The sequence below is a fragment of the Rattus norvegicus genome, chromosome 11, assembly GCF_021556685.1.
Source record: "Rattus norvegicus strain SHRSP/BbbUtx chromosome 11, alternate assembly SHRSP_T2T, whole genome shotgun sequence".
In the NCBI taxonomy this organism is placed as follows: Eukaryota; Metazoa; Chordata; class Mammalia; order Rodentia; family Muridae; genus Rattus; species Rattus norvegicus.
This window is the reverse complement of record NC_141544.1, coordinates 93991390-94108786: the sequence shown is the minus strand read 5'-3', so window position 1 is coordinate 94108786 and position 117397 is coordinate 93991390. Positions and strand designations below refer to the sequence as shown.

General features: G+C 46.5%; 4 protein-coding genes, 1 long non-coding RNA gene and 3 pseudogenes across 15 annotated transcripts; 6 read left to right on the top strand and 2 right to left on the bottom strand.

Moving 5' to 3' along the window:
- The first annotated feature begins 19233 nt into the window (after window positions 1-19233).
- On the top strand, window positions 19234-19818 carry Rps7-ps3 (ribosomal protein S7, pseudogene 3; annotated as a pseudogene).
- Window positions 19819-22801: 2983 nt separating this feature from the next.
- Window positions 22802-23453, top strand: LOC148002693 (large ribosomal subunit protein eL15 pseudogene; annotated as a pseudogene).
- Window positions 23454-48502: 25049 nt separating this feature from the next.
- Rps15al2 (ribosomal protein S15A-like 2) lies at window positions 48503-48971 on the bottom strand (annotated as a pseudogene).
- A 4238-nt stretch (window positions 48972-53209) lies between these two features.
- On the top strand, window positions 53210-63194 carry Eif2b5 (eukaryotic translation initiation factor 2B subunit epsilon). Of its 2 annotated transcripts, none has more exon segments than NM_138866.2 (16): window positions 53210-53425; window positions 54445-54569; window positions 55413-55598; window positions 55679-55856; window positions 55945-56025; window positions 56281-56358; window positions 56596-56908; window positions 58495-58640; window positions 58879-59020; window positions 59142-59243; window positions 59821-59928; window positions 60073-60163; window positions 60698-60821; window positions 61266-61391; window positions 61980-62090; window positions 62208-63194. In NM_138866.2, coding segments are annotated over 16 exon segments (2151 nt in total). In that variant the 5' UTR covers window positions 53210-53245; the 3' UTR covers window positions 62268-63194.
- An 11794-nt stretch (window positions 63195-74988) lies between these two features.
- Dvl3 (dishevelled segment polarity protein 3) lies at window positions 74989-92163 on the top strand. 7 transcript variants are annotated; one of them, XM_087576071.1, is made up of 16 exons: window positions 74989-75392; window positions 81143-81212; window positions 81637-81758; window positions 81879-81988; window positions 82186-82318; window positions 82612-82705; window positions 82916-82985; window positions 83770-83909; window positions 84005-84081; window positions 84187-84254; window positions 84383-84532; window positions 85032-85163; window positions 85326-85493; window positions 89123-89338; window positions 89430-89840; window positions 90590-92163. In XM_087576071.1, the coding sequence occupies exons 1-16, from the start codon at window positions 75232-75234 to the stop codon at window positions 90619-90621; spliced, it is 2154 nt and encodes a 717-aa protein (XP_087432197.1). In that variant the 5' UTR covers window positions 74989-75231; the 3' UTR covers window positions 90622-92163.
- Window positions 92164-93444: 1281 nt separating this feature from the next.
- On the top strand, window positions 93445-102273 carry Ap2m1 (adaptor related protein complex 2 subunit mu 1). Of its 3 annotated transcripts, NM_053837.2 has the most exon segments (12): window positions 93515-93542; window positions 95771-95887; window positions 97471-97736; window positions 98562-98644; window positions 99029-99034; window positions 99192-99327; window positions 99458-99599; window positions 99993-100112; window positions 100238-100373; window positions 100476-100573; window positions 100979-101090; window positions 101542-102273. In NM_053837.2, coding segments are annotated over 11 exon segments (1308 nt in total). In that variant the 5' UTR covers window positions 93515-93542; window positions 95771-95813; the 3' UTR covers window positions 101677-102273.
- On the bottom strand, window positions 101880-105239 carry LOC102551795 (uncharacterized). Of its 2 annotated transcripts, XR_015633684.1 has the most exons (3): window positions 105207-105239; window positions 103023-103116; window positions 101880-102668 (listed from the first exon to the last, which is right to left on the bottom strand). It is a non-coding gene; the product is annotated as an uncharacterized LOC102551795 (long non-coding RNA). The 2 variants fall into 2 exon arrangements; XR_015633685.1 differs by lacking the exon at window positions 103023-103116.
- Window positions 105240-105369: 130 nt separating this feature from the next.
- Abcf3 (ATP binding cassette subfamily F member 3) lies at window positions 105370-117099 on the top strand. Its single transcript, NM_001011896.1, is given in 21 exon segments — window positions 105370-105529; window positions 105753-105900; window positions 106022-106101; window positions 106533-106579; window positions 106792-106889; window positions 106992-107114; window positions 107246-107512; window positions 108098-108178; window positions 108266-108325; window positions 108415-108471; window positions 108563-108585; window positions 108699-108754; window positions 108859-109059; window positions 109152-109228; window positions 114929-114973; window positions 115051-115183; window positions 115731-115819; window positions 115931-116022; window positions 116194-116326; window positions 116460-116547; window positions 116636-117099. Coding segments are annotated over 21 exon segments (2130 nt in total). The 5' UTR covers window positions 105370-105456; the 3' UTR covers window positions 116795-117099.
- The last annotated feature ends 298 nt before the right edge of the window (window positions 117100-117397 follow it).

The following is a 117397-nucleotide window of genomic DNA, read 5'->3' as shown; positions in this document are numbered from 1 at the left end:
TGTCTGGACAGGCAGATTCCCATGTGATTTGGGGAGCCCAATTAAGAGAAAGCATTGTAACCAAACCCCAGCAATGAACTCAACCTCTGAACTGTAGGCAAGCTGTTCCCGGCAATAGAACACTGACTAAGGTAAGTACATAACAATTTTGAATCCCCAAAAAACACAAAACATCTGTCACCATCCACTTTCCCTCCCCATGCCTTGAGTGTCTACCTACGAAACCATTAGTCACTAGAGATCAGACCTTAAAAGGATAAGCAAGAAGAGACAAAGGGCGAGATGGGTGTGGTTCCTTGGGATCTGCCCCAGTCTTGGAATGGCAGGCACAGGCTTCAGTTGTAAGCTGCCTGTTTGGTGTCGAGAGATGGCACATGTAGCTGCCTCACGAGGCAGTCTAGTCTAGTACCATTTCGACTTTTGCTCTTACTTGATGGACACCCTGCTCTTCCCCCTGTACCTGATCTTCATGGCCTCTTCGGCTTCCACTGTCATTGTCCTGTTGAGCATCTAGGCAGATGTCCACCTGGGAACTCCCTAGGGATAACCTCATGCTTGCAGAAACCACCCAAGCACACGTGCCTGTCTCAATGTGAACCTCGTGGGCCTAGACACAACCTCATTTTAAATCCAGGCCTTCTGTGCCGTTTCAGACCAGACAAAGATAGTTTCTATACCTCTGAGAAAGGTGTTAGCTCCTGTATCAGAGTACCTCTGAAAGACTCGAAGTGAGTCTTAACTAACAGGAAACGCCCCCCAAGTGAGACACAAGAACGGAGTTTAGTGCAAATGCAAGAGGTTTATTTTCCAGCACGTTGGGGTCGACCTTCAATCAGCCCTTTGTAGTGAGTGACTAGAAGGCGACCCTGAATGGCTATAACAAGCAGTTTTTATACCTCTTAGGGGTACAGGTTACATCAGCAAGGTTTCAGTTCAAACCTATTGGCTAAGCATATTAACCTTTGAATCTATTGGCTAGCAAGCATGGGCAGATCATGACATGCATTCAGACTCTGAGACCAGAGGGTCAGGTGACAGTCAGTATATTCTGCAGTTTTCCAAAAATGTTCCTGCTCCTCCCAAGAACTGTGGGTGGAGAACAGAACTAGGCCTAGCCTTGATCAGAGGCAGGTGGGTGAAAGGCTGGCGAAAGCCCCTAGGGTCCTTGCCTTTATCTCAGAAGTCCTGTCTCCTTGACTCCCAGGGTTCTGTTCCCAAAGTACTTTCTTGATGGACTCACTTCAGCAATCCCCTTTGCACAAAGTCCTAGATCTTCCCACAGTTAAAAAGTTTGAGAGTCTCTGTCCTCCTGTACTCCAGGGGCAGCTCCATTGTCTCCCGCAGCACAGGTTGGAGTGAGCAGATTTGGCTGTGTTAGATGACTAGTCACCATGGATGCCTTCAACTCTGGTGAAGTGGATATTGTTCCCATCAATAACCAGCCCCACCCTCAAGAATACCAGAAGAAAGGGTTGGGGATTTAGCTCAGTGGGAGAGCGATGGCCTAGCGAAGTGCAAGGCCCTGGGTTCGGTCCCCAGCTCCGAAAAAAAAAAAAAAAAAAAAAAGAATACCAGAAGAAAACAGAGGCCCTCAGCTGCTGAGGGGCCCCTGTCCCAACTCAGCCCCCAACACTGAGCTTCTCCCTCAGTTTCCATCCCAGACCACAGAAGAAGGAAGTGGCCTTAGGTAGCCCCACTCTTTTGAATATCAATAAAGTTCACTGCGCTTGCAAAAACAAAAGAAAAAAAAAATCTTGGCCCGAGAGTCTCCTTTTCATCTAATTTATTAGGCATGTGAAAATGGGGAAGGGTGGGAGAGGAGGCACCAAAGCCTATTAGAAAGAATTATGATACAGATTAGTGTCCAAAAATCCAGCTTCCCTAATTTAAGATTCAGAGTTAATAATACTCCAGAACAAAGCCCTTTTGTGTCTTCTGTCACCGCCTGGCAGGTGACTCATCCATCATTAAGCTCTTACAGAGTTAGCATAATCCTAGATTATTGTTAACAGCGTCTACATTGCAGTTTGCGTTGATCTATGCTTCACATTCATGCTAAGAGCACGGAGCTGAAGAAAGAACATTTGAGACGGCGTCTGCTTGGCACGGGAGAAACATGAATGCTCCACGTGAAGGGGAATCCTGCTCCCAGCACTGACCCTACCAATCGGAAAATCTTTTTCTACTGACCCATCTCTCCCATGAGCTGCCTTAGGCAAGCACAAGGCTCCACTGGTCACTGAACTGTTGACATTCAGAGAAGCAACTCACATACGACTCAAACACGGTCTTGTACTCTCAGCAACGATTTCTTTTCTTTTTCACTTATCCTATTCTCCGTTTTGTCTCCACTGGTCTCAAAACTACGGATTAAGTAATTTCCACTGTCTCTGGACTAGCAGCAGCTGACGGTACCCTCCACTTTATCCAGCTTCTGCTACTCCCTTTCAGAAACCAGGTCGTTCTGCCACTCCCATCGATCTGACTGATTGGCTGATTGGCTCAGCCTGTGTCACTGCTCCATGCGCACAGGGGAGGAGGACCTTCTAGTCAAGGGTCTGCTGGTAGCTGTGCTCCCCTGCGAGAACCTCCAAACTAGCTCTCAAGAAACCGGGTTGTAAGGTGCACAAGAGAATTGTTCCTTCAATAGTATTTTCTGACTTCTCTCCGCTGCCCTTCTGCAAACCCTCCAACCCTGTCAGGTCATTGTAGATGCCCAAGAGGTAGTGGGGTTGCCAGAACCCACCATGTTTGCTGCCAGAGAGCTGATCAAGGATCAAAGCCACCGCAGGGCTGGATGCTGAGTCAACAGGACATCCTGGGACCTGTTCCTTCCTGCTAGGGCTCAGCAGTCTGTAGGGATTCCTGCAGCATTCCGCGTCGCCCGTGTTCCTCTAGCTCCAGGTCTTAAACTAAATTTCTGTCCCTTCATTTTTTTTTTGGGGGGGGGGGGCATTATTCTCTACTAACTCTCTTCTCTCCGCCGGTTTTATCTTCGGCTCTTCCGTTTGAAGAATTTTTTATTAAGTCGTTTTTCACCACCTTCAGTTCTCCAGGCATGTCCAGAACATGCTGAAAATCGACAGTTACACACAGTCCTCAGACGGGGACCTCCAATATGCAGCTAAGTAAATTACTGCATCTGTTACTGCAGTTCCCAAACTCACAGATTTTTACAAACAGGGCTACCAGAAAGGACAGCGATGTTCCTGGCTTTGGCTCCCAAATTGGGTCCTTCGTCCTCTCTTCAAACTGTGGTGTTGATGCGATAAAGCACCGGGGTGGGTAAGCCTGGCAGGCCATGCCAAGGTATCCTGCTAAGAAATCAAACCACACAGCAAATCTAGTGGAAGAGGTTTATTGGGCTAGGAGGAAGAGTGAAGGGCGACATCGAGTGAGGACATTAAGAAGAGATGGAGACGGCAGGCAGGCAGGCAGGCAGGCAGGCAGGCAAGAGAGAAGGGGAAGAGAGAAACCCGGAAGTGGCCGGAGACTTTTATGTGATGAACCGGAGAACCTGGTGCACCTGGCAGTAGCAGGTGATGACGTAAGCTGCTGCTAGGTCGTTGAGGGCAGGCCAGTGAAAGCGACAGTATTAGACTGAGCTGCAGTTAAACAGTGAAGCAGGTTGGGGATTTAGCTCAGTGGTAGAGCACTTGCCTAGCAAGCGCAAGGCCCTGGGTTCGGTCCCCAGCTCCGAAAAAAAGAAAGAAAAAAAAAAAGAGGGTAAACAGTGAAGCAGACTCTACTCTTGGTCAAGGATAGTAGAATGGGAATCCAGGAGTGGTGGTGGATCATACTTCTAATCACAGCACCTGGTACAGAGGCAGAAAGGGCAGGAATTCGAAGTCATCCTTGGCTTCAATGGTGAGTTCAAGGCTAGCCCATATCACCAGATGTTTGTTTGTTTGTTTGTTTGTTTATTCGTGGGGGTTGGGAGTTGGATTCCCTGGAACTGAGTTGCAGAGAGCTGTCAGCTGCCATGTGGGTGCTGGGAACTGAGCCCATGTCCTCTGGAGGAGCAGCCAAGGTTCTTAACCCCTGAGCCATCTCTTCAGCCCTGAGATCCTGTCTTTAAAAAACAAAAAAAACCAAAAAACAAAAACAAAAAAAAAAAAAAAAACGGCTGGGTGTAGTGGCTCACACCTTTAGTCACAACACTTGGGAGGCAGAGGCAGGTGAATCTCTGGGAGTTCAGGCCAGTCTGGTCTACACAGTGAGTTCCAGGACAGCCAGCATTAAATCAATTAAACGAATGGCTCGACGGCACCCATCTGTAAAACCCAATGATGGGGAGGCTGAGCAGTAGGGCTTAAGCTCTGGTTTAACCCAGCCTAGGGTCATACTGAAAAGCTCTCAGGGAGAACTTTCCCTCGGGATGGAGACCCTCCAACTCCAAAGACCAGACCGAGACACCACAGGATGCAATCAGCAAGAAGATTTGGTTTATTGTCGGGATACACAGGCACAGGCACCTGCGGGCGCTTCAGTCACTCGGGGGACTGGCGCGCACCACGGAACCAAGGATGGGCTTTTATAGGATTTTGGGGAGCAGAAGCAAGCATACAGAAGCAGATGCATGGTTACAGGGATATAATTGGTGGATTCTAATATGGCAAGGGTTTAGCCGGGGGCAAGTTTCCTAGCTACCTTCCTGAAACATAACGGCTAACTCGGCCCCCCAAGGGTTCAGCCCGGGGGCAAGTTTCCTAGCTACCTTCTTGGAACATAACGACTGACTCGGCCCCCCACCAGGGTGTGGGACCTCTCCCGGGGCTTTTTTCATTGTCAGGTGCTCAACCGCAGTCGTCCTGTTGCCAGGCCTTCAACCAAACACATCCCGCTTTGTACTCAGTGTTTTAACCTTTCTCTGAACCAGTCATCTTAAGTACAGCCTTGCAAAATGGCGTTAGTGCTGCTAAGCTGGGTCTTTCAATACGTGTGTTATGTCAGGAACATGGGTAAATATCATTGTCAGAATTTGTTAAGGAGCAAATTCAAGAGGTACAGTGATTTCAGTAGCAGTGTACAAGTGACGTCCGCTTTCCTCGATAGCCCTAATCGACTCAAACACAGATCTTTACTCTATTCTTAATTACTAATTGTAGTAGTGAATATTAAAAATCTGATGCGGTGCACTAGGCACCATGCCACACTACCTCTTGCTACTCTCTGTTCCCAGCAGTCTCTCCACCTCCATGGCTCGCCCCACGCAGTGCCTGCCTATCTCGAGGCTCTCTTGCTGTGGACTCCGTTCATATTCCCAGCTACCCGGTAATGTATCGATCAGATTTCTATCAGCAAATTCCCACTCCGCAAAACGTCCACACGATAAACTCAGAGACAATTGATATTCATATAAACTGCCCGCCTAGATAAGACGACTTGTCCTGCAATAATCCATCCCCTATTAGATATTCATAGCTACCTGTGGCTATTTAAAGGTCATTCTCCTCCTCCATCTTCTCTCCTTTTCCTCTTCTCCCCTCTCTCCGCCTTTCAAAAACTCTGACCCCGCCTTCTTTTTCACTGCCCAATCACAAGCCTTGCCTTATCTGTGCCTGCCCTCACCCACATATAGACATCAATCCACAACTAATATTAACTCAGATCATGTATTGCACATCATATATTACTAGACAGACAGACAGACAGACAGAATGACTACAGATGTGGCTCCTTCATTAAGGAGGCAACAGTATCAAAGACTTTCAAAGAAGCCTGAGAAACCAAAGCAAAAGGCTGTAGCAAGCCCCAGCGTGGCAGACATGGCTCTGTCAGGCCCTGCCCTTCCCGCTTCCTTCCTCATTGTTGAAAGCCATTAGATTACGTTCCTAAATCTAGCCACGGAAGTCTAATTCCTTACTTATCCACTTCCTCCTCCTGAGGCTGACTACCAAGGTCCAACTATTTAAGTTTTGAAGTCCAGACGATCGGAAGCTCCCTATGGCTCACCTAATTAACATGCCCAGTTAAAATTAAGAGGTGCATTTCCTCTTTTTTCTTTATAAACCCACATTTGCTTACAGGCCACATCTGTCTTCTCTATATCCAGAGACAGTGCTTTTTCCCTTGGCAAACATTCCTTCCCCACCTCTCTTGTTTCTTTTCCCTTCTCCTCATCTTCTGTACCCACTTTGTCTCTCATTCCATACCCTTTGTCCATATGGGGCAAATAAATGTCCTTTGTACTGAGAATTTGGTCTTGGAGTGTCCTGTGCAGACTCTAGTCCTTTCAGAGTACAACGGAGTTTCTGTATTGGTAACAGACCTGACTGGGCTGGAGGTGCACAGTCAGACTACAGGGAAAGAGCAGGGCTGTAACCTGGAGATGAACCGAAGGCAGATCACTCCAGATCAGTGAACAGCCATATGGAGGGATGCAGGCCTAGGCAGGCAGACAGACAGGAGGACACACGGATGGCAAGCCAAGAAGACTGCGTCAACAGCAGGAACCCTGAGCTGAAACCTCCTGGGGCAGTTGAGTGTACTCTTCCGGTTGGTTCTGGATGCTCACGCTGGATGCTCTAACAGGTTTGGGGGACCCATTGCCATTTTGGTACTAGGTATTTACTTCTTTATCGGATTCAGGTGAGGGAGTTATATCCCTTGGTCCGGTGCGACCAGTAAGTTCTCGGATCTTGTTTTTTCCTGACATGATTTTAACATGGCCATGTGTCTTTACAGCCCCAAATTAATCCCAGTAAATTTATAGGATGATATCCTTTATATTCCTGGGAATAAATAATTTATTAGTCTGCTATAGGGGTAGAGGTGGCCAGATGGTACTATCCTCAAAATAGAATCAAAATATGCTTGTAGAATGGAGTTTCTTAAATCAAAGCAGTCTGAAAAACAAGTTATACTGTATCAAGTAATTTAGAGCAGGGAACAGCCTGGTCTCAACACCTTATCTATATAGAAAATTCAAGACTAGCCAGAACTTCATGAGGAATTGCCTCAAAAAAAGCAAAGAAGGAAGAAATGAAGGAAGGAAAGAAGAAAGAAAGGAAGGAAAGAAGAGGAAGAGAATGAGAAAAATAGGAGAAATTGGGAATAAGTTTGCAAACCACTTATGAGTCCTTTTTGGGTTATAGACATACGGTTAAAGAAATGAGGGAGAGGAATAGGCTAATGGGGTTGAAAACTCATGTCTGCTCTGGGAATGTGTGATTTTTTCCAGGAATGTAGGTGACACCTCTGTCCTTTTACGGTTCTTTGTAGTTACTGCACAACGCTTGCAAATGGCTGGTAGCACTTGAGGGTGTATAATGAGATCAGGTTGTGCCCTGTCCTAATTTACTCTGTGCTGTGTACACATATTGTACTCTTTCCTCAGTCTGATGTGTCTGATAAGTTCACAGGGCTGGTTTTCCTGATGTGAGCTTGCAGGGGAGGGGAAAGGGTAAGAATACTCTCATTGCCTAGTCTAATGTCCTCTTACAGAGTTCTCAGCAAGGTGTGTGTGTGTATCCGGGTGCACTTGCCTGTGCATGAGCCTCTGGAGAAGTTGACTTTGGAAATTAAGCATGACATAAGAAGTTGTGATTGCACCAATGGCGTATGCTCTAAGGTCAACAATAGACAAATGGGACCTCATAAAACTGCAAAGCCTCTGTAAGGCAAAGAACATTGTCAATAGGACAAAATGGTAACCAACTGATTGGGAAAAAAATCTTTACCAGTCCTACATCTGATAGAGGGCTAATATCCAATATATACAAAGAACTCAAGAAGACCACAGAGAATCAAATCACCCTAATAAAAAATGGGGCACAGAGCTAAACAAAGAACTCTCAACTGAGGAATACCGAATGGCTGAGAAGCACCTAAAGAAAGGTTCAACATCCTTAGTCATCAGGGGAATGCAAATCAAAACTGTAGGTTGATGTCATTATGTAGGTGAGGGCTGGCACAAGTTAGATCAAGGCCATGATTGGACAGTAAAAGAATAAGGCAGGGACAAAGTTTTTGTAGGGAGGGAGAGAAGGAGGAGGGAGAATCAAGATGGAGACTGAGGATGACCCAGACCCGGGTGGTCCTGAATAGCCGAAACATCTGGGATGGATTTCTGTAGGCAAATTTATCTTATCTAGGTGGGCGGTTTGTACCCTTATCAATTGGTTGTTGTGTAGATGTATTGTGCATTGAGAATTTAACATATGAATCTGATTGTTAGACTACAAGTTTTTAGAGCTTTGATTTACCTGGCTACAGGGGATGTGAACAAAGTTCCCAGTGGGCAACCTGTCTCAGTTCTGGAAGCTGGGCTGGGCTGTAAAGTGCCTGGGGCTTGTGTGCTATGGTGCCGCAATAGAATGGCCCATGTGTGTGTCAGGAGTGGTAGCAACCCACCAAGGGGATAGCATGAAAGCAGATGACAGAGAAACAACTGGAGCACAAGGCTCCAGCACACCTGCACTGAGTGAAAACGTTCTCTACCTCAACACAAAACAACCCTGAAATTCCACCTCACACCAGTCAGAATGACCAAGATCAAAAACTCAGGTGACAGCAGATGCTGTCAAGGATGTGGAGAAAGAGGAACACTCCTCCATTGTTGGTGGGATTGCAGACTGGTAAAACCATTCTGGAAATCAGTCTGGAGGTTCCTCAGAAAATTGGACATTGAACTGCCTGAGGATCCAGCTATACCTCTCTTGGGCATATACCCAAAAGATGCCTCAACATATAAAAGAGACACGTGCTCCACTATGTTCATCGCAGCCTTATTTATAATAGCCAGAAACTGGAAAGAACCCAGATGCCCTTCAACAGAGGAATGGATACAGAAAATGTGGTACATCTACACAATGGAATATTACTCAGCTATCAAAAACAACGAGTTTATGAAATTCGTAGGCAAATGGAGGGAACTTGAAAATATCATCCTGAGTGAGGTAACCCAACCAGTAAGAACACACATGGTATGCATTCACTGGTAAATGGATAATAGCCCAAGATCTTGGAATACCCAAGACACAATTTACAGACCACATGAAGCTCAAAAAGAAGGAAGACCAAAGTGTGGATCCTTCAGTCCTTCTTAGAAGGGGAACAAAATACTCACGGGAGGAAATGCATAGACGAAGTGTGGAGCAGAGCCTGAAGGAAAGGCCATCCAGAGACTGTCCCACCTGGGGATCCAGCTCATATACAGTCAGCAAACCCAGACAGTATTGTAGATGCCAAGAAGTGACTGCTGACAGGAGCCTGAAATTGCTGTCTCCTGAGAGGATCTGCCAGAGCCTGACAAATACAGAGCCGGATGCTCACAGCCAACCATTGGACTGAGCATGGGGCCCCCAATGGAGGAGTTAAGAAAGGTCTGGAGGAACTGAAGGGGTTTGCAGCCCTATAGGAAGAGCAACAATACCAACCAACCAGACACCCCAGAGCTCCCAGGGACTAAACCACCATCCCAAGAGTACACAGGGATGGACCTATGGCTCTAGTCACATATGTAGCAGAGGATGGCCTTGTCGGGCATCAATGGGAGGAGAGGGAGGCCCTTGGTCCTATGAAGGCTCAACGCACCAGTGTAGGGGAATGTCAGGCGGGAGATAGAAAGGGAGGTGGGGGTGGGGGAGCACTCTCATAGAAACAGGGAGAGAAGGGAGAGGATAGGGGATTTCCGGAGAGGAAACCTGGAAAGGGTATAACATTAGAAGTGTAAATAAGGGCTGGAGACAAGGTTCAGTGGTTAAGAGCACTGACTGCTCTTCCAGAGGACCTGAGTTCAATTCCCAGCAACCACATGGTGGCTTACAACCATCTGTAATGGTCTGCCCTCTTCTGGTGTATCTGAAGACAGCTAGTGTGTACTCAAATAAATAAAAATTAAAAAAAAAAAAGAAGTGTAAATAAATATCCAATCAAAGAAGAGAAAGTTGTGGTTGCCCATCGAATTGGCAGGGAGTGTACTTGTGTTGGCTATTCTTTGCTAACTTGCCTACATCCAGAACCAGCTAGATCCAAACATCTAAGCACAGCTTTGGGGGTTTTCCTAATTGGATTAGGTGGGATGGGAAGACCCGCCCTAAGTCTGTCTCACATCATCAGGTGGCAGGCAGCCCATATAAAAGGACAGGGAAGAATGAAGCTTTTGCCTGCTGGGCCTCACTCGTGATGACGAACTCATCTATGCTGCTGCCGACACATCCCTTCACTGGTTATTAGAGTCTTCCTCAGGATTCTGACACAGACAGACATCCAGCTAAGATATTCGGCCTCATGGACTGAACCAGATTCTTGGACTTTCTGTCGGAGAGCCACTGTAGGAAGAGGCAGAACACAGCCTATGAGCTACTTCAAATCGCAGATATAGATTTAGATAGATAGGTAGGTAGGTAGGTAGGTAGGTAGGTAGGTAGGTAGGTAGGTAGATAGATAGATATAGAGATATATACTTATATATGTACATACATATGATCTGCTCCATCAATCTAAAGAACCCTGACCAATACAGGGACCTTCTTACTACTCCATCTCTGTCCTTGATTGTTCCAGTCCTTCGACCTTTCCTTCAAGATCATGTACTCTGTCCTTCCCACAGAGCTTTCTTTTCTACTTTCTCATTTCAACCTCTCAGATTGATTTTCTTCAATTTCCGTCTTTGTTTAGTGTTCTTTTCTATCTTGCATAACCTTCCTTATTTTATGCAGCTGTTTTCCATTCTTTTTTTTTTAAAGATTTATTTATTTTATGTATATGAGTACACTATAGCTGTCTTCAGACATGCACCAGAAGAGGGCATCAGATCCCATTACAGATGGTTGCGAGCCACCATGTGGTTGCTGGGATTTGAACTCAGGACCTCAGGAAGAGCAGTCAGTGCTCTAACCACTGAGCCATCTCTCCAGCCCCCTGTTTTCCATTCTTGCTCACGATCTTATTTTCTTCTTTGACTTCTTCAAACATATTTATAATCATTCTTTTGAGCTTTTTGAAGTCTGGGACTTCATCTATCTCATATTCACCCATTCGCCCATTACTATAGTGTTGGGGGTTGGTCTGACGCTGCTATGTATCAAATGCTAAATTCTGGCCCCCAAGATCTGGTTGCTCCTACAAGGAGGAGTACGTGTAGCCTCACATACACCAAGTGATGTTATATTAAACCTTGCTCACTAAGTTAAAGTTAACTGGTTAATAAAAGGCTAGATAGAGCCTATGATTAGGCAGTAGGGAAAGAGAGGTGGGACTTGAGGATCGAGCGAGAAGTCTGAGAAGAGGCCGGTGGAGAAGAACAGCAATGGAGGGAGGAGGAGGCTGCCATTAGCAGAGATGGACCATAAACACAAGGCCAGGAAAAACAGCAAGTGACAAGGCACATATGGCTGGGATGTCAGTTAGAATAGCTCCAATACAGGGCTGGAGAGATGGCTCAGTGGTTAAGAGCACTGACTGCTCTTCCGGAGGTCCTGAGTTCAAATCCCAGCAACCACATGGTGGCTCACAACCATCTGTAATAGGATCCGATGCCCTCTTCTGGTGGGTCTGAAGACAGCTACAGTGTACTTACATATAATAAATAAATAATCTTTAAAAAAATAAATAAAAGATAATAGCTCTAATACATGCCCACAAGTTTATGCTTACAACTTGTAAATAAAATACCTGAATTGTGTGTCTTTTATACAGGCTAGCAAGAATAATTAATTCCTTCTGTACTATAGAATTAATAACTTTTGGAGGTGTTATGTTGTCTCTTTTTTTTTCCTTATGTTACTATAGTAGGATTTAAACTTCTGGCATTATATCTTTGCTTTTTTTTTTCAGCTATATTTAAGTATTTTCAATGTTCACATGAGACCGGATGTGCTAGAGTCAAATATGTAGTTCAAAAATAGTTCTTCATGGCCGTGGAGAGATCTGTCAGCAGTTAAGAGTTTGCTCTTCCAGGTCACTTGAGTTCAATCCCCAGTACCCATGTTGGGTGATTCACAACTGCCCGTTAACTCCAGCTCTACTGGATCTGAAATCCATGGCCTCTGTGGGTATCTGAACCCCTATGCAAGCACGCACACACACACACACACACACACACACACACAGAGGCACACGCACACAAATAACTTTTAAACCTTCTTAAAAAAATAATAAATAATAAGAAATAATAAAAAAATAAGAAATAATAAAATAGTTCCTCAATCCAGAAGTATCGGGTACCTGTTGTAAACACTTTTATTCTCTGACTAAGGTTTCACCTGTGAGAGCAAACTCACGTGCTTGGTATTACCTCCATCAGACTATCATGAGAGCAAACTCACACGCTTGGTATTACCTCCATCAGATTATCATGCCAGTTAGTAACCTTAGCTTCAATAACTTTTGGAGGACAAACGACAAAGGCTTTTTGTTTAGGTCAGAGTGTGCCCAGATCTCAGTGAATAAGGTTAGGATTGGGAGAGAAATAGGGTAGATAAGGGTAAAGACTAAGTACTCCATCAACTTAAAAAAAAAAAAAAGATTAAGGTAGTTAAAGTAGCTAGTAGAAGTCCGGATACTGTTAGGGTCCACAGATGTTAGAGATCCTTAAAGCTATGGGATATTATAATTAAGTAAAACAAGGAGAGGGTAAAAATGTGAGAACAAGGAACAAGGAAGACATAAATAAAGAGAAGACGAAATGAGGCAGAGCAGACACTTAGGAAAAACCAGTTTTCTCAAGTGGAGTCTCACTGGATACACAAACCACACTTAGGGGAAGTCCCCATGACCAGCAGCGGAGGCCAACATGAACTCAATGGTATTTTTAGAGGCTCCTGGTCTCATAATGCTTTGTCCGGGCTCCTCTCACCCTGATACATGTCTTTTCTATTTATTTTATGGTTTCCAGTGCTGTATTTTATAGGAGTTTTGTGAGTCCTTGTTCGTGTGTATCTGTGTCTAAATGTGGTTTTTCTTCAGCTCTTTTTCTTCTGTTTGTTGGTTCTGTCCTATCCTGGTGTGTTTGTTTGTGAGGAGCCATCATAGGAGAAGCTAATAGCTATCAGGTAATTTTCCTGAGATGAGCCCACCTTGGATTAAAATCCACAATGGATTTGCTCTAATAGATAAGGCCCATGAAAAATTCATTTTAGGAAAGATTCCTGCTATTAATATGCCTCTATTTTCATTAAATATATAACTACCACTAGGTATTAGCCCACCCTTTTGAGCAGATCTCTATAGAACAATCAAGATATACTATCTTGTAGTGATGCTGTATAGACAAATAGATAATAATTCTATAGAATTCCTGATTTGATTCAAATAATTTTAAGAAGTTTTAAGAGATGGTCTTAGCTGCTAGAAAGATGTAATTAAGTTAGAATCAAGACTAGAATGTGCCCACTCCTCAGAATAGTAAGTAAAGACTTCTGTCTTAGGGTTTTACGGCTGGGAACAGACACCATGACCAAAAACTCTTATAAGGACAACATTGAATTGGGGCTGGCTTAAAGGTTCAGAGGTTCACTCCAGTATCATCAAGGTGGGGACATGGCAACATCCAGGCAGGCATGGTGCAGGAGGAGCTCAGTTTCTACTTCTTCATCTGAAGGTTGCTAGCAGAATACTGGCTTCCAGGCAGCTAGGATGAGGGTCTTAAAGCCCACACCTACAGTGACATGCCTACTCCAACAAGGCCAAACCTCCACATAGTGCCACCCCCTGGGCCAAGCCTGTGCAAACCATCACCAGCTGCATAGTAAGAAATACAATGAGCTTTCATAATCACACTAAAAAGAGAAATAGAGGGACAATTTTGTGTTCAAGGAAAAACTTTTAGGTCCAAGGATAAAGACAAAGATGTGCACTCTGATAAGGCAAGGCCATGTAAAAACATTGCTTTGAACTTTTAATGAGGATATTATAATGAAACACTGCTTTGTACTTAATATCAACATCCTTCTGTAACTCCCATTCTATGTAACATTTTATCTCTGAGGTAATTTTCTAAAGGACTCTTTGTCTAAGAAGATATATTCTTCTCCTTTCCTTCCTCTCTGGTTCACAAAGAATTAACCGGTTTATCCAAAAAGGTTTCTGGCGGACTCACCAGAGAAAGGAGCACCAGCAATAAATCTTCACATAATCCCCTGCCGTTCTCTGATGAGGTACTAAACTGTTTCTCACCTCAGAGGAACTCAGACAGGCAGGTCAGCTACCCCAGCATAGCGACTTAGACTCAAGACAAGTAAACATTTTATTATTATTATACAGCAACTCTCAATACCTCAAAAGACCAAGTCTCACCTCCACCAATGATCTTCCCCATCCACCACCTCAAGAACCAAACAAGAAAGAACAACTGCTAGGGCTGGCCCCAGCATTTGTTTCTTTTTTTTTTTTTTTTAATCTTATTTTTTAGATGCCTGTTTGTATTCTAATGAGAAGAGGAAAATATACTCGGAATATATTGTATGAAAAAAACTATTTTCAATTTAAAACAAAACCCCTTCTGGTAAGCCGTGTGAAGAAACATAACACAGTCCTGAAACCTAATCAAGGGATGTACTGACAAGAGCAAAACCACGTAACATGCCAGACCCGAAACTAAGTCAGAAAATAAGAGAGAAAAGTGATGAATTGCTCAAAGCTATGCCTAGCTGAAGAGCACAGTTCGCGGGTTACCTCAGCTCTGGCAGGCTGATTTCTGCCGCCTGGGTGTTCTTGGAGTTTTAGTGTGCAGGAGAGCAGAGGTTGCAGGCCCTTTCCTGGTAACTCCCTCTGATCACTGCTCCTGGGCCTGGTCTGCTGCTACATTGTGTCTCTCTCCAGGGCAGCTGTATTTGGGAGGAAGGAGGGCCAGCTTGGAGAGGCTTTCCATCTCTGCTGTGCTTCTCGGCTTTCTTGCCTTGTCTCTGCAGAGATCTCTCCGGCATAATCGGTGTATTCATAGATCTTGTCTCCTGCCTTGCACACATCGTTCTTCAGTTTCCCCTCACTGACTCAGTGCTGAGCTACTCAAGAAACCTTTGGGGTAGGCAGACCTATCAGAATCACACCAGACTTTTCGCCAGAAACTATGAAGGCCAGAAGATCAGATGGACAGATGTCATACAGACCCTAAGAGAACACAAATGACAGCCCAGGTTACTGTATCCTGCAAAACTCTCAATTAACATAGATGGAGAAACCAAGATATTCCATGACAAAACCAAATTTACATAATACCTTTCTACAAATCCAGCACTACAAAGGATAATAAATGGTAAAGCCCAACATAAGGAGGCAAGCTATACCCTAGAAGAAGCAAGAAACTAATCATCTTGGCAACAAAACAAAGAGAAGAAAAGCACACAAACATAACCTCACATCCAAATATGAATATAACAGGAAGCAATAATCACTATTCCTTAATATCTCTCAACATCAATGGCCTCAACTCCCCAATAAAAAGACATAGATTAACAAACTGGATACGCAATGAGGACCCTGCATTCTGCTGCCTACAGGAAACACACCTCAGAGACAAAAACAGACACTACCTCAGAGTGAAAGGCTGGAAAACAACTTTCCAAGCAAATGGTCAGAAGAAGCAAGCTGGAGTAGCCATTCTAATATCAAATAAAATCAATTTTCAATTAAAAGTCATCAAAAAAGATAAGAAAGGACACTTCATATTCATCAAAGGAAAAGTCCACCAAGATGAACTCTCAATCCTCATCTTCAGTTGGTTTATATACAAGTGTGCAATTTCTAGGCTTGAAAGTAAAATGATGCTATCTGGTGCTGGATAGAGGAGCCTTATTTTTTACTATGGCAGCTTGCTATTTTTGTAACATGGTGATTTGGTTGAACACAATAAAGTACAGTAGTAACTGGAAAAAAAAAAAAGAAAAAGAAACCTTTGGGGTAACTTCTGCAAGCTGTGATCCTCCCAGTGAAAACGAAGAGACTCGTTGGCACCCGAGGGGCTTGGTTTCTGGCGCCTGGCTTGCTTACCAAAGCTACTGTCAGAAACTGAAGGTCTACTACCCATGATTTTCCTCGAAACAGGGAGTCTGACACTAAAATAAGTTTTTAAAAGTCCATGCTTGAAGAAAATGGGGCAGAAAACTGTCTCAAAAAGACCTTCCACGTCAGCGAGATGGCGCACAACTTTAATCCCACTCAGGAGACAGAGGCAGGAAGAAGATAATCTCTTGTGAGTTTACGTCTAGCCTGGTCTACATTTAAGTACCATGTTAGCCAGGAATATACAGCGAGACTGGGGGACTGGGAGTGGAGAATGTTGGTTTCCTTTGTTTTTGGGTTTTGGTTTCGGTTGGGGGGAGGGGCTAGAGTCACAGTTTCTCCATGTAGCCCTGGCTACCCTGGAACTCTCTCCATTGACCAGATTGGCCTCAAACTCAGAGATCCTCCTCCCTCTGCCTCCTGAGTGCTGGAGACCTGTCTTAGAGTGCTTGCTTGGGGCCAAAGCATCACAGAAGTTGTGCTTGGTGATACACACCTGTCATCCCAGAGCTCGGGAAGCAGACGGATCAGAAATTCAAGATTCTCCACAGTTGTATGAGTATGGAGACAGCACTGAACGAGAAACCCTGTCTCAGGGGGAAAAATCCCATATTTTCAAAGATTTCCGTTATAAAGGACTAGCAATACTGTGGCAGGCATGTGGCCATTTTTATCCACTGTCTTTTAATGGACAGTGATTTTGTTTCCGTAGGCTACCATGACTAATATTGCGGTGAGTGTGTGTCTCTCCTAGACTCTTGACTTCCTTCTGGAATGTGTCTCTCCTAGAAACTTGACTTCCTTTTGGAATGTGTGTCTCTCCCAGACTCTTGACTTCTGCCTAGGGGAGGAACTGCTGAGTCATTGTATTTTTACAATTTTTGAAGAATTGCCGTACCGTTTTCCTGAGTCACCGTTGTTTCCCCCGTGAATGGGTGCTTCATTTCTTCACATCTTCCCAAACTCTTGTCTTTCTCCTTTCTGTTTCCTTCTTTCTCATGATAAGCATCCAGATGTGTCTCAGGCCATGTCCCCATGTGGCTTCCGTGCATGATTCCTAATAATTAGCGAGGCCGAGGGCTTCTCAGATGCCTGTTCATCATTTGTGTATCATATTTGAAACTTGTTTCACAAATTGGACTACTTGGGACTTCCTGCTATTGAATTAAAAGAACTCCTCAGATAGTTTTGATCCTAATCCCTTCTGAGGTTCATGGCCAGACGTATTTCCTCCTACTCCATGAACTGCCCGTGTGCACTGCTGTTTTCTTCTTACGACTGAAGACCCTTGTTCCTTCACAAATTCTGTAAATCTGCGCCTCAAATTATAAACACTACCATGTTTATTACTCTGTTCCAAATATTTCCCAATTCATCATCTCAGATGTTTTTCTTGCCAAGATGATCAAGAATTGTATTATTTAATTATTTTGGTTAATGACAAAATTTATATTTCCCTCAAATCTATTAACTTCTAAAACAGTAGTTCTCAACCTTACTAAATGCTGCAACCCTTTAATACAGTTCCTCATGCTGTGGTAATACCCACCCCATCTTAGTTTGGGTTTTACTGCTGTGATCAGACACCATGACCAAGGGGCTGGCTTACAGGTTCAGAGGTTCAGTCCATCATCATCAAGGCAGCTTCCAGGCAGGCATGGTGCAGGAGGAGCTGAGAGTTTAACATCTTCATCTGAAAGGCTATTAGTGGAAGATTCACTTCCAGGAAGCTAGGGTGAGGGTCTTAAGCCCACACCCACAGTGACACATCTACTCCAGCAAGGCCACACCGCCTAATAGTGCCACTCCCTGGCCCAAGCATATACAAACCATCACATTCCCCTCAACCATAAAATGATCATTGCTACTTAGTAACTGTAATTTTTGCTACAGCTATGAATTGTAACATAAATATCTAATATGCAGGATATCTGATATGAGACCTCTCTGGGGGGTCATGACCCAGAGGCTGAGAACCACTGTAGCTCTCTCTACAAAGTCCCCTTCACATTCCAGGTCTGCCTCTTCTCCTCTCTACAAGCAAAAGGTAATTAAATTGCATGAACTTTGGAAAGTATAAGTGAATTAATAGAAGAATGACCCATTTTACCAATTTCACTTGTGGCAGAAGGTACGACAGCGACACATACCTTAGCAGCAACATGGCCTGACATCACCAGTTAATGGTAGCATGTGACCTTATTGACAAGAGAAAAGTGTGAAAAATAGCTGCTATCATGACTTCCATCATGCATAAAAACTGCATGAAGGATGTCGATTGGTAGAGAATGAATTAGAAGGGAGTGGCTGGAAGGAGAAAATCTGCTTGAAAGTTTCTGGAAAGAGATAGATAATAGCTAAAGGTATGAAACAAACCTTAGAACACAGTGTTTGAGGAAACTTCAACAGCTTACAAAAACCACAAGGAACTTTGCTGTTCACTAGTAAATCACTGGATTTGCTGCCTTCTGAAGTCTTGCTCAGATTTCCTGGGCTGATTTTCCTGTACTGATTTCAGCACAAAGCTGATCAATACGATGATTTCCCCTTAGTTTCAGCCCAACTCCTTACCTACTGGAGGCATACAAGGCATACTAGGAAGAGCAGAACACTATCATGAACTCCCTACAACAGACTCATCAAGCTCATAGAAATAAAAATGCCAGGCATTGGGCTGGAGAGATGGCTCAGTAGTTAAGAGCACTGGCTGCTCTTCCAAAGGTCCTGAGTTCAAATCCCAGTAACCACATGGTGGCTCACAACCATCTGTAATGGGATCTGATGCCCTCTTCTGGTGTCTGAAGACAGCTACTATATATATATATATATATATATATATAATCTTTTAAAAAAAATAATGTCAGGCATTGAAAACACGATAGTCAAAGAAAGTGTTAAATCCTTAAAAACAAAAGTTCAGAAACAAAACATCCATGAAGTTTGGGACAATATGAAAAGACCATATCTACTAATAATAGGGAAAAAAACAGAAAAAACAATGGTAGGAGGCACAGAAAATATTTTTAACAAAATCATAGAAGGAAAAAATTCCCAATCTAAGGAAGAAAGTGCCCATTAAGGTAGGGGAACCATATAGAACACCTCATAATAATCAAAATACTAAATGTACAGAAGAAAGAAAAAATATTAAAAGTTGCAAGGGAAAAAGACCAAGTAACACATAAAGGTAGACTTATCAGAATTGTACCTGAGCCCTCAAGGGAAACTCTAAAAGCAAGAAAGGCCTGAACAATTCTTTCTAAGCCAGCACTACGTAAGGATGAAGCCATGTTCAGCTCGAGCGCCAAGATGGTGAAGCAATGGTGAGGAGCCCGACGAGTTCGGGTCTGGCATCTCTCAGGCGCTGCTCGAGCTGCGGATGAACTCGGATCTGAAGGTGCAGCTGCGGGAACTCCACATCCCCGCGGCAAAGGAAATCGAAGTCGGTGGTGGTCGGAACGCCATCATAATTTTTGTACCAGTTCCTCAGCTGAAATCTTTCCAGAAAATCCAAGTCCGGCTAGCTCGTGAATTAGAGAAAAAGTTCAGTGGGAAACACGTAGTCTTCACTGCTCAGAGGAGGATTCTGCCCAAGCCAACCCGGAAAAGCGGTAGGAAAAATAAGTAAAAGCGCCCCAGCAGCCACACCCTGACAGCAGTGCACGACGCCATCCTTGAGGATTTTTGTTCCTCCCAAGTGAAATTGTGGGTAAGAGGATCCGAGTGAAACTGGACGGCAGCCGGCTCATGAAAGTTCGTTTAGACAAAGCACAGCAGAACAACGTGGAGCACAAGGTCGAAACTTTTTCTGGTGTGTACAAGAAGCTCACAGGCAAAGATGTTAACTTTGAATTCCCAGAGTTTCCGTTGTAAAGAAAATGACTGAATAAAGTGTCATTGAAAGAAAGAAAGAAAGAAAGAAAGAAAGAAAGAAAGAAAGAAAGAAAGAAAGAAAGAAAGAAAGAGAGAAAGAGAGAAAGAGAGAAAGAGAGAAAGAGAGAAAGAGAGAAAGAGAGAAAGAGAGAAAGAGAGAAAGAAAGAAGAAAGACCCGAACACAGATATTCTACAAACTCTAAGACCACAGAAGCCAGTCCAGACAACTGTGTCCAGTAAGACTAGGAGTGACTTTTGAAGTCTCAGAAGTTCAAGTGTAATAGACAGCAAAAGAAGGCATCCCACCATAGACTAAATTTAAGCAGTGTCTGTTATGAAATATAATACAGCAGGGGGAGGGGTACCTGGTGGCCCCAGGCCATGGTGCTCCCTGGGAAATCACACCGTGCAACAGATCTGGTAATGAGGGGTTTACGTGAGGGAAGGGAGGAGAGTGAGGACCTGGAGAATCTGCAGACAGACGGGAGCCAGAGTCACAGGGCAGAGAAGCAGAGACAGAGGAGGACAGAAAGGGGGAGACAGTCCAGATGGAAACACATGGGAACAAAGAAAGAGAAAAAGAGAGGGCCAATCAGGGTGGCAAGTAGTCTTTTATTTGCGACACCTGGCGGTGACAGGTAATGGCAGCAGTTGATGCTGTAAGCTATTGCTAGGTCCCTGGAGGAGCCTAGTACAATCACCTGTAAGCCAACAGTATCTGACAGTCCACCTCTAAAGAAGATTCTAGAAGGAAAACGTCAATCCAGAGAGCTTAAACACATCCAAGAAGACACAGTTATAAATGATTCCAGGACAGTCAGTCAAGTAGGGGAGGGGAGCTCACAACATAGTAAGGGGAATCAACAAACGCTGCTCATTGATAACTCAATATTAGTGATCTCAATCACCCAACAAAAAGAAACAGACTGGACTCAAAAACAGGATCGATCTATCTATTGAATTGAAGAAACATACCTACCCATCAAGGATAGAAATCACCTCTGGGTAAAAAGATAGAAAAATCTACAACAAGAATATCGCAATTCCAAACACAAGGGCACACAAGTTCGTAGGACAAACACCACTACAGCTAAAATCACACATTGACCATGTCTTAGCCTTTTTATTGCTGTGAAGAGATGTCATGACCACAGTAACTCTTATAAAAGAAACATGTCATTGCTGCTGGCTTACAGTTCAGAGCCCATTATCGTCGTGGCAGACAAACATGGTGCTGGAGAAGTTGCTGAGAGTTCTACATCTGGATCAGCAGGTAGCAGAAAGAGACAGTGAGTCACTAGGCCTAGCTTGAGCTTCTGAGACTTCAAAGCTTACTCCCAGTGACATACGTCCTCCAGAAAAACCATACCTACTCCTACAAGGTACCATCTCCTAACGGTACCACTCCCTATGGGCCTATGGGGCCATTTTTATTCAAACTACCATATTCCTATACCTGGCTCCCAAAGACTTATAGCAATATCATAATGCAAAATGCATTGTGTCCAGCTTTAAAAACCCCCCACAGTCTATAATAATCTCAAGGTTGTTTAAAAGTCCAAAGCCTGTTCCAAGGCTCAGGACAACCTCTCAACTGTAACCCCTATAAAATCAAAATGAAAAAGCAGTCACATACTTCCAACATATTATGGCACAGCACACACACACACACACACACACACACACACACACACACATATATGCATTCTAAAAGGAAGGAAAGCAGGATTAGTGAGGAAACACTAGACCAATACCGGCTGTATAAACTGCAAACTCTGCATCTCCATGACTGATGTCGAAGCACTCCTCAGGCCTCCCACTCCTTCAGCTGTGTTGACTACACACTTCCTTCTCTTGGAAGTTCCACTTTGTCAGCAGTTCTCCTTGGCAGATATCCTATGACTCTGGCATCTCTAACCTCTTGGGGTTGCCAAAGCAATCCAGTCTGTACCTTCACAGTTTCACATAATGGCCTCTCTAGGCCTCCATGCAGGGAAACTCCTGACATATGGCTGGCCTCAGAAGCTTTCCTTAGTCACAGATGGAGATTCCATAACCCTTTCTCCCATCCTTGACGCTAAAGCCAGAACCGTGTGTCTTGAAAGTGCTAAGTTCTGTTGCTTGCTGAGATTGGAACATGGCTCCTTTGCTTAATTACACCTTCACCAGCTTTCTGCTTTTGATGGTTTCCTTCACTGCCTAAGTTTGGCTGTCCTGAAACTGGATCCTTAGGCCAAGCTGGCCTTGAACTCAGAGATCTGCCAGCTGCTGCCTTCTGAGTGCTGGGATTAAAGGTGTGTGCCACCACATCGGCTCTAAGCTTTTTTAAAATTCCATTTTACAAGTTTGAAGCTTAGCTGGATGGTATCTTGCCCTGAAGTCACCACTCCCTTCGTTCTATTTAACCAGGCTTTTCTCTAATCTCCTTATCTCCATGAACACAGGATTTAGCTCTTTTCTACTTCCTAGTCCCTCTTTGTCACAGGATATTCGAGCGTACTGTGAACCCTGAGACTGTGTGGTTTACCGGAAAAACCTTTTTCTGATAGTGGTGTAGCTCAGCCTTAGTGCACACCTTTAATCCCTCTGGTGGGAACACAGACATGCCTTTGGTATACACTTTTAATCCCAAACGATGAAGGTAAAATTAGTTTGAAAAAGGAAGCACTCTTGTTTGAAAGCGATATCTAATTGAGTGGCAGATAAAGTGATGAATCACAGAAATATTTGACAGAACAGGATATGCTCAACTCTCTTAAGAACAGAGAGAAACGGGCTGGAGAGATGGCTCAGTGGTTAAGAGCACTGGCTACTCTTCCAAAGGTCCTGAGTTCAAATCCCAGCAACCACATGGTGGCTCACAACCATCTGTAATGAGATCTGACGCCCTCCTCTGGTGTATAAGTGTACATGTAGGCAGAACTCTATATGTAATAAATCTTAAAAATAAAAACTAAATGAATAAATGACTTTTAAAAGAAGAACAGAGGTCCTTTCCATCAGGTGAGCCAAGATGGGTGCATACAAATACATGCAGGAGCTGTGGAGGAAGGAGCAGTCCGACGTGATGTGCTTTCTTCTAAGGGTCGGCAGCTGGCAATACCGCCAGCTCTCTGCGCTGCACAGGGCTCTCCGCCCCACCCGGCCTGATAAAGCGCGAAGGCTGGGATACAAGGCTAAGCAAGGTTATGTCATTTACAGGATTCGTGTCCGCCGCGGTGGTCGCAAGCGCCCAGTTCCTAAGGGTGCAACTTACGGCAAGCCTGTCCACCATGGGGTTAAGCAGCTGAAATTTGCCCGAAGCCTTCAGTCTGTTGCTGAGGAGAGAGCTGGGCGCCATTGTGGGGCTTTGAGGGTCCTGAATTCCTACTGGGTTGGTGAAGATTCCACATATAAATTTTTTGAGGTTATCCTCATTGATCCATTCCATAAAGCTATGGGAAGAAATCCTGACACCCAGTGGATCACCAAGTCCACAAGCACAGGGAGATGCGTGGGCTGACATCTGCTGGCCGCAAAAGCCGAAGCCTTGGAAAGGGCCACAAGTTCCACCACACTATTGGCGGATCTCGCCGTGCGGCCTGGAGAAGGCGCAATATTCTTCAGCTCCACCGTTACCACTAATACACGTAATTATCTGTAAAATGCATATGCAATAAATAACTTAGGACAGTCAAAAAAAAAAAACACAGAAAACGAGAGGCTACTTAAAAGAGGCAGTGCTGAGAAAGAAGAGAGGGAATGAAGAAATAAAGTTCCATAGATGTGAGAAACAAAGCTGTGAAAACAAGGTTTTGAGAAATACATCTGGTGGTCAGGATGCCTATGACAAACTTGTGACCTTTCTGAGAGATACATCTGACGTCAGGATGCCCAGTGATATGAAATAAGTCTTGGTGATCAAGATTCTGACTAAGCTAATTAAGACAAAAAAAAAAAAAAAACTGTTCTCCGAAAGACAGTTCTCCTACCCCTCCCTGTGGTAAATTCCGAGAACAACTGCAAGATGTCATCCTGACCCTGCGCGACCACCCAGTCCCACCCCCCCAAAGGACGTGCCAACTTAGCCCCTTCCCAGTGATTCTCCAAGGCCAGGTGTAGGGCTGGATGAAGGAAGTGACCAACTGAGCCAAGAACAGCCCCTTGAGCAGGCCAGCCAATACCTGACCAGCTCCTTTGTCCTGTGCACCACCAATGAGAATGAGCCAGCTGGCCCTGTTGCTGAAGTCTGCCCTCTGTAACGAATAAAAGTTGTGTACTTTTTGGGTTCGAGGTTGCCTCTCCCTGCGTGGATGAGCAACCCCACGTACGTGGAATAAAAAACGTTACACCCTCGTGCCATTGCAGCGGTCACCTCGTCAATCTGTGCTCTGTGGGTGGCGCTCCTGAGGTGAGGCCACTCTGGGGTCTTCTAACCGGAGCAGTTTTACCAGGAAAGTTGTAGAGACAGTTGCGGAAAGAACAAGCTAGACACGGGTAAAGACAGCAAGAGCCAGAGAGTGAGGGACCAGAAGATAAGAACAGATTGCCAAAGTTAGCATGAGGCCAAGCAAAATAATTCAGCCAGAGGCCAGGAAAGAAACCAGATCAAATCAGCTTGGAGGAGGAGTTTGAGGCAGAACAGCTGAATTCGATCAGCGACCAGAGATCAGAAAGAACTAAAAAGTGGTGAGCTTATGCAGCAGCAAATTCCAGAGGCTGTAAAGATCCTAGATATAATTATATAGAGGTTCAAAGCTTCCGGGACTGGGCCTAAGTTAGCAGCGGCTGGAAGCAGTAAGCCTAGGAGAGGACAGTTATATCAGAAAAATAGACGATACGTTTACACTTTTACAGTTTGTATTCCTCCTTGCCCGGCTCCTCCTTTCCATTATAGGTCCTCATGGGAGTGAACACTGATAACCACACCAGAGTAAATACTGAAATCTCTTCTGCCGATGCCATTTAATCCAAAACTCGTCCGTTCAGCTTCAGGCAGATTTTTTTTTGGACAAGGGCATGCTTAGAAAGCAGCCACATTCTTTGCCAAAATATAACAAGAACAGTCTTAGGCCGTGTACTGAAATTCCTCTTCTCTGAACCCTCTTGAGCCAGGTCCCTACAGTTCAAATCCCCTTCAATCCCACTATCTTCCATGCTCCTGCTATCATGGCCAATTAAATTCCGCTTAAATTATTCCGCTACTTTTCTAATCCAAAATCCCAGGGTCCGCATCCCTCCAAGTAAAAGTATGGTCAGGCCTATCAATACTTCAGTCCCTGGGACTAACTTTTGTCTCAGTTAGGGTTTCTATCACTGTGAAGAGAGGCCATGACCATGACAATTCTTATAAAGGAAAACATCTAACTGGGACTGGCTTACAGTCTCAGAGGTTTAGTCAATTATCATCACGGTGGGAAGCATGGTGGAATGCAGGCAGATATGGTACTAGAGAGGTGGCTGAGAGCTTTACATCTCCATTCACAGGCCACAGGAAGAGACAGTGAGCCACTTGGTTGGCTTGAGCTTCTGATCACTCACTGCAAATGCTCACACTCTGATAGTGGGCGGCTTCAGTACTCTGCTCTCAACAATAAACAGGCCACCCAGACAAGAACTAAATAAACAGGGAAATGCTGGAGCTAAATAAGGTCATAAACCAAACGGACCCGGCAAATACCTACAAAACATTTCACCCGACCACGAAAGAATTATCTTCTTCTCAGCAGATCGTGAAACTTTCTTGACCACATACTTGAGCACAAAGCAGTCCCCACAGATAAAAGAAAATTGAAATGGCACCCTGCATCCTAGCCGATCATCATGGATATGGGAAAAAAACAAAGTATACAAATTCATGAAAACTGAAGAACTCAACTGAGTGAAAAATAGATCAAGACAGAAATCAAGAAGGAAATTTTAAAAAAACGTTTTAGAATTGAATGAGAATCGAACGAAAACGGAAGCACAAACATAGGTGTCTGAAATCTATGGGACAATGAAGGTGGTTCTAAGAGCCAACTTCATAGAATGAACTGAATGTCTACATCAAAAAAATTATATCTCGGAGCTGGAGAGATGGCTCAGTGGTTAAGAGCACTGGCTGCTCTTCCAGTGAGGTCCAGAGTTCAAGTCCCAGCAACCACATGGTGGCTCACAACCATCTGTAATGGGATCTGATGCCCTCTTCTGGTGTGTCTGAAGACAGCTACAGTGTACTCATATAAATAAAAATTAATATAAAAATTAGATCTCAGATTCATAACTTAGTGACACACCTGAAAGCTCTAGAAAACAAGAAAAATTAATACCTGGAGGGTATCTAACAAGAAATGATCAGACTCAGAGCTGAAATCAATAAAATTGAAACCAAAAAAAAAAGGTAGTACAAAGAAGAAATGAAATGAAGAGTTGGTTCTTTGAGAAAAATAAGGTGAATATATATATATACATATATATATATATAATCTACCAAAGTTAAATAGAGACAAAACCATCAATTTAAACAGATCCATAAACCCTAGAGAAACAGAAGCATTAATTGAAAGTCTCCCAACCAAAAGAAAAACCCAGGGACAGCTAGATTCAGCTACAAATTTTACTGACCTTGGTGAAAGAACAGAGAAGCTTTTGAGGAACAGATATTTCAGCAATTGTTTGTTAGCCTGTGGCTTTGCTTTTTTTCACAGTACTGTGTAGTATAAAAAGGCTAAGAGAAATAAACTCACTGCCGTCATGGTAGTGACCTGCAGCCCTCCCATATCTGTCTCTCGCATCTTTTTCTGCCTTTCCTATTTTTAATCATGGCTCCCCCTCAGAGGCTATTCAACTTCGTGCCAGTGGGGCCAGTACAATGACCTGTACTGAAAGTAGTGAGATATAAAATTAACTCACACAACCATTTAGTCTTACTATATACAAAGGACAGACTGACAAAGAAATCAGAAAAACAATACCTTTCACAATGGACTCAAATATTATAAAATATTTTGAGATAACTCTAACCAAGTAAAAGACTTGATAACAGAAACTTTAAGACATTAAAGAAGGAAACCAAAGAAGATATCAGAAGATGGAAAGATCTCCATGTTTGGTAGGATCGATATTGTGAAAACGGCTATCCTGGATCTTGAGACTATCATCCTGAGCGAGGTAACCCAGTCCCAAAAGGACTAGTGTGGTATGGATTCACTTATAAGCGGATATTAGCCGTAAAACACAGGACGCTCCACAGATCCAAGGAGGCTGGACAAGAAGAAGGGCACAAGTGAGGATAGTTGAGTCTCACTTGGAAGGCAAACGGAGGGAGGGAACTTGGTGGGAGAGGGGATGGGGAGGGGAGTGGGGGCATTGGGATCCGGTGTGGGAAGGAGCAAGAGGATGGCCAGATGACCATGAGAATGAATGGAAATCTGTAACTGATGGTGGGTTGTGAGTAGGGGGCATCTCCAAGAAAAGAGAGAGACCTGGGGTAGGGGAGGCACCCAAGAATCGTTGAGGGTATCCTTAGCTGTGACACACAGCATTGGGTGTCCCGCGCTATCGTCTCGCCAGCAAGAACGCACACGGACACCAGGATCCTTTTGCAGCAAAGCGTTTACCGTACAGCTCTCTTGAACAGGGACAGGGGGACCTCAAGCGCTCGCCTTATATAGACAGCAGGCTGAGGCTATGCTAATTGTCCTTCAGGGATTGGCGGAGCATGAGTTATCTTATTAGCATGGTGCTGCTCCCTCATTAGCATATTACCGGCCAACTGATGCCAGGTGCAAAGCCTGCGCATGCGCAGTACCGTTGTTCACCACAGGAGGGCGCCCTACAATTGGGGAAATGGAGCCTAGGAAGGTTGCCTCCTGTGGCCAGGCAAGAACTCCTAGTAGAGTGACAGGGACACCAACCCACCCACAAAAAACATTCAACCCAAAACTTACTCTGTCTACAAGAAATGCAGGGATTGGGAATGGAGCAGAGACTGAAGGTACAGCTAACCAATAACCAGCCCAGCTTGAGACCCATCCCATGGACAAGCACCAATCCCTGACCTTATTAATGATTCTCTGCAGACAGTGGCATGTTGACCTCTGAGAGGCTCCACCCAGCAGCTGACTCAGATACAGACACCCACAGCCAAACAGTGGATGGGGCTTGGGGATTCTTATGGAAGAACAGGAGGAAGGATTGTGGCCCCTAAGAGGATTGGAACTGCACAGGAAGACCAAGAGAATCTACTCACCTGAACCACTGGGCTCTCAGAGACTGAACCGCCAACCAGAGAACATAGACGGACTGTATCCAGGCTCCCTGCACATATGTAGCAGATGTGCAGCTTGGCCTTCATGTGGGTCCCAAACAACCGTAATGGGGGCTGTCCCAAAAGCTGTTGCCTATATGTGGGATATGTTCTTCTAGCTGGGCTGCCTTGTCTGGCCTCAGTGGGAGAGGAAACACCTAGCCTTGCAGAGACTTGAAGTGTCAGTGTGGGGGACCTCAAGGGGGTCCCCACCTGCTCAGAGGAGAAGGGGAGGGGCATGGGGTAAGGATTGTGGGAGGTGACCAGGTGGGGGCAGTGAGTAAGATGTAAAGTGAATAAGAAAATATAAATAAATTCATTTTTTAAATGGTCATCCTATTACAAGCAATCTGCAAATTCAATGCAATCCCCATAAAAAATTACAACACAATTCTTCACAGAAATCGAAAGAACAATTTTCAGCTAAAACAATCCTAAATAATGAAATACCTGCTGGAAATCACCAGCCCAGATTTCAAGTTGTACCACAGTGGTATAGTAATGAAAACAACATGGTATTGGCATAAAAACAGACACGTTATTCGATGGAATCTAACTGAACACTCAGCCATAAGGTATACATACCTGTGGACACCTGGGGTTTTTTTTTTCAAAGAAGAAAAAGTACACACTGGAGAAAAGACAATCTTCAAACACTGGCATTGGTCAAATTAGATGGCTACATGCAGAAGGATACAAATAGAACCATATTTGTATGGTCCTGCTCAAAACTCAACTCCACATCAAGGACCTCATCATAAAACCTGACACTCTTTACTGGATAGAAGAGAAAGTGGGGGATAGTCCTGAACACATTAGCACAGAAGACTTTCTGAACTCCAATAGTGCAGACACTAAGACTAAAGATAAATAAACCAATTATACATCTGACAGAGGTATATCAAAAATTTATAAATAGCTGAAAAACAAAACAAGCATCTTGTAGACATCAAGATAACAAATAACCCAGGGTAGTTCTCAAAAGATGAAATGCAAATGTCTGAGAAACACTTAAAGAAATACCCAACACCCTTAGCCATCAGGGAAATAGAAATCAAAACTATCTTGAAAGTTCAACATACAGCAGTCAAATGGCTGAGATCAATAAATGATAGCTCGAACTGGCAAGGATGTGGGGAAAGAATGCTTGGTGCTGGGAGCACAAAGGTGGGCAGCCAGTATGGAATCGCTACGGCAATTTCCAGGAAGCGGAGAACACATCTACCTACATCCTGCTCCAGAGACACTTTCTCAGCCATGTTTATTGCTGCTCTGTTCGAGACAGTCAGAAATTAGAAACAGCCTAGGTGCTACAGCGGATGAATGAATAATGAAATGTGGTACAGCTGCACAATAATTATCCAGCTATTGAGAAAAATGAAATGATAACATTTGCAGATAGATAAATAGGTAGAGCTAGGAAAAAAATCATCCTGAGAGGCAAAAAGATAAATATGTATGTTTTCTCTTATGTGTGTATACTAGTTTACAAATCTATTTAAATAACCACAGAGATCAGGTGCCTAGTACTAAGGAACTAAGAGGAGGGAGGAGGATATCCTAAGGAAAGGAAAATAGAATACGTTGTTATGGAGAAGCAAGGGGGAAACTAGGATAGGAAGAGTAAATAGGGAAGGGGATGGCCTGTTGCGGTAAATATTAAAAATATCCACAAACCCTCACTAACTGGCATCATTGGCATTAGCAGAGTACATTCATCTCAGTGGCGGCCGGTTCTAGGGCACCATGCTATCTCCAGCTATTCTCCGGTTCCAGCGTCGGCTGCCCTCCTGGCTCTCTGCCACGGAACTCTGTTCTCATCCCCACCTTCTCCCCCCACAATGGTTATAATATCAACCTCCAGCAACCCATTAAAATCGAGACTCAATAAGCTTGTAATTTAGCAGCCAGATTTATCTCAGTAAATTTGCACTCCACAAAACCTCCACACAATAAACTCCCCACCAATCGATAATGATACAAACCGTCCACCTAGATAAGCTGACCTATAAAAATCCATCCCTTAAAAAATATTCATGGGCTGGGGATTTAGCTCAGTGGTGGAGCGCTTACCTAGGAAGCGCAAGGCCCTGGGTTCGGTCCCCAGCTCCAAAAAAAAAGAACCAAAAAAAAAATATTCATAACTACCTGTGGCCATTTAAGGCCACACAGATCTGGGTCGTCCTTCTCTGCCTCCATCTTGGTTCTTGTCCTCTTCTCCTCCCCGTCTCTCCTCCCTTCAAAACTCTGTCCCCACCTTACTTTTTCACTGCCCAATCACAGGCCTTGTCTTAAGTTGTGCCAGCCCTCGCCTGCAAATAGACAACAATCTACAGAGAGAATAGGGAGGAACCATGGAGGGAACAACCAACAATAAAGGTCGTAGCTTCCTAAAACATATATGAAGAAATCTACATGAAGTGGCCAAATAATGCGGCAGACAATGCCCTAACCAGACATCGTCTACTGCCAAGCCAAACCTCCAGTGCCGGAACGAGTTACATCTTGTTGTTACCCACAGGAGCCACATAGAGAACCCCCGACCATCACAGAGTTTTGCCAAGGCTACTGGTTACTCTCCACAACCCGATGGTAAGGCCCTGTTACTGAAGACACCACTTACTTACGTCACTGGACATGGACACATTAAACTGGTGCCTAACTAAAAGCTCTACCCCTCCCTACTACACTGTGGTCCTAGAAGTACAATACATGCTACTGAAGGAGAAAGATGATCATTCTATTTCCAAGCCACAACTCCTTTGACCTACAACAGTGGTCTGCCTACAAGATATGCTGGTATATTAGTGGCACGAGTGTCGTGGGAGTAACCAACCACTTTCTGATTGGATTTAAGGCCCACCCCCTGTGATAGAAAGTGTTCCTGACACTACTAAAACAGCCAAGAACATGAGACTATATAGGTCATGGGATTATAGGAAATCCTAATGCTGTTATCTTCTTCTAATGACGCACTGCTATAGCCATGGGATCTCAGTCAACCTTCACCAGAGAAGCTTCCTCTTGCAAAAGATAAGAAACACAGAAACCCACAAGTGGACAATGTTCAGAGTGAGAAACTTTGGAGTACCCAGTCCTTAGTGGAATATCTTTATCAAACTCCGGCTTCTAAGTGGAAGAGGAGGTGAAAAGACTAAGATAGGTGATGGATGACTCTAAGGAAGGTGTGTCTTCCAGACACAACAGGACTGGGGCACGTATGAACTCACAGAGACTGTGATAGCACACAGAGGCCTGCAGAGGTTCAAGCCAGGTAGGGTCTCAGTACTGAGACAGGGGAGTAGACGTAAGCCCCACCCCTAACCAAGAAAGCTATTTGCAATTGATACCTGTTGGCAAAGGGAAAACACATTTTCTCCAGTGGAATTTCACTGAGTATTATTAACCACACCTCAGGCAGGGCCCTGAGGACCCTAGGGGCTTTTGGCAGTCTTACACCCACCACCTCAGGTCAAGACCTGAAGTACCAGCTTCCGGCCTGGGGTCAAGGCTAGGCCAAGTCCCATTCTCCACCCACAGCTCTCAACATTCTTGAAAAACCACAGAAGGTACTGACTGATAGTCACTGACCCTCTGGTCCCAGATAGAGTTCTTTTTTTTTTTTTTTTGGAGCTGGGGACCGAACCCAGGGCCTTGCGCTTCCTAGGCAAGCGCTCTACCACTGAGCTAAATCCCCAACCCCCCAGATAGAGTTCTAATGCATGTCTTATGCTTCCTAGCCAATAGACTCAAAGGTCAATATGCTCACCAATAAGTTTAAACTGTAACCTTGCTGATGTAACCTGTAGCCCTAAAAGGTATAAAAACTGCTTGTTATAGCCATCCGAGGTCACCTTCTAGTCACTCGCCAGGAGGGTTGCCAGAAAAATAAACCTCTTGCGTTTGCATCGAACTCCATTTTCATGTCTCACTTTGGGGGTCTCCCAGTAGTTAAGACTCACTTCGAGCCTTACAGTGACACAAAACAAATCCATTGGTATTTTTGTAGACTTTTTGTCTCATTTTGCTTTGTTTGGGCTTTTTTTTTTTTTTTTGTCTTATTTCTCTTTTGCTTATCTGCTTTTATTTTCTTTTTGTGTGTGTGTGGGTTTTTTTGGAAGGGGGGGTTGTGTGTGTTTCTTATAGTTTTTTTTTTTTACTTTGTTTATTTGACAGAGAGAAAGAGAAAACATGAAGTTGGGTGGGTAGAGAAGTATGGAGAATCTGGAATTGGAGGAGGGAAAACATGATGAAAATATATTGTATAATTTTTTTCAATTAAAAAAGGCAAAACACTCAGAAATGAGGAAGAAGAGGAGGAGGGAGAGGAAGAGAAGGACAAAAGGACACTAGGTCTTCACAGAAGGGCACTAGAGAAAACAATGTTTAGACACCCTTTCTTCAGTGAAAGAAATTGACGACACACCTATTTTCCATTCAGAAGTGTGAGTGGATGTGTTAGTGCCTGGTAACCTTTGCTATTCTGTAAAGTTAGCCTTCTCAAATTTCCCAGAGTCCTGAGCATTGTTTCTCAGTCAATGGAACCCATTCATGTCAAAAAAAGAAAAAGAAAAGAAAAGTTACAGGTGCTTTGCTAAAGAGGTGTACTCTGTAAGAGTCTTGATGTAACCATGGCTGATGCTAGGTTGTGATAATTGTCAGAAGGAAACTTTCCAACGTTTTAATGTGTTTAATTAAAATAAATGACGGGGGCTGGAGAGATGGCTCAGTGGTTAAGAGCACCAACTGCTCTTCCAGAGGTCCTGAGTTCAAATCCCAGCAACCACATGGTGGCTCACAGCCATCTGTAATGGGATTCGATGCTCTCTTCTGGTGTGTCAGAAGACAGCTACAGTGTACTCATATACAAAATAAATAAATAAATCTTTAAAAAAAATAAATAAAATAAAATAAAATAAATGACAACAGACTCCAGAGGTTACCACTGGCTAACTAAGTGGAGCTGAACCCAAGTTCTTTCTTTTTTTTTTAAAGAATTAATTATTAATTAATTTATTTTATGTGAGTAAAGTGATGAATAATGTATATCCTCTTGTAACTAAAAATCACAAAGGCTTCGGGGAGTCAAGAAGCCATAAGGGGGGTTGGGGATTTAGCTCAGTGGTAGAGCGCTTGCCTAGCAAGCGCAAGGCCCTGGGTTCGGTCCCCAGCTCCGGAAAAAAAAAAAAGAAGCCATAAGGTTTGGATATACTTACCACAGACCAGACGGAATTCAGATGAGTGTGCCTGCCTAATGTTGAGAGTGGGATTTTTTTCCCCTTGGTCTTGAGTTCTCTTACCTTTCCCAATTACTAAGGCAAATTTTAACTTCTGTTCCTAGTTTATATTTGTCCCAGATTTTCACCTGGCTGACACCCAGGGACTGCCTGAGGACGGCAGACTGCTGATTTCTGACTCACTGAAAGCTGAGGATTAGCCATTCCAGTGATATGCTTGGTTCCCTGTCTTTCAGCTGAGTCACCTAACCAGATGCTTTGAATAAATGCCCCATTGCCCAGCCTTTAACTGGCATTTCAGCCTTCCTGGGCTCCCAAAAGACAACATCCTAATCTCAGCAGGAAGCAGCTATAGAAGGAGAAAAATACAATGTTGAGATGCTAAGTCAAAAAGAACCCTATTTCTGGCAATAACTCATAATTCTTAGGTCCCAATTGATCCCTTGGCTAATGATTCTGATCTTGAGGAAAAAAACCGATGAATCAATTATTTGACTCAGTTACAAACAGAGTGGGTAATGAGAGGACAGAGTCAGCTGGAGACAGGCTGACTCCATGGCAGGCTGCAAACTGACAGTTTGGGAGACTAGGCCTAAGTTTCTGTTTCCCAGAACTGGAAAAGTAGAAAACAAGTCAATTTCAGAAAAAAAAAAAAAAATCCACATGCCTTAGTTAGGGTTTTATGGCTGTGAACAGACACCATGACCAAGGCAACTCTTATAAGGACAACATTTAATTGGCACTGGCTTACAGATTCAGAGGTTCAGTCCAATACCATCAAAGTGGGAGCATAGCAGCATCCAGGCAGGAATGGTGCAGGAGGAGCTCAGTTTCTACATCTTCATCTGTGACTTCAATGGTGACAAATAAAGAGAGTAAAATAGGCCTAGGTCCCCAGGGGCGTAAATGAGTGTCTGGTAAGAAAGTAGCCGAAGGCAAGGGCTCAGTGATTGCTACTTTTCTTGTTGCTATAATTAAATAACAAAAGTAACTTAAGAGGGGTTTGTTTACAGTCTGAGGGGACATCCTATCAAGGTGCAGTGGGGAAGGCCTGGCAGCAGGAGCATGAGGCAGATGGGTAACACTGCATCCAGAGAGAAACCTAAAAGCAATGGCTGCTGTGCATGGCTCAGCACCCTTTCTCCTTTTTATTCGTTCTGGAACTCTAACCCATGGAATCCATGCAAAGGAAAAAAGGCAGAGAGCCTTTACCCTGGGATCCAGCTTATCTTCCTGTTGGCAGGGTCAGAGGCTTGAATCTTAGAGCACTGTAGATGGACAACGAGGTATGTCTTCCCACCTCTGTGCTTATTAAGGCCAGAATGGTATGGAACCTTCAGTTTTAACACTTCTCTCAGATCCCTACGGTAATTATCTGTGCCTACGAAGGCTCAGGATACCTTGTGACCTAGAGTTTAGATACTTCTCTCTGACCCGTGAGTTTCTACAGCACAACAGTAACCTTTCAATCCCAAGTAAAGTACAACCTCGAAGTGATGTAAAAAACGGAGGGAAGAGGTTTAAAAATATTTTAATACTTCCCTGATCTTTTATAAGATGTATTTGATGTATATCCTACAGCTTTTCTTACATCCACCCCTGCTTTCCTACCTACCCAACTTGGTGCTCCCTTAGCTCTTGGAGTTCAAGTTATGTTATCCAAATAGTTGGGTGTGGGGCCAGCCCCCGGAAAGTGACTGACCTACCAGGAGTTACACCCTTGAAGATAAAACAGCCCAGCTGTTATCAAATGCAAATAGCTCCTTACCCGGGTTGGGACCTCAGGCCAAAGGCCGTGAGAAGATTCTTAACATTCTTTAGAGATAAAATTTGAAAGCCACCAAAAGCCACCAAAATCGTACATATGTAAAATTACCTAAGAGCTGAGAGGTTAGAAGTATGTTGTTGTAGTAAACATTTAATCTCAAAGGGGGTTTCTACCCTGCCTTTGATCACTCAGTTCTCAGATAAAAGACGCAAAACCTTTATATATTATGATAAGCCTTAAAGCACTAGAGCTGGGCAGATATCAACGCTCTAAGCTGTTGGTTTCTACTTCCCTATCAATAACCCCAACTTATAACGAATCATGTTCCCTCTGGTCAGCTCTTAACTCCAGCTGGCCAGCCCTCATGGCCTGCCTCCCCCATCTCTCTTCTGCCTCTTTACTCAACCAACAGTTTTAAACTAAGGAACAAGGTTGCATAGCATCACTTGGCATGTGTGAGGATTCTCTCACGCCTGAGACAACCAGGACCAGCCAGAATTTAGCATTAGATGCATAGCAACAGACCAAACCTCAACGTATGATGCTTTCTACCAGCTCGCCTGTCTCTAACTCCAGATCCAGGGAATCTGGTGCCCTCTGCTGGCCTGTAGAGACACTACAGTTGTGTGGTACTCATCTAAATAAATCTTTCTTTAAAACACCTAAAAGTGAATCAGCCAACGCCTCCAGAGTTCCCTCCTTAGGGCAATGGTCTTTCCAGAAGTGGTTTTTTTCTAGCTCCAGGAACTGCTCACAGGTGATCCCAAAGTCTCCACGGCCACAGGACAAACAGTTTTCTCCGTCTCAATTACTCCCATCAAGGCTCACTTGACTTCCATTCTTCAGTTTTCTAGTTCCTGGCTTTAAGGTATCCTGACGAACTTGGATACCTTGTACCATCAAGAAACAAAATACTACGCCCAACACACAATGATACAGAGTAAACATTCAAGTTCCAAAATGGAAAAAAGATGACCTCACAAAGAGAGAGAGAGAGAGAGAGAGAGAGAGAGAGAGAGAGAGAGAGAGAGAGAGAGAGAGAAGAGAGAGAGAGAGATTGGACCAAAGCAGGACTAAAAGCTAGTACAGAAGAACTAGAATCATGCAACTGTGTGTCGGGCATCTGGGACTCAGGATGGCATCGCCTGTGCGTGCGTCAAAGGACTTATATAGCCCCACTCCCCCAGCTCTGTCCCCTGCATCACAAACTGTATCTCTTGGTCCAGCTGGATTCTGTGCCTCAGCTTTCCCCAGCAAAAGTCACACGCTTCAGGAATCCCCAACATCCTGGGCCTTGTACTGTAATTTGGGAGCCACCTTCTCAACTTTAGAGTGGTCACTCCTGGTCTTCTTGTGGGAAGTCCGTGACACACCTTGCCTGGCCTTAGCCAATCTCTGGAACCATTAAACAAACTTTATGACCTCAGTCTCAAAATCCTGGGTGGTTTGTTTGTTTGTTTGTTTTTGTTTGTACTGTATTGATGATGGTCTCAAGTTCTTTTGACTCTGGATGGAATCTTCCCTCTCGGACCGTAACTGGAATAACTTCTATATACTTAAGTCTGAAAAACCAGGCTGCTGTTTTCAAGCAGGAAATGCTTTCTGAGGTGTCTGTGTTCACTCTCTCTCTCTCTCTTTTCAAATAAATTTGGATTTTCACAAATTGGAGTGTTGAATGGGTGGAGCCTCATCTTAAAAGTGCCTTGTCCCGGTGCAGACCCTAAGGTGTTGCTTTGGTCAGATTAATTATTTAACAATTACAGTCGCTTCTGCCAGGCATGGTAGTGAACACCTCTAATCCTAGTGCTTGAGAGTTTAAGATGGGTGGAACTCTCTGAGTTTGAGGCTAATCTGTATGGCAAGCTCGAGGACAGCCAAGGCTACAGAGATCTTGTCTCAAAACCAAAACAAAAAACAATTATAGCTACTTTCTCAGAAACTGCCTTCTCTACAGCATTAAATTTGCTCAAATTCTTTTCCTCACCAAACTGCAACTTTTTTTTTCTGGTATATTTATCCCCTTGTTGTTGCTCTTTTCCACTGTAGACATATATAAAAATGGCAACTGGTTGAGTGAGAATGGGTCCCCATAGGCTCATGTATTTGAGAGATTGGAACTCTTTAATAGGATTAGAAGGATTAAAAAGTGTGGCTTACTGTATTGAAGTGTATCACCAGTAGCAGACTTGGAGGTTTCTCCCCCCCTCCCCCCTCCCCCTCCCTCTCCCCTCCCTTTCCCTTTCCCTCCCTTCCTCCCTTCCCCTCCTCCTCCCTCTCTTACTCCTTCTTCCTCTCCCTCCCCTTCCCTCCCTCCCTCCCCCTCCCTCCCTCTCCCTCCCCTTTCCTCTCTCCCACTCTCCCCTATACCCCTCCCTCCCTCCCCCTCTCCCTCTTCCTCTTCCTCCTGCCTGTGGGTCTGAATGGGGATGTAGAACTCTCAGCTAATTCTCCAGTATCCTGTCTGCTTGTGTCCTGCCCTGCTTTCTCCAATGAAATGTTTTCTTTCCTCAAAGTTGCCTTGAAGATGATCAGACCTCCTCCTCTATAGGAGAAAAGAAAGTTTCAGTATGACACTGGGAGAAACTCATTGCTTCTCTGTCAATCAGTCAGGGATAATTAGAGAAAGTTTCATGGTCATAGGTAACATTCAGGACAGAGAAAAGCGGTGTCAAAGCTCCAACAAGTGGTACCAATCTGTTTTCTTGGTCTCCCTGGATAACTGTTCATGGCCATGGCTGAACTGTTAATCCTTCAGCTCCTAGCCCTCACTATAGGACCCTGCTTTGCTCAACTGCCTACTTAGCTACGTAAAACGGAATAGACTCCATTGAACTACTACAGCTAAGGAGATAATATAACTCCCTTCCCCCAGATGTTTGACTCGTGACCATAAAACTAGTGGGGAATGTAACAGCCCCCAACCTTAGCACAGCTGCCACCGTGTGATGGAGGTGCCACTCAGGTGCCACTCAGGTGCCACTCAGGCCTTAGAACCCGGCAGGTAGGCAGATGACTCATGCCTAATGAGAACAAAGTCCCTACAGGTCTGGAAAAGTCCCTGCTCCCTAAGCTTCCTTGTTTCCTGCCTCTGTAGTTCTGCTTCTGGTTAACTGTTCGTGCTAACTGAGATGTATCGATCACGGATCAATCATGGACACGGGTTCTGTGTTTAAAAGTTCATCCCAAGAAAGGTTAAGGACAGCACTTGTGTCCTGAACCCAAGACTTTCTATTGACTTGAACCTGGGCCCACGTGGTCTTCTCTGGCAGATACCCCACCACAGGTTAAACGGTGCACACTAAGTCAACATGAAGCACCTCTTCCTGCTTCCCCTTTGACAACAGAACCGTGCCTTCACCTTCAGGTTAGCGTGACTCAGCTTTTACTATTTAAGGTTCTGGCGGAGGATTAACAAGATGGCTCAGAGGATAAAGTATCCACTGCCAAGCCTGATGACATAGGTTCGATCCCTGGGACCCACATGAGAGAAGAGAATCAGTCCTACACGTTGTACTCTGATCTCCATATGCACCCCGCCCTCCCCCATGTACGCACAAAATAGTGTTTTTTTTAACAATTTTGAGGAAGATATGTAACTATCTCAAAAGGTGTGGCTATCATAAGGGGGCATTTTTAGATCAGAGTTTGTCAACTTTGCCTACTACAGTCTTTTAAAAATACCAATAACTGCGCACCTCCTCAGAGATTCCAATTGGATTGCTCCAAGTGGCATTCAGGCATGGGTTTATTAGTTTTTCCCAGAGATACGGACAGATAACAAGGTTAAGAGGCACTGTTTGGAGCCAGGTGGTGGTGGCAAGCACACCTTTAATCCCAATACGCAGGAAGCAGAAGCAGATGGATCTCTTGTGAGTTCAAGACCAGCCTGGTCTATATAGTGAGTTCAAGACCAGCCTGAGACAGCCAGGGCTATGTAGAGAGGCCCTGTGTCCAAAAAAAGAAAAGAAAGAAAGAAAAGAGAAGAGTACTGCTTGAAGTCACTGTCCTTTGCATCAAAGGAAGCCATCTGGCCCTGATTTTCAGCCCAAGTCTTTTGACTTCAAGTGCTAGCACATAGAAACTGGCAAGCTATGTCACATGGCAGATATGATGGAAATGAATCATCGCAGCAGGAACGCACATAATTATCAACATGTTGAGTTGTTCAGTTTCATTCCATTAATATCCTACAACTGTAGTTCTGAGTAGAAAAATAGAAATGACGCCAAAAAGTTCTTGATTTGTATTTGAGTCATATTTAATATTTCCATAATGACTGTGACTCACCCTTTTGTTTTCAACAACAAAAATCAATATTAACAGCCCACACACACTCATTTATATATATATAACTAGCCATGTTGCCTTCTCCTGAGCAAAGCATATTTCTTGCTTCAAAGGCAGGAAGATAAAGCTATGTTGAAGAAACTCAGTAGATAAGGAAGCACATTTTGTGGACAGGAAGTTGGAGGACACTTTCTGGTCTGACTCATCTCTCCTACAGTGGGTAGCATGCAACTGGATGTGGGCAAGGACAAGATGTAGGGATCACGAACCTGTCTCAAAATAACAGACCCAAAGAGAGTGGAGCTTCTAAAAATTATTGTTACCCGTGCCAGCAACTTGAAGGGTCCAATCATGCACTATGTGAGCCCAGTACAACCTCTTATCCCAGATGATTTCAACTTAAGGCTCTTTAGGAAGTAAACTGAAGCCCAAGAGGGTGAAACACCTTCTCGCTCTCCACTTGCTGTACGGAGTCAGTACCCTGGACTCCACCATGTTCACTCTGGTTCACAGTGGGAAGGCTCTCATGAGGACTGCTGCTTGGATTAGAGCAACCAACTACTCCAGGGCCCTAAGAACAGTATTTGCTTCTGACATCTACAGCTACAATCTGTCTGCCCCTTGAAAGTACACAAAGCTATGATGACACATTGTAAGTACTAATGTGGAAGGCTACATTTCATAAGTGTGGTTGGCGACAAAACTGACCCCAACACATGGTCAATAATGAAGATAGTCTAATATCAAAGATGAACACTCTAGCATCAACTTATGTGAACTTATGTGCTGCATTCTCTGTTCTCTTTGCTGGCCTCCATCAGATGCAGGCCTAGCCTCTCTTTCATACACATCCTGGCACTGAGTGCCTTACTGGTGGCCACTGAATTCCTGTTTCTACCTCCCAGATGGATATGCCAACAGTGCCCCATTCAGGCTGATTCTTCCAGCCGAGTAAGATTGTTAGTAAACATACTTGCTGCCAAGCCCGACAACCTGAGATTGATCCCAGGAACCTGATAGTGGAGAGAGAGAACCAACTCCTGCAGGTGTTCTCTGAACTACAAACATACGCACACGCGCACACACACGCATGCATGCACACACGCACACATACATACTTTTTCTCTTCAATTTTTTTAACAATTACCCTCCTACTAAACAATGTCTTCTTGTTCATGATAACAACTTACTCCGTGACTGACACCCCATCCCATCAGTATGGCCACTCCTACTTTCTGGAGAAGCAAAGGCAGCAGGTAAAAGGGGGTGGGATGGGGAGACCACGGCAGGAGAGCACTTCCAGTGAAATGAAGAACTGAAGAGCTTCCAAGGAAACCCTGGACATGGGAAAGAGGGTCAGGGAAGGTCTGGGGATGTATCTGCCCTGGTTCATTCATTATTTGCTCTGTCCATGGGTATCTGCTTTGCTTTCCGTCTGTCTCTGATGATTATGATCTACACGCTGCACCTGGCCACGACCCAGCCCCAACCCTAACTCAGTGACCTCACTCTTTCCTACTCACATACTGCCCCAGTCCAAGGAAATGCTGCCCTCCTGTGTCCCCCTGTGGAAATGCGTGGCCTGGTCTTACCCCCAACTCCCCTGCTGGGGGAGAGATGTCAAAACACTGCTGCTACCTACCCTCCTGTGTCCCCCTGTGGAAATGCATGACCTGGTCTTACCCCCAACTCCCCTGCTAGGGGAGAGATGTCAAAACACTGCTGCTACCTACCTCATTCCTCCTCTTCTCTGCCAGTGCCTCCTTCCCTCTGATCTCCCTGGGTAACCTTCTTAACTCACTTCTGTACTCTTCACAGGCCTGAAGAAACCAGTAGAGTTGATGGAGAATGGACCAGCCAGGTCCCAGGGAGGCAAAGCCATGTGAACGCCCTGAATCAGCATGGACCCAGAGGGACCTGAGCTATAAGCCCAGGTGTGGCCCTTGGTGGAGCTGTAGGCGCAGTTCAGTCACCTGATGACACCCTGCCCTTCCTGGCCTCTCATTCATCACCAGCATAATCTTCTGGAGCACCTACCTACACAGAGTCTGTGTGCTCCTGTAAATTCTACCCCATAGCTGTTGTGAGTCTTTACCATTTCTGGAGCATTAATTGTGACATTCTCAAACTCTATGGCATTCTGTAAATGTGTGTTTTATTCATCTGATATAATTGTTGTCTCTGAGGCTTACTGGCTCCGTCTGCTAAGCTAGACCTAGTCCTGGCAGCTTCTGGCCACTGTGCCATCTTATCTAGGCCTAGAATGTTTTCAGCCTTTTGAAAATTACTGGAGAATAAGATTACCCTTTCTAGTTCTTTCTGAACTCTGGCTGGCTGATTCAACTCTGCTTTCCTGGCTCAAACTCTTCTCCAAGCTGACTGATTCAATCTAGCTTCTCTTAGTTTCTTACTGAATTGCTCTGCTTGGCCTCATACTTACTTTAGCAATATGTTCTTATCTTCTTGTCGGCGAGGACACCGACTGGGTACCAAGAACCAGGCATAGGCCTGCGAGGTTTAAGAAAAAGCACATACTCAGATCATTCGTGTTTTGAGAATGCCAAATCTTTTACTTGATTCACTGAATATATACCCCAAGTTCACAGGGTGGAAAGCACAGTGGAAAACTGGCTTACACCCTCAGGAACAAAGAAAGAGAAACAAAAGACAGAAACCAATTATCATCTGGGTGTCACACCTGGGTGTCACCTCTGGGCCAGGGCATTCCTTTGTTAGGAACAAAAAGCTTCCACATGCATCAGCAAGGCTTCAGCAGGGGTCAAACACTGACGGGGACCCAGGAGGGTCCAACATCTTCTGACTCCTTCTCATTCTCTGACTTGTTCTGTCTTCACCTGTGTCTAGCTTATTCTGTTTCTGCAACCTGTCTCTCTACAAACAACTGTCCTGGTAAAACTGACTCTGTGCCTCCCCCACTCCACTATCTCCCATCTCCCTCGAGTAGCTTCCCTTTCCTCTCTCTTTTCCTGAGAATTGGGCATATCCTAATCTGTCAAATCTTTCTCTGATTTGTCTCTTTGTCTACCACTCAAAGTTACCACTGCCTAACCTACCACATGGTTCTTGGTCCCTTTGTGTCTTCTGCATAACAAGTTCTGGCTCTTTTTTTTTTTTAAGAGTTATTTATTTATCGTATGTATATGAGTATATTGTTGCTATCTTCAGACACACCAGAAGAGGGCATCGGATCCCATCACAGATGGTTGTGAGCCACCTTGTGGTTGCTGGGAATTTAACTCAAGACCTCTGAAAGAGCAGGCAGTGCTCTTAACCACTGAGCCATCTCTCCAGCCCCAGGTTCTGGATCCTTAACTCTAACTTGCTGTAATGAATCATTTTTGCAAATATTTCTGGCTTTGCCATGCAGGGTAGAAACTTCATGCAAACTAGTAGTCTCGAAGCAACACTGTACATTCTTCCTTCTGTGTAAAGCTGTGGTGTCTCTAAGGAGTGACATCATCTTAAGTCCAATGCTGTATGTGTTGGGCTGGAGTCTCCGTTCCCCAAGGTTCTCAAAGCATGTGTCTTTATGATGATGTGCAAAAGGTAGCTCTCATTTCAGAGGATCCAAAAATGAGTAACCGTGGCCCAGGAACAAATTCTGTTTCCCTCACCATCTTCCACTGAGGTAACAATTTCCCAATGTAACAGAACAAAGAAAGACATATATCAAAATACTTTTCAAATACATTGTTGCTGTTTATGTTGGCTAAGCAGGTTATAGAAAAGTGGGAAACATCTGCTAGGGGTCTCAGATGCTGTCTGACAACATTCTTGACTTTTGGGTTGGTGGAGATTAGGAGTCTGTGCACTTGTTCCAAAGGATTTACCTAATAATCACAGGTGTGAGATCACACAGGGAGGTGGACAATAGATTGCTATCAAGCAGCCATCACAACCTGCCCACCATCATAGAAGTTCTAGCCAGTCAATCAGACTTTATAAACCTAGTGGGATTATGCACACCCTCAATCCTAGTACTTTCAACGCAGAGGCAGGCAAATCTCGGTTGAGTTTCAAGCCAGTCTGGTCTACATAGCAAGTGCCAGGATAGCTGGGCCTACACAAAGAGACCCTGAATCAAAAAAGCAAAAGGAACTAAACCAAGCAAACAGAAGCAACGTTTGTACAGCACAGAGGAAAAAAAAGGGAAAGAAGTCGGTGGTAGTGGCACATGCCTTTAAACCAGCACTCACAAGACAGAAGCAGACGATTCTCTGTAAATCCAAGGCCAGCCTGCTGTACAGAGTGAACTCCAGGATATCCAGCCAAGGCTACATAGAGGAAGCCTGTCTTGAAAAATAAAAGCAAAAAGGAAAAGAGATGTTTATTGGCTCAGTTTGAGAGAGAGAGAGAGAGAGGTGATGATACCCAGCTCATCTTTTCCTTTCTCTCAGCCTAGGATGCCAGCCCATTCACATGAAAGGCGGGTCACCCATCTAAATCAGCACTAAATATGTTTCCTATGGCCGTAATAACACCCTGATTGATGTAATTTAAGGGAGGAAGGGTTGGTTTTCCCTCACAGTCACATAATCTGTGACTGTGGAGAAGTCATGGCAGCCAGAGCTTGAGGAAGAGGAACAGTGACACTCAGCCCACTTTCTCCTTTCTTTTTTTTTTTTCACCCACATTCAGGATGCTGCTTCCAACCTCAGTGTAATACAGAGGATCCCTCACAGGCACACCTGGAGCCTCGTCTCCTAGGCGACTGCAGATCCTACAGAGACGATCATCACACCACCCATTCAGCGTTTACGTGTCTCTAGTCTGAAAGCAAGAACTTTCTTTTCTTGTATTTTAAACCATTTCCTCTGTAGGCTAGAAAAAATAGCCCAGTGATTAAAAGCAGTTTCGGAGAACCTGAGTCCCTTTCCCAGGACCTATGAGGCTCAAGCCTCACTACCATTGACTCCAACTCCAGGGGATCAGATTCCTTCTTCTGACCTCCTAGAACAACACACTCGCGCGCGCGCGTGCACACACACACACACACACACGCACACACAAAAGGGGGAGGGAGGGAGGGAGAGGGAGATGGAGAGGGAGAGGGAAAGGGAGAGAGACTCATACACACTGTACACACACACAGACTCACACATGCAGCACATGGTGTGACACAGAGCCTCATGTACCCTGAGCTAGTTTTACAATGTATCTGAACATAACCTTAAACTTCTGATCCTCCTACCTCATGTGCACCATTTTGTACAATACCAAGGATGAGCACACAGCATTGAGAGTACTACATGAGCACAACTTCAGCTTTATAAAATTGGAAGCCCCAATATTTAGTGCAAAAACATTTATAATTGTTACATCTTTTTGACACACTCTTCCCTTTATTACTACATAGTGGCTTTTTTTTTAATATCTTCTAATTTTAGTTTGAAAACTACTTTACCAAATATCAGAAGAGCTACACCATCTTATTTTCAGTTTCTGTTCACTTAATAGTTTGTTTCCCATCTTCTGATACTGTATCTCTTTACCAGTAAAGTATCTTGGAGACAACAGAAAACGTTATCTAATCTTTTTAATCCAGTTAGCCAGTCTGTGTCTCTTTGTTGGTGAATTGGGGCCATTTACATTTAAGGTTGGTATTGAGAGGTTTACTAATTTTGCAGTGACAAAAAAAAAAAAAAAAAAAAAAGCATGACCAAGGCAATTTATAAAAGACAGAGTTTATTGAACCTACAGTTTCAGAGGGTGAATCCATGACCATAGCCATGGTGGGAAGCAGGTACACATGGCACTGGAGCAGTAGCCGAAGGCTGACGTCTTAATCCACAGGCGTGAGGCAGAAGAGAACTCAAGTGGAAACTTAAGGATTCTTAGGAAAGTCGGTTGGATGGTGTTTTGCCAAAATGGACACAAATGAAAGACTAAGGCAGATTCATGAAGATCATTTCACTGAAACACAGGAGAGATGTTCTGCTAAGGCAAGCATGTGAAAGGACACATGAAGGATTCTTTGCTAACAACATGCATGTATTGGTCTGCCTTACATTGCATAGTTGAGCTGCATTTGTTGGGACTCTATGGACATAGGCTGACTGGACACACATGCTAAGGCAAGTCATGTGCTGAGGCAAAACCCGTGCTGAGTCAAGGCACATGGAGGACCCGTGATATTTAAAGGGAAAGACAGAGCTTGGCTTGTTGGTACAACTAGCTGTACAATGGTTGTGGATCTTGCCTCTTCACTGATCTTTTCTGAGAAAGGCACAGCCAAGAACTTTTCCTGGGCTGGAGAGATGGCTCAGCGGTTAAGAGCACCCGACTGCTCTTCCAGAGGTCCTGAGTTCAATTTCCAGCAACCACATGGTGGCTCATGACCATCTGTAAAGGGATCCGATGCCCCTTTCTGGTGTGTCTGAAGACAGCTACAGTGTACTTATGTATAATAAATGAATAAAAAAAAAAACTTTTCCTGGCGTTCCAACTGGTCCTGGTTCCTCCTGTCGATGAGCTGAGGCTGAGGCCTGGCTGTCTCTGCTAGGTCCATGTTGCTAACCCGACTCTACCTAACTGGACTGCTGGTATATCAGTGAAGTATTTGCAAGTGGATTGAGCCGCAGCTGCCTGCTAACCTATGACCTGAACTGCCGTTATCCAGACAACACAGACAGGAGTTGCTCCAAAGAACCTTTCCAAACAGGTCCACTTCCCCATATCCTTCCTTTCCCACTGCCTCTGGTGGGTGGTGGGCTAAAAGGGAGGTTAAAGCATTTAAGAACCATCATCAAAAGTAAGAGTTGAAAAAAAATTAAAGTTACAGGAAATGGCAAGGTCTTTAAAACTTCCAAGTCTGGGTTGGGGATTTAGCTCAGTGGTAGAGCGCTTGCCTAGCAACCGCAAGGCCCTGGGTTCGGCCCCCAGCTCCGGAAAAAAAAAAAAGAAAGAAAGAAAAACTTCCAAGTCTGCGCCCGGTGACACATTTCCTCCAACAAGTCTGTACCTCCTACTCCTCCCCACACAGTTCTCCTGTCTGGGAGCCAAGCACAGAACACGCTCCCTGCGAGTCATCCTCATTCACACCACAGCAAATTCCTACAATTTTATTGTTTTATTTATTGTTTGTGCTTTGCTTTCTCACCAGTATGAGGGATTTAATGTGTTGGAAACAATGGACTCCTCCCTTGTTCTTTCTTTAGCTATTCCTCTTATCAAATCTATGCTTCCCGATGCTCTCTAATCCGAGACTGCTTTTCTTAGTCCTTTAAATATCATCTATAAAGCTGGGTCAGTGGGCTTTAGTCTGTACTTGCCTTGAAATATCCTTAATTCTCTGTAAAATTTGAAAGGCAGCTTTGCTATACCACGTTTGATGAGCATTTAGCTGCTTTGGAGGCCGTAAATAAAGCTTACTCCATGCTTTGAGGGATGACAGATCACCTGATCTGATGTTTTGAGTCCTGCTGTTTTGAGTGGGCTGGCATCTTCCTTCCCTTGTTAGACCTCCAAGGTCTTAGCCTAGGTGCGCAACCCACAGAACACACAACTTGATGACAGATCAATGCAATGGCAAGAGGTTTATTGACCCGACGCACGTGGGGGTGTTCAGCCTCACAGGGAGAGTCAACCCAGAACTCAAAAAGCACCCACCTTTTATACCCTCCTTGTAAGGGGGTGAACTACTGTATTATGATTGGTCAGCAAAGCAGCAGTATATATTTTTTAACTCTTTTGGTCAAGGGGGGGCAATTTTGGCAGTAAGATTGTTGACAGTTTGTGGTTTTTCTCAGAATTCAGTACATGGAGGGGTAGGGAAGTTATTCCCAGAACAGTTATTTTTGTTTTGTCTTAACTCAGCTTGGTCTTGGTCAGAGTAGCCTGGTCATTTTGACCACTAAAACTTTGTTTTTACATTTTCAGAACCTTGTTTCTACATTTTTAAAAACTTTGTTTCCACACCCTTACAACTTTTTTTTGTTTTTTTTTAGATTTATTTAGTTTATGGATAGGAGTGCTCTATCTGCATGTATACTTGCTTGTCAGGAGAGGGCACCAGAACTCATTACAGATGTTTGTGAGCCACCATGTGGTTGCTGGGAATTGAACTCAGGTCAGTGCTCTTAACTACTGAGCCACCTCTCCAATCACCCCCTTTTAAAGATTTATTTATTTATTTATTTTATTTATTTATTTATTTTATTTATTTATTTATTCTATCTTCATGCCAGAAGAGGGCATCAGATCTCATTACAGATGGTTGTGACCCATAATGTGGTTGCTGGGAATTGAACTCCGGACCTCTGGAAGAGAGTCAGTGCTCTTAACCCCTGAGCCATCTCTCCAGTCCCCCTTTTAAGTCTTGTTTCTTAGTGTTGTGTTCTTGACTTCTTGAGTATGGTGTGTTGTGTTCTCTGATCTTATCCACTTGCTGTTCTGATGTGTTTGAATGTCTATGTATGTCTCTACACTTGGTAACTTTTCTGCTACAGTTTCATGGAATAGGTTTTTACACAATGGCGTTACCTCAGCTTCTTCCTCTATATAGCTCTTTCCTCCAACCTATATAACTCCTTCCTCTAACCTGAGTAGCTCTGACAGCCTGGAACCCGCTATGCAGACCAAGATGGCCTCAAACTCACCGAGCTGCCTGCCTCTATCTCTCAAATGCTGTGCACTGGAATTCTTGGCTTCACTGTTGTATGAAAGCTGCATCAACAGAACCCCACAAAAACTGGAACCCTGGAGCAGTTCAACAGGTTGGAGAATGCGTCTTCTGGGCAGAACAGCTTATCGGATCTTCTGGGCAGCTCAGTTGGCTTCAGAGCGTTTCTCAGCAGTCCTTACTGCTTCCATAACCTTAGGGAGGGAGGGATCTGGCCAATCCGGTAAGCTTTGGGGCCCTCTGAAGCTATTGAGTTATTTATTTCCTGAGTTTTTTTTTATTTGTTTTTTTTTACTTTAATTTCTGTGTATGTGTTTTTGTGTAGGTCTATGCACATGAGTCCAAGTAACCCAGGAGGCTAATAGAGTGGGAGCTCCTTGCAATCAGGATTATGGAAGATTATGTGCCAGTTCCTGAGTTTTCACATGCTTCTCTCCAATTCGGAAGGTTTTACCTTGGAGTAAATGGCTACATGACATCATTTTTTTTTTCACAGTCCACAGAGGCTTTTTATTTATGCTTTACATTTAAAAAAAGAATCCCAGGATTTTCCCTCCTGTATGTTTTCGTCTTGCCTCTTCATAGTCCATGATGCCAGCCGAGGTCGTCAGCACAATGAAACCAAACTGCCGTGATGGGAGCAGATTGTTCTGCCACTTCTCTAGGTCTTTGAGTTGAACATCAAATCTAGGGCTTATAACTCCACACTTGTTCAGCCTTCCTGCGAGGTTCACAACGATCTTCCCAGCTCTGTGATCACCAATGATCTCGAATTCACCAATGTAGCCATGCTTCATCATCACAGTTAGGAACCGAACGATGACTTTGGAACACGGCCTGATGAGGACCTGGCGTTTACCTCTCTTCTCCGCATTGTTAATGCTCTTGAGAGCATCTGCCAGAACATTCATTCGCACCATGGTGACGGTGAGAGAAGATGGCAGAAAGACGACATCATTTATTGTTGCGATATTTAACCTCATTTGGGGAGGCTGTACCCCGACTTTGATCATTCAGACACACAACCTTTATATCTATGGTAAGCCTTTAAAGCACTAGAGATGGGGAGATGTCAACCTCTAAGATACAGAATTTACTTCCCTATCAACAACCCTGAGTTATAACTTACCATGGGCCATTTTTTTCTTTCTTTTTTTTTTCCCGGAGCTGGGGAGCAAAGCCAGGGCCTTCCGGTTGCTAGGCAAGCGCCATACCACTGAGCTAAATCCCCAACCCCACCATGGGCCATTTTTACTTCAGCCCTCAAGACCGTGTTTTACTTAGTTTGGTTGGACACTGGGACAAGGGCCAGGGGTGCATATTTTACATATCAAGCAGACCTGGCCTCCAGGTTCTCCCAGCATCCCTCTGTCCCTACCTGGTATACCCTGAACATTCCAGCCCAGGGCCTGGGCTGCCCTTCCCCACAGAAGCTCTTTCCAGACAATTTGGTCTCCCCCTCTCTCTTCTTCTTTTCTCTCTCTTCAAGCTCACCCTTTCTCTCTTCTCCCCCACACCTCCATGACAACTCCCTGGCCTCAATCCTTGGGGAGGTCTATTGGGAGCAGCTTCCCAACAAACCCACCTTTTAAATAATCTAATCTGGCTTGAAGTGGCTCATTTCACTGGCAGAGAAATAATCTATCAACCATGCCATGGCACCTTCTCTCTCCACCTTCTCTCACTTCCCCCTCGTGGTCTTGCCTTAGACCCTAAGCCCTGGACCAAAACCCCACCTACCTTTCTTCTGCCCAGCTATAGGCTGTTGGCATCTTTATTCAACCAATAGTTTTAAATTGAGGAGCAAGGTCATATAGCATCCCTTGGTGTGCATGAGGATTTCCTCATCCCTGGGGGCAACCAGACCTTGGGGACCAATATTTAGCATTATAATACATAGCAACAGACCAAATCTCAACAACTCATTCATTTATCAGTCTATTGAGTGTGTGTGTGTGTGTGCGTGCGTGTGTGTGTGTGTGTGTGTGTGTGTGTGTGTGTGTGCACTACTGAAGATCAGAGGACATCTTGTAGGAGTCAGTCCAGGGGTTAATCTCAGGTCATTAGGCTTGGTATAAAGCACTTAGCCAACAAAAAGGAACTCAAACTGAAGCTCAAGGACAATTTAATTATAATTTAAAAGAAAAAAAACCCAAGGTAGGCAAGCTGCAAACCCCATTAACTGCCTGCTGGAGGAAGGTGGGGTGAGGAGAAAAGCCATTTGAGCCTGTATGAAGGTCAGATCCAAAGTGAACAGGCAGCCAACTGGGTGTGAGGGAGAAAGTATCCTTAATTTTTAGCCAGTATCTGAAAAAGACAGAAAAATAAAAAGGACCTTTATGAGTCCTAACTCAGACCCAAAGAACTTCATGGCTGATTGACTTGTAAAGACTGAGCAGGGGCTAAGAATCGTGGGAGTGGGAGAAAAAACACAGCGTCTCTCATCAAGGGGAAATCATGTGACCCGTCTTTTTAGTGTGGCTTAAGGAGAGCCTAAATTTCCTAGGGGTGGTTCCTTGGCCAGGTTATTGAACTGGAATGTTTGGTCTCCACCCAGGATAGAGATTCTGTCCTCTTGACCTAAAGGAGCTTTTACTTCTTAGACCTGTAGCCAGTGTATCCTTAACCTGCTGGCTTCCATCTCAGCTTTCCTGAGGACAATATAAGCTTTGTTCCCTTTAGGTAACATACTTTCTCTCCGGCTAATTAAGCTTTTTTTTTTCTGTCACTAACATCTCCCAATAAGCAACATTGTGTTGCTTTCCTATGACTCGCATATTCTAAGAGGTTTGGAAGGGCTGGCCATGTCTACTAATTATGTGTGTTGGAGGGAGTTCCCACACCAAATTACTGATGTCTAGTTGCCATCTATATGGCGGTCAAAACACTTCAGTGTACCAGGGACTCAGGATTTCCTCAGTCCAGGACTCAGGATGTTCAAAGATAAAACTGGGACAGAACTGAGTGAGCAAGACGGTCTACATCCCTTTCTGCCCTCCTGCAGGGTGCACATTCCTTGGGGGGAGTTGAATAACTAGCAAGCCAGGCACAACTTCACACTATACCTGTAACTACTGACCCCTGTAGACTGGAGACACTCTCTGGGCAGTGCTTTCTCAGAATAGGAAAGAAAATCCCTTACCACAGACCCTCTGGCCTCCATATACACCATAGATACGTCTGGTTCCTACTCCACAGTACAGAAAACCTCCACATTAAAAATGACTTCATAGGCTGGGCATGGTGGCCCACATCTTTAGTCCCACCAGTTGAGAGGCAGAGTCTGGTGGGTCTCCATGGGTTGGAGGCTAGCCTGGTATAGTCAGTGACTAATACCACAGCAGGAAGGGATATAGAGTGAGACCTTATCGCAAAAAAAAAACAAAAAACAAAAAACAAAAAAGAAAAAAAAAAAACCAAACAAACAACCTCTGTCATAAAGTCTATGACATAGACTCTGGGAATTGGTGCAGGCACATTGCATCACACTGATCTCTAGGGGGCAGTGTTACCTAATTTCACAAGCCACTGAACTCCACATCCAGCATTTCTGGGAGCCCTGTGTGTGCCCGTGTAAGAATTCCCACAAGTGCACATTTTTCTTTTTCATGAAGATCTGTAGCGCAACCAATCAATCACCCAGAACGTACATGTATACATTCTTTTATTTTGGTCGTGTTTGCCTACCCGTTTGATCAGTTGTCGCGAGGCCTCACTGCAGATCTCACTTCCTCCTGTCTCAGTCGGTGGTGGAAATATACACCCTTGGGTGACCTGTACTACATTGATTTAATTGAAATTTTTTTACTAACCTTTTCCCTCTTTGTACCGACGTTTTCAAAAGCAAATGTTGTTCTCACAGCACCCTCCTTAACTGAGCGAAGAAAGAAATAACAGGTTTCTGAGTTCCATGAGGAATCTAAACTGTAGAAACACAAACTAACCACTCTCTGTGGGGAGAGAGGGCATCTGGGGGAGGTGGGTGGAAGCAACAGAGGGAGTTGCTGAAACCTGCAGGCTGTGGGATTAGCAGAGGTTCTGGTGCTGAATGGGCACAGATTGCTTACAGGAATTTTTTGGCTTGACAGAATTACGCCCAGGCTGTGTGCCATTGCTTCCTCAGCCTTAAGCTTGATTTATAAACTGCGGCCACAGCTTCTTTTCCCGAAACCTGTTGCTCTGCTTCAGCGTTCAGCCTGAAAAGCTTGCTTACTACGCCCCAATCCTACAGTTTACTGCTGCTCTTAGATCCAGCCTCTTCTGTGATAACGCTTGTGGAACTAGGGAGTCAGATGAGCCCCAGCACCAGTCTTTCCACTCACTAGTTGGGCGTGCTTCCTTGGTCTGATTTAAATGTTTAAGAAATGCCCGTGCTTTAGGTCGTATTTCCAGAACGGGAGGAGGGAGGGGACACGGAGGAGGGAAGGGACACGACCTAGCCCATAATCCGCGGGTGCTCCGTAAAATTAACCGCTTGGGGTTGGGGATTTAGCTCAGTGGTAGAGCGCTTGCCTAGCAATCACAAGGCCCTGGGTTCGGTCCTCAGCTCCGAAAAAAAAAAAAAAAAATTAACCGCTTGCCTCCACGTTCAGTATTTGGGCAGATCGTGGGTTCCCTCCCAAAGACGACAGATCCCCTTAGATGACTAGAATTGCAAGTGGAGAGCTACATTTAATTTTTAGATTTATGTGGAAGAGTGTTTTGCCAGCTTGTATGTATTCCACAGGCATGTGTCCAGTTGAAAGTGAGTTGGACACCACAGAATTGCAATTGTGCATAGTTGCTTGCCACCACGTGAGCGCTGGGCGCCGAAGTTGGATTCTCTGCAAGAGCAGTAAGTGCCCTTAACCGATGAGCGATTTCTCCAGCTCTGGGCAGGGAAGCTGCAGACTCCTGCCGGGCGATCACAAGCCTACTCAGCTCGCTGCCATCTTAGCTTGCCTAACTCAGCAGCACTCGCTGACCGAGTTTGACAACGGTGGGATCTCACCCCTCCGTGGTAAGTGCACCACCCAGTACCGCCAACTCCTACAAAACTAGCACGGTCTGCCACGCCCCGGCTCTGGCCTTGCACGGGGGTGGGTGGGGCCTGCTAGTATACACATGCGCACTCCTTCCTCTTTCTCTCCTTGCAATCACACCTTCGCGTTTTGACTGCGAGTCCTTTTTGTCCCCTACTGCGTGCGGTGTGGCTTCCCGGCGGACGTGCTGACTGCGAAGCAAAATGGCAGCCACTGCGGCGGTTCCCAGCGCTGTAGGCGGCCGAGCGAACAAACGCGGCGGCGGCTCCGGCGGCGGTGGAACCCAAGGTGCGGAGGAGGAGCCGCCGCCGCCCCTCCAGGCAGTTTTAGTGGCCGATAGCTTCGACCGCCGCTTCTTCCCCATCTCCAAGGACCAGCCTCGGGTGAGGACCCGGCACGCGAGCAACCTGCGGGCCTGGAGGGTAGCAGGGCTACAAGTTGCCACTGCAGCTTGCTAGTGAAGCGTGTTCTGAAAGTTACCATAAAGTTGAGTTTTTCTGGTTGAGAGAAAGTGGAGGGACTGACTGAAACCCCGGTGGCTGTCCGTCCAGATGAGTAGCTAGCAAATATGGATTCTCGCAGGGCTGTCTGCCCAGCCTTGAGAAGGATTGAGAGGGCTGTGTATAGAATCAGTGTTTGAGGGGGTTGGGGATTTAACTCAGTGGTAGAGCGCTTGCCTAGCAAGCGCAAGGCCCTGGGTTCGGTCCCCAGCTCCGAAAAAAAGAAAAGGAAAAAAAAAAAAATCAGTGTTTGAAAGAAGCCTTCCCAGGGGGATTTAGTAGCGCAAGGGGGCCTCCATTGCCTCTAACCTTGCAGGACATGGGCAATTTAAAAAATGCTTCAAAAAGCGATGGTAATATATACCTAAAGGGAAAAAGGCTAGATCTCGGCCTGGTACGGGCTCTTTTCCTCCCATCTGCTGCAAGGGGAACCGAGTGGGTTCCCCTCAGCCTTGGAACTACCTAGACATAGGACATTGGTATTGGGCTTGCAGACTGCTCGGTCCCTCAGCAAACAGGGATTTGCCTTTTACTTAAGAATTCCTAAGGCTAACGACTGTTCACTTTTGACAAGTGTTTGAATGATTTCTGTGACTCAGTGTCAATAGGAGGAAATTCTATGAGAAGAAGGTCTTAGTGCTTAGAGTTATAGAGCTATGATTTAGGGCCAACATTTGTCCTTAATGTCAGCCCTGGTTTCCTATAACATATTCTGTGTCTGATACCATGTCTACTAGGCCCAAATCTTAGACTGAACCTTTGGGCCTATTTGCTTTAGAATAAAAGGGTAAAGCAAACTGTAGTGTCTGCAAGCCCCGATGAAAGGCACATTGTTGCAGTGGGGTACCTGAAGTATAATAATGGCTTGAAGACCTCAGACTTTTTCATATCCTGCCCTATAGGTCCTATTGCCCCTGGCCAATGTCGCGCTGATCGACTATACTCTGGAATTCTTGACTGCCACGGGTGTACAGGAAACATTTGTCTTTTGCTGCTGGAAGGCTGCTCAGATCAAAGAACACTTACAGTAAGGCTCGGGAATTTTTCCTTTCCATGCTTCACCGTCTTTTTTCCAGTCCTTCCAGCATGGGTTTGACGAGGTAGAGACATGAGGAAAACTGCATCTGTTCTGAGCTCGTGTATGATTTAGTGTTTTCTTCACGTGTCCTGAGAGAAGCTGCTGGAGCTTTCTTTGCCTTGAGGTTTCAGTGATGGAAATCGAAAGGCTTGGCTATGATTTTCTGAGTCTTTCAAAGTTCGTTCCAGTGAGTTTTGCTTTTTATGTTCCAGTGGGTATGTTATTGGAAGAGCATCTTTATTTTCCCACTGAATTTCTAAACACTGTCTGTTCTGACCCCCCAGTGACAGGAACAAGTTCTTTCCCCTTGTCTCCCCCACTGCCCTCCTTAGTTTCAAGCCCACTGTAAGTTCTTAAGAGATGCTTGTTAAAATTTGGAAGAGCTAGTCTGGGAATTTATGAGTTTTGGAAGTAAAGACTAGTATACTGAACATGTTTTCCATGTTACCGTGCTTAAAGTTGATACAGACTCAGAACAAGAAAGATGACTTGAAAAAAAAAATGTGTTCCCAGAATACTTTCATAGCCTAGATTTCATAGGATTTTAAATTCAAACTCACATTTCAAGACGGGAGTCAAGGTATAGAAAGGAAATGGTCATACTTCTCAAACACATAAAACTAATGACACTGGAAGCCGAAACCATTTATTATGGTTCACGCGTCTCTTTGAAGCCAGAGACGCTGGCAGGAAGCCAGAGAAGCCACAGAGGAGTATAAATGCTGAATGGAGGTTAGAGGTCAGGTCTGTGATAGTCTGTTTACTTTATAGTTCCTCATCACTTTCCCACAGGAAATCCAAATGGTGCCATCCTACGTCCCTCAATGTTGTTCGAATAATCACATCAGACCTGTACCGATCACTAGGAGATGTCCTCCGTGATGTCGATGCCAAGGCCTTGGTGCGCTCTGATTTCCTCCTGATATATGGAGATGTCGTCTCAAATATCAATATTTCCAAAGCCCTGGAGGAACACAGGTCAGGTGGGGAAGACGGCAGGGACAAGACTTAGGGACCAGTTGAGTCCTAAGACTAACTCTGCCCCTCCTTCTTTATAGGTTAAGAAGGAAGCTAGAAAAAAATGTGTCTGTCATGACAATGGTGTTCAAAGAGTCCTCACCCAGTCACCCTACACGCTGCCATGAGGACAATGTGGTGCTAGCTGTGGATAGCACCACAAACAGGATTCTTCACTTCCAGAAGACCCAAGGCCTCCGCCATTTCTCCTTTCCTTTGGTAACTGGGTGTCTGGGGAACTCAGGTAGAAGAGGGAGGAGCTTCGAGAGGAGAGATGAGCTAAAGCCTTTGTAACTTCTCCCCTCAGGGCCTATTCCAGGGCAGTCTAGACGGAGTGGAGATTCGATATGACTTGTTGGATTGTCACATCAGCATCTGCTCTCCTCAGGTGAACTCTTCAGAACAGAGCTGCATAGCCAAAGAGCAAAACTCTAGGGGTCTGTTCCCTTTCAAGTCCAGGGGATGCATCTTTCCCCTCTTTTTCTGGTTTGTTGTACAGTAGAGAAGCACAATTACTTCATTCCCAGTATATTGGGAACCAAATCTAGGGTTTGTCCTACAGCCAGTTACTATGGCTTTGATAGCTCTCTGGACGTTGTTACTGTAAAGCACCTACCCTTAGCATAGTGTGTTTTCTCCACAGGTAGCTCAGCTCTTCACAGACAACTTTGACTACCAAACTCGAGATGATTTTGTGCGAGGCCTGCTAGTGAATGAGGAGGTGAGGAAAGCTCCCAAAACGTCTAGAGGAGAGGGTTTGTCTTGCTCTGGTAACCTTGGGTTCCCTTTTGCGTTTCATTAAGCCTGAGACAGCTGGGAGCAACGATCCATAAAGAAAGCTCAGGCCATTTGATGGTGTCATCGAGCGGCAGAGAGGCACTGAGAGGCTTAGAAGGGTGTATACTTGGGGAGTGTCTTCCTGCCTTGCTTGATTGGGTAATCGTCCCTTCTCATTCAGATCCTAGGAAATCAGATTCACTTGCATGTGACAAGTAGGGAATATGGTGCCCGGGTCTCCAACCTACACATGTACTCAGCTGTCTGTGCTGACGTCATCCGCCGATGGGTCTACCCTCTTACTCCAGAAGTCAACTTCACTGACAGCAGTACACAAAGCTACACTCATTCCCGACACAACATCTACCGAGGGCCTGAAGTCAGCCTGGGCCACGGCAGCGTCCTGGAGGAAAACGTGCTTCTGGGAGCTGGCACTGTCGTTGGCAGCAACTGCTCCATCACCAACAGTGTCATTGGCCCTAACTGCCACATTGGTGAGCACAGGTGGGGACCCAGCAGTGGCCCTAAAGTGTGGGGGCTGCAGTGTGTCTCCAGAAGCTAGGGAGGAGGCCGAGGGATAGTCCTTATGATTAGGAAGCTGAGTGGCTATCGTAAGGAAGGAGCAGAGAGACAGGGAGGTGGTCCACGTGTGTTGCTCTTGCGGGGGACTCAGTCTCTGTTCCCAGTATTCATCAGGTAGCTTGCAACTCAAGTACAGGAGGATCCAGTGACCTCTTCTGACCTTGGGCACTGGCGCGTCCATGTGTGCACACAAGCACTCACACACATAGAGTTAAATTGACAAGAGTCCTGTGCTTGCTGGTGGACACATTTCCATTTGGTTTTGATCAGCTGGCCTTGAGCCCAGAGAGATCCAAGTGCTGAGATTAAAGGCATGAGCCACCACACCCAGTGTTGCCCACACTTGGAGTCCCGACACCTGGGAGATGGAGGCAGGAGGATTACAAGTTTGAGACCATCCTGGAAATGTTTATCGATTTTCTTAAATAGAACAGGCAGGAGGGCAGGACGTTAGGAAGTTAGTTGGCTACAGTTGTGCATAATCCCATCTACTGTGGAGGATAGATTGGTCAGGGCTTTGTGGCCAGCTTGGGTTTTTTGAAACTGAGTTTCTCTATCTGGTCCTGGCTATACTGAAACTCTGTAGACCAGGCTGGCCTTGAACTAACAGATCTGCCTGAGTGCTGGGATTAGAAGTGAGCACCACCACAGCTCTGCCTAGCCTGTGTATGACTCTTACAGTGACTCTTCATATTCTGGAATGTCCTCTCTGTGTTCACATTTAGAGGCAAGTGCAGGGTTAGTGTGTACTAATGACCTTTGTTCAGTTATTACAGCTTACAAAAGGCTTTTGCATGTGTTACTTCCCTTGCCCCAGTAACGTCTAATGTAAGGCAGTGCTGGGACCTAAATGCTGGTTGTGGGCTCTCTGTGTTCTTCTTTTTTAAAATAATGTATTTATTATTGTTTTACGGACATTGGTGTTCTGCCTGCATTTCTGTGTGAGGGTGTTGGGTCCCCTGGAACTGAACCTACAGACAGTTGAGAGCTGCCATGTGGGTACTGGGAATTGAACCTGCATCCTTTGGAAGGACAGCCAGTGCTCTTAACCACTGAGCCATGTCTCCAGCTCTCCATGTTCTTTTTGCTTTCCCATCACCATGGTATTCCTCTTGACAACTCACTTTATTTGAAAACTATGAGATTACTAATAGTATTAGACCTTTAAAAGGACAACGGCAGGATTCAGATTCTATAGTGTACAGAGTAACTGGAGTCTCCTTGCAGGCACAGACATGACTGTAATAAGGTTTATAGTTCATTCTGAGAATTCCTGAGGGCCATATATATAGTGTAGAATTATTGTTAACTTAATATGGTCAATTTGCTCTTGGGACTGACCTTGGAAGGGATTGGATGTTTCTAATGTTAGCAGGTAGAGTATCAGCTAGATGGGAGCTGAGTTGGGGCTGGTGTCAATCAGCCTTGTCCTCTGTGAAGGACTCTGTTTCGGATGTGGAGCCCTGAGTGACAGGAAGCCCTCCTCATTCTGAGCCAGGTGATAATGTGGTACTGGACCAGGCCTACCTGTGGCAGGGAGTTCGAGTGGCTGCTGGAGCACAAATACACCAGTCTCTGCTCTGTGACAGAGCTGAGGTCAAGGAGCGAGTCATACTGAAGCCACACTGTGTCCTCACTTCCCAGGTAAGGCTTGTCCAAACTCTGCACAACCGCTGAATTGAATAGTGATTGTGCCAAGTCAAAAGGAACCATATTTCCCCCCTTTAAATAAAGCCTACAGTGAGGGCCCAAGTTTCTTTGACTGTCTGCTTAGCTTAGTATAAAACCAGAACAAAACAAAAAGCATCGTTCTGATTGTCAAGATACAGTTCTCCTCAATGCACTAGTAAGGCTGTGCTACTTGGTTCTTTTCTTCTTTAAGGTGGTAGTGGGCCCAGACATCATACTGCCCGAGGGCTCGGTGATCTCTTTGCACCCTCCAGATGCAGAGGAAGATGAAGATGATGGCCAGTTTAGTGATGATTCTGGCGCTGACCAAGAAAAGGAGAAAGTGAAGCTGAAAGGTGTGAGGCTTGACAGGTGTGGGGCAGCCGTGTGTCTCTTTGCCCCATAGAAAGCTTGTCTCCTTCCAGAGAGACGGACGGGGCTGCTGCTGGGCCTTCTCAAAGGTGCATGCCTTTCCAGGTTACAATCCGGCAGAAGTTGGCCCTGAAGGCCAGGGATACCTCTGGAAAGCTGAGGATGTGGATGAGAAGGAAGATGAGGAGCTGCGGCAGAGTCTCTGGGGTGAGCTAGACCTTACCTGCCTGCCTTCTACTACTCTGAATATTCCTAGGAACTTTAAATGCTTTGGAATCCAATTATTATTGGACCTTCAATTCATACTGATAGGACACATATTGCTATCAGTATCTTTTTGTTGAAACCGTCTGTCTGTCTGTCTGTCTGTCTGTCTGTGTGTCTGTCTGCATGTGTGTCTGTGTCTATGGGGGGTGTGTGTGTGTGTCTGGGGTGTGTGTGTGGTGTGTGTGTGTGTGTGTGTGTCTGTGGGAAGCTGCAGTTGGTGCTCTCCTTCCACGTAGAGTCCTGAAGACTGGTAGCAAGTGCCTTCACATGTGAGCTACTCAGTCCCCTCGACTCCCCATTCCCCTTTCAAACAATAGACTCATATAACCCACTCAAGCCTGGAGCTTGCCTCTAGCCAAGAATGACCTCAGGCTTCCTGATCTGTTTCCTTGGTTGGGATACTATAGGTGTCCCCAACACACCTGACTTTGTGTGGTGGTGAGGATCAAAGCCAGGCCTTTGCACAGTCACACGACCACTGAGCCAGACCACTGGCTCTTCCTTTCTGTGTTCTTAGGACTCATGATCAATATGGAGGAGGAAAGTGAGACGGAAAGTGAGCGGAGCGTGGATCCCGAGGAGCTGGACAGCCGAGCAGGCTCCCCTCAGCTGGATGACATCAGAGGTGTGAACAAAGTGGGGAAAGTGTTCTCTGCTTGTATCAGCTAGCCACCAGCTCAGTTCCTCCCAGACAGGCTTTGGTGTAAAATCAGAACCAGAGCCTTAGAGCAAAGCATTCCAGAAACCTGAGTTTGTTTTTTCCTTTCAGTTTTCCAGAACGAGGTCTTAGGAACGCTGCAGCGGGGCAGAGAGGAGAACATCTCCTGTGACAATCTAGTCCTGGAGATCAACTCCCTCAAGTAAGACCAACCCTTCCTGCTTGCTCCCGGGCGCTGCTGCAGGAGCAGACCTTCCCTCCCAAACATTGTTTCCCAAGGAGGAGCCTAGGTAGAAGGCCAGGAGTGTCTGGAGCAAGGAGCACATCAGCCCCCTGCCTCAGTGTAGACTCCTCTCCTCCAGTGAGCGGTCACAGTCCTGGTCTCAGAGCAGTAACACCTGGAGCTGTGCTGCACCAGCCACTTCTGCTGTGCAAAGTGGCCAGAATCAGCACTTACAGGAGGAAGGAGTGCTTGTCTTGCCTCACAGTATGAGGATACAGCTCATGGTGGCAGAACTGGGTGCGGATGGTCACATGGCATCTGCAGTGAAGCTGCAGGAGTGAATACGGGTGCTCGGCTCCTCCTCCTCCCAGAGACCAGTGACACTCACATCTAGGATGGGTCTTCCCACCTCAGCCCATGCTGGAAACTTCACGTGTGTGTCCAGAAATGTGTCTTTAGATCCTGTCGAATGGACCCTCAGTATTAACCATGATTCACACTCATCTCCCACAGGTATGCCTACAACATTAGCCTAAAGGAAGTGATGCAGGTCCTGAGCCATGTGGTCCTGGAGTTCCCCCTGCAACAAGTAGATGGCGTGCTTGACCCAAACCGCTACTGTGCCCTGCTGCTTCCTGTAAGCAAGGACTGAGGCTGGGTGCAAGGGATTGAGTGGAGACAGCTAAGCAACTTTGTAGTGATGGTCTTAAAGGAAGTAGGAGTAGGAAGGCTTGCTCTTGGGTAGATGTTGCTTCTGGGTCTTTTCTCCTTGTCTTTGAAAGGTGGTCGGTTTCTAGAGGAGGATTAAGTGGTCCAGAGTCCAGTAATGCTTAATACTGAATGTTCTTTGAGACTCCAGAATTGAAAGCATTCCAGGCCCCCAAGAAGCACATTCCCTGAGAAATGATATCTTTTCCCCAACCCAGTGTGGGAACAGTTCCCAAATGAGCCAGACTGCCCACACCATCTCCTTCTTGTTCTTCCAGGTCATCAGTATTGATTGCCTTTGTTGTTCAGCTGTGGGGGCATGCTAAGGAATGTGATACATTTCCACCATCACCACCTTCCTTTTTTTCCATAGCTGCTCAAAGCCTGGAGCCCTGTTTTTCGGAACTACATAAAGCGCGCAGCTGACCATTTGGAAGCATTGGCGGCCATTGAGGACTTCTTCTTGGAACATGAAACTCTTGTTCCTTCCCTGGCCAAGGTGAACACCATCTCCATCTTCCTATCCTGTGTTTGCCTTGACACAGGCCTTCATGACCCCCACAGAGACAAAACCGAGCTTAACCTGAGCCTAGCATAGAGTGTGTTCACTACAGCCTCTGTCCCTGGGATTGTGCTTACTGTTGGAGTAATTCAGTGCAGACCAGGCTGATGCTGGTGAGGCAGCCGTCAGAGGGGGTGGGGGGAGCTGAGGATGCACTAAGCAGACACCCAGCAGGAGGTCCACGAGTCATGTGTTCCCAGTACCTCCACTCATGTCTTTGTTTTGGGTGCACAGTGATGATATGATGTTATGACTTTTGGTATATATGTTTGGTTTTTCCCAAACTGGCCTTAAACTTGTTAGGTAGTTCAGTTTGGATTCCCAAGCCTCATGCCTCCACCTCCCAAGTGCTGGAATTAGAAGCAGGTACCACTCTCTTGTCTGTTTTGAAGAGGCTTCTTAATATGTGTGTGGTAGGAAGCTGAGAGCCTGGTAGAGATGCTAAGGTCTTCTCTTATCCATTATACGATTGTATCCTTGTTAGATAGAGGGATCTTGAGACTACCTTTTGCTGACTCTCTGTAGGTCCTGATGGCTTTCTACCAGCTGGAGATCTTGGCTGAGGAAACAATCTTGAGCTGGTTCAGCCAAAGAGACATAACTGACAAAGGCCAGCAGTTACGTAAGAATCAACAGGTACGCTGCTCTCTGCTCTCCGGATCCCCTAGTCCCCCACTGTAAACTCTAGGGACTCTGACAGAACAGTGGCCTGCATGTTCGTTCCCTAGCGGCTGTCCCTCTGCTTCCTTGCAGCTGCAGAGGTTCATCCAGTGGCTGAGAGAGGCAGAAGAGGAGTCATCTGACGATGACTGATGGTGACTGCCGGATCCATGCATCTCATTGGCTGTCCTAGCAGATAGGGCAAAACAAGAAAGCTTGCTACAGAAGCATGAGCGGCCACTACAGACTGAGAATTAATGGAACGGAAGTTGCAACTACAGTATTCTTCCTACTGCTGGGAACCATGTGCTTCTCGTCCTGACTGAAGTAGGATGAAGGAAGTTAGACTGAACTAGGGGAAATATAGACAGACCCTGCAGTTGGGGGTTGGCCAGAGGAAGCACTTTGTGTTTCAGCTTTCCCTCAGGGAGCAGTAAAGAGCAGCTGGTACTCCCTGTTGTTTGTATTTGCTGATATTATAAAGAGGAGTGTACGGGCTTCTCTCCTCATCATCAGCCAGGTAAGGACAAATATGCACTCACTAGGCTGCTTTTAGCCAACATCTGGAGGAGAGGGAGAAGGGTCGAGGTGGCCACGAGGCGGTGCTATGCTAATTGACTCCATCCCCTGGATCATGGGACATCAGTGGCCTTCCTCCAAAGACCAGTCTGTAACCCTGACGTGCTGCCAGAGTCCATTTCCATAGCTTTCCCTGGTCTGAGCATTCTTCTGCCCAAGGGCGAGGGTACCAGGCATATCTGAAGCCATCTGCTGTTCCTCTTGCCTTTTCCAGGTGGCCCGCTTCTGGTTCTGTCAGACACTGGGCCACATTCATCTTAGAGGATAAGGAAATGCATCCAGTGTGGTAGTACACATCTTTAATCTCAGTACCCTGGATGGAAGAGATAGACAGATCTCTGAGTTCAAGGCCAGCCTGGTCTATAAGAGTTCCTAAACAGTGAGTGCTGCACAGAGAAACCCTTTGTGTATACGTGGGAGACAGAGGAGAGGTGGATTAAGGAATGTTCCTGAGATGTTATGAATCTTGCACGGCATAATTAAGAACCTTATAGAACTCTGTGTTTTAGTCATGTGTCTCAGTGAAGTGGGCACTGCCCCGGGAGCAAATGAAACCCAAAGCCAGGAATGAACATGTTAATAACACAGACGTCCCTGTGTAATGTGCTCTCACCTTGGCTCCCAACCCTGTGAAGTACGTTTTCTGATGAGATGCGTACAGTTCAGACTCAGTTATAGAGGCAGAATTTGCTACTGACCTGACAACTAGTATTTGTTACTGTGCTAGACAGCTCCCATAACTTTTTGTCAGGTCTTTGTTGCCCTCACATGGAGGTAAGTTTCTCTTTTGACACTTAAACTACAGTAAATGTCATGGTAGTAACAAAGGGCATCATACACATGGCATTGTAGATAAAATAAGTGTCTTTGTTTCAGTTGAGTGGAAAGGAATAAGCTAAAATCAGGGACTTAACGTACAGGTGCATTTTTGAAAAGGAAAAACAAAAATCTTAGGACATACTAGTTAGCACTCAGAAAGTAGAAGTAAAAAGTTTAAGAATTCTAGGCTGGCCTAGGCTATGGTCTAATACCCGAAGAGCACACAGTGATGACTGCCTGTACCTAATGGGACAGTTAAAAGGCTATGAGGCATCTCTGATCCATTCCAGATAGTGTCAGATCAGAAATGACAACTTTTTAAGAAAGGACTCTCTAGTAAGGGTAATAGAGAAGGCTTCACCCAACTGTGAAGGTAAATTGGCTTACAGGGGAAGAGAGGTTAAGAGCACATCAAAGCACAGAAGGCCAATTCTACCTGGAGAAGTGCCTGTGCAGGAGTCATGGAAAAGTGTGGGTGCCTGTGCAGGAGTCATGGAAAAGTGTGGGTGCCTGTGCAGGAGTCATGGAAAAGTGTGGGAGTCTATAAGGAAAACAGGTGGTAAAACGTCAATGTTTTGAAAAATTAAAAATGGAATAGTAAGGGTTAGAGAGATGGCTCAGCAGTGAACAGCACTTGTTCTTACAGAGGACCTAGGTTCAATTCCCAGCGTTCGTTAAGCATAACTCCAGTTCCAAGAAGCACAGGATACACAAACATGCATCAGAGCATAACATTCATTTACATGAAATCTAAAGAAAACTTCATGGAGTAGTAAAAAGTGACTTAGGTGATTCTTGTTGGTGGTATAGGGTGTTGTTAGTAAGAAGTAAGCCAGTGTAAGGTCTAGGGCCTCAGAAGGTAAAGAACTGGAGGTACAGAGAGAATATCACACCGAATTCCACTTTTTTTTTTTTTAAATCTTCATTTTATGTGTATGAGTGCATTGTCACTGTCTTCAGACACACCAGAAGAGGGCATCAGATCCCATTACAGATGGTTGTGAGCCACCATGTTGGTTGTTGGGAATTAACTCAGCCAGTGCTCTTAACTAATGAGCCATCTCTCTAGTCCCCCAGAATTCCACTTATGAACAAGTTCCAGCATATACATATTACAGCCCCTGGAGAAATTAGTCAGGTGATTGGCCTATTCTCTGCAAAAAACAAAGTCTTTGATTAATAATAGGAAATCACCAAAGAACATGTTCAAGAAGATCATGAGAAACCAGGCATGGAGCATGTCTGTAATCATGAGATCTGTATAATGTCTACTGATACGTCACCGTGGTAATGAAGCACTTAAGCAGAAGGCAGGAAGGTCAGTAGCTCATGGACATCCTCAGTCATACAGCCAGTTTAAGGTCAGTCCAGGCTACAGTACGCCTGGTCTCAGAAAAAGTCACAGGTTTCCAAACTGACAGAGCCTGCCTGTGGGTTCCTGGCATGATGAAAGTCCCAAGAGATTTCAACATGTCAAAGCCTCTGGAGTCATTCAGATATGTGAGGACAGGATATTAACTTGAATGTAAAGATTTAAGGAGAATGCTTGTTTTGGAACACACAGCAACACAGTTGCTTGAGCCCCTAGTCTAAAACAACTCTGGGGGGAAGAAAAGATGGCCTTTGAATGTTGACATTTTTCCTTTTCTTGAGCCTTCCACAGGAAGACTTTGCTCCTTTATCACCCTCCAGTGAAACTTACTTTCTAGTAGCTCTTGTACATAAACTTCCAACCTGCATTTTAGTGCCTTACATGCAGCAGAAGCAGAGATTCAAATATTAGAAGAATCCTCCAATATAAAAGTCAAGAGCAAAATACACAAAATCAAGGAATCTCTGGTAAAATATGATATGATTATGCAAACTTGAAAGAGAAACCGGGTTGGGGATTTAGCTCAGTGGTAGAGCGCTTGGGTAGGCCCTGGGTTCGGTCCCCAGCTCCGAAAAAAAGAAAAAAAAAAAGAGAGAAACCACTGTCCATAAAGAAAATGTCATAAAGGGAAGAGCTGGGAGTATACAGAGCTCCCCGAGCTTGGTGTACTTGTTTTTCGTCTCTCTGAGCATAAACAACAATCTATTGGATAGGAGAATGTGCAGTATTGGATAGGCAAGTGGCTAGGAAGGTTGTAATAACAGGAAATCGTGTAATGAGCTGAAATAAGTAAAGGCAAGAAGGATTCACACTCAGGCCAGAGGGCCCAGCATAGCTGCAGAGAACAAGCAGAAAAAAAAAAGGCAAGTTATTAGGCGTTTAAGAAATCATCCTATTTCTAGACAGTAAGGATACCCCAACCACCTGGAAAAGTGAATGAGAAAAGACTTTAAGCAAAACAGGTAAATATTTCTAGTCTATCAGATGCTGAGACAGGAAGATTATTTGAGCCCAGTAATTAAAAAAACAGACTGGGCTACAGCCCCAGGGATAAAAACAGTGCCCTGAAACGCTTTTAGAAGAAAAAGGCCGACCATATCAGACCAACCACTTTTTCTTTTTTCCTTTTTTTTTTCTTTTTTAAGATTTACTTTGGTGAGTACATGGTAGCTGTCTTCAGACACACCAGAAGAGGGCATCAGTTCTCCTTACAGATGGTTGTGAGCCACCATGTGGTTGCTGGGAATTGAACTCAGGACCTCTGGAAGAGCAGTCAGTGCTCTTAACCACTGAGGCATCTCTCCAGCTCCAGACCAGCTACTTATTAATGGCACTAGAAAACAGGATAGTTCATCACACTAAACCCCGAGATTGTGTTATTTACTGGAAAAGCTTTTGATTTGTGAGATTCGGTTTTAGCACACAGCTTTAATCCAAGAGCTTCCTGCTCCAATATTGTAAGCAGGATTAAATAAAGTCAACCGTAGGTGAAGAGGCAGAGAAAGCAACCAATTGACGAAATGAACATAGGATTAATTTTTTTAAAAAAATAGTAAGAAGGAGTCAGGAGACTATCAGGAAATGGAAGGGAGGGATTGAGTTTGAAGGGTATTTTTTTTTTGAGAAAGAGTCATTCTGGGACATCAGCTGAAAAGGAAGGTCAGCTGGGTGATTTCTCTGTCTCTCTGAGCTAGCAGGCTTTCACCCCAGCATCTGGCTCCCCAGTTTTCATTGGTAAAATTGAACAATTGAGATTTTGTTTAAGAAAACATTTGACGGGTTTGGGGATTTAGCTCAGTGGTAGAGCGCTTTCCTAGGAAGCGCAAGGCCCTGGATTCGGTCCCCAGCTCTGAAAAAAAGAAAAGGGAAAAAAAAAAAAAGAAAAGAAAACATTTGACACTTCAACATAATGGCACAACCCCATGGACAGAGAAATCATGCTGGCTGCAGACAAACTGAGAAGTCATCAGATTTGATAAGACCTGGGAAGCCATCAAAGAACAAGTTAAATAATATTAAAAGAAAAAAAATCTATGGTTTTCCTTGTTCTGCTTTGAGCACTGCTGTTGGGTGCTAGAAAGGGACTTCAAGCAAGCTCCAAAGTAAAGAAAGACATGTGATGTCAGTATCATGCTTTACATTGTACACATTTATGGGATAATTTAGGATGAAGTGACTTATGATGATGTGTATGTAAACTTCACTGGGGAGGAGTGGAATTTGCTGGAACATGCCAGAAGTATCTCTACAAAGATGTGGTAATGCTGGAGACCTACTGAAACCTGACTGCTATAGGCTACAATTGGGAAGACCATCATATTGAAGAACAATGTCAACGTTCTAGAAGATATGAAAGGCCTACAGATTATTCTAGAAGAAAAAGCCCAACATAAGGAGAGTACGTACACCAAAGAGAAAACAAGAAATTAATCATCTCACACACAAAAAAGGAGAGAATCACGTACACATAATGCCACATACAGCAACAAACATAAGAACCAACAATCATCTATCTTTAATATCTCTTAATATCAACAGACTTAATTCCTCAGTAAAAAGACATCAGCTAATGGATTGGACACTCAAGCAGGTTCCAGCATTTTGCTACATAGAAGAAACACACCTCCATGGCAAAAATAGTATCTCAGCATGAAAGGTAGAAAAAGAGTCTTCCAAGCAAATGGTTCCAAGAAATAAGCGGGAATTGCTATTCTAATATCCAACGAAATAGACTTTAAACCAAAAGTTATCAAGCAAGATAGGAAAAGATAAGTCATATTCATCAAAGGAAAAAAATCCACCATGAGAAAGTCTTACTTCTGAACATCTATGTGCCAAATGAAAGGGCACCCTCATTCACAAAAGAAACTACTAAATCTCAAAACACACATTGAACCCCACACAAAAATAGTGAGAGACTTCAACACCCTTCTCTCACCAATGGACAAGTCATTGAAACAAACTAAACAGATACAATGAATCAAATACAAGTTATAAACCAAATTGATTTAATAGATACATACAAAACATCTCATCCTAAAACAGAAGAATATATCTTCTCAACACCCCGTAGTACCTTCTCCAGAACTGACCATATAATTGGTCACAAAACAAGCCTCAACAGATACAAGAAGATTGAAATAAGCCCATGCATCCTATCAAAGCACCATGGACTAAATCTAGACTTCAATATCAACAAAAAACAACAGAAAACTCACATACCCATGGAAACTGAACAACTCTACTCAATGATATCTTGGTAATAGAAGAAATAAAGAAATTAAAGACTTCTTGGAATTTAATGAAAAATATGACTCAGCATTCCCAAACTTATGGGATACTATGAACGCAGTGCTAAGAGGAAAGTCCAGATCACTAAGTGCCTTTGTAAAGAAGTTGGAGAGACTCTAGCCACTTAACATCACACCTGAAAGCCCTAGAACAAAAAGAAGCAAATGCACCCAAGAGGAGTAGATGGCAGGAAATAGTCAAACTCAGAGCCAAAATCAACCAAATAGAAATAAAGAGAATGATATAAATTCTCAAGAAAAACAAATCTGGTTCTTTGAGAAAATCAAGATAGATAAACCCCTAGACACAGAGACTTTACCCAAATTAACAAAATCAGAAGTGAAAAGGGAGGCATATCATAAACTGAGGAAAGTCAAAAAGTCATCATCAGATCCTACCAAAAAAGTCAACAAAACTGGAAAATTCAAATTAAACGAATGATTTTCTAGATAGGAACTACATGCCAAAGTCAAATTAAGAGCAGGTAATCTGTCTAAAAAAAAGCCCATATCACCTAAAGAAATAGAAGTCATTAACATTCCTTCTGAACAAAAAAGCCCAGGGCCAGATGGCTTTAGTGCAGAATTCTACCAGACCTTCAAAGAAAAGCTAATACCAACACTCCTCAAACTGTTCCATGAAATAGAAACAGAAGCACTACCTAATTCATTCTATAAAGTCAGAGTTTCTGTGATACATAAAGTACACAAAGACCCAACAAAGAAAGAGAACTTCAGACCAATTTTGTTTATGAATATCAATGCAAAAATACTCAATAAAATTCTAGGAAACTGAACAAGATCACATCAGAATCATCATTCTGTGCCAAAGTTATTCCACAAATCAAAACTAAAAATAGAGGATTTTCTTAGGACCACATCTTTTGTTGTTCACTTATCCTACTCTCTTTAGTTGAAGCATTAAACTGTTGCAAGAGACTTGTCATGTCTAATATTAATATCTTGTCAAGTAGGATGAGGCTCGCCTTCTCCCAAACTCCTGCCTTAACTTGCAAACCAGGGTGTCAGTTACACACATACATGTCTCTTTCTGCTAAGTGGGATCTAAGTTCCTATGGAGGACTTGGGAACTTAAACTTTACTTGACACCTACTCAGAATGGAAGTTTTATTTCAAATAGATTAAGATGTCTCTCTTATGTTCAAGTTTATATCAGTACATCTTATAAAAGTAGATACCATACAATCTTATACACATGTGCAGGAAGTGCTGCTGGTTGCTTGACTTGGAACAAAGCTTATTTCAGCTTAATATATAAAGCAGTTCTAACTGACTTCTGTTGTGTTTAGTTCCTAAGAGCAAAGAATTTAAGAGAATATGCAATCAACTTGCACATAAGAAAGTTTTTTTTTTATATATATATAATATCAGTAACAGCACAAAAATGACAGGCCAGCCATGTAAGAGTTACTTAGGCTTAAAATTTTACCTAGGTCTTAACATTCCATCTAGTCCTTCATATTTTATCTATTCCTTAACAGTTCTCATGTATCCTCTCATCTCCTCATGTATGGCACTACTGTCAAAGGAAATTAAAAAAAAAACATAAACATAGAAAAAAGAAAGAAAAAATCTCTACACTTTAAGGATGGGAAATATGACAAAGAACATAAGATCCTGTAGAGTGCTACTTTACATGCCTTGAAGATAGAAGCAGTAAATGAAAGGATAAATGACTTAATTAAGATTGACACAATACCGGGGCTGGGGATTTAGCTCAGTGGTAGAGTGCTTGCCTAGGAAGCGCAAGGCCCTGGGTTCGGTCCCCAGCTCTGAAAAAAAGAACCAAAAAAAAAAAAAAAAGATTGACACAATACCAATAATAGTTACTGTTAGTCTGGTAATTCATATTTTACCCTTAATAGCCATAGTAGTTATAAAAAGTGGTTTGATAATTATGCCAAATATGAAAAGTGGATTGATAAGATACAAACCTTGAAAAGACTTGCAGATGAAAATAAGAAAAATACTCAAAGATAACAGAAGAACTTAGACAAGAACCTACCATAAGAGGGGTAACCCAAGGTTGTTAGAAAACCAACCTTAGTTTATCCAGTATACAAGTTATCTTTATACAAGAACTAACAGCAGATGATAGTCTCCCCTCAATGTTATGAAGAAATTAAATGGAATCCTATAAACTAATTAGATTTCAGGTGATTTAAGGAAGCAGTTGTTTCCTACAGTATGCACTCACCCTGTGTGAAGCAGATTAAATTCATGGGCAACTCAGAACAGAATCATCCCTCAAGGCTGGAAAGATTTGGCAACAGCAATATTGGAAGCTGGTCCTCAGTTAAAATGGCAAACATGGTGGAAAGAGGAAGCTAGGGCCACAGAACAAAGAAATAGACTAGAGGCAGTGATATTTCCCAAGATCAGTTGCTAGGTGAAGGTCAATATGCTATGTTACAATGCCAGATTGGATTTGATGATCACACCTTGGTGCTATTGTTTAGCAGCTTTAAATGCTTGGGACAAGGTTGAAGAATCAGAAAAGAGGTCCGAGTCGTTTGCTAAAATTGTTCAAGGCCCAAAAGAAGCCTCCTCTGATTTTTTGCAAAATTTGACTTCAGCTGTAAATAAAATAGTATCAGATTCAGAAGTCAGACAAATATTAATTGAATCTTTGGCTTTTGAAAATGCTATTTCCTAATGCAAAAGGCTATTTAGGCCTTTAAAGGCAAGATAGCACCAATAGATGAGGGGACTACAAATACAGCTGATATTGGATCTCATGTTTATGATGCTCCTCTGTTAGAAGAAGTCATTTCTAAGTTTTAAGAAAAATCAAAATGTCAGATGTTTTAATTGTGGTCAACAAGGACATCTGAAAAGGGATTGTAGACAAAGCATACCTAGAAACAATATTTTTTCAAGAGAAGTACAAAAAGGAGGCTCCAGCTTCCGGAGTATGCAAAAGATGTGGCAATGGCTGGCATCGGAATAATGAGTGCAGATCAGCAAGGGACAGGCAAGGTAATCCTTTGCCAATAAGAACCCACCCCCCATAGGCCCCAATATCAAAGTTAATTGAGTCATTCCCTGTCAGCTTTGGAGAAACTCATTCACAGAGCAATCCAAAGATTTAATGTCTGTTGTTAGAAAGAACACGGCTCTGGATAAAATCAAGGACAGAATAGCTTCTGTAGCTAAAACAAGAAATTCAGGGCACCAGACCAGAAAATAAGTATTTTAGCAAACTGCTATAAATGACCAGAGACCAAGGTTTAGTTGACTAGAGGGACAGATGGAACAGTCACTTCACCAAAATCTTGGGATCCACATTGGCCTCTTCAGGAGCTAAGTATTCATCTAAGTACTTATCTCCGGTAAAACAAAGTTCAAGATGGGTCAAGTGTATAGGACCAGAAGACAGATAGGAAAATTAAAGTCATATGTGGCTAAAATAGCCATAAATTTATAGGGGATATGACTTGTTGCAGCAATGGAAAACAGATTAACATTCCTCCAATCTCAGAAACAAACCATAAAATTAATAATGCTTCTAAAAATATATTAAAAGACATTTTCAAGAACAGTCACAGACCATTTAGGTTGTCCATAAGCAGGACATAATAGCTGTTGGTCTTTCAAAGGTACCAACCGCCTTACCTTTAAAATGACTAATTGACAAACCTGTGTGGGTGGAACAATGGCCTTTGACATCAGAAAAATTATAGGACCACTGTCCTAGTAGGACAACTGTCATAAAGGGAGAGAGTTGGAATATAACGAGTTTCTGAAGTATACTTGTTTTATTCTCTCCGAACATGCATAAATAACAATGTATTGGATAGGTAAAATCTGAAATATTGGATAAGTGAATAGCTAGAAAGGTTGTAATATAGGAAATCTTATAATAAAGTGAAATTGTCAAAAAATGAAATTAATAATGGTGAAAAGGATACAAAGTCAATCCAGAGGAAGTGAACATAGGATTATTATGGATAGAGAGACACATAGAAAGTAGAAGGTGAGGGACATGCAGTTTGAAAGCTTGAGACTTCATGAGAGGGGCATTACTTCTAGGATGTCAGCCGAGGAAGAAGGTCAGCTGTGCGCTTTCTCTGCCTCTCTGAGCTAGTAGGCTTTTGCCTTAGTATCTGGCTCCCAAGTCTTCACTGGTAAAATTGAACAATTGTGATTTTTGTTTAAAAAAATAAACAACAACAAATATCTTCAAATTCCTGAAGGAAAATTATTTTCAATTTTATTTTTTCCAATGTGTGTGTGTGTGTGTGTGTGTGTGTGTGTGTGTGTGTGTGTGTGTGTAAGTGTTAGGGAATACACAAGCGCCAGCATGCCTATAGAGGTCTTGCAGGAGGTCTCCTTCCACCATGTGGATCCTGAGGATCAAGCTCAGGCTGTCAGGCCACTGCCCCAACCTCAACCTCAGTCATATTCTAGACATACAACTCAAACACAACCTGGGCCTTAGCAGCAGAAATCATGCCCGCATCCACAGATCCAATAAACAAACAAACAAACAAACAAACAAATTCCTTCCTAGGTGTGGTGGCAGGACTTCCAGTTTAAGACCAGCCTGAGCGTCTTGTATTGTCAGCCACAGACTCTGTCTCAGAAAACCAGAACCAAAACCATCTTTTTCATTCTTGCTTTCAAGGAGACCTGTCAAAGGATGCAATACGCCTTACTAAACTAAGAATAAAGTATTCAAGAAAACAGGTCCAGCTTGGTGGAGAAGTAAAGAAAATTCTGGGGATGCAGAGAAGTCCTGGGTGACAGCTGGATTGATAGAGACAGCAAGCAGTGTTCACCGGAGCAAACGAAGGGAAGTTCCAGGAACAGGCAAAGCTGGACTACCTCATAGGTTGGACTGGATGAACAAAATGTGTCCTGAAAAACCACTGGGATGTTTGCAAAGAATCATTGGTGCTTACATTTTTAAAAAATAAAAACAACCAAAGAACAGTAAAAGAAGCAAGTAATATAACAACTTTAGCAGTATACATTGACTGATAGTTAAAATGCTGTCGATATTAAGTACTCTATTTAACAAGCATGGTTTCAATATTTTAATATATTTTATATATCTATTCATTTAATGTATGTGAGCACACTACAGCTGTCTTCAGACACACCAGAAGAGGGCATCTGATCTCATTACAGATGGTTGTGAGCCACCATGTGGTTGCTGGGATTTGAACTCAGGACCTCTGGAAGAGCAGACAGTGCTCTTAACCACTGAGCCATCTCTCCAGTCCGGTTTCAATATTTTAAGAAAGTAAAAGTGGAAAGTCAATAGCAATGTCTAGAATGTGTAAATCAAGAAATAAGGCAGGCATCACATGACTTTAACCCCAGCTGCTCCAGGAGTACAGAGGCAGGAGAGTAGAAAGTTCAAGGTCATCCTGGACTCTTTACTTTTTAATATTAAGGTTGTAGAAACAGCTCAACATTTAAGAGGGCTTGATGTTCTTACAGAGGCCCTGAGTTCAGTTTCCACCATCTCGGCAGGTGGATCACAGCTTCCTGTGACTCTAATTCCAAGGGACTGACATCCTCCTCCGATCACCTCAGATACCCAAAATCTGCACGGGTAAAAATAAACCTTGAAAAGTCTTAATGCATTTTAGTTATGCACAGACATTACTTGGAGAAAAAGATAAATGAAGGATATAAACTGAAAAGATATAACTACTACTGATTGCTTTCTGCCTATAATAAAAATTTGGTTTTGAAGTAACAAGAAGTCTAGAGAAGTAGGTGTCAGATTATAAAGGACCTCGTGTATCATGTTGAGGGTATATGAAAGGCATATTGGGTAATGTGAAGGTTTCTGAGCAGAAGAGGTGATTAAAATGGGTCCTGAAATGCAGGGATGTAATCCCAGAACTCAGAAGCCTGAGGCAGGAGAATTGCCAGGAGTTTTGAAGCCACTCCTGACATACATTGTTACAGCTGAGAAGCTGAACCACCAACTGACTGACTATACCTAGTTTTTAACATCTACTGTCCCAATCATCGATCATGTATGTCTACGCTTTCTGTTTTTTGTTTTTGGTTTTTTTTTTTTTTACTTGGGGATCAGGGTGGGAGTTGAGACAGAGTTTGTCTGTGTAGCCCTGGCAGTCCTGGAACTCGCTCTGTAGACTGGCTGGCCTCCAACTCAAAGATCTGCCTGCCTCCCCAGTGTTCAGACTAAAGTCATTTGCTACCACACCTGACTGCTTGCTCTTTTTCTTAGCTCGCATTTTTTCTTTTCTTTTTCTTTCTTTTTTCTTTTTTAGAGAGAGAGACAGGACTTTTCTACCTAGTCCTGCTGGGGTCTTGAGCTCTCTGTAGGCCAGGCTTGGCTTGAACTCACAAAAAGCCACCCGCCTCTCGTTCCCGAGTGCCGGGATTAAAGGCAAGCACCACCACACCCGCCAATCCATTACTCAAACTACTTGCTCATAGAGACGCTGAGATTACAGGGATAAAAATTTAAACTTGCTCAGCCCTCAAGGAACTCAGTACAGTCCGGTCACAGCAACTGTGCTGTCAGCAAAATCCAGAGATCCGAGTCGAAGCGACCCCCCTCCAGGGAACCAGTTAGGTCTTCAAATCTATTTTCTTCCGCAGTAGGTGACACTTATCTTCCATCCCTCCCCTCCAGCCAGGGAGCCGGCCCACCGTTCCCCTGGGCCCACCGGGGTGAGACTTCCAGGTCCAGCAGCCTGATCCAGGAGCACAAGGAAGCGAGCGCCGCCCCGCGGGTGGGCGGGCAGTCTGCGGCAAGCAGCCAGCGCCGCTCGGCGGCGGGGCGGAGCCGCGCTGGGCTCGGCCCAGAGCCGGGAGGGCCGAGGCCACCGGAAGAGTCGCGGTCGCCAGCCGAGCGCTGTGAGTGGGGAGCGGAAGCGGTGGCGGGCGGCGCTGGGACCCGGGAGCGGCCGGAGAACAAGGGAGCTGGCGCCCCGGCCGGCGGCTGAGCGGGGCTAAGCAGCGGGCCTCGCCGAGCGCCGAGCTCTGTCGGAGAGGCCCGGCCCCGCTGCCCAAGCAGGCCGCACGCCGCGGGGCCGAGGCCGGAGCCATGGGCGAGACTAAGATCATCTACCACTTGGACGGCCAGGAGACGCCGTACCTAGTGAAGCTGCCCCTGCCCGCCGAGCGCGTCACCTTGGCGGACTTTAAGGGCGTTTTGCAGCGGCCCAGCTATAAGTTCTTCTTCAAGTCTATGGACGACGATTTTGGGTGAGGATGGCCCCCGCCCCGCCTCCCGGGAGCTCGGGTCGCTCCGCTGCTAGGGGCCAACGCGGCCAGTTCCGACTCCCCTCGCTGCACTGGTTTCTAACCCCGCTTCCAGCAAGGAGCGACTCGGTGACTTGGGACCCTCTTGACTTTGAGGGACTCCCAGTCATCTCTTGGAGGCCTTGCCTCCCCCACCCCACCCCCCAGCCCAGCGGGACGTCCCTCCCTAAGCAATTGGTTCCTATCATTTAAGCCCCTTCACCTCCCCACGGTCCAGCGGCCCGCCGTAGACATACATCCTTTCCACTCCAAAACCAGAGTTCTCAGTCCTTCCAGGTGCCACCTTTTAAGCATAGAGTTGGAGTTAAACTGACACTCGGTCTGCCTTCCCAGTCCTCTGAGCTCTGCAACTCAGATCCTTATTTGGAGTGTGCTCTATCTAGGGCTGTAGCTGGTGGGACTTGGAACTGGAGAAGGAGGAATTGGGGGCTGTTCTGCCAGGCTGGATGCTGGACCTGATGTTTGTCGAGTAGATTCTCCTCTCTCCTGGGCTGATGGGGTGTTGCCTGGCCCGGAGAAGGAGTTTTCACTAATCAGGTGCTGGGGCCTTTTCTTTCCTGATGGTGTTCCCAGGGGAGATGCTACATAGAGCTTCAGAGCCTGGATGGGAAAGCCAGGAAGGGCCTGTTGGTGTTCTCTTGTCTTCCCCTTCCTACCCAGCTGCAGGGCTTTTGATGGGCAATTTGGAAGATGGGACTGCCCCTTTAAGAGAGGTTGGAATGTTGGAGCCTGAGGGTTCTGTAGCAGCTGGCCTGAGAGGGGACACACACACACACACACACACACACACACACACACACACCCCTATCCAAGGGGCTGAGGCTTGCCTGCATTAACTGGACAGCGGACTTATAGGCTATGGAGCAAACACACACACACACACACACACACACACACACACACACACACACCCTACCCCACCCCTCTCTGGGCCCCCCAAGGCCTGAAGGTCCCTCTGATGCACTTGCCTGAGGCTTGCACTCTGCTTGCAGCTGAGGCCCCAGAGCTGGGTGAGGGGAGATATTCTCTCTAGTGTACATTAGTCTGGCTTCCCTCCTAAGCCCTGCCCTCCAAGCCCCAGGAGGCAAGCACCTTCTGTCTCCTTCTGGGCTATTTGTCATTTTCTGCCCTGGAACTCGACATTTGATGAGCTCTTAAAAGTGTGTGTGTGTGTGCATGTGTGTGTGAGTGTGTGTGTGTGTGTGAGTGTGTGTGAGTGTGTGTGTGTGTGTGAGTGTGGACAGTGGAGAATTGATCTGACTATTGCTAAATCTGTTCTTGCCCTGGGATGAGACTCTTGTGTGTGGTGATGATTGTCTGGCTGTAGTTTAGAGTAGGAAGACCTGGTTGAAAGACCCTGAAAATGATGTATCTGGAAGAACTGAGGATAGGAGGTGAGTGTCTCAACCTGGCATGAGAGGAATAAGAAGAGGGTCTTTCTTATTATTCGAAGGAGCTGGGATAATATTTCAGGATATGCTAGGCCAGATGTCTTGAGGGATTAGAATAGTCTTGTATCTCCACCCCCACTTGCCTCTGCCTCCCAAGCAGACCACTCTGAGCTGCTTCCTGCTTTCCTGAGGTTGTCGTGGGAGCAAACCTAACTACAATTATAAGAGGGCTCCCATTGCATCTGCTCACTGTTGGGAAATATTTTTCTTTAAATCAACTATTGAACTAAGCAACATTTATCATGTGCCACTTTGAAGCATTTTGTATTTACCTGTGGTCCCTTTGCAAAATATTCATTGTCTGTTCTATCAGGGTTGAGAACAATGCTAAGAATGAAGTGGGTGTGATTATTTGGCTTCTTCCTCCCAAACTCCAAGAATAAATGAGCAAAAGACCCAGCAAGGCTATCCTTTTCAAGTTAGGACAGCAGAGGATCCTGTTGACAGTTTATTTCATTTTTTATTTTACAAGTGCATCATATGATACAGTCTGCCTGATAGTGATATATTATTACTTGTACATCTTGCATCTTTGAGTCCTCATACCAGCCTATGAAATAGGCACTAATTTCCCACTTTGAAAATTAGGCTAGAATGTTAAAGGCCTAAATAAAGCTGACCCTAGATCACACAGCTAGTAAATGACAGAATTTGTTTGGATATGGGGGACTCTCACTCCAAAATCTAAAGTCTGGGTCACACATTGTAGATGTGTGTGTGTGTGTGTGTGTGTGTGTGTGTGTGTGTGTGTGTGCGCGCGCATGAGTGTGTGAGTGTTTATGTGTGTGTATGGGTGTCAGAGAGTGTGCATGAGTGTGTGTATATGTGTGTGTGAGTGAGTGTTGTGTGTATGGGTGTCAGAGAGTGTGTGTGAGTAAGTGTGTGTGTACGTGTGTGTGTGTGTGTGTGTCACAGTAGTGAGGAATACTGTGCAAATGGCCATAGATTATAGACTTTTCTCTCCAGAGGATAGCAAGCCTTGGCAAACTGGGGACATAACATGCACCTCAGCCAGCCTAGGCCAGTGACCCCTGTTGACAAGAGAGAAAGCATGTCAGAGGAGGAAGCAAGCTGCACCTCAACCTGAGGATTCCCCAACTCTCACCTGGTCTCCAAAAATATTTGTCAAGTGCAGGATACACTTAGCTTTATTAAATTACTTGGGAGCGTCAGAGACATGGCTTAGTACATAAACCCATGGGCCACCAAGCCTGGTCTATCCTCAGGACCCATAGAGTGGAAGGGAAAAAAGCAACTTCTGAAAGTTGTCCTCTGACCTCCATACATATGTACACATGCATACACACATACACACACCACACACACATACGAATGCTAAAATGTAATAAAGTTCTTTTAAAAGAAAAGACATAGTTAATGTGAGAGTGTAATCTTACTGAAAGTTGGAGAGTCAGTAAGTAGTTTTTATTATATTCCTGGACCATACCAGGCATCTAGGAATCGCATTTACCAGGATGAGACAAAGGTTGGCTAAGTTAAATGATATCTTTAAGGTGGGAGAGCTTCAACGTAATAGACTTGGGAGTTGAGCATGTGCTTATTTGACTCAGTAAAGAGGAGAAGACAGTTCTGGTGAGACTGCCACGGAGCCCGGATGGCCAAGCCCTACAGTGGGAGGTTACATCTGAGGCTCCTCCAAGGCTACTGAAGACTAGGTGATCATTGAGCAGAGACTTGTAGAGCATTGGCGACCTGTAGTATGGAGTGTGTGTGTGCGTGTGCATGTGTGTGTGTGTGTGTATGTGTGTGTGTATGTGTGTGTATGTATGTGTGTGAGTGTGTATGTATGTGTGTATGTGTGGTGTGTGTATGTGTGTGTACGTGTGTGTGAGTGTGTATGTGTGTGTGTATGGTGTGTATGTTTGTGTGAGTGTGTATGTGTGTATGTGTGTGAGTGTGTATGTGTGTGAGTGTGTATGTGTGTGTATGGCGTGTATGTGTGTGTGAGTGTGTATGTGTGTGTATGTGTATGGTGTGTATGTGTGTGTATGTGTGTGTGAGTGTGTATGTGTGTGTGAGTGTGTATGTGTGCGTGGTGTGTATGTGTGTGTATGTGTGTGTATGTGTGTGTATGTGTGTGTATGTGTGAGTGTGTGTATATGTGTGTGTGTATGTGTGCATGTGAATATGTGTATGTGTGAGTGTGTGTGTGTGTGTGTGTGTGTGTGTGTGTGTGTATGTGTCTGTCTGTGTGTGGTCTGCTAAGGGAGATGGGAAGACTCGGCAGCACTTTCCCATCACAAGACATGTTTCAAAGCAGGACAGAGAGTCCTGTGTGTCACACAAACCCTCTTTTCTCTTAAGGCCAGGTTACCATGCAGGACACCATACAGATTGGCTTGCAGGCCTGAGCTGTTTTCTCAGGGTCCTTGTGGCATTGGAAATGGTAGAGCGGGGAGCTGGGAGGGAGGACGGTAGGATGAGGAGCTGGGAGGGAGGATGGTAGACTTGGCTACCAGCTTCTTTGTAAGTTAAAGATGTGACTGTCAGGCTGGACAGTTGGCTCAGGGCTTAAGAACATTGACTGCTCTTCCAAAGGTCCTGAGTTGGGTCTGAAGACAGCAACAGTGTACTCATATCTCATGTCCATTAAATAAAAAAAAAAAAAAAAAAAAAAGAAGATGTGACTGTCACAAGGAGCCAAACCTTCACCCTCTCTGCTTCTTCCCTGCATTCTCAGCATGTGTCCCCATAGCCTAAGGCCACATTTGTCCAGCTCAGCGCTCCTGGGGTGAGTGATAGTGTACCTCTCCACAGTTTCTATCCCTCATCCCCCACATTAATGCCCCACCCCCAATCTGTCATGGGGGAGAGAAACATGGCATGGAGCAAGAGAGACTTGAAGTTAGAACAGCCCGGGTTTGATTTCGGCTCTAACGCCTCTTAGTATTATAACCATGGTAACTAACCAAATGGTGGTTTCTTTATTCATGAAACGAGATTTATATTGTCTTTCTAATGAGGCTGGAGTAAAATTATTTTTTTTCTTTATAGTCTGTCTTCTTTATAGCCTTGGCTGTCCCAGAACTCTTTCTGTAGACCAGGCTGGCTTCGAACTCAGAGATCAGCCAGCCTGCCTCTGCTCCCAAGTGCTGAGGTTAAAGGCATGTATGTGCCACCGCTATTTTTGTGTGTCGTTTTTAATTATATGTTCTAACTGTAGGGATAGAACGTGTAATAGATAAAAAAAAAAAAATGCAGAGTCTGGGCTGGGGATTTAGCTCAGTGGTAGAGCGCTTACCTAGGAAGCGCAAGGTCCTGGGTTTGGTCCCCAGCTCCGGAAAAAAAAGAACAAAAAAAAAAAAAAAATGCAGAGTCACACAGGCTAGGGTTCAAACACCAGCATGTGAGTGGTGAGTGTAGATAGACTGGCTTGGCATAATGCTAGGCCCATAAGACACGCTCAGTAAACACAGACAATTGTCGCTGTTAGTTTCTTCTCCTTCGTGGGGCTGCATGAGGGTCCGCATACATCCCAGCCTCAAGCTCACTCTGAAGCTAAGAGTGACCTTACACTGGTCCCCTGCAGTGCTGCGTTACAAGCGTGTAACCATGCCCATCTTTACGTAGTGTTGGGTCAAATGGTTCTCTGTGCCGGGCAAGCACTCTGCTGTCTGAGCTGCCTCGCCAGCCTCTTCCTGCTGCTTGTAACAGAGTCACATACTCTGAGGCTTGCCTCATAACCCTCCTGTCTCAGCCTCCCTAGTGCTGCCTGGGGTTCCAGATGTGTACCACATGGATGGGCACTGAATGCCTTCTCTTTCCTATTTCCTAACTCCTTTCCCACAGCTCTCAGAACAAAGTCAGTTCCTAGTAGAGAAAAGAAGAATAGTAAGAATCGTACCTTTTCCCTTTGAAGGTCAGAGGAATGCTGGGAACAGAGCAAGCACTCTGGAGGTTCTGAGGTGTGCCCTGTGACCATTATAATTTACAATCACCCGATGGCCAAGCCAGTGCTGCAGCAAGGCCCAGATACGGCCCTGCCGGAGGGATGGCCCAGAGCATAACGTGTCTTTTCTACTTCCAGCTGCTCCCCATAGCTCCTGCCTCTTTGTCCTACTTCCTGGAGGTGCTAAAGGGCTGTCCCTAGTCCCTCCACAGCTGGACGGTCTTGTGGGGATGGCTTGATCTCACACGTAGGGTCAAGGACAGCTCCAGTCATGGGGACCCTGGGATTTCCTACATCAGAAACTGCTCTCTGACATCCCCTTCTCCTTGCAGAGTGGTGAAGGAAGAGATCTCGGATGACAATGCCAAGCTGCCCTGCTTCAATGGCCGGGTGGTGTCCTGGGTAAGGAGCCATCAGCCTCCAACTGTATCCTGGTGTTGGTTAGAGGGAAGAAAGGCATAGCTGGGATTGCAACTGGTGATCTTATGCCTTCGTATCTGAATCTGCCTTTAGTTTTCTAATCGTTTCTTACCCTAGATTCTTCAGCCTTTAACGAAATGTGAGAGAATAGTGGAGGGAGGAAAGGGAGAAACAGATTAAAAGATCTCCTGTGTCCATCCAGACATCCACTGCAACCTGGCATCCTCTGACCTCTGTGCTCTGCCCTACTTCTGCCAGCCCCTCTCCTTACACGGCTGCTCAGCTGCCCTTGCATGGATGGCCCTTTCTTCTCTATTCTACTCTGACCAGTCTCTCATGCCCTGCTGGAAGCAACATCTTGCTTTTCCTTGGCACCGCTGTGACCATTCGTTTTTTTTTCTGGCAGCTGGTATCGGCCGAGGGCTCACACCCAGAGCCAGCCCCTTTCTGTGCTGACAACCCCTCAGAGCTGCCTCCTTCAATGGAACGCACAGGAGGCATCGGTGACTCTCGGCCCCCGTCCTTCCAGTAAGTGTGACTCGAAGGTGGGAACGGCCCATGGGGAAGGGACAGCTTAGTGCAAACCAGGGCTGGGAAAGGGAGCCCCTAGCCCTCTCTCTTCTCCACCAAGTCCTCTCTACCCTTTAGCCCTCATGCTAGTGGGGGCAGCCAGGAGAACTTGGACAATGACACAGAGACCGACTCCTTGGTATCTGCCCAACGAGAGCGGCCCAGACGGAGGGATGGCCCTGAGCACGGTGTGTATTCTCACTTCTGGCTCCTCCTGGTAGCTTCTAGCCAGCTCCCTGCCTCTTTACCCTGCTTCCCGAGTTCTGGGTATGCCTGGGTGCTGTTCAACCTCTGGCTTGCTCCCTTCACATCTTGCTTTCCTTATATCCCTTGTTCCCTGCATTGAGCCTTGTATGGACCCAGCTGCCCATCTCCCTCGCAGCAGCCCGCCTCAATGGAACCACAAAGGGCGAGCGGCGACGGGAGCCAGGTGGCTATGACAGTTCATCTACCCTCATGAGCAGCGAGCTGGAGACTACCAGTTTCTTTGATTCAGATGAGGATGACTCCACCAGCAGGTGGGACTTGACTTTCATAGGAGCAGGGATGGGAATGGGGGGATGGATGGGTGTGTGTGTATGTGTGTGTGTGTGTGTGTGTGTGTGTGTGTGTGTGTGTGTGTGAGAGAGAGAGAGAGAGAGAGAGGGAGAGAGAGAGAGAGAGAGAGAGAGAGACCCATAAGGAAGTTTGAACCCCGCTGATTCTTCACCTCTGGAGGGATGTGGCCATTGTGGTGGGATCAGGGCTCTCCTGTGCCTCTTATGAGGCAAGGATGGGCCAGCCTGGTGGGGAACGACTTTGGGCCCCACAGGTTCAGCAGCTCCACAGAACAGAGCAGTGCCTCACGCCTAATGAGAAGACACAAGCGGCGGCGACGGAAGCAGAAGGTCTCCCGGATTGAGCGGGTATGGGCTGTTGGATATTCAGGAGGATGAGCAGGAGGTTAGACTGTAAGTCCTTCCTAGGCAGGACCACAGCTTTCTTCCTCAGAGCCCTTCTGTTTGGTTCGGTGTTGGGGAGCTTAGTGGGTAAGGGTGGTGTGCTGAGGAAGAACCGGGTGGGAACCCTCCTCCCCACCCACTCCAAGCACTGCTCACAGCCACTGTCTCTTCCAGTCCTCCTCCTTCAGCAGCATCACAGACTCCACTATGTCTCTCAACATCATCACAGTGACTCTCAACATGGGTGAGTCTGGCGGCACTTCCAAATGCCTCTCAGTGGAAAAAGGGGTTCTGGGAAACGCAGCGTACGTTTTCTGGGGTTTGGGGTGGGTCTCAGTGGTATACTACAAGGCTCTGGGGGTTCCGTATCCAATACAGGAAGAAAAGATATGTTCCCTATTCTGAAGTTGCGCTTCTGTAAATACTGCGTGAGACATCATATAACCATTTCAGTAGTTCAGTGTCAGAGCTGTGACAGGTAAACAGAGAACGATGGGAGCAGAGCACGGCACCTGGGAGGCTTCCTGGGGGAGTGATTTCTTGCCATTACATACTTCCTTACTCTTTAAAAGGCTCAGCAGGTGGGCCTGCCACTCACCCTGATGCCTAGAGTTCAGACCCTAGAACCTATGTGAAAAGAGAGGCTGACTCCTACAAGTCGCCCTCCAACCTGCACACACACACACACACACACACACAAAACAAATAGATAAAAATGAAATAAAAAAATGTAAAGGCAGATAATATGACCAAAAGAGCTGTAACTTGGGAACTTAAATCTGAGTTTACTTCCTGATGCTTTCTGTCTTAGAAAGGTCACTTAGGTCTTGCCTGTCTGTAAGAGGGTGTTCAGAGTCGCTGCCTCATAACCAGTAGGAAAATCGAAAGTGTGTCTATGTGTATACTGTACAGTAATGTTTGCCTGGTTGTGATGTTAATTATTGCCCCTTTCTGCCCTGTACTAACAAGGAGCTGGGAATTTGGGTAGGAACCCTGCCCTTCTCAAGGTGTTAAATTATTCCCTGCAGAAAAGTATAACTTCTTGGGCATCTCCATTGTGGGCCAGAGCAATGAGCGAGGTGATGGGGGCATCTACATTGGCTCCATCATGAAGGGTGGGGCAGTGGCGGCTGATGGACGCATTGAGCCGGGAGATATGCTGTTGCAGGTATCGTCTACTACCCTGGGAAAACCCTCAACCCCAGCTCCCCTGTCCATCTCCTGAGCACTCCCTGTTTTCTCACTCCTAGCCCTCTTTCTCAGGTAAATGAGATCAACTTCGAGAACATGAGTAATGATGATGCAGTCAGAGTGCTTCGGGAGATCGTGCACAAACCAGGGTATGAACAGCATGGGACTGGGGGAAGGTGGGCTAGGCACTTCTGGCAGGAGACTTGGTCTGGCCTGTGTGCATCCTGCCTTTATTAGGACAACCTTGCTTTCAGGCCCATCACTCTGACTGTAGCCAAGTGCTGGGACCCAAGTCCTCGTGGCTGCTTCACATTACCCCGGAGTAAGTAGACAAGGGATCATCCGTAAAGTTGGTGTTGGCTGTATAAACCATGCTCCTCTCTTCTCCTTACATGTTAGACACTGTAATAGGCAGGGTGGGCAGCCTGTGATGACCCATCTTCCCCGCAGGTGAGCCCATCCGTCCCATTGACCCTGCAGCCTGGGTCTCCCACACTGCAGCCATGACAGGAACCTTCCCTGCCTATGGCATGAGCCCCTCCTTAAGCACCATCACCTCCACCAGCTCCTCCATCACCAGCTCCATCCCCGACACAGAACGTGAGTATTCAAGTCTGTCCCTTGGGCCACCCAGCAGACGGGCCAGGTGGGAGGATTGGTGGAGGGACCCACTGTGCATCGGGGGGAGCCTTCGAGGGGACACCGTAGCTCTTCCCCAGAGGGCACGCAGAGCCTCACTGAACACTGTTTGCTTCTTAACATACCATGAGCACCCACGGAGCCTCAGTTTCCTCTCATACAATGGGGCTACTAGTATATGCTTCCCAGGTTCCTGTGGGGTTCGATGAGAGGTTCTAACTAGAGCCTTGGTACTGCGTGACATGAGGGAGCACCAGTTTACTGTCATCCCATGTGCATGTGCTTAGGCTCCTCTGTCACATGTCCTTGTGAAGACACTAATCATTCATTTTTACAGGAGGGGAGACTGTCCAAGGAGTTGGTGGTGGGCTTGTCATTGTTGAGTGGGAGAGCTGAGATGCCACTCCTGTTTTCCTAACTCCACAGCCTCTTTGTCTCACTGCTCTGCCCCTTCCCCCAGGCCTAGATGATTTCCACCTCTCCATCCACAGTGACATGGCGGCCATCGTAAAAGCCATGGCCTCCCCCGAGTCAGGGCTGGAGGTCCGAGACCGCATGTGGCTCAAGATTACCATTCCCAATGCTTTCATCGGTGAGAGCCTTACTGCAAGATGAAGGACAGGTTGTGGAGACAGGGGCAGGGCAGGGTGGGGACCCGGGCTCTTCCTCGCCTACCTTTGGGTTGTTAACCGCCCTGGCATCATAGCTTCTGTGAGCTAGAGGAACCCAAATCAACTGGCAGCCTTGTCCCCAGGCTCAGATGTGGTGGACTGGCTGTATCACAATGTGGAAGGATTCACCGACCGGCGGGAGGCCCGCAAGTACGCTAGCAACCTGCTGAAGGCTGGATTCATCCGCCACACGGTCAACAAGATCACGTTCTCTGAGCAGTGCTACTACATCTTTGGTGACCTCTGTGGCAGTACGTGTCTTCCCACCACCCTCCCCCTTTATGAGACAGGGCCATGCGACATAAATCATGCTGACCTAATAGCTGCTGTGTAGTCAGCTTGACTTGAATTTGCAGGAATCCCCCTGCCTCAGCCTCCTGAGTAATGGGAATATAAGTGAATGCTACCACCCCAGAATCCCCCACCTTCTCGTCTCCTGGATGGAAGTAAGGAGGTGCTCTGTGATAGGATGGCTGACTCCAGGAAGCCTAACTCCAAGCTCTGACTTGGGGTCTGGCTCAAAGCGCAAAGGCCCACAGTACAAGCAGAGCCTGATGGAGCCTCTTCACTGCCCTCCCATCTCCCTGTGGAGCCTGCCACTAAGTGCCTGTTCTATGCTTGACATGGTGCCAGTGGTTTCTGAGCTGTCATCCTACCATCCCACTCAGCCTTCACCTCCTAGTGGGGTGGGGGTGGGGGTGGGTATATCCATGTTATCAAATGAAGAAATCAATTTATTGGTGTAAAACAGTCTACGCTAGGTCTCACAGTTAGAAACAAAGGAGATAGGCTTTGGTTCCAGCTCTTCTGACTCTAGTTCACACTGTTCTGGGCTTCTCAAGGGACACAGTGCTCCAAAACACATGGTCTCAGCAAGGATATGGACTGGCAAGGGAGTCCTGGTCTTTCTAAGAGCCCTGGGAGTAAACTGTACCGTGGTGTGAAGCTGGAGAAACTGTCAGTAGCAGAGGACTTTACGAGACTTCATCCTGAGCCACTGAGCATAATCTAAGGAGACCCTTCCTTCTCTTTAGCCTACAGAGGCCCTCACACAGGCATTGCTGTTCGTGCCAGCAGCTGAGTCCTAGCCCAGCCGCCGCCCCTGCCCACACAGCTGTTACACCTGTGGTGCTGGCTGACACCCAGGACTGATCAGATGCTTCTGGGACCCGGTGGCTGGCACTGCAGAGCAGCGTCTCTCGGTAGAGGTTGGGGCTCCTGGCCTCGGCAACTCTTACAGAGGTGTGATAGGATTTTTGGACTCAGATAGTTCTTTTTTTTTTTTTTTTTTTTTTTTTTTGGTTCTTTTTTTTCTGGAGCTGGGGACTGAACCCAGGGCCTTGCGCTTCCTAGGCAAGCGCTCTACCGCTGAGCTAAATCCCCAGCCCCAAGGACTCAGATAGTTCTTACTCTACTGTTACTGTGATCACAGTAGGTGTGTTAGCTTCTAAGTTCGAGACGGAAGTAAGCTAGAACTCATCCCATGGAGATGTCTTAAGCATAACATAATGTATGTACACCCATTTAGAATAGTGTGTGACCCACAAGAAGTGCTCCATAAAAGCTGCCTGCCATTCATTATTTAACTGATTATAAGATGCACTTCTATTTTCACATCCCATTCTCTGAAATTGGGTATATTTTCCATTAATAGTTTAGTAGACTCAGAGAAATTAGTTATTTTTGTCATTGTTAGCAGACATCAGCCCAGGGCCCTAGACATCTTGGAATATACAAAGCTTCCAAGACAGCCATAGCAGTTTTGCTCAAAAGATGTTTATTCTTGGGCCTAGCTGGGTCCCTCACCTAGGCCACCCAAGAGTTGGCTCAGGGTGTGCTGACAGAAAAACCTTTTCCTTCTTTGAGGTCATAGTCTGCAGCATGGGGAATGTGGCAGGCTCAATGAGGAACTATGTGCTCACTATGGAGTTTATTGTTGGTTCTCTGGACAGCACCTTATAGGCTAAAGACATCAGCAGGCCTTTGAGTGTGAGCCAATACAGGACACTGCTTTCCTTCATTGCCTGTGGCTGCCAAGTCAGAGGCTTGGCTATCCGGCTCCATAAGCAATTTCAGAGCCTCATACCCTGGCTTCTTCCTGCAGAGCTGGCTGGATCACCTTGGGCTTGGAGGTAGATCTAATGGTGTAGGTGGCCTCTACAGGGCAATTATAGCTTTCTTAGAATTGAGGTGCACGTGAGCAGGTCCTCGGCAGGTAATCAGCCCTAGTAGCCTATTTTACTCCCTGCATGGAAGCTCCAGCTCTTGAGAGGACTGCTTACCTTTAGGAAGTACACAGTTTCAAGGATGGAAGAAACCCATGAAGTAATGCCTAGAGTCAGGGCACAGTGGAGGCATTTGAGTTGTTCTTTCTGGCCCTTCCACCCCATCTCCACTCTCCACAATAGCAAATGTGACCAGGGCAAGAGCCTTCTATAGAGGAGGCCCTAAAAAACCATTGTATTTATTTAGGATTCTGCCTCTCTTTTAATTTCCCCTCCCCTACTGCTGTGTAGTCTGAGTTGGCGGACTTCCCAGTCCTGCAGGAATGTCAGATGCACACGAACACACAGGCCATTCTGGACCTCCTCTTCCTCCTCCTCCTCCTCTTCCTCCTCTTCCTCCTCCTCCTCCTCCTCTTCTTCTTCTTCCTCCTCCTCTCCCCCCTTTTCCTCCTCCTCTCCCTCTTTTTCTTTTGAAACAGACCCTTTACTACATGGGGTCTGGCTTTCCTAGAACTCACTATGTAGCCCAAGGTAGCCTTGAATTCTCAGGCCTACCTCTGCCTCCTGAGTGTTGGGATTAAAGGCATAAGCTACCACACCCAGCTCATTCTGAACTTTTACTTTTTAAGATTTATTTAATTTTTGCGTATGAGTCTTGCCTGCGTGTACCTCTGAGCACCATGTGCATGCAGTGCCCAGAAAGGCCACTGTGCCATGGGACTGGAGTTACAGATGGCTGTGAGCCATTTATGCTGCTAGGAATCAAACCCAGATCTTCTGCAAGAGCAACACGCGCTCTTAGTTCCTAAACTGTCTCTCTACCCTCATTCTGGGCTTTTAATAAGTGTTATTATTATCATTCCTATTATTTAGGAGGAGCAAGAGGAGGGAGGGCAAAGGCTCACTGAGTTTCCCCAAACATCCCCCTCATAATTACCTGAAAGGCAGGAGTGTGAGCACCTCAGCTTCTGCTCTGCCTGCAGCTCTGCTCTCCTCTCTGGACTTTTGTTCCTTGCCTGGAGAAGCGGTTATTACCTCTTTTGGGGGTCGCTGGATACTGTGCTTACGAGTCATGGTACAACCCCTGGTGGCTTCTAGTACTTCAGCCTTCTACATTCCCCAACTCAGTTCCTCTCAACCAAAGAAAAAGTGGCAAAATAAGAAGTGAGAGGTGGGGGTTGGGGATTTAGCTCAGTGGTAGAGCGCTTGACTAGCAAGCCCAAGGCCCTGGGTTCCATCCCCAGCTCTGAAAAAAAAAAAAAAAGAAAGAAAGAAAGAAAGAAAGAAAAAAGTGAGAGGTGGGGTGGGTAGAGTAAATCTTGTTTAGTTTTTGCTGTTTTTGTTTCATTTGGGAGTCTTTTTTGTTGCTGTTGTTTTGTTTTTGAGACTGTGTTAATGGAGCCTAGCCTGGCTTCAGACTTACTATGTAGTCTAGGTTGGACTTGAACCCGTGTCAGGAAACTTTGAAGGTCTTGGAGATTAGATGTGGGGATTGGCTGTACAGCTATTGAGAGAGGCCAGTGGCCAAAGAGATCTGCAGGCCTCCGGTTCTGGCCGTAAACTTTAACACTGTTGCCTGTGGTGCCTTCTGCTGGAGACCTGATTGTAGGTGTGGAACCACAATAGACCAGCTTACCTGAGTCCTCTTCCCACAGACATGGCCAACCTATCGCTGCACGACCATGATGGCTCCAGTGGTGCCTCTGACCAGGACACACTGGCTCCTCTGCCGCACCCAGGGGCTGCCCCTTGGCCTATGGCTTTCCCTTACCAGTACCCACCACCTCCGCACCCGTACAACCCACACCCAGGCTTCCCGGAGCTGGGCTACAGCTACGCTGGGGGCAGCGCCAGCAGTCAGCACAGTGAAGGTAGGTCAGAGAGACCCAGCTGGAAGGATCTGTAGGGAGCCCCGGCCACCTCTGCACCTCCATCCTGGGCCTGTTTTTTTTTTTTCTACAGGTAGTAGGAGCAGTGGCTCCAACCGAAGTGGCAGCGACCGGCGCAAGGAGAAGGACCCAAAAGCTGGGGACTCAAAGTCAGGTGGTAGCGGCAGCGAGTCAGACCACACTACACGCAGCAGTCTGCGGGGGCCACGGGAGCGGGCACCAAGCGAGCGCTCAGGCCCAGCGGCCAGCGAGCACAGCCACCGCAGTCATCATTCACTGACCAGTAGCCTGCGCAGCCACCACACACACCCAAGCTATGGCCCACCCGGAGTGCCCCCTCTCTATGGTCCCCCGATGCTGATGATGACCCCACCGCCTGCAGCCATGGGGCCCCCAGGAGCCCCTCCAGGGCGTGACCTGGCCTCGGTGCCCCCGGAACTGACGGCCAGCAGACAGTCCTTCCGCATGGCAATGGGAAACCCCAGTGAGTTCTTTGTGGATGTGATGTGATCCGGGCCCCTCTCCAGCTCTCACCCCTCAGCCGGCTGCACCCCCATCTCAGTCGGCCTTTTTTTTTTTTAAACTTTGGTACCTGAAAGGGAAATAAATGGAACTAACTGCTACTGCTTGCTGGTAGCAGCAAGGATGAGAAGTCTTTACTCATCCATGCTTCAGCCCCTAACCTGCCTCTAGCCCAGCTGGTGCCTCTGTCCACTAACCATCCCCATTCCACCCAGTTCCGGGCTTCCCAGGGTTTTTCATGTCCCTGCCTCTGCACTGCTAGTGTTAATTCCTGATGCTCCTCCACCCGCACGTTTAGGAGCTAACCCCAGCAGTGCCACATCTTATGCCCACCTTCCCTCCTCGGTACCCTTTTGCCCACCTCCGTAAGCATGTGTACAGAGATCAGGATATTGCCCCACCATACTGACACCAAAAAATGGTCTTTCCCTTCCTAACTGGCCTGCCCGCTGCTTCAGACCTTCACCCTACAGCTGTAGCCACCTCTAGTAGGCATCTGTGCTGTCTGTCCCTGCTTGGACCCAGCCCCAATCAGAAGCCCAGAGAGCCATCCTGCCCCCCCCCCCCAGGTGCCTGGGCCCCATCCATGCCTGCCCTGTGCTCTGGTTCCCCGAGATCTAACCCTACTAACCAATAGGCTCTCCTAACTTCTGAGCCTGAAACATTTCTCTTCTTTTTTTCTTCCTTCAAATTTCCCTGGGTCTGGAGCAGCCAAGAATTTCGGGCTCTTTGACTTTCTGTGAGTCCCCAGGAAAGGGAGGCCCAGCCTCCAAGGAGACCAGGAACTCTGCTTCAGCTCCCTCAGGGCTTCCCAAGGATGTCCAGCCCCCACAGGACCCACACTTCAAGGTCACTAGGCTTTTGGGAAGGGCCTCAGCTTCCCCCATGCATAACTGACTACTCTTTTCAGAGAGAAGTAGAGAAGTTCGCTCCCCTCCACCTCATACACATAGATATACATACACATGTGAGTCTCTCCCCCCAACCCCTGGTCTCTGTCTCTCTGTCTCTGTCTCTGTCTCTCTCTCACGCCTATGCAAGTTTACAGAAGCCTCAGGGCTGGTCCCTGGCCAGAGGGCTGGACCCTTTTTCCAAGTCATCTCCTAGATAGTAGGGCTGGTCCCTGACGTCCTCTTCCCTTCAGCTAGCCCTTAAGCTTCCCTTACATGTTCCCAACATCTTTGTACTTAGATAAAAGTCCAAAAGCTGGGGCTCACCAGAGGGCTCTCCGGTAACTGACAGATCATTCTCTACTTCCCTTCTGCCCCACATCTCCGGGTACCTGCTCTGTTTCATCTTCCCCATGAACCCTGGGGACACAGGCCAGTTGAAGCTATACGAGCAGACAACTGGGGCTTCCAGACCGTTCCAGTTAACTGTTTTCTACCTTAAATCATAATTTCCTCTTCAAAACACCGCTATAAACTCTGACTTATCCAGACTCTTTAAATTTTCAGTCAAGGGTGTCAGCTGAGGAAATAGCTGTGTAGTGCTTGCCTAGCATGCCCCAGCAAATGTCTCCCCCATCAAGATGTCCTTAGCCCAGGTTTGGGGGCAACCTGAGGTAGGGATATTTTGACATTCATTTAACATATTTCCAGGGACTTTAATGAACAAAGGGCTATGTTAGAAGCATGACTTGATCTTCGCTGTCTTCAGTTCTCTCTGACTCTGCCTTTTCCTGTTCTCTTGAGAATCCCTCACCAGTGCTCCCATTATCCTGCCTTTGGCTCATGTCCCTTTCTTCCCCCCTTTCCCCCATAGGGTCAGCCACTCTCTTCTTAAGCTGTTGATATGCTGGCCACTTCTAAATCTGGATCTCCCACCCCAGCTTCCCCTCTCTTTAGATCTGTTTTTATTCCCCACTGGACATCTCCCCAGGCTTGTCCATATGTCCCCAGCCAAGTATTATTCCTCTCGAATTCCTGCCCTTGTGACCTTCATTACAAGCCACACCTACACGGGCTTAGTCAGCATCTCACACCCTTATACTCAGACACTCTGAAGTTCAGCTGTTCCTCTCCCTTCCTTACATTACAGAGCATGGGATTTGGAGTCAGGTTGGTTTGGGCTTGATTTCCAGCTCTATCATTTTTGATTGTGTAATAGAGTTATTTAACCTCTCTGGAGCCTCAGTCCTCCCATATGTAAAATGATGATAATAATACCTACCTCACAGGGTTGTTGTGAGGATTTAAATTAGATATTGTACGAAAAGTGCCTAGCACAGTGCCTGGCACATAATAGAGTAGGTGCTCAATAAATGGTAGCTATTATTATTACTATTTCTATTTCTATGTTGTTGTTGTTGTTATCACTAATTTACTCTAAACTTTTAGGGTATGTTGGGAAGAGAAAGCTTTTGTGAAGATAGACATGAAGCCTTCAAAGGTTACAAGTTTCTGGGTTTTGGCTTCTGGAAGGAGGTTGCTAGGAATAGTAGGGTTAGCAACCAGATTTGAACACCCACCCCTTCCTTTCTGCCATAGAAGTCTCTGGCCTGTTTAGGCAACAGATGTCTCTGTCCACTGAGAGAAAAACCAACTTTTCTAGATTTGGCAAAAATCAGACAGCCGTTTGTGTTCGGGTTGGTTCTGCCTCATTCTCAGTTTGGATATCATAAGAAATCTTTTTTTTTTTTTTAAGGTTGAGACAGGGTTTCTCTGTATATCCCTGGCTGTCCTAGAACTCGATCTATAGACCAGGCTGGCCTTGAATTCAGAGATCTGCCTGCCTCTGCCTCTGCCTCTGCCTCCTGAGTGCTGAGATTAAAAGCATGTGCCACCACTGCCCAGATGAGAAATGGGATTTTAAAATCCCATGCCCAACTAAACTGGAGTGGTGGACAAACAGGCTCCCTTTTGTAGCCTGGGATGTCTTGAAACTCCCTATTTAGACCAGGCTGGCCTCAAATTCACAGAGATGCTCTTGCCTCTGCCTTCAGAGCTCTGGAATTAACGGCATATGTCACCAGCACACCACAGTCACAGATTTTGCTGAGAAAAACACTAGTGTTTTACCAAGAATTAGTGCTTTCCTTCCCAGCCTTTCTGTTTGGATAATTATCCCTGAGAAAGGGCTCAGTCCTATCCTGGAATATATATAAAACCTCGGGAGAATCAAATGTGTTAAAAAGCAATAAATTCAGCAGTAACGGGCTTATGCAAGTTGTGTTTGTAAAGTGAATATAGCCACTCTTCGAAATCTGGAGACAATAAAAATCTAATAATTCAAAATTTACAATTGGTTTCAACAAACAGCTTTGGTCTCTTAAAGCCTACCTCCTCTAACTAGGAACGAGAAGGATTACAGAGACTACACTTCCCGTGATTCTCAGTGAAGCAAATAGTCTGTGGAGCGTACCATGACCCGTGTTGCCAGCAAGACGCACTGAGGCCGACGTCGACTCTGTCTCGAAGGCTGTCGGTAGTTGTAGTTTTGCTAGACTTAGGGCACTCGGATGTGTCAGCTTGAAAGCTTCGGAGACTGACGGGACTTGTAGTCGCCGCTGGAGGTGAGCGCGCAGGCGCAGCTGCGGGCGGGGCGGGGCGGGGCGGGAGCACTGCAGTGAAAGCGGAGGCAGCAGACAGGCGAGCTGGGGGCGGGCGGACATCTTGTGATCCGAGAGTGGCCAGGCCTGCCTTGTGGGGGCTGCTGACTCCAGGTGAGCTGGGAAGCTTGACTTAGAGATCCTTACCGGGCGGCGAGGGTGCCGTGGTCACCTGCCCTGCCCCGCACTGTGCTGGGTGGAAAACTGCCCGCACCCGGGAGTGGCCTCAGCCTCCAGACCCGGGAGGGAGCAGACGACCGGGCGGGGGTGCCTTGGGCGCGATTGCAGCAAGGGCGGGGAACGACGCCCTCCAGTAACCCGCTGGGCGTCTCCGGGAGGAGACTCGGGCCGGAATCCTAGAGCCGGGGACCCCGCGCGGCGCCCCATCCCTAGAATCCTGACAACCGCTCAACCCCGAGGTTTCCCATTCTCCCATCCCCCAGGACATTGACATCCCCTGGTGCCACTCCCTTGGACAGTGACAGGTCTCTCTGGAACACTGAGAGATTCCTTCCTCCTGGTTTACCCCCCACTGCTCTTCTACCTCAGACCTATGACAGCCCCCGCATCCCTTGGTGACATCTCCTCGGCCTAGATGTCTCCCCCCTCTGCTGAGAAAAACTCCACCAACCCCTCATGCTTCACTAAAAGAAGAGTAGGCCCTATCTCTCAGCTTTCTCTTTTTCTACTGTCTATCTTTTCGCCTTGTTTTGCTCCTCCAAAGCTCCTATGACCTTTGTCATAGGAGAACTTGAGGGACTCCCACAGCTGTATTTGCTGCTGTGGGGTCATCCTGGTCTATTGCTAGCAATTACAGCTAATCGGTCCCTTAACTAAATATTCCATTTCTGTCCAGGACACAACACACACACACACACACACACACACACACACCACAACCACAGCCACCTCCACCTCCACCACCACTCCCACCCTCGGCTGATACCTGTGGACTTGGTCCTTTGCTCAGGGGACAACCTCCATTTTGCATTTTCTTTCTCACCTTCTTTGAACTGTGAGACAAGTGTGTCCACTACCTTAGTTGACTTGTGACTGGGTTTCAAGGGTTAACTTTTCAGTTTCAGAAAGTCTTGTTAGACTAACATCAGTGAAATTAATACCAGGGCTAATCCAGAAAAATCTAGAACCAGATTAACCTATTTTCTTAAATATTCTAAATTAATTTTGACCCAAATGAATTTGGGCAGTTGAGACATTCTGTTACCTTGCCCATTGCTTAGTAAACACCAGGCCAGAAGTGACTGACTTGGCAGCTCTGGAGTCACAATTTAGCAGGATTAATGCTACATACAGACCTAATTTTTGTCACATTTTGAAATTTTGATAAGACAGTGACCAGAAATAATTGTAAAGGGGGCTCAAAAAGAAAGAAAGAAAGAAAGAAAGAAAGAAAGAAAGAAAGAAAGAAAGGAAAGAGGGACTTGGCATTTCAGAGTCCTTACTGTTCTTCCAGAAGACCTGAGTTCAGGTCTCAGCCCATGTCGTTTGGTTCAGTACTGCCTGTAACTCAGGCTTGTGGAATGGAGGGCAGGGCTCCACCTGACGTCTAGACTTCCACACACACAGCACACACATTGGCATGCACCTATGTGAAGGTAAAAATGAAATCTTTCTAAGAAGAACTTGGGAGCATTGGAGCATGGTTTGTTCGCCCTGGGCCTCTCTGTTCCTTTGCCTGCTTATCTCACTGCCTGGGGAAGACGAGCCTGCTTCAGCCACATTCCTGGGTTTGTGTTAGAGCCTAAGGGCCTCTTCTCCCACCCCCACCTCACTCTGCACACCCTTTCCTGGAATGTGTAGCCTTGTAGACGGTCATGCTCTGCTGCCTTCTTGGAAGAATAGTGCTTGCTCTAAAAGTTATGCCTGGTGGCGGGCACAAGCTAACTCCTACCGCCTAATCCCTACCGCCATTCCTGCATCCGCGGGCAAGCTTTTCTCTGACTCACTGAAGTTGCGGGGAGTGAGAGTCTGCACAGCAGGGGTTTGAAAAGAATCTTAGCTGAGCTCAGCATTGTGAAGACGACGGGGAGGGGTGCGAGTGGGGGTGGGGGGGTGGTTACTTTCAAGCTCAGCCCTCAGAAAAGACTGAGTAAAATGGCCTTAACCCTGGGCCCCACACTTAAAGTACTGTCTCCTATCCAGTGTGGAATAAACAGGAACTGGAGCCTCACTGTGCGTGCAGGCGGGGCTTCCTTGGGAGGGCTGCAGGGTCACTTGCTAGAGGACTGAGTCAGGAAAAAAGGCAGCCCTGTACAGCCCCGCTGAGATGGGCAAGGGATCTAAAGATTTCCCCATTCCCTATCCCCACCTTTCCTACCTAGGTCTGTTCTCAGAGCAATGGGTCACAGAGACTGAGCTGCCGCCATGATCGGAGGCTTATTCATCTATAATCACAAGGGGGAGGTGCTTATCTCCCGAGTCTACAGAGATGACATCGGGTAAGTCCCCTGCCTCAGCACGCTGTGCCCCAACCCCCCCATCGCCTCAGCCTGAGCATGCAATATAGCCTGGTTCCATTGGGCATCGGCCCAGCTGCTAGGCTCAGGGCCTGGGGATGACACCTCCACCCCCTAGGGTTAGGAACTCCTGCCCTTCCTGCTCCCTGTAGGTCTGGTCTGGTGGCTGAAGATGAGTGCTTTTGCCTGGTCAGGTTGATTCTTCCTTTCAGGAGGGAGCACTATCTCCTGTGGGTGTGGTTAGTGTGTGCTCGGTGGTACTAATCCATCTAAATCTTGCTTTCAAATCCTTCTCATACTGAGAGCCTTCCCTAGATCCCCTTAAAACCCCTCTCTAGTCTGTTGACTCAGCTGTTTTCTGTTCTTCTGGACCCTCCCTGGTTGTGAACAGGCTGCGCTCTGTGGGTCATGCTGCCTTTGTAGTTCATCCGGGTGGACCTGGGTAGCGCCTAAGACCTCAGGTCTTACAAAGAGTCACTGCAGCCTCACTTCTCTCTCTGCTTCACGCTCTGGCCTCCTCCACTGTATAACCTGAGGTTAGGCTCCTCTGGTTCTTCCTACCTTGGTTATCCCCCCCCCCCCCAAAAAAAAAAACCCTTGAGATAAATAGAGACTTCTGATAGCTCTCCTACCTTCTTGCCTCCCTGGCTGATGGGCTAGCTTGGTGTGGCTGTATCCATATATATTTTTTTTATTTATTTATTTATTTATTTTTTTTGGTGGTAAAGCTGACCTAGATTTTGTGGCAGTGCCTAGCCTAAGTAAACCTGGCTGGTCCATCCCTTCCTGCTCCTCCCACCCTGGATGGTCCTGGTTTATGCCACCGCTGGGCCACATGACACCCCGCATGCCTTAGTGTGCTCTCTACCTGTTGCCTGTCTTGTCCGCCTCTCCCTCATGCTCTGTGCTACCCACCGTGGTGTGTTGTGTGTCGTCTAACCCTCTCTCTCCTTGCTGTCACTCTCCTCTCGCTGACGTCATTTCTCTCATCCCATCTCATTGGCTGATGTAGCAATAGGTAAGCAGCCTGTGAAGCTGCCGCTCAGGTACAAGTGGGTTGGGGGTCCTCCCCCCTCCAATTGTTTTCCTTCATCATTTTTTATTCCCTAAACTTCAGGAATCAGACCTTAGAGAAGAGGTGGGTGGCATAGTCCACAGCCCCTCTTCCCCTTTAGAGCAGAGTCTTCTTGAGGTCATACAAGTTTGTCCAACTCCCAGAGGAGTTGGCTTTTCCCACTGGTGGGCCCAGTAGAGATCTCCTTCTCTTCAGGGCCTGGAACTTCTGGAAAGCAGAGAGGGGACATCTTGGGTGTATCTGGGGAAGTAAAGACAGGGCTAGGGCTCAGTTTATTAACACTACACGCACCCTTCCATAGTTACCATTTGACTCCCCCTTCAGGAGCAGGCCAGTGCAGAACCTTCCTGACCCTGCTGGGGTATCAGAGGGAAGCCTGTAGAGAGGTCAGGTTTCGGTGACGTGGAGGGGAGGCCGCCAGCAGCTGCAGGTGATCCTCATGGGGTGAGGTCTGCCTAAGTGCTGACCGCCTCTGCGTCTCTTCCCGTAGGAGGAATGCAGTGGATGCCTTTCGCGTCAATGTCATTCACGCACGGCAGCAGGTGCGCAGCCCTGTCACAAACATCGCTCGCACCAGCTTCTTCCATGTTAAGCGGTCCAACATCTGGCTGGCAGCAGTCACCAAGCAGAATGTCAATGCCGCCATGGTCTTCGAATTCCTCTACAAGATGTGTGATGTAATGGCTGCTTACTTTGGCAAGATCAGCGAGGAGAACATCAAGAACAATTTCGTGCTCATATACGAGCTGCTGGACGGTGAGGTGTTTGGGGACCGATGGCCGCGGTGGGGACTGACCCAAAAGGGAGCAATCTAGAGCTCGCAGCACACTCCGAACTTTATTGCTTGAGTCTGTGACCTCTTAGGTGATGAGCTCTGTGTCCCTGATGCAGCCAGTCTGAATCCATTCCTAAAGATTGTTTTAGAGTAGAACTCAAAAATAGGCCAGCGGGTGCGGGGAGGAGACTTTGGCCTTCGCTGGGCTAAGAACCTGACTGAGTGAGATTTGGTGGCTGAGCAACCATCTTCACAGACAGAGCCAGCTCTCATCTCCACTCCTCCAGGGCCTGGAGAGGAAGTCCTAGATAGTCCCTTGGCTGTGCTCTTTTCTCTTGTAGCATCTGTAACTACTTCCCTTTTATCACCATCTGTTTTCTGGAGAAAAGGAGGGCTCAGGGTTTTTTTTATCCTCTTACCCACTGACCATGTGAGTCTTCTATGAATTTTTTTTACATATGAAAAACATATTTTCTCATGAAGAACAAATCATGCTGAATGCTGGAAGCTAGAAAACCTTGCTGTAGATATAGACAATTCTGCACAGCCCCAGGATCTGTGCTCCACAGGCATATCCAGGCCAGAGGAAGGATTGGAATGAAGGAGCCTTCGTTTTCTCCAGAAGCTAGTAGTTCCCTTCTTTTTGTTATTGAAACAGGGTTTCTCTGTGTAGCCCTGTGGTATTGGAACTGGCTCTGTAGACCTGGCCAGTCTTGATTGAACTCAGCCACCTGCCTCTGCCTCCTGAGTGTGAGGATTAAAGGACTATACCACACTGCTAGGCTATAATTCCCTTCTTTTTACAGAGATTCTGGACTTTGGCTACCCACAGAACTCAGAGACAGGTGCACTGAAAACCTTCATCACCCAACAGGGTATCAAGAGTCAGGTACTTAAATTAATTGTATAGAACAGAAGTAGGGTGGGCCTCAAACTCCTTTCTTTCCTATGATGCCCAGCCTCATTCTAGCTGACTCATGAGCTTGCCCTTGACAGGAAGTGCTAGCCTCAGCCTCCTACCATGACTGCAGGCCTCTTTTGCTCTGGATAGCTCTCCTGCCCCAGAAGCTGCCAGCTCAGCACCTCTATTACGAGGAATACAGCTCAGTTGGTTTCTTCTCCGTGGAGGGTGTGGGTGTGGCTGCTCTGCAGGCCTTGTGTTCCTCAGAAGAGCACATGGGCTTTCTCCTCAGACTCAAGCCTCATAGCTCTCTCCCTTTGCTTCCTCACCACGCTGCTTCCTGTTGCACCTTGCTGGCTCTGCGGTCTCTAGCATCAGGTAAGCTGTTCCTCGTGTTTCTCATTGCAGCTTCACTCGTTCTGTAGACCTTGCCGAGTTACAGACTGATGAACAGGAGGGAGGCTGATGTGAGACGGTGGGGAGAGGGTCATGGGAGGGGGGTGGTGAGGTCATCGGCCACCTTTACCTCATTTAGACAAAAGAAGAGCAGTCCCAGATCACCAGCCAGGTGACTGGGCAAATTGGCTGGAGGCGGGAAGGCATCAAGTATCGTCGGAATGAACTCTTCCTAGATGTTCTGGAGAGTGTGAACCTGCTTATGTCCCCACAGGGTGAGTGTCTTCTCATGACGAAACCGGTGTGTGCGAGGAGACGGTGGGGGGGGGGGTTGGGGAGGGGGTGAGGGTGAGTCCTGGCCTGCCGGGTGGCTCAGCTGCTCCCTGTTCTCTGTTCTGTCACCAGGGCAGGTGCTGAGTGCCCATGTGTCGGGCCGGGTGGTGATGAAGAGTTACCTGAGCGGCATGCCTGAGTGCAAGTTTGGAATGAATGACAAGATTGTCATAGAAAAGCAGGGCAAAGGCACAGCCGATGAAACAAGCAAGAGGTACCTGAGGCTGGGAGGTCAAGGGACACAAAGATGGGCGAGCCTTTGAGAGTCCAGTGAGGCCTAGTGGACTCCAGCTTCCCTTTGGAGTTCATTTCTGCTGGAGTTGCTAACTGTCTCCCCAAGTCCTCCTTGTCTGGTTAGTCTTGGCATCGATAGTAAGACCGTCTCTGTCCTTGGAGAGCAAGCTCCTTTGTTTGGTCCCCAGCAACAAAGTTCTCAGGAGATAAGGAACCCGAAGGCTTTCCCACACCTCAGACTGCAGAGCAGGGAGTCCCAAGTCAGAAAGCTGTGTTCTGGAAACTTCCAGTGATGTTTGTGGCTAGCCTGCTATGGCATGATCAGTTACTCTGACACGTACTGTACCTATCTGAGCTCTGCTTCTGTTTATAGTGGTAAGCAGTCGATCGCCATTGATGACTGCACCTTTCACCAGTGTGTGCGACTCAGCAAGTTTGACTCTGAGCGGAGCATCAGCTTTATCCCTCCTGATGGAGAGTTTGAACTCATGAGGTGCCACGGAGGTGTGGGGGAGCCGGGGCTGTGGGGGAAGCAGGGGCAGTAGGGGAGGCAAGGGTGGGATGCACCTGGAAGAAGTAGGACTGTCCCTGTGCTATCATGAGTTCTCTCCTCCAAAGATACCGTACTACCAAGGACATCATCCTGCCTTTCCGGGTGATCCCATTGGTGCGGGAGGTGGGACGCACCAAACTGGAGGTCAAGGTGGTCATCAAGTCCAACTTCAAGCCCTCACTTCTGGCCCAGAAGATTGAGGTGAGGACTGGGGAGGACTTGGAGAGTGAAAACCTGTCTCAGGGAGTAAAGACAGACGATCCAGGTCTTCCCAAAGCGCACTGACAGGTGTGTCACTCCTAGGTGAGGATCCCAACCCCATTGAACACAAGCGGGGTGCAAGTGATCTGCATGAAGGGGAAGGCCAAGTACAAGGCCAGCGAGAACGCCATTGTATGGAAGTGAGTCCTCAGGAGGCCACAGGCAGGCTCAAGACACCAGTGTCCCTTCCCGTTTAGTTTCACCTTCTGTCCTCTTGTGTGGGACATGGGGTGTGAGAAGAGTGCATGCTTCTCCAGGATCCTATATCCTATGCGCGCGCGCGCGTGTGTGTGTGTGTGTGTGTGTGTGTGTGTGTGTGTGTGAGCGTGTGTGTGTGTGTGTGTGAGCGTGTGTAAAACTTGCTCGTGCACTTGAGCTTGTATGTGTCTAATTTTCAAGACTCTTCCCACTGGCCCTTGTCTTGTGTCTGAAGCATACAGTCTGGGTGAGGGAGAGCTCACCCAACGTCTAAGAAACTGCAGCCCTGAGTGCTGAAAGTGTGGCAAACTCCCACAGCCCCCTGCTGTCCATTTCCCCGTTCCTAGGATCAAGCGCATGGCAGGCATGAAGGAATCACAGATCAGCGCAGAGATTGAGCTCCTGCCCACCAATGATAAGAAGAAATGGGCTCGGCCCCCCATTTCCATGAACTTTGAGGTATGGCAGAGGAGGGGCGTAGTGCCATGGCTGGGTGTGATGGGAGAGTCCTCCATCATTTGGATTAGACTCCTCTTATGAGCGAGGGAACAGGGCCTAGCGGGGAGATGTCTTGAATTGATAGACCCGTAGAGACACATTTGCTTTGTGTGAATAAGACACATTTTCTCCGTTTTATTTTCAAGTCCATAGTATTGACAGGGATAAGTATGTTCCCTGCTAGTTCTCCGGGATAGGTAGTTCAAAGGTAATGCTCTGGCTACCTAATAATTAGAGGAATAGTTTTCATCACCACAACTAGGATCTGCCGTAGATGTGAGCTGATTCCCAGTAACTCAGATAAGCTCTCTTCACATGGTAGTTTTCTAGTGAACTCCCCCCACCCTAGTCAACTTGCCCGAGTACTGTGATAGAAAGGCCATGTTCCTAACTGGAGCTGTCCTCTGCCCAGGTGCCATTTGCGCCTTCTGGCCTCAAGGTGCGCTACTTGAAGGTATTTGAGCCGAAGCTGAACTACAGCGACCACGATGTCATCAAATGGGTGCGCTACATTGGCCGAAGTGGCATTTACGAAACCCGCTGCTAGCTGCCCCGCTGCGGCTGGCCCACATCCTGCCCACCCTTTCCACAGGTCCAAGCACCCCCAGTGACCGCTCACCAGTGTCGTTCCTCCCTCCTGCTCTGCCTCCTTCCCTTCCCAATAGCCCCTGAGTATAGGTCTGAACCGGCCACATCACAGTGGGACTGGTCAGGCAGTCCCTAGCTTCCTGGGAGGGTGGTTTTTGAGGCTTCTGTCTGTCTGTCCTGGCTTAGTGCCAGGCCCTGAGTTTTGTGACCAAAGCCAGGTGGTCCCCTCTTCTCTCTACCCTGTGGCCACACCTCTGCAGTGGGAAGGTTGAATACCCTTACCTCAGAGCTCCCCCAACGGCCAGTAACGGATCCCCAGTCATTAGTCCCTACTCTGCTTTGGGATAGTATGAGCTTCGTTTTGTACACGTGTGACTTTGTCCAGTTATAAACCCAATAAACTGTAGACTGGAAGTGCTGGCCCAGTGTTAATGGGGCTGTGGGGAGGGTCTGATGGGACTCTGCAGCCCTGGCTGTCCTGGAACCTGTGTGTAGACTGGCCTCAAACTTAGAGATCTGCCTCGGGAGTGCTGGGATTAAAGTGTGCACCACCATACCAGGCTTTGTCTTGTTTGGATCTTGCTGCTTGTAGCTGGGGCTGACCTGGAACTCACTATGTAGACCAGACTGTCCTTGGATTTGGGTGAGCTGTGTGTCTAGCTTCTTGTGTTCCACTCCACACCTTGTTTACTTTGTTTCCATTGTGTGAGTGAGGTGGCTGAACCCTCCTCTCTGCCTCCTTCTCCCAAGTGCAATGTTGCAAGTGTTCAGGTTTTCTAATTAGCACAGAGGCAACATTTGTATTTGTTCCTTCAGGAAAGATATTTTCCCCATGCATCTTGTCAAACTCTGGTGAAAACCTTCATTCCTCCAGAGTTCCTAAGGGGATTGGTTGTTCCAAAGATCTTGTATGTTAGGACAGACAAAGAGTAGGGTTTCAGCTTTTATAACCTAGAAAAAAAAAATCTAGAGTAAATTTCAAGCATATGAAAAATAACAGATTTCCCATGTCGTATCACCCAGCTTCAACATTAATCAATTCATGGCCAATGCCAGTATTAACGTAAGCTACTTGATAAAACTTTCTATGATTGTATCGGGATCCAGCCATAGTATCTGATCCCCTGCATCTGGAGTTAACTCATAAAGAGTTACCTGATGTGGGTGCTAAGACTAGACGTAGTTCTCTGTAAGAGAAGTGTGTGCTCTTCACCGCTGAGCTATTTCTCCAGCTCCTAATTGTCTTTGGTTATTTTAAATTTATTTTCTTTTTATGTCTATGAGTGGTTTACTTGCATCACTCACATGCAGTACTCCCCAGAGCCACAAGGGGGAATTGGACTCTCCTGGAAGTGGAGTTGTCAGCAGTCATTTGGGTGCTGAGAACCAAGCCCAAATCCTTTGAAAAAGCAGCAAGAGGCCGGAGGTTATTGTTGTGTTCTTTAACTGCCTTCACCTTATTTTTCAAGACAGAGACTCACTGAACCTGGACCTCTGATTCTGCTCAGTGGACTAGCTAGTCCGTCCCAGGCATCCTACCTTGCCTGCCCAGCACTGGGATTCAGGGTGTGAGTAATGACGCTCACTTCACAGCACAGGAGACAGAGTAACTGACATAAAGCAGACAGGAAGACAGACGAAGATGCCTGGCTGGCCCTATGGTCTGACACAAAACAATATTTTTAGACTCCCTGATCTATATTTAAAAAAAAAAAAAAAAATCCTGCTCCCTTCTTTTCCCCAATAGGCTGATATTCCAGAGAGTTTTGGTCTCTCCCAGTGTTTTTCTACCACTGTTCCCACCCCAAATCCCCTATCCTCCTGGGGCTGAAGCACCCTCCCTGATTTCCTGATCCATCAGCTCGGTTACACAGCTACTACTCAATTCTAAAGTAAACTGGAGGCGCCTGAGTATATTCTATACAGAAAGCAGACTTACAGGTATGTGTGTGTCACTTTGACTTTTACTTGGGTACTAGGGATCAAACTTAGGTCCCACAGGTACAGAACAAGCACTTCCCCCAAGCCGTTTCTCCAGCCACTGGCCTGCGTTTACTGTAACCTGGCTATTAGGTTAAATTTAGAGGTTCGAATGCTGCTTTGTTAACACAGATGTTAGTACAGCCCTGAATGGCCTCAGACTCCCCAACTGCCTCCCCAGGATTATACACATACGGGTGTATTCAGTAGCTCACTGAGACTGGGAGAATTGAAACAAGGTTTCAAATGACCCCTGACAGGCCTCAAACTCATTTTGTAGTAGTGGGGTGACCATGATTTTTTTTTGTTTTGTTTTGTTTTGTTTTGTTTTCCTTCTTAGGTTTGTCTCTTTACCCTGGATGTCCTGGAATTCTGTAGATCAGGGTGTCCTTGAACTCAGAGATCTGCCTTTCTCTGCCTCCTGAGTGCTGGGATTAAGGGTGGGTTCCATCACTGCCTGGCAACCTTGAATTCTTGATCCTTCTATCACTGCCTCCTGAATGTTGGGGTTACTAGCATGCCACCGCGCCCTGTTTTATGAGGTCCTGGGGATCAAACACAAAGCCTCAGGATAAGAACATTCTACCAACCAAGCTATAACCTCAAGCATGCTGGTTGCTTTTTTTTTTTTTTTTTTTTTGGTTCTTTTTTTTCCGGAGCTGGGGACCGAACCCAGGGCCTTGCGCTTGGAAGCGCTCTACCACTGAGCTAAATCCCCAACCCCATGCTGATAGCTTTTTAACTTCAAACACCAAGACTGGCAGCATCCCCGTTGCAACAATACTTAAGCCAGATGAATGGGCAGTACAGTGTAGTCAAATGCCTCTAACTCCTGCACTTGGGCGGCAGGCAGGAGGTTCAGTAGTTCTTGGTTAGCTTGGGCTATCTAGGGCGATTGTCTCAAAAATTGTATATAGGGGTGTAATTTGAACGCATTGGAACAAGGTTTGCTAAACTTGACAATCTTGGGGGGTGGGGGGGCTGTTTTTTACAGACACTGAGATCCAGGGTGTAAGAAAATGTGCTCTGTCTGTAGGCCCAGGATGAACAAGAATTTATAAAGGCTTTCTTGTTCAGGTTTTCTGGAGGTGGGTGAGGTTGTGCCTTGTGGTGGTGGAAGAACGAAACGGCATCATTCTCAGTAACCTGGTTGAACACCTATGAAGTGTGAAGGAACTGAGGACAGGGCAAAGGGGCAAGGGGAAGGTTGGTCCTCACCAAGCTGATTCAACTAGCAGGACTAAATAAAACCGATAGACTGCGGACTGAGTTTCGAGAGCTGGCGTGAGTCAGCAAAATGCCGAGGACTAAAGGACTTGGTGGGCGAGCAGCGGCACGCGCCTGCGGGGAAAGTCTCCAAGCTGCAAAGCAGCTCTCTCCCACGATACCCTGAGTCTAGGCGGGACTCCCCTTGCAGCACCTCCTATGCTCCCCGCTATGATAAACCTTGGGTGACTCTACCACGCCCCTCGATACAACCTACACTTTGCAGACAGCGAAAACCCTTACAGGTGGTTAACGTGTACGCAAAACTGGAACTGCGCAGGCGTAGAGCCTGCCACGCCTGCTGGACTCCGCGGCGCTTGCGTCCCGTTCCTCTAGGCCCGCCTCTGGGCTCACGCAGCCTCTGCTTTCTTACGTCATCCGTGCGCATGCTCCTTGGGACGAAGGGTGCGATTTCGGGGTAGGGAGGAAGGGCAAGGAGGCGGTCCTAGGCCTACGTCTCACCACGACTGCGCAGGCTGGATCCCGAGTGAACATGGCGACTTGCGCCGATATCCTGCGGAGCGAGTTCCCAGAAATTGACGGGCAGGTCTTCGACTACGTGACTGGTGAGCGAAACTGAATTAACTGCCTGGGGAGGTCAAAGTGGAGGTCATGGGGGAAGACTGAGGGCAGACAGTACAGCAGACCGCTATCTGGGCTCTCCTCTGCGTGACCTCTTATCTTGAGGGCCAGTGGGGTTTGGAGCCCCGAGTGAGCTGTACAGACACTGAAATTGCTCCTATATCCGTCCTACCCGGTGTCTGTCTTACTCTGCGGTACCCGGCCCAGGTGTTTTGCACAGTGGCAGCGCGGATTTCGAGTCTGTGGATGACCTGGTGGAAGCTGTCGGAGAACTCTTGCAAGAAGTGTCGGGGGACAGCAAGGATGACGCGGGCATTAGGGCAGTCTGTCAGCGCATGTACAACACTCTACGCCTGTAGGTGCCAAGGGAATGGAGTTGATGGGCAAAGGGAGGAGAATGGAGTACAAACAAGGGGGAAGGTCTGAAGGTTGTAAATCTTTTCTCCCAACTGACTCCGTTTTCTCCACCCCCGTAGGGCTGAACCGCAGAACCAGGGAAACAACCAGGTGCTACTGGACGCCCCCATCCAGTTGTCGAAGATAATGGAAAACTATGGTGAGAGTGAGGGGAGATTGAACTAGCTGCTTTCTGCCTTCCAACCCCAGCCACCTCGTCGCAGCGCAGGTCCCTCCATCTCTTCAAGGCTTGTAGGAGCTAGTGGTATTCTTGTGAACATAAAAGCTTGTAGAGAATAGGGGTTGGAGGGCTCTCCAAGCTGTTGTTGGTAATAGGAGGCATAGAGGCCTTGAAGCTAACAGACTTGGTTTTGCCAGTGTTGTGCCTTAACCAACAGCATGGTCTTAAAGGTATATCAGGCTCTGCTTAAATGTGAGGTCCTCTTGTCCTTTATTTACTTCAAGGCAGATAACCGTCTAGTCCAGTGTTATAATATTATCTTTAACACTGTTCCTGGTTCTTGTTAGTCTCTCAAAGTCTTCATCCCCTTCTCTCACGGAGAAGGTGACTGCTTTTCTTATCACTTACAGACTGTGACACCAAGCTTCCAGGACTGCTAAAGAGGGAACAGTCCTCGGTGAGGAGGAGAAGTGGGAAGGGGCTGTGCTGGGTGTGAGAGTTCACCATCTACTGAATAGTGGGTTTATTGAGATTTCTGGTGTGTCTTTGCCTGCATGTTTTCTTGTGTATCATCATGGGTAAGTTTTAGTGTTCGTTTGATGTGATTTCGGGAGTTCCTTTCTGAACCCGTACCCTAGTATAAACTGGCTGTGTTTGGAACTCACTCAGACAGTAAATGCAAAGAAACTAGAGAAGGCCGAAGCTCGACTGAAGGCAAAGCAGGAGAAGCGTTCAGAGAAGGAAACGCTGAAGACCAGCAGCCCCCTGTGAGTTTGGAAGAAGGGGTCTAAGCAGGAAGGAAGCAGGACAGGTTCTGGTATTGAAGGACTTCCAGAAGCCCTTCAAACCGTCCATTTCTCTTTTTAAAGAGTCTTGGAGGAGGCATCAGCTAGCCAGGCAGGCAGCCGAAAAGAGAGTCGGTTGGAATCATCTGGCAAGAACAAGTCCTATGATGTGCGAATTGAGAACTTCGATGTCTCTTTTGGTGACAGGTGAGGGAATGGCTGGTGACAGGATCTTTCTAACTAAAGTAGAACCTGGGAGCAGTGAGACTAAAACAGTGTTAAAGTTCCTTTGCTTCTGTTCCTGGACTATCGTTCATCTCTTCTCAACCACCCCTCAGGGTCCTGCTGGCCGGAGCAGACGTGAACTTGGCATGGGGCCGACGCTACGGGCTAGTGGGACGCAATGGTCTGGGGAAGACGACATTGCTAAAGATGCTGGCCACCCGGAGCTTGCGTGTGCCAGCCCATATTTCCCTACTGCATGTAGAGCAGGAAGTTGCTGGAGATGACACCCCTGCCCTGCAGAGTGTGCTGGAAAGTGACACCATACGAGAGGACCTGCTACGGCAGGAACGGGGACTCAGCCTCAAGATTGCTGCTGGCAGGTGAAGGCTTAAGCCTAGAGGGTACAAGTAGTAACTCCTGTCCTGCTTGGTTTGTGTTAACTCGACACAAGTGAGAGTTATTTGGGAAGAGGCACTTTAATTGAGACGATGCCTTCATAGACCAGCCCAGGGGCAGGCCTGCGTTGCATTTTCTTAATTGGTGATTGATTTGGGAGGACCCAGCTCACTGTAGGCACAGTGACATCAGGCTCCTGGTCCCGGGTTCAATAAGAAAGCAGGCTGAGCAAGCAGTAAGCGGCGTTCCTCTGTGGCTCCGTTTCTACTCCTGCCCTGACTTTCCTCAGTGATGGAGTGTGGCCTGAAGTTACAAGCTGGGATGAACCCTTTCCTCCCGACGTTGCTTTTTGTCATGTGTCTCTCATCACAACGATAGAAACCCTGACTAAGACTCTGTCCCTTAGATAGTGTCTCCATAATTCACATGACCTCCCTAGTGAGCAGCAGAACTTGGAATTTGACCTACAGAACTATAAAACCCTAACTGTCCCTGATCTCCAACCTAGGGAATGCAGGACACCTGCTTACACTACGTTCACGAGCTGGTTGGGTCTTTTTCCTTCCCAGGGCAGAGGGTTCAGAGGCCGCACTGCTGGCAGAAGTCTACACGAAGCTGGAGGAGATTGAGGCAGACAAGGCTCCTGCCAGGTAGTTAAAGCCCCACTTGGTCTCCTGTAGTTAGCCGCTCCCTCGTCTGACCTGTTCCAACTGGATTCTCCAAATTCTCCTTCCCAGAGCATCAGTCATTCTCGCGGGCCTTGGCTTCACCCCTAAAATGCAGCAGCAGCCTACCAGGTGAGTGAGCTCTGCCGTCCTTGGCTTCCAGCTCTGCCCCGCCCCGGCTTGCGGTGAACAACAGGCTAATGTGGGTCTGTTGTCATCAGGGAGTTCTCTGGCGGCTGGAGGATGAGATTGGCCTTGGCCCGGGCTCTCTTTGCCAGGTGAGTCGCCAGCCTGAGAACGTGACTGGAACACGCTGGGATGCCGTAACGCATCTCCTGAAACCTCACGCCCTGTATTCTTTTCCCATAGGCCAGACCTTCTGCTGTTAGACGGTGAGTTTGAAGGAGTTACACTGACTGAGGAGCTAGACATGGGTGATAGTGTCCTTGTTCCTGCTTCTCCAGCCCTGTGTCACCAAGTATGTGTTTCCCTGCTTCCTCTCCAGAACCCACCAACATGCTGGATGTCAGGGCCATCCTGTGGCTGGAGAATTACCTGCAGGTGAGTTTAGGGACAGCTCTGCAGTGGGTCTGGAGGAAGGCTGCCTCCCAGACACTGGGGGCTAGTTACCCTTCCAAACAGCCTGCCATCCTGTTATTCCTCAGACGTGGCCCTCCACTATCCTAGTTGTCTCTCATGACCGCAACTTCCTGAATGCCATTGCCACAGACATCATCCACTTGCATAGCCAACGGCTAGATGGTTACCGAGGGGACTTTGAGACCTTCATCAAGAGCAAGCAGGAGCGGCTACTCAACCAGCAGCGCGAGTATGAGGCACAGCAGCAGTATCGACAGCACATCCAGGTGTGATGGGGAGGCGGGGCTCTGGCTCCCAGCCCTGGGTACCAGAGACGGTGGTTGTGAGGGAACTTGATCAGTGCCTACTCCTCCTGTAGGTTTTCATTGACCGCTTCCGGTACAATGCAAACAGAGCCTCTCAAGTGCAGAGTAAACTGAAGATGCTGGAGAAGCTGTGAGTACTGAGTCCTTGACCGGACCCTGACTTCTCATCATTCTTTCCGTATGTTGTAAACTGCCCTTTATCCTTCCGTCCTGTGTCTCCCGTAGCCAGCAGCCAGCTGTTACTGCAACATGGACACAGAGTATGTTACACTAATCTCATAGGCATCCACAAGGTCAAATGTATTATCTGTCTCTGTGTTTGTTAGTCTTGCCTTTTTGTCCTCCTCATACTGAGGAGTAAACTTAGGGCCCAGTGCAGACTGTCTCACGCTGGTCGAGCTCCTCTACTGTCGTGTTCTCTAGGGCCATCCATGTTGTAGTGTTGACATCATTTCCTCTTGGGATGGAATACTGCTCCATCCCATGAATCTGACACATCGTGTCTATTGAGTCGGGTGATGAACATTAGGTTATCCCAATATTTTGCTTCTTAGGAATAATGAATGATACTATGAACTCTCCAGGGGTGTTGGCATTGAGATCAGGTCTCCATCTGTAACCTCTACTCACTGTAGTTCACAACAGTCCTCCTGCCTCAGCCTCCTAAGGACTGAGCTTACAGATGTGAGTCCCCACAGCTGGCCTACTGGGACACGTGCATACAAGGTTTTTGGATTTTTTTTTTTTCTAATTCTTTTTTTTTTTTTTTCTTTTTTTCGGAGCTGGGGACCGAACCCAGGGCCTTGCGCTTCCTAGGCAAGCGCTCTACCACTGAGCTAAATCCCCAACCCCGGGTTTTGTTTTTTAAAAATATTGTATGTGTATGAGTGTTTTGCCTGCATGTATGTAAAGTGTGAAAGTGTGTGTGTGTGTGTGTGTGTGTGTGTGTGTGTGTGTGTGAGTGAAGTGCCAGAAATGGGAGCTGAGTCCCCAGTAACTGGAGTTAATAGATGGCGGTAAGCAGCTATGCGGGGGTAGAAACCAAGGCTGGGCCCTCTTGGAGAGCGGTAGGTGCTCTTGAATCCCCGCTGTCTCTCCAGCCCCTGTGTACAAGTTGCTAAGCAGACACCGGGGTTAGTTTTACTTGGGTACATTTCTAGGAAGGGATTTGCCGGTTTACATAGTAATTTCACTTTTGAGGGGTTTTGGTGGTGATATTAAAACAATTTCTCTGTGTAGCCCTGGCCAGCCTAGAACCCACTTTAGGCCAGGCTGGCCCTGAGCTCACATCCTTCCTGTCTTTGCCTCCCAGGTGCTAGAATTACGGCGTGTTGACTGTAATGTTTAACTTTTTAAGGAGCTGCAGGCAGGGTTTATTCGCTTGAGACAGACTTTTGGATTTTTTTTTTTTAATGAATTTTTTTAGAGACACAGTTACATCATTTCTCCCTTTCCTCCTTTCAAATCCTTCCTCTTTTTTTTTTTTTTTCAGTTTATAGCCTTTTTTTTTTTTATTTTTTGCTGGGTACATATATGAATATATTTCTGAATATAACTTGTTCAGTCTGTATAATGTTTCTCATATGTGTGTTTTCAGGGCTGACTATTTGGTGTTGGGTACCAACTGCTGGTGTGCTCTGTCCTGAGAGAGACTCCCTCCTCCTGCTCTCAGTATTCCTTGGTTGTATAGGGTTGAGGCCTCGTGTCCCTCCGCACCCACCCACTTACACACACATGCTCTCTCACATACACATGCACGCACACACACACACACACATGCTCACACACACACGCTCACACACACACATGCTCACATACACACATGCTCACACACACACATGCTCACACACATGCTCACACACACGCTCACACATACACACGCTCACACACACACATGCTCACATACTCACATACACACATGCTCACACACACACACACGCTCACACACACACATACATACACACATGCTCACACACGCTCACACACACGCTCACACACACACGCTCACACACACATGCTCACATACACACACATGCTCACACACACACATGCTCATGTGCTCACACACACATGCTCACACACACACACACTTTGGCATCATCTTTTTTTTTTTTTTTTTTTTGGTTCTTTTTTTCGGAGCTGGGGACCGAACCCAGGGCCTTGCGCTTCCTAGGTAAGCGCTCTACCACTGAGCTAAATCCCCAGCCCCCAACTAAATCCCCAGCCCCCTTTGGCATCATCTTACTCAGCTCATGTCTGGGCAGTCACGTTGGTGAGACTCTATGGGTGTAGCTTCTGACAATGCTAGGAAACACAATCTCACAGAACTCTCCCTGATCCTCTGGCTCTGAGAATCTTTCTACCCCTTCTTCCTAAAGGTTCCCTGAGCTTTAGGTGCTGTAGTGTTTTGTGGAATATGTCCATTTTGACTGGGTTCCATGAGTCTGTGTTTTGATTGGCTGTGGTTTTCTGTAATGGTTTCTGCTGCAAAGAGACGTTTCTTTGATGAGGGTTGATGCTAGACTCTGGAAAGGACTGGGAAGTCTGGCTGGATAGAATAGTTGGGTGCAGCACAGAAAGAACCGACCTGTGTGTTTGTGAGTGCAGACCAGTCATTTTGTTTTTAGGTTGAGACAATCCCTCACTTTGTAGCCCAGGCTAGCCTTGAGTGCCAGGTGTGCCTGCTTCCCACATGCTGACATCACTACCTTTGGCTTGCCAGACTGTTTTAAACAGACACATTGTTTTATATGCCTGTGGGAACTGACATTTTCCGTGTCTGTGCCAGCACTTGTTAACTCTTGCAGTCTCTGCTGTCCTGGTGATGAAAAGCAACACCTGGTCATAGTCCTGATAAACAGTCCCATGACTAATGAAGTGTCTCAGTGAGGGTTTACTCTCAGAGGAATCGCTCTAGAAGCCCTGGGAGAGAGATTAAATTCAAGGCTTCCTACTCTGACACGGAAGCATTGGTCACTGTATGTGAAGGGCAAAAGCTCCCCAGAAAAGACTGGCAGCTGGGGCTGGGGCCTCAGACCTGTCATCTCCACACTAGGGAAGACTAAACTCCAAGGATTTCAAGTTCAAGGCCAGCTCAGGCAATGCAGTAAGTCAGCACATGTACAACACGCAGTTAATAACACAAGCTTAACAGTTTTTAAAAATCTGTTGAAAGATGGGATTTTTTTTTTTTTAATTGGGAAACCATTCAGACAGGAGGCCTGCCAGCAAACCTAACGGTCCAAATTTCACCCCCAGGACTCATGGAGGAAGAGGGGAACCAGCTCCTGCATGTTGTCCTCTGACCTCCACATGTGCACACACAGGCAGACACGTAGAAAACATAAATGTAACATTTTCTGGTTTTTTGTTTTGAGGCAGTCTCACCAATAGCCCTAGCTGACCAGAATTTTCTGTGTAGATCAAACTGGTTTCAAACTCATAGAGATCCATTTGCTTTGCCTCCCAAGTGCTACGTTAAAGGTGTGTGTTACCACACTGGGCAAATAGATGCCATTACAGCTGTTGTACCATGGAAGGGCTGTCCCAGCAGTCAGAGAAAGCTGCTCTGCTGAAGAGCTGGCTCTGGTCCCCAGCACCCACAGGGCATTTCACAGCTGTCTGTAATTCCCGTGCAAAGGGACTGACACCCTGTTCTGACCTCACGCGCACTGCATACATGTGGTCACACACACACAAACATGCAGGACACCCATACACATATAAATGAAAAGAGTTTTTAAATTTACATGTATTTTTGTTTTTATTACTTACCATTTTTATAATGTTTTATTGGGAACTGCGCACTCTCCATATATAGTCTTCGGTAGTCCAGCGCTTGCTGTGTAAAGCCTGTTGGACTTGAACTCTGGCGGTTTGCCTACTTCTGCCCCAGGCGTGAGCAGTGAAAGCACGCACCACCACACCCAGCTTACATTTGCATAGGAATTTATTTATTTATGGTTGGTGTTTTGCCTGCATGTCTGTCTGCGTGGGTGTCAGATCCTGGGAGCTGGAGTTACAGACAGCTGTGAGCTGTCGTGTGGGTGCTGGAAGTTGAACCTGGGTCCTTTGGAAGATTGGCCAGTGTTCTTAACCACAGAGCCATCTCTCTAGCCCAAGATTATGGTTCTTTGTTTTGTTTTGTTTAGCTGCAAAAAAGATGATTCTTTCTTAACAGATAGTGTAGCAGAAGAATATATCGAGTATCACCAGATGAGGGACACGCAAGTCTGAGTTTTCTCCGAGCATTTACTTGTGTAAGAGGAACAGATTTTTTTTAAGTCTTGCTAATTTTTGTCATTTTGTTGAGTCAGGGTCTCCCTACATAACACAAAACATTTATGTAGGCTGGCTTCAGCCTCCTAAGTGGTAGAATTGTGGATTATGTTATCACATTCAATGTAAAGTTAATTGTTTTACTGATTTTATTAGTGTGTGTGTGTGTGTGTGTGTGTGTGTGTGTGTGTGTGATGGACTTTGTCATGATGTTAACTTCATTAGGATTTCTTACAAGAGTATGGGTAAGGTGTTATTTGCAGAAGATCGCTAGTGGCTACACTACTGAGGAAAATGTCTCTCCCTCCCTAGCAACCGCTACTTGCCTATAAACTGGTAGGAGGAGCTCATGAGCTCAGCCCTTCAGGACAGGCCCCGTCCCATGCAGATCCAGTGTAATAACCCCGGCAGCTCTGAGTGAGCGCCATGGCCAGGTCATGCACAGAGGACTGTTCAGAACACTCCAGCCCACGCTCTAGCTCTAGTTCCTTCTGCCGTCTCTGCCACATTCCCTGAGCCCTTGAGGCAATGCTACATCCTGTTTGTGACTGCACTCAGTAGTCACTCGTCACCAGCACTTTGACAAGTTAGGAGTCTCTGCAGTTACTGCTCCTCAGAGTGCAGCTGACCAACCTGTGGGGATAAACGTAGTTATTTAGAAGGCAGTTGGTGGTCACGTGGTGATGACTTAACAAACAGCTCTAACCTCTGCTGGGGCCTGACTTACAGTACACATGCCAGTCCCTCCTGTGGAGCAGGCCTCAGCAGTTGATTATCCCGTAATAGACTTGCAGGTGGGCACACCCGGCCAGACTAGACAGTGCTGTAGCATACAAATCCATGGCTCAGGCAGACTGTTGGTGGCCATTCTCCCCCCAGCAGCCTGCTGAGCACCTCCCAGCACCAGGGCTGGCTAGCAGGAGCTACATCTCAGTTCTGTCTACCTTTCTCTGTGCCATAACCTGAGTGTGTGTGTGTGTGTGTGTGTGTGTGTGGTGTGTGTGTGTGTGCGCACTCACGCGCATGTAGAGACAGAGAGAAATATGGTCCTGGACACTTTGTTCTCTAAGCTAACTCTTGCCGGTATTTCCTGACCATTACCTTGTAGGGAGGTAGCCCAGCCCTGGCACTGGGACTTTCCCTTATAACCTGTAGGTTCTTGGAGCAGTTGTAGCCACCACACGCACAGGGTGCTTCTGCTGATGCTTTTTTCTTTTTCTTTTTCTTTTTCTTTTTCTTTTTCTGATAGCCCTGGATTCAGTCTTTAGTCCAGGATGACCTTGAACCCAGAGATCCCTCTGCTTCCTGAGTACTGGGTTAAAGGTGTGAACTGCCACTGCCCAGCTCAAACTTTATTTTTTAAATTAGCTTACTAAGTATCAGGCTTCCTTGTGTCTTTTCTATACATCTTTTAGTTTTCTCCATACATTTTAGTTCCATACATCTTGACCCTTCCCCCTCATCTTCCTGTCTCCCTTCTTCTCTACCCAAGTATTCTCCTTTCTGCTTTGATGTCTTGTTAAAATAATCCTTTCTCCGTCTCTCCTCTCAGACCTGAACTAAAGCCGGTGGACAAGGAGTCGGAGGTGGTGTTGAAGTGAGTGCTAAGCCGGGGAGCTGAGGGGAGCTGGCATTTCTGGCTGCCTGCACACTCCACCCTTGCACCTCCTATAGGTTCCCTGATGGCTTTGAGAAGTTCTCACCGCCAATCCTGCAGCTGGATGAGGTGGATTTCTACTACGACCCTAAGCACATCATCTTCAGCCGCCTGTCTGTCTCTGCCGATCTCGAGTCCCGCATCTGCGTGGTATGGTCGCTCTTCTCCTCTTCTGTTGAGTGTCCTGGGAGTTGTCTTCCCGAACAGGCGTGAATTGGGCCAATCCTGACACAGTAGAAGCAAGAGTACAAAGAGAAATGGGCGGGGCCTAGACACAGGCACTCACACTTCCATCGCTGCGTTCTCTGTGGTCTCATACCTGGCATGTGGCACTTCGTAAATATATAGAGCAAGCAGTGATTTACTCTATATGTTCAAACTCTTAACTGTTTCTGGTTCTGAATTGTGACAGTCATGAGAGATTAAAGCAAAAACATAGGCTATAAAGCTCACGGGGTTTTTAAGCTTGGTTTTAGGGAGATTTCCTTTTCCTCAGAAAGGAGGTAAAGGCTGGGGAGATAGCAAGTAAAAAGTACCTTCTGCCAAATTAGAGGGACAGATTCTGTCCCCAGTTCCTCTGGTTCCTTAGAGTTTTCTGTTTATAAGCCTGGGATTGCCCAGGGCTCCTCTTACTCCCTCCCTTCTGTGCCCCTGCATCTGCATGCACACTCACTAAACACGCTCACGCCTCCTACAGGTCGGGGAGAATGGGGCTGGGAAATCCACTATGCTGAAGCTGCTCATGGGGGACCTGGCTCCTGTTCGGGGTATCAGGCATGCCCACAGGTAATGGATCCCCCTGACCCAATCAATGAACACACGCACACACACACACACACACTCTCAGCTGCCTGTACTGCTTCACAGTTGTGCTTCCTGCTTTGTTTTTGTCTGCAGGAATCTGAAGATAGGCTATTTCAGCCAGCACCATGTGGAGCAGCTAGACTTGAATGTCAGTGCTGTGGAACTCCTGGCTCGAAAATTTCCTGGTATGTTCGTACAGTTTGCAGCAAGTGTACAAGCTTGCTGATCCTTGCAGCTAGGCCTGTCTGGGTCAGTCTCCCTAAGGCTAGGTATAAGAACGTGGGCATTGAGAAGGAGACCAGGAAGGAGCAAACCAGTTGGGTCGAGAGCTCATCGGATGTCGGGGCCTTTTCCAGGGCGACCTGAAGAGGAATATCGTCACCAGTTGGGCCGCTATGGTATCTCCGGGGAGCTGGCCATGCGCCCTGTTGCGAGCCTGTCTGGGGGCCAGAAGAGCCGGGTGGCCTTTGCTCAGATGACCATGCCTTGGTGAGTCTATCTGGGGTGCAGGGTGGGGGTCTCTCACGCCTTCTCATTTCCCCTTCTTGCCCAGTACAAAATGATTCTTCTTTGTGCCATAAGAATCATTTTCTACCGTCTTATAACGTGTTCTCCCTTCCAGCCCCAACTTCTATATTCTGGATGAACCCACAAACCACCTGGACATGGAGACAATTGAAGCTCTGGGCCATGCTCTCAACAACTTCAGGGTGAGCATGTTTCTGCCTGACTCTTCCTCCCTAGGCTTCTGCGCCCCTTGATGTCTTATCCCTTGAGCACTTCTGTTCTGCCTTGCAGGGTGGTGTGGTTCTGGTATCTCATGACGAGCGCTTCATCCGACTGGTGTGCAAGGAGCTGTGGGTGTGCGAGAAAGGCAGTGTCACTCGGGTCGAGGGAGGATTTGACCAGTACCGAGCCCTCCTCCAAGAACAGTTCCGCCGGGAGGGCTTCCTCTGAAGGCCCAGCTGAGTAAGAACTGTGCCTAGGACGTGGACTGGTTTTTGCAAGACCCCTGAGCTACCATGTAGGCAACCAACTCCAGGTTTAGGACTTTCCCCGCTTGGGGACAGCCTTATTTCCCAGATTTCTCTCTTCCTTTCAACTGGAGCATCCTCTGCACAATGTGGGGCGACCTATCCAAGGGCCTGTGAAGACAGTCCTGAAGGAAAAGGATAGGGGATGCCATCTGGGGTTAGAAGTACCCCACTGCCCAGCTTGACAGGCCCCACGTGGCTGCTATGTAAATTAAATACCCTCCTGGATCTCTTTTGCCTCTGCTCATTCACCGGCAGGGCTTGCCATGGTTTTCTGCTCTAGGTTCTGGGCTCTCTGTATGTTCCTGTGATGTGACTGTCAGTCATCCAGACAAAGCAAGAGCAGTCCAGGCTCCTCTTGTTGGGAGATGTCCTCTCCTGTCCCTTAGGTGGGCTTGAGCTGGAGGAATTGGGAAGGTGTCTGTCAGGTTGGGATGGCTCTGGTGCTCCTTCCCTAGCCTGGATCTGGCCTCAGCTGAAGGGTGGTGGGCTCTGCTGCCTCAGCCCCTGCTGCATGGGGGTTTGA

Bases quoted from the DNA above. Each gene is read 5' to 3' on its own strand.
- Dvl3 (XM_087576069.1), top strand. From the start codon at position 75,232: ATGGGCGAGACTAAGATCATCTACCACTTGGACGGCCAGGAGACGCCG. The intron at 81,989-82,182 runs GTGTGTATTCTC...TCTCCCTCGCAG, and splicing joins GAGGGATGGCCCTGAGCACG to CAGCCCGCCTCAATGGAACC. The intron at 89,339-89,429 runs GTAGGTCAGAGA...TTTTTTCTACAG, and splicing joins CAGCAGTCAGCACAGTGAAG to GTAGTAGGAGCAGTGGCTCC.
- Ap2m1 (XM_087575249.1), top strand. From the start codon at position 95,814: ATGATCGGAGGCTTATTCATCTATAATCACAAGGGGGAGGTGCTTATC. The intron at 99,600-99,992 runs GTACCTGAGGCT...TTCTGTTTATAG, and splicing joins GCCGATGAAACAAGCAAGAG to TGGTAAGCAGTCGATCGCCA. The intron at 100,574-100,978 runs GTGAGTCCTCAG...CCCCGTTCCTAG, and splicing joins GAGAACGCCATTGTATGGAA to GATCAAGCGCATGGCAGGCA.